We start from the raw sequence: 144,179 nt of genomic DNA, 5'->3' as shown, positions 1-144,179 counted from the left end.
ATTGACTCGAAATTTCTCCCAGACGTGGTCCTATACTGGCTGAACGAGACACAGCAGTCCGCATTGGATTCGGGTGAAATTTGTATTTTTGGCGAATATTTTAAAGAAAAAATTGCCTTTTTCATGAAAACGTCGGCCGATTTTTTCAATAGCTTCCAGGTCTTTGGACCGATTGACTCGAAATTTCTCCCAGACGTGGTCCTATACTGGCTGAACGAGACACAGCAGTCCGCATTGGATTCGGGTGAAATTTGTATTTTTGGCGAATATTTTAAAGAAAAAATGGCCTTTTTCATGAAAACGTCGGCCGATTTTTTCAATAGCTTCCAGGTCTTTGGACCGATTGACTCGAAATTTCTCCCAGACGTGGTCCTATACTGGCTGAACGAGACACAGCAGTCCGCATTGGATTCGGGTGAAATTTGTATTTTTGGCGAATATTTTAAAGAAAAAATGGCCTTTTTCATGAAAACGTCGGCCGATTTTTTCAATAGCTTCCAGGTCTTTGGACCGATTGACTCGAAATTTCTCCCAGACGTGGTCCTATACTGGCTGAACGAGACACAGCAGTCCACATTGGATTCGGGTGAAATTTGTATTTTTGGCGAATATTTTAGTGAGAGGGACAATGTTTCATGAGGCTGGCTTAAGGCTGAGGCTAGGGTTAGGGTTAGGGTTAGGGTTATGGGGCTAGGGTTAGGGTTACGGTCGTCTTTTGACCGATTGACTCGAAATTGCACACGCATGTCCTCCTCACTGGTGGAATGAGGCTCGCCGGTTTTGGTTGGATTCTGATGGAATTTGTATTTTTGGTGAATATTTTAAAGAAAAAAATGGCCTTTTTCATGAAAACGTCGGACGATTTTTTCAATAGCTTCCAGGTCTTTGGACCGATTGACTCGAAATTTCTCCCAGACGTGGTCCTATACTGGCTGAACGAGACACAGCAGTCCGCATTGGATTCGGGTGAAATTTGTATTTTTGGCGAATATTTTAAAGAAAAAATGGCCTTTTTCATGAAAACGTCGGCCGATTTTTTCAATAGCTTCCAGGTCTTTGGACCGATTGACTCGAAATTTCTCCCAGACGTGGTCCTATACTGGCTGAACGAGACACAGCAGTCCGCATTGGATTCGGGTGAAATTTGTATTTTTGGCGAATATTTTAGTGAGAGGGACAATGTTTCATGAGGCTGGCTTAAGGCTGAGGCTAGGGTTAGGGTTATGGGGCTAGGGTTAGGGTTACGGTCGTCTTTTGACCGATTGACTCGAAATTGCACACGCATGTCCTCCTCACTGGTGGAATGAGGCTCGCCGGTTTTGGTTGGATTCTGGTGGAATTTGTATTTTTGGTGAATATTTTAAAGAAAAAAATGGCCTTTTTCATGAAAACGTCGGCCGATTTTTTCAATAGCTTCCAGGTCTTTGGACCGATTGACTCGAAATTTCTCCCAGACGTGGTCCTATACTGGCTGAACGAGACACAGCAGTCCGCATTGGATTCGGGTGAAATTTGTATTTTTGGCGAATATTTTAGTGAGAGGGACAATGTTTCATGAGGCTGGCTTAAGGCTGAGGCTAGGGTTAGGATTATGGGGCTAGGGTTAGGGTTACGGTCGTCTTTTGACCGATTGACTCGAAATTGCACACGCATGTCCTCCTCACTGGTGGAATGAGGCTCGCCGGTTTTGGTTGGATTCTGGTGGAATTTGTATTTTTGGTGAATATTTTAAAGAAAAAAATGGCCTTTTTCATGAAAACGTCGGCCGATTTTTTCAATAGCTTCCAGGTCTTTGGACCGATTGACTCGAAATTTCTCCCAGACGTGGTCCTATACTGGCTGAACGAGACACAGCAGTCCGCATTGGATTCGGGTGAAATTTGTATTTTTGGCGAATATTTTAAAGAAAAAATGGCCTTTTTCATGAAAACGTCGGCCGATTTTTTCAATAGCTTCCAGGTCTTTGGACCGATTGACTCGAAATTTCTCCCAGACGTGGTCCTATACTGGCTGAACGAGACACAGCAGTCCGCATTGGATTCGGGTGAAATTTGTATTTTTGGCGAATATTTTAGTGAGAGGGACAATGTTTCATGAGGCTGGCTTAAGGCTGAGGCTAGGGTTAGGGTTATGGGGCTAGGGTTAGGGTTACGGTCGTCTTTTGACCGATTGACTCGAAATTGCACACGCATGTCCTCCTCACTGGTGGAATGAGGCTCGCCGGTTTTGGTTGGATTCTGGTGGAATTTGTATTTTTGGTGAATATTTTAAAGAAAAAAATGGCCTTTTTCATGAAAACGTCGGCCGATTTTTTCAATAGCTTCCAGGTCTTTGGACCGATTGACTCGAAATTTCTCCCAGACGTGGTCCTATACTGGCTGAACGAGACACAGCAGTCCGCATTGGATTCGGGTGAAATTTGTATTTTTGGCGAATATTTTAAAGAAAAAATGGCCTTTTTCATGAAAACGTCGGCCGATTTTTTCAATAGCTTCCAGGTCTTTGAACCGATTGACTCGAAATTTCTCCCAGACGTGGTCCTATACTGGCTGAACGAGACACAGCAGTCCGCATTGGATTCGGGTGAAATTTGTATTTTTGGCGAATATTTTAGTGAGAGGGACAATGTTTCATGAGGCTGGCTTAAGGCTGAGGCTAGGGTTAGGGTTATGGGGCTAGGGTTATGGTTACAGTCGTCTTTTGACCGATTGACTCGAAATTGCACACGCATGTCCTCCTCACTGGTGGAATGAGGCTCGCCGGTTTTGGTTGGATTCGGGTGAAATTTGTATTTTTGGCGAATATTTTAAAGAAAAAATGGCCTTTTTCATGAAAACGTCGGCCGATTTTTTCAATAGCTTCCAGGTCTTTGGACCGATTGACTCGAAATTTCTCCCAGACGTGGTCCTATACTGGCTGAACGAGACACAGCAGTCCGCATTGGATTCGGGTGAAATTTGTATTTTTGGCGAATATTTTAGTGAGAGGGACAATGTTTCATGAGGCTGGCTTAAGGCTGAGGCTAGGGTTAGGGTTAGGGTTAGGGTTATGGGGCTAGGGTTAGGGTTACGGTCGTCTTTTGACCGATTGACTCGAAATTGCACACGCATGTCCTCCTCACTGGTGGAATGAGGCTCGCCGGTTTTGGTTGGATTCTGGTGGAATTTGTATTTTTGGTGAATATTTTAAAGAAAAAAATGGCCTTTTTCATGAAAACGTCGGACGATTTTTTCAATAGCTTCCAGGTCTTTGGACCGATTGACTCGAAATTTCTCCCAGACGTGGTCCTATACTGGCTGAACGAGACACAGCAGTCCGCATTGGATTCGGGTGAAATTTGTATTTTTGGCGAATATTTTAGTGAGAGGGACAATGTTTCATGAGGCTGGCTTAAGGCTGAGGCTAGGGTTAGGGTTATGGGGCTAGGGTTAGGGTTACGGTCGTCTTTTGACCGATTGACTCGAAATTGCACAGGCATGTCCTCCTCACTGGTGGAATGAGGCTCGCCGGTTTTGGTTGGATTCTGGTGGAATTTGTATTTTTGGTGAATATTTTAAAGAAAAAAATGGCCTTTTTCATGAAAACGTCGGCCGATTTTTTCAATAGCTTCCAGGTCTTTGGACCGATTGACTCGAAATTTCTCCCAGACGTGGTCCTATACTGGCTGAACGAGACACAGCAGTCCGCATTGGATTCGGGTGAAATTTGTATTTTTGGCGAATATTTTAAAGAAAAAATGGCCTTTTTCATGAAAACGTCGGCCGATTTTTTCAATAGCTTCCAGGTCTTTGAACCGATTGACTCGAAATTTCTCCCAGACGTGGTCCTATACTGGCTGAACGAGACACAGCAGTCCGCATTGGATTCGGGTGAAATTTGTATTTTTGGCGAATATTTTAGTGAGAGGGACAATGTTTCATGAGGCTGGCTTAAGGCTGAGGCTAGGGTTAGGGTTATGGGGCTAGGGTTAGGGTTACAGTCGTCTTTTGACCGATTGACTCGAAATTGCACACGCATGTCCTCCTCACTGGTGGAATGAGGCTCGCCGGTTTTGGTTCGATTCGGGTGAAATTTGTATTTTTGGCGAATATTTTAAAGAAAAAATGGCCTTTTTCATGAAAACGTCGGCCGATTTTTTCAATAGCTTCCAGGTCTTTGGACCGATTGACTCGAAATTTCTCCCAGACGTGGTCCTATACTGGCTGAACGAGACACAGCAGTCCGCATTGGATTCGGGTGAAATTTGTATTTTTGGCGAATATTTTAGTGAGAGGGACAATGTTTCATGAGGCTGGCTTAAGGCTGAGGCTAGGGTTAGGGTTAGGGTTAGGGTTATGGGGCTAGGGTTAGGGTTACGGTCGTCTTTTGACCGATTGACTCGAAATTGCACACGCATGTCCTCCTCACTGGTGGAATGAGGCTCGCCGGTTTTGGTTGGATTCTGGTGGAATTTGTATTTTTGGTGAATATTTTAAAGAAAAAAATGGCCTTTTTCATGACAACGTCGGCCGATTTTTTCAATAGCTTCCAGGTCTTTGGACCGATTGACTCGAAATTTCTCCCAGGCGTGGTCCTATACTGGCTGAACGAGACACAGCAGTCCGCATTGGATTCGGGTGAAATTTGTATTTTTGGCGAATATTTTAGTGAGAGGGACAATGTTTCATGAGGCTGGCTTAAGGCTGAGGCTAGGGTTAGGGTTATGGGGCTAGGGTTAGGGTTACGGTCGTCTTTTGACCGATTGACTCGAAATTGCACAGGCATGTCCTCCTCACTGGTGGAATGAGGCTCGCCGGTTTTGGTTGGATTCTGGTGGAATTTGTATTTTTGGTGAATATTTTAAAGAAAAAAATGGCCTTTTTCATGAAAACGTCGGCCGATTTTTTCAATAGCTTCCAGGTCTTTGGACCGATTGACTCGAAATTTCTCCCAGACGTGGTCCTATACTGGCTGAACGAGACACAGCAGTCCGCATTGGATTCGGGTGAAATTTGTATTTTTGGCGAATATTTTAGTGAGAGGGACAATGTTTCATGAGGCTGGCTTAAGGCTGAGGCTAGGGTTAGGGTTATGGGGCTAGGGTTAGGGTTACGGTCGTCTTTTGACCGATTGACTCGAAATTGCACACGCATGTCCTCCTCACTGGTGGAATGAGGCTCGCCGGTTTTGGTTGGATTCTGGTGGAATTTGTATTTTTGGTGAATATTTTAAAGAAAAAAATGGCCTTTTTCATGAAAACGTCGGCCGATTTTTTCAATAGCTTCCAGGTCTTTGGACCGATTGACTCGAAATTTCTCCCAGACGTGGTCCTATACTGGCTGAACGAGACACAGCAGTCCGCATTGGATTCGGGTGAAATTTGTATTTTTGGCGAATATTTTAAAGAAAAAATTGCCTTTTTCATGAAAACGTCGGCCGATTTTTTCAATAGCTTCCAGGTCTTTGGACCGATTGACTCGAAATTTCTCCCAGACGTGGTCCTATACTGGCTGAACGAGACACAGCAGTCCGCATTGGATTCGGGTGAAATTTGTATTTTTGGCGAATATTTTAGTGAGAGGGACAATGTTTCATGAGGCTGGCTTAAGGCTGAGGCTAGGGTTAGGGTTAGGGTTAGGGCTATGGGGCTAGGGTTAGGGTTACGGTCGTCTTTTGACCGATTGACTCGAAATTGCACACGCATGTCCTCCTCACTGGTGGAATGAGGCTCGCCGGTTTTGGTTGGATTCTGGTGGAATTTGTATTTTTGGTGAATATTTTAAAGAAAAAAATGGCCTTTTTCATGAAAACGTCGGACGATTTTTTCAATAGCTTCCAGGTCTTTGGACCGATTGACTCGAAATTTCTCCCAGACGTGGTCCTATACTGGCTGAACGAGACACAGCAGTCCGCATTGGATTCGGGTGAAATTTGTATTTTTGGCGAATATTTTAAAGAAAAAATGGCCTTTTTCATGAAAACGTCGGCCGATTTTTTCAATAGCTTCCAGGTCTTTGGACCGATTGACTCGAAATTTCTCCCAGACGTGGTCCTATACTGGCTGAACGAGACACAGCAGTCCGCATTGGATTCGGGTGAAATTTGTATTTTTGGCGAATATTTTAGTGAGAGGGACAATGTTTCATGAGGCTGGCTTAAGGCTGAGGCTAGGGTTAGGGTTATGGGGCTAGGGTTAGGGTTACGGTCGTCTTTTGACCGATTGACTCGAAATTGCACACGCATGTCCTCCTCACTGGTGGAATGAGGCTCGCCGGTTTTGGTTGGATTCTGGTGGAATTTGTATTTTTGGTGAATATTTTAAAGAAAAAAATGGCCTTTTTCATGAAAACGTCGGCCGATTTTTTCAATAGCTTCCAGGTCTTTGGACCGATTGACTCGAAATTTCTCCCAGACGTGGTCCTATACTGGCTGAACGAGACACAGCAGTCCGCATTGGATTCGGGTGAAATTTGTATTTTTGGCGAATATTTTAAAGAAAAAATGGCCTTTTTCATGAAAACGTCGGCCGATTTTTTCAATAGCTTCCAGGTCTTTGAACCGATTGACTCGAAATTTCTCCCAGACGTGGTCCTATACTGGCTGAACGAGACACAGCAGTCCGCATTGGATTCGGGTGAAATTTGTATTTTTGGCGAATATTTTAGTGAGAGGGACAATGTTTCATGAGGCTGGCTTAAGGCTGAGGCTAGGGTTAGGGTTAGGGTTAGGGTTATGGGGCTAGGGTTAGGGTTACGGTCGTCTTTTGACCGATTGACTCGAAATTGCACACGCATGTCCTCCTCACTGGTGGAATGAGGCTCGCCGGTTTTGGTTGGATTCTGGTGGAATTTGTATTTTTGGTGAATATTTTAAAGAAAAAAATGGCCTTTTTCATGACAACGTCGGCCGATTTTTTCAATAGCTTCCAGGTCTTTGGACCGATTGACTCGAAATTTCTCCCAGACGTGGTCCTATACTGGCTGAACGAGACACAGCAGTCCGCATTGGATTCGGGTGAAATTTGTATTTTTGGCGAATATTTTAGTGAGAGGGACAATGTTTCATGAGGCTGGCTTAAGGCTGAGGCTAGGGTTAGGGTTATGGGGCTAGGGTTAGGGTTACGGTCGTCTTTTGACCGATTGACTCGAAATTGCACAGGCATGTCCTCCTCACTGGTGGAATGAGGCTCGCCGGTTTTGGTTGGATTCTGGTGGAATTTGTATTTTTGGTGAATATTTTAAAGAAAAAAATGGCCTTTTTCATGAAAACGTCGGCCGATTTTTTCAATAGCTTCCAGGTCTTTGGACCGATTGACTCGAAATTTCTCCCAGACGTGGTCCTATACTGGCTGAACGAGACACAGCAGTCCGCATTGGATTCGGGTGAAATTTGTATTTTTGGCGAATATTTTAGTGAGAGGGACAATGTTTCATGAGGCTGGCTTAAGGCTGAGGCTAGGGTTAGGGTTATGGGGCTAGGGTTAGGGTTACGGTCGTCTTTTGACCGATTGACTCGAAATTGCACACGCATGTCCTCCTCACTGGTGGAATGAGGCTCGCCGGTTTTGGTTGGATTCTGGTGGAATTTGTATTTTTGGTGAATATTTTAAAGAAAAAAATGGCCTTTTTCATGAAAACGTCGGCCGATTTTTTCAATAGCTTCCAGGTCTTTGGACCGATTGACTCGAAATTTCTCCCAGACGTGGTCCTATACTGGCTGAACGAGACACAGCAGTCCGCATTGGATTCGGGTGAAATTTGTATTTTTGGCGAATATTTTAAAGAAAAAATTGCCTTTTTCATGAAAACGTCGGCCGATTTTTTCAATAGCTTCCAGGTCTTTGGACCGATTGACTCGAAATTTCTCCCAGACGTGGTCCTATACTGGCTGAACGAGACACAGCAGTCCGCATTGGATTCGGGTGAAATTTGTATTTTTGGCGAATATTTTAGTGAGAGGGACAATGTTTCATGAGGCTGGCTTAAGGCTGAGGCTAGGGTTAGGGTTAGGGTTAGGGCTATGGGGCTAGGGTTAGGGTTACGGTCGTCTTTTGACCGATTGACTCGAAATTGCACACGCATGTCCTCCTCACTGGTGGAATGAGGCTCGCCGGTTTTGGTTGGATTCTGGTGGAATTTGTATTTTTGGTGAATATTTTAAAGAAAAAAATGGCCTTTTTCATGAAAACGTCGGACGATTTTTTCAATAGCTTCCAGGTCTTTGGACCGATTGACTCGAAATTTCTCCCAGACGTGGTCCTATACTGGCTGAACGAGACACAGCAGTCCGCATTGGATTCGGGTGAAATTTGTATTTTTGGCGAATATTTTAAAGAAAAAATGGCCTTTTTCATGAAAACGTCGGCCGATTTTTTCAATAGCTTCCAGGTCTTTGGACCGATTGACTCGAAATTTCTCCCAGACGTGGTCCTATACTGGCTGAACGAGACACAGCAGTCCGCATTGGATTCGGGTGAAATTTGTATTTTTGGCGAATATTTTAGTGAGAGGGACAATGTTTCATGAGGCTGGCTTAAGGCTGAGGCTAGGGTTAGGGTTATGGGGCTAGGGTTAGGGTTACGGTCGTCTTTTGACCGATTGACTCGAAATTGCACACGCATGTCCTCCTCACTGGTGGAATGAGGCTCGCCGGTTTTGGTTGGATTCTGGTGGAATTTGTATTTTTGGTGAATATTTTAAAGAAAAAAATGGCCTTTTTCATGAAAACGTCGGCCGATTTTTTCAATAGCTTCCAGGTCTTTGGACCGATTGACTCGAAATTTCTCCCAGACGTGGTCCTATACTGGCTGAACGAGACACAGCAGTCCGCATTGGATTCGGGTGAAATTTGTATTTTTGGCGAATATTTTAAAGAAAAAATGGCCTTTTTCATGAAAACGTCGGCCGATTTTTTCAATAGCTTCCAGGTCTTTGAACCGATTGACTCGAAATTTCTCCCAGACGTGGTCCTATACTGGCTGAACGAGACACAGCAGTCCGCATTGGATTCGGGTGAAATTTGTATTTTTGGCGAATATTTTAGTGAGAGGGACAATGTTTCATGAGGCTGGCTTAAGGCTGAGGCTAGGGTTAGGGTTAGGGTTAGGGCTATGGGGCTAGGGTTAGGGTTACGGTCGTCTTTTGACCGATTGACTCGAAATTGCACACGCATGTCCTCCTCACTGGTGGAATGAGGCTCGCCGGTTTTGGTTGGATTCTGGTGGAATTTGTATTTTTGGTGAATATTTTAAAGAAAAAAATGGCCTTTTTCATGAAAACGTCGGACGATTTTTTCAATAGCTTCCAGGTCTTTGGACCGATTGACTCGAAATTTCTCCCAGACGTGGTCCTGTACTGGCTGAACGAGACACAGCAGTCCGCATTGGATTCGGGTGAAATTTGTATTTTTGGCGAATATTTTAAAGAAAAAATGGCCATTTTCATGAAAACGTCGGCCGATTTTTTCAATAGCTTCCAGGTCTTTGGACCGATTGACTCGAAATTTCTCCCAGACGTGGTCCTATACTGGCTGAACGAGACACAGCAGTCCGCATTGGATTCGGGTGAAATTTGTATTTTTGGCGAATATTTTAAAGAAAAAATGGCCTTTTTCATGAAAACGTCGGCCGATTTTTTCAATAGCTTCCAGGTCTTTGAACCGATTGACTCGAAATTTCTCCCAGACGTGGTCCTATACTGGCTGAACGAGACACAGCAGTCCGCATTGGATTCGGGTGAAATTTGTATTTTTGGCGAATATTTTAGTGAGAGGGACAATGTTTCATGAGGCTGGCTTAAGGCTGAGGCTAGGGTTAGGGTTATGGGGCTAGGGTTAGGGTTACAGTCGTCTTTTGACCGATTGACTCGAAATTGCACACGCATGTCCTCCTCACTGGTGGAATGAGGCTCGCCGGTTTTGGTTGGATTCGGGTGAAATTTGTATTTTTGGCGAATATTTTAAAGAAAAAATGGCCTTTTTCATGAAAACGTCGGCCGATTTTTTCAATAGCTTCCAGGTCTTTGGACCGATTGACTCGAAATTTCTCCCAGACGTGGTCCTATACTGGCTGAACGAGACACAGCAGTCCGCATTGGATTCGGGTGAAATTTGTATTTTTGGCGAATATTTTAAAGAAAAAATGGGCATTTTCATGAAAACGTCGGCCGATTTTTTCAATAGCTTACAGGTCTTTGGACCGATTGACTCGAAATTTCTCCCAGACGTGGTCCTATACTGGCTGAACGAGACACAGCAGTCCGCATTGGATTCGGGTGAAATTTGTATTTTTGGCGAATATTTTAAAGAAAAAATTGCCTTTTTCATGAAAACGTCGGCCGATTTTTTCAATAGCTTCCAGGTCTTTGGACCGATTGACTCGAAATTTCTCCCAGACGTGGTCCTGTACTGGCTGAACGAGACACAGCAGTCCGCATTGGATTCGGGTGAAATTTGTATTTTTGGCGAATATTTTAAAGAAAAAATGGCCTTTTTCATGAAAACGTCGGCCGATTTTTTCAATAGCTTCCAGGTCTTTGGACCGATTGACTCGAAATTTCTCCCAGACGTGGTCCTATACTGGCTGAACGAGACACAGCAGTCCGCATTGGATTCGGGTGAAATTTGTATTTTTGGCGAATATTTTAGTGAGAGGGACAATGTTTCATGAGGCTGGCTTAAGGCTGAGGCTAGGGTTAGGGTTATGGGGCTAGGGTTAGGGTTACAGTCGTCTTTTGACCGATTGACTCGAAATTGCACACGCATGTCCTCCTCACTGGTGGAATGAGGCTCGCCGGTTTTGGTTGGATTCGGGTGAAATTTGTATTTTTGGCGAATATTTTAAAGAAAAAATGGCCTTTTTCATGAAAACGTCGGCCGATTTTTTCAATAGCTTCCAGGTCTTTGGACCGATTGACTCGAAATTTCTCCCAGACGTGGTCCTATACTGGCTGAACGAGACACAGCAGTCCGCATTGGATTCGGGTGAAATTTGTATTTTTGGCGAATATTTTAGTGAGAGGGACAATGTTTCATGAGGCTGGCTTAAGGCTGAGGCTAGGGTTAGGGTTAGGGTTAGGGTTATGGGGCTAGGGTTAGGGTTACGGTCGTCTTTTGACCGATTGACTCGAAATTGCACACGCATGTCCTCCTCACTGGTGGAATGAGGCTCGCCGGTTTTGGTTGGATTCTGGTGGAATTTGTATTTTTGGTGAATATTTTAAAGAAAAAAATGGCCTTTTTCATGAAAACGTCGGCCGATTTTTTCAATAGCTTCCAGGTCTTTGGACCGATTGACTCGAAATTTCTCCCAGACGTGGTCCTATACTGGCTGAACGAGACACAGCAGTCCGCATTGGATTCGGGTGAAATTTGTATTTTTGGCGAATATTTTAAAGAAAAAATGGCCATTTTCATGAAAACGTCGGCCGATTTTTTCAATAGCTTCCAGGTCTTTGGACCGATTGACTCGAAATTTCTCCCAGACGTGGTCCTATACTGGCTGAACGAGACACAGCAGTCCGCATTGGATTCGGGTGAAATTTGTATTTTTGGCGAATATTTTAAAGAAAAAATGGCCTTTTTCATGAAAACGTCGGCCGATTTTTTCAATAGCTTCCAGGTCTTTGAACCGATTGACTCGAAATTTCTCCCAGACGTGGTCCTATACTGGCTGAACGAGACACAGCAGTCCGCATTGGATTCGGGTGAAATTTGTATTTTTGGCGAATATTTTAGTGAGAGGGACAATGTTTCATGAGGCTGGCTTAAGGCTGAGGCTAGGGTTAGGGTTATGGGGCTAGGGTTAGGGTTACAGTCGTCTTTTGACCGATTGACTCGAAATTGCACACGCATGTCCTCCTCACTGGTGGAATGAGGCTCGCCGGTTTTGGTTGGATTCGGGTGAAATTTGTATTTTTGGCGAATATTTTAAAGAAAAAATGGCCTTTTTCATGAAAACGTCGGCCGATTTTTTCAATAGCTTCCAGGTCTTTGGACCGATTGACTCGAAATTTCTCCCAGACGTGGTCCTATACTGGCTGAACGAGACACAGCAGTCCGCATTGGATTCGGGTGAAATTTGTATTTTTGGCGAATATTTTAAAGAAAAAATGGGCATTTTCATGAAAACGTCGGCCGATTTTTTCAATAGCTTCCAGGTCTTTGGACCGATTGACTCGAAATTTCTCCCAGACGTGGTCCTATACTGGCTGAACGAGACACAGCAGTCCGCATTGGATTCGGGTGAAATTTGTATTTTTGGCGAATATTTTAAAGAAAAAATGGCCTTTTTCATGAAAACGTCGGCCGATTTTTTCAATAGCTTCCAGGTCTTTGAACCGATTGACTCGAAATTTCTCCCAGACGTGGTCCTATACTGGCTGAACGAGACACAGCAGTCCGCATTGGATTCGGGTGAAATTTGTATTTTTGGCGAATATTTTAGTGAGAGGGACAATGTTTCATGAGGCTGGCTTAAGGCTGAGGCTAGGGTTAGGGTTATGGGGCTAGGGTTAGGGTTACAGTCGTCTTTTGACCGATTGACTCGAAATTGCACACGCATGTCCTCCTCACTGGTGGAATGAGGCTCGCCGGTTTTGGTTGGATTCGGGTGAAATTTGTATTTTTGGCGAATATTTTAAAGAAAAAATGGCCTTTTTCATGAAAACGTCGGCCGATTTTTTCAATAGCTTCCAGGTCTTTGGACCGATTGACTCGAAATTTCTCCCAGACGTGGTCCTATACTGGCTGAACGAGACACAGCAGTCCGCATTGGATTCGGGTGAAATTTGTATTTTTGGCGAATATTTTAAAGAAAAAATGGGCATTTTCATGAAAACGTCGGCCGATTTTTTCAATAGCTTCCAGGTCTTTGGACCGATTGACTCGAAATTTCTCCCAGACGTGGTCCTATACTGGCTGAACGAGACACAGCAGTCCGCATTGGATTCGGGTGAAATTTGTATTTTTGGCGAATATTTTAAAGAAAAAATTGCCTTTTTCATGAAAACGTCGGCCGATTTTTTCAATAGCTTCCAGGTCTTTGGACCGATTGACTCGAAATTTCTCCCAGACGTGGTCCTGTACTGGCTGAACGAGACACAGCAGTCCGCATTGGATTCGGGTGAAATTTGTATTTTTGGCGAATATTTTAAAGAAAAAATGGCCTTTTTCATGAAAACGTCGGCCGATTTTTTCAATAGCTTCCAGGTCTTTGGACCGATTGACTCGAAATTTCTCCCAGACGTGGTCCTATACTGGCTGAACGAGACACAGCAGTCCGCATTGGATTCGGGTGAAATTTGTATTTTTGGCGAATATTTTAAAGAAAAAATGGGCATTTTCATGAAAACGTCGGCCGATTTTTTCAATAGCTTCCAGGTCTTTGGACCGATTGACTCGAAATTTCTCCCAGACGTGGTCCTATACTGGCTGAACGAGACACAGCAGTCCGCATTGGATTCGGGTGAAATTTGTATTTTTGGCGAATATTTTAAAGAAAAAATGGCCTTTTTCATGAAAACGTCGGCCGATTTTTTCAATAGCTTCCAGGTCTTTGAACCGATTGACTCGAAATTTCTCCCAGACGTGGTCCTATACTGGCTGAACGAGACACAGCAGTCCGCATTGGATTCGGGTGAAATTTGTATTTTTGGCGAATATTTTAGTGAGAGGGACAATGTTTCATGAGGCTGGCTTAAGGCTGAGGCTAGGGTTAGGGTTATGGGGCTAGGGTTAGGGTTACAGTCGTCTTTTGACCGATTGACTCGAAATTGCACACGCATGTCCTCCTCACTGGTGGAATGAGGCTCGCCGGTTTTGGTTGGATTCGGGTGAAATTTGTATTTTTGGCGAATATTTTAAAGAAAAAATGGCCTTTTTCATGAAAACGTCGGCCGATTTTTTCAATAGCTTCCAGGTCTTTGGACCGATTGACTCGAAATTTCTCCCAGACGTGGTCCTATACTGGCTGAACGAGACACAGCAGTCCGCATTGGATTCGGGTGAAATTTGTATTTTTGGCGAATATTTTAAAGAAAAAATGGGCATTTTCATGAAAACGTCGGCCGATTTTTTCAATAGCTTCCAGGTCTTTGGACCGATTGACTCGAAATTTCTCCCAGACGTGGTCCTATACTGGCTGAACGAGACACAGCAGTCCGCATTGGATTCGGGTGAAATTTGTATTTTTGGCGAATATTTTAAAGAAAAAATTGCCTTTTTCATGAAAACGTCGGCCGATTTTTTCAATAGCTTCCAGGTCTTTGGACCGATTGACTCGAAATTTCTCCCAGACGTGGTCCTGTACTGGCTGAACGAGACACAGCAGTCCGCATTGGATTCGGGTGAAATTTGTATTTTTGGCGAATATTTTAAAGAAAAAATGGCCTTTTTCATGAAAACGTCGGCCGATTTTTTCAATAGCTTCCAGGTCTTTGGACCGATTGACTCGAAATTTCTCCCAGACGTGGTCCTATACTGGCTGAACGAGACACAGCAGTCCGCATTGGATTCGGGTGAAATTTGTATTTTTGGCGAATATTTTAGTGAGAGGGACAATGTTTCATGAGGCTGGCTTAAGGCTGAGGCTAGGGTTAGGGTTATGGGGCTAGGGTTAGGGTTACGGTCGTCTTTTGACCGATTGACTCGAAATTGCACACGCATGTCCTCCTCACTGGTGGAATGAGGCTCGCCGGTTTTGGTTGGATTCTGGTGAAATTTGTATTTTTGGCGAATATTTTAAAGAAAAAAATGGCCTTTTTCATGAAAACGTCGGCCGATTTTTTCAATAGCTTCCAGGTCTTTGGACCGATTGACTCGAAATTTCTCCCAGACGTGGTCCTATACTGGCTGAACGAGACACAGCAGTCCGCATTGGATTCGGGTGAAATCTGTATTTTTGGCGAATATTTTAAAGAAAAAATTGCCTTTTTCATGAAAACGTCGGCCGATTTTTTCAATAGCTTCCAGGTCTTTGGACTGATTGACTCGAAATTTCTCCCAGACGTGGTCCTATACTGGCTGAACGAGACACAGCAGTCCGCATTGGATTCGGGTGAAATTTGTATTTTTGGCGAATATTTTAGTGAGAGGGACAATGTTTCATGAGGCTGGCTTAAGGCTGAGGCTAGGGTTAGGGTTATGGGGCTAGGGTTAGGGTTACGGTCGTCTTTTGACCGATTGACTCGAAATTGCACACACATGTCCTCCTCACTGGTGGAATGAGGCTCGCCGGTTTTGGTTGGATTCTGGTGGAATTTGTATTTTTGGTGAATATTTTAAAGAAAAAAATGGCCTTTTTCATGAAAACGTCGGCCGATTTTTTCAATAGCTTCCAGGTCTTTGGACCGATTGACTCGAAATTTCTCCCAGACGTGGTCCTATACTGGCTGAACGAGACACAGCAGTCCGCATTGGATTCGGGTGAAATTTGTATTTTTGGCGAATATTTTAGTGAGAGGGACAATGTTTCATGAGGCTGGCTTAAGGCTGAGGCTAGGGTTAGGGTTATGGGGCTAGGGTTAGGGTTACGGTCGTCTTTTGACCGATTGACTCGAAATTGCACACGCATGTCCTCCTCACTGGTGGAATGAGGCTCGCCGGTTTTGGTTGGATTCTGGTGAAATTTGTATTTTTGGCGAATATTTTAAAGAAAAAAATGGCCTTTTTCATGAAAACGTCGGCCGATTTTTTCAATAGCTTCCAGGTCTTTGGACCGATTGACTCGAAATTTCTCCCAGACGTGGTCCTATACTGGCTGAACGAGACACAGCAGTCCGCATTGGATTCGGGTGAAATCTGTATTTTTGGCGAATATTTTAAAGAAAAAATTGCCTTTTTCATGAAAACGTCGGCCGATTTTTTCAATAGCTTCCAGGTCTTTGGACTGATTGACTCGAAATTTCTCCCAGACGTGGTCCTATACTGGCTGAACGAGACACAGCAGTCCGCATTGGATTCGGGTGAAATTTGTATTTTTGGCGAATATTTTAGTGAGAGGGACAATGTTTCATGAGGCTGGCTTAAGGCTGAGGCTAGGGTTAGGGTTATGGGGCTAGGGTTAGGGTTACGGTCGTCTTTTGACCGATTGACTCGAAATTGCACACGCATGTCCTCCTCACTGGTGGAATGAGGCTCGCCGGTTTTGGTTGGATTCTGGTGAAATTTGTATTTTTGGCGAATATTTTAAAGAAAAAAATGGCCTTTTTCATGAAAACGTCGGCCGATTTTTTCAATAGCTTCCAGGTCTTTGGACCGATTGACTCGAAATTTCTCCCAGACGTGGTCCTATACTGGCTGAACGAGACACAGCAGTCCGCATTGGATTCGGGTGAAATTTGTATTTTTGGCGAATATTTTAAAGAAAAAATTGCCTTTTTCATGAAAACGTCGGCCGATTTTTTCAATAGCTTCCAGGTCTTTGGACTGATTGACTCGAAATTTCTCCCAGACGTGGTCCTATACTGGCTGAACGAGACACAGCAGTCCGCATTGGATTCGGGTGAAATTTGTATTTTTGGCGAATATTTTAGTGAGAGGGACAATGTTTCATGAGGCTGGCTTAAGGCTGAGGCTAGGGTTAGGGTTATGGGGCTAGGGTTAGGGTTACGGTCGTCTTTTGACCGATTGACTCGAAATTGCACACACATGTCCTCCTCACTGGTGGAATGAGGCTCGCCGGTTTTGGTTGGATTCTGGTGGAATTTGTATTTTTGGTGAATATTTTAAAGAAAAAAATGGCCTTTTTCATGAAAACGTCGGCCGATTTTTTCAATAGCTTCCAGGTCTTTGGACCGATTGACTCGAAATTTCTCCCAGACGTGGTCCTATACTGGCTGAACGAGACACAGCAGTCCGCATTGGATTCGGGTGAAATTTGTATTTTTGGCGAATATTTTAAAGAAAAAATGGCCTTTTTCATGAAAACGTCGGCCGATTTTTTCAATAGCTTCCAGGTCTTTGAACCGATTGACTCGAAATTTCTCCCAGACGTGGTCCTATACTGGCTGAACGAGACACAGCAGTCCGCATTGGATTCGGGTGAAATTTGTATTTTTGGCGAATATTTTAGTGAGAGGGACAATGTTTCATGAGGCTGGCTTAAGGCTGAGGCTAGGGTTAGGGTTATGGGGCTAGGGTTAGGGTTACAGTCGTCTTTTGACCGATTGACTCGAAATTGCACACGCATGTCCTCCTCACTGGTGGAATGAGGCTCGCCGGTTTTGGTTGGATTCGGGTGAAATTTGTATTTTTGGCGAATATTTTAAAGAAAAAATGGCCTTTTTCATGAAAACGTCGGCCGATTTTTTCAATAGCTTCCAGGTCTTTTGACCGATTGACTCGAAATTTCTCCCAGACGTGGTCCTATACTGGCTGAACGAGACACAGCAGTCCGCATTGGATTCGGGTGAAATTTGTATTTTTGGCGAATATTTTAAAGAAAAAATGGGCATTTTCATGAAAACGTCGGCCGATTTTTTCAATAGCTTCCAGGTCTTTGGACCGATTGACTCGAAATTTCTCCCAGACGTGGTCCTATACTGGCTGAACGAGACACAGCAGTCCGCATTGGATTCGGGTGAAATTTGTATTTTTGGCGAATATTTTAAAGAAAAAATTGCCTTTTTCATGAAAACGTCGGCCGATTTTTTCAATAGCTTCCAGGTCTTTGGACCGATTGACTCGAAATTTCTCCCAGACGTGGTCCTGTACTGGCTGAACGAGACACAGCAGTCCGCATTGGATTCGGGTGAAATTTGTATTTTTGGCGAATATTTTAAAGAAAAAATGGCCTTTTTCATGAAAACGTCGGCCGATTTTTTCAATAGCTTCCAGGTCTTTGGACCGATTGACTCGAAATTTCTCCCAGACGTGGTCCTATACTGGCTGAACGAGACACAGCAGTCCGCATTGGATTCGGGTGAAATTTGTATTTTTGGCGAATATTTTAGTGAGAGGGACAATGTTTCATGAGGCTGGCTTAAGGCTGAGGCTAGGGTTAGGGTTATGGGGCTAGGGTTAGGGTTACGGTCGTCTTTTGACCGATTGACTCGAAATTGCACACGCATGTCCTCCTCACTGGTGGAATGAGGCTCGCCGGTTTTGGTTGGATTCTGGTGAAATTTGTATTTTTGGCGAATATTTTAAAGAAAAAAATGGCCTTTTTCATGAAAACGTCGGCCGATTTTTTCAATAGCTTCCAGGTCTTTGGACCGATTGACTCGAAATTTCTCCCAGACGTGGTCCTATACTGGCTGAACGAGACACAGCAGTCCGCATTGGATTCGGGTGAAATTTGTATTTTTGGCGAATATTTTAAAGAAAAAATTGCCTTTTTCATGAAAACGTCGGCCGATTTTTTCAATAGCTTCCAGGTCTTTGGACTGATTGACTCGAAATTTCTCCCAGACGTGGTCCTATACTGGCTGAACGAGACACAGCAGTCCGCATTGGATTCGGGTGAAATTTGTATTTTTGGCGAATATTTTAGTGAGAGGGACAATGTTTCATGAGGCTGGCTTAAGGCTGAGGCTAGGGTTAGGGTTATGGGGCTAGGGTTAGGGTTACGGTCGTCTTTTGACCGATTGACTCGAAATTGCACACGCATGTCCTCCTCACTGGTGGAATGAGGCTCGCCGGTTTTGGTTGCATTCGGGTGAAATTTGTATTTTTGGCGAATATTTTAAAGAAAAAATGGCCTTTTTCATGAAAACGTCGGCCGATTTTTTCAATAGCTTCCAGGTCTTTGGACCGATTGACTCGAAATTTCTCCCAGACGTGGTCCTATACTGGCTGAACGAGACACAGCAGTCCGCATTGGATTCGGGTGAAATTTGTATTTTTGGCGAATATTTTAAAGAAAAAATGGCCATTTTCATGAAAACGTCGGCCGATTTTTTCAATAGCTTCCAGGTCTTTGGACCGATTGACTCGAAATTTCTCCCAGACGTGGTCCTATAATGGCTGAACGAGACACAGCAGTCCGCATTGGATTCGGGTGAAATTTGTATTTTTGGCGAATATTTTAAAGAAAAAATTGCCTTTTTCATGAAAACGTCGGCCGATTTTTTCAATAGCTTCCAGGTCTTTGGACCGATTGACTCGAAATTTCTCCCAGACGTGGTCCTGTACTGGCTGAACAAGACACAGCAGTCCGCATTGGATTCGGGTGAAATTTGTATTTTTGGCGAATATTTTAAAGAAAAAATGGCCTTTTTCATGAAAACGTCGGCCGATTTTTTCAATAGCTTCCAGGTCTTTGGACCGATTGACTCGAAATTTCTCCCAGACGTGGTCCTATACTGGCTGAACGAGACACAGCAGTCCGCATTGGATTCGGGTGAAATTTGTATTTTTGGCGAATATTTTAAAGAAAAAATTGCCTTTTTCATGAAAACGTCGGCCGATTTTTTCAATAGCTTCCAGGTCTTTGGACCGATTGACTCGAAATTCCTCCCAGACGTGGTCCTATACTGGCTGAACGAGACACAGCAGTCCGCATTGGATTCGGGTGAAATTTGTATTTTTGGCGAATATTTTAAAGAAAAAATTGCCTTTTTCATGAAAACGTCGGCCGATTTTTTCAATAGCTTCCAGGTCTTTGGACTGATTGACTCGAAATTTCTCCCAGACGTGGTCCTATACTGGCTGAACGAGGCACAGCAGTCCGCATTGGATTCGGGTGAAATTTGTATTTTTGGCGAATATTTTAAAGAAAAAATTGCCTTTTTCATGAAAACGTCGGCCGATTTTTTCAATAGCTTCCAGGTCTTTGGACCGATTGACTCGAAATTTCTCCCAGACGTGGTCCTGTACTGGCTGAACAAGACACAGCAGTCCGCATTGGATTCGGGTGAAATTTGTATTTTTGGCGAATATTTTAAAGAAAAAATGGCCTTTTTCATGAAAACGTCGGCCGATTTTTTCAATAGCTTCCAGGTCTTTGGACCGATTGACTCGAAATTTCTCCCAGATGTGGTCCTGTACTGGCTGAACGAGACACAGCAGTCCGCATTGGATTCGGGTGAAATTTGTATTTTTGGCGAATATTTTAAAGAAAAAATGGCCTTTTTCATGAAAACGTCGGCCGATTTTTTCAATAGCTTCCAGGTCTTTGGACCGATTGACTCGAAATTTCTCCCAGACGTGGTCCTATACTGGCTGAACGAGACACAGCAGTCCGCATTGGATTCGGGTGAAATTTGTATTTTTGGCGAATATTTTAGTGAGAGGGACAATGTTTCATGAGGCTGGCTTAAGGCTGAGGCTAGGGTTAGGGTTAGGGTTAGGGTTATGGGGCTAGGGTTAGGGTTACGGTCGTCTTTTGACCGATTGACTCGAAATTTCTCCCAGACGTGGTCCTATACTGGCTGAACGAGACACAGCAGTCCGCATTGGATTCGGGTGAAATTTGTATTTTTGGCGAATATTTTAGTGAGAGGGACAATGTTTCATGAGGCTGGCTTAAGGCTGAGGCTAGGGTTAGGGTTATGGGGCTAGGGTTAGGGTTACGGTCGTCTTTTGACCGATTGACTCGAAATTGCACACGCATGTCCTCCTCACTGGTGGAATGAGGCTTGCCGGTTTTGGTTGGATTCTGGTGAAATTTGTATTTTTGGCGAATATTTTAAAGAAAAAATGGCCTTTTTCATGAAAACGTCGGCCGATTTTTTCAATAGCTTCCAGGTCTTTGGACCGATTGACTCGAAATTTCTCCCAGACGTGGTCCTATACTGGCTGAACGAGACACAGCAGTCCGCATTGGATTCGGGTGAAATTTGTATTTTTGGCGAATATTTTAAAGAAAAAATGGCCTTTTTCATGAAAACGTCGGCCGATTTTTTCAATAGCTTCCAGGTCTTTGGACCGATTGACTCGAAATTTCTCCCAGACGTGGTCCTATACTGGCTGAACGAGACACAGCAGTCCGCATTGGATTCGGGTGAAATTTGTATTTTTGGCGAATATTTTAGTGAGAGGGACAATGTTTCATGAGGCTGGCTTAAGGCTGAGGCTAGGGTTAGGGTTAGGGTTAGGGTTATGGGGCTAGGGTTAGGGTTACGGTCGTCTTTTGACCGATTGACTCGAAATTTCTCCCAGACGTGGTCCTATACTGGCTGAACGAGACACAGCAGTCCGCATTGGATTCGGGTGAAATTTGTATTTTTGGCGAATATTTTAGTGAGAGGGACAATGTTTCATGAGGCTGGCTTAAGGCTGAGGCTAGGGTTAGGGTTATGGGGCTAGGGTTAGGGTTACGGTTGTCTTTTGACCGATTGACTCGAAATTGCACACGCATGTCCTCCTCACTGGTGGAATGAGGCTCGCCGGTTTTGGTTGGATTCTGGTGAAATTTGTATTTTTGGCGAATATTTTAAAGAAAAAATGGCCTTTTTCATGAAAACGTCGGCCGATTTTTTCAATAGCTTCCAGGTCTTTGGACCGATTGACTCGAAATTTCTCCCAGACGTGGTCCTATACTGGCTGAACGAGACACAGCAGTCCGCATTGGATTCGGGTGAAATTTGTATTTTTGGCGAATATTTTAAAGAAAAAATGGCCTTTTTCATGAAAACGTCGGCCGATTTTTTCAATAGCTTCCAGGTCTTTGGACCGATTGACTCGAAATTTCTCCCAGACGTGGTCCTATACTGGCTGAACGAGACACAGCAGTCCGCATTGGATTCGGGTGAAATTTGTATTTTTGGCGAATATTTTAAAGAAAAAATTGCCTTTTTCATGAAAACGTCGGCCGATTTTTTCAATAGCTTCCAGGTCTTTGGACCGATTGACTCGAAATTCCTCCCAGACGTGGTCCTATACTGGCTGAACGAGACACAGCAGTCCGCATTGGATTCGGGTGAAATTTGTATTTTTGGCGAATATTTTAGTGAGAGGGACAATGTTTCATGAGGCTGGCTTAAGGCTGAGGCTAGGGTTAGGGTTATGGGGCTAGGGTTAGGGTTACGGTCGTCTTTTGACCGATTGACTCGAAATTGCACACGCATGTCCTCCTCACTGGTGGAATGAGGCTCGCCGGTTTTGGTTGGATTCTGGTGGAATTTGTATTTTTGGCGAATATTTTAAAGAAAAAAATGGCCTTTTTCATGAAAACGTCGGCCGATTTTTTCAATAGCTTCCAGGTCTTTGGACCGATTGACTCGAAATTTCTCCCAGACGTGGTCCTATACTGGCTGAACGAGACACAGCAGTCCGCATTGGATTCGGGTGAAATTTGTATTTTTGGCGAATATTTTAGTGAGAGGGACAATGTTTCATGAGGCTGGCTTAAGGCTGAGGCTAGGGTTAGGGTTATGGGGCTAGGGTTAGGGTTACGGTCGTCTTTTGACCGATTGACTCGAAATTGCACACGCATGTCCTCCTCACTGGTGGAATGAGGCTCGCCGGTTTTGGTTGGATTCTGGTGAAATTTGTATTTTTGGCGAATATTTTAAAGAAAAAAATGGCCTTTTTCATGAAAACGTCGGCCGATTTTTTCAATAGCTTCCAGGTCTTTGGACCGATTGACTCGAAATTTCTCCCAGACGTGGTCCTATACTGGCTGAACGAGACACAGCAGTCCGCATTGGATTCGGGTGAAATTTGTATTTTTGGCGAATATTTTAAAGAAAAAATTGCCTTTTTCATGAAAACGTCGGCCGATTTTTTCAATAGCTTCCAGGTCTTTGGACTGATTGACTCGAAATTTCTCCCAGACGTGGTCCTATACTGGCTGAACGAGACACAGCAGTCCGCATTGGATTCGGGTGAAATTTGTATTTTTGGCGAATATTTTAGTGAGAGGGACAATGTTTCATGAGGCTGGCTTAAGGCTGAGGCTAGGGTTAGGGTTATGGGGCTAGGGTTAGGGTTACGGTCGTCTTTTGACCGATTGACTCGAAATTGCACACACATGTCCTCCTCACTGGTGGAATGAGGCTCGCCGGTTTTGGTTGGATTCTGGTGGAATTTGTATTTTTGGTGAATATTTTAAAGAAAAAAATGGCCTTTTTCATGAAAACGTCGGCCGATTTTTTCAATAGCTTCCAGGTCTTTGGACCGATTGACTCGAAATTTCTCCCAGACGTGGTCCTATACTGGCTGAACGAGACACAGCAGTCCGCATTGGATTCGGGTGAAATTTGTATTTTTGGCGAATATTTTAAAGAAAAAATGGCCTTTTTCATGAAAACGTCGGCCGATTTTTTCAATAGCTTCCAGGTCTTTGAACCGATTGACTCGAAATTTCTCCCAGACGTGGTCCTATACTGGCTGAACGAGACACAGCAGTCCGCATTGGATTCGGGTGAAATTTGTATTTTGGGCGAATATTTTAAAGAAAAAATTGCCTTTTTCATGAAAACGTCGGCCGATTTTTTCAATAGCTTCCAGGTCTTTGGACCGATTGACTCGAAATTTCTCCCAGACGTGGTCCTGTACTGGCTGAACAAGACACAGCAGTCCGCATTGGATTCGGGTGAAATTTGTATTTTTGGCGAATATTTTAAAGAAAAAATGGCCTTTTTCATGAAAACGTCGGCCGATTTTTTCAATAGCTTCCAGGTCTTTGGACCGATTGACTCGAAATTTCTCCCAGACGTGGTCCTGTACTGGCTGAACGAGACACAGCAGTCCGCATTGGATTCGGGTGAAATTTGTATTTTTGGCGAATATTTTAAAGAAAAAATGGCCTTTTTCATGAAAACGTCGGCCGATTTTTTCAATAGCTTCCAGGTCTTTGGACCGATTGACTCGAAATTTCTCCCAGACGTGGTCCTATACTGGCTGAACGAGACACAGCAGTCCGCATTGGATTCGGGTGAAATTTGTATTTTTGGCGAATATTTTAAAGAAAAAATGGCCTTTTTCATGAAAACGTCGGCCGATTTTTTCAATAGCTTCCAGGTCTTTGGACCGATTGACTCGAAATTTCTCCCAGACGTGGTCCTGTACTGGCTGAACGAGACACAGCAGTCCGCATTGGATTCGGGTGAAATTTGTATTTTTGGCGAATATTTTAAAGAAAAAATGGCCTTTTTCATGAAAACGTCGGCCGATTTTTTCAATAGCTTCCAGGTCTTTGGACCGATTGACTCGAAATTTCTCCCAGACGTGGTCCTATACTGGCTGAACGAGACACAGCAGTCCGCATTGGATTCGGGTGAAATTTGTATTTTTGGCGAATATTTTAGTGAGAGGGACAATGTTTCATGAGGCTGGCTTAAGGCTGAGGCTAGGGTTAGGGTTAGGGTTAGGGTTATGGGGCTAGGGTTAGGGTTACGGTCGTCTTTTGACCGATTGACTCGAAATTTCTCCCAGACGTGGTCCTATACTGGCTGAACGAGACACAGCAGTCCGCATTGGATTCGGGTGAAATTTGTATTTTTGGCGAATATTTTAGTGAGAGGGACAATGTTTCATGAGGCTGGCTTAAGGCTGAGGCTAGGGTTAGGGTTATGGGGCTAGGGTTAGGGTTACGGTCGTCTTTTGACCGATTGACTCGAAATTGCACACGCATGTCCTCCTCACTGGTGGAATGAGGCTTGCCGGTTTTGGTTGGATTCTGGTGAAATTTGTATTTTTGGCGAATATTTTAAAGAAAAAATGGCCTTTTTCATGAAAACGTCGGCCGATTTTTTCAATAGCTTCCAGGTCTTTGGACCGATTGACTCGAAATTTCTCCCAGACGTGGTCCTATACTGGCTGAACGAGACACAGCAGTCCGCATTGGATTCGGGTGAAATTTGTATTTTTGGCGAATATTTTAAAGAAAAAATGGCCTTTTTCATGAAAACGTCGGCCGATTTTTTCAATAGCTTCCAGGTCTTTGGACCGATTGACTCGAAATTTCTCCCAGACGTGGTCCTATACTGGCTGAACGAGACACAGCAGTCCGCATTGGATTCGGGTGAAATTTGTATTTTTGGCGAATATTTTAGTGAGAGGGACAATGTTTCATGAGGCTGGCTTAAGGCTGAGGCTAGGGTTAGGGTTAGGGTTAGGGTTATGGGGCTAGGGTTAGGGTTACGGTCGTCTTTTGACCGATTGACTCGAAATTCCTCCCAGACGTGGTCCTATACTGGCTGAACGAGACACAGCAGTCCGCATTGGATTCGGGTGAAATTTGTATTTTTGGCGAATATTTTAGTGAGAGGGACAATGTTTCATGAGGCTGGCTTAAGGCTGAGGCTAGGGTTAGGGTTATGGGGCTAGGGTTAGGGTTACGGTCGTCTTTTGACCGATTGACTCGAAATTGCACACGCATGTCCTCCTCACTGGTGGAATGAGGCTCGCCGGTTTTGGTTGGATTCTGGTGGAATTTGTATTTTTGGCGAATATTTTAAAGAAAAAAATGGCCTTTTTCATGAAAACGTCGGCCGATTTTTTCAATAGCTTCCAGGTCTTTGGACCGATTGACTCGAAATTTCTCCCAGACGTGGTCCTATACTGGCTGAACGAGACACAGCAGTCCGCATTGGATTCGGGTGAAATTTGTATTTTTGGCGAATATTTTAGTGAGAGGGACAATGTTTCATGAGGCTGGCTTAAGGCTGAGGCTAGGGTTAGGGTTATGGGGCTAGGGTTAGGGTTACGGTCGTCTTTTGACCGATTGACTCGAAATTGCACACGCATGTCCTCCTCACTGGTGGAATGAGGCTCGCCGGTTTTGGTTGGATTCTGGTGAAATTTGTATTTTTGGCGAATATTTTAAAGAAAAAAATGGCCTTTTTCATGAAAACGTCGGCCGATTTTTTCAATAGCTTCCAGGTCTTTGGACCGATTGACTCGAAATTTCTCCCAGACGTGGTCCTATACTGGCTGAACGAGACACAGCAGTCCGCATTGGATTCGGGTGAAATTTGTATTTTTGGCGAATATTTTAAAGAAAAAATTGCCTTTTTCATGAAAACGTCGGCCGATTTTTTCAATAGCTTCCAGGTCTTTGGACTGATTGACTCGAAATTTCTCCCAGACGTGGTCCTATACTGGCTGAACGAGACACAGCAGTCCGCATTGGATTCGGGTGAAATTTGTATTTTTGGCGAATATTTTAGTGAGAGGGACAATGTTTCATGAGGCTGGCTTAAGGCTGAGGCTAGGGTTAGGGTTATGGGGCTAGGGTTAGGGTTACGGTCGTCTTTTGACCGATTGACTCGAAATTGCACACACATGTCCTCCTCACTGGTGGAATGAGGCTCGCCGGTTTTGGTTGGATTCTGGTGGAATTTGTATTTTTGGTGAATATTTTAAAGAAAAAAATGGCCTTTTTCATGAAAACGTCGGCCGATTTTTTCAATAGCTTCCAGGTCTTTGGACCGATTGACTCGAAATTTCTCCCAGACGTGGTCCTATACTGGCTGAACGAGACACAGCAGTCCGCATTGGATTCGGGTGAAATTTGTATTTTTGGCGAATATTTTAAAGAAAAAATGGCCTTTTTCATGAAAACGTCGGCCGATTTTTTCAATAGCTTCCAGGTCTTTGAACCGATTGACTCGAAATTTCTCCCAGACGTGGTCCTATACTGGCTGAACGAGACACAGCAGTCCGCATTGGATTCGGGTGAAATTTGTATTTTGGGCGAATATTTTAAAGAAAAAATTGCCTTTTTCATGAAAACGTCGGCCGATTTTTTCAATAGCTTCCAGGTCTTTGGACCGATTGACTCGAAATTTCTCCCAGACGTGGTCCTGTACTGGCTGAACAAGACACAGCAGTCCGCATTGGATTCGGGTGAAATTTGTATTTTTGGCGAATATTTTAAAGAAAAAATGGCCTTTTTCATGAAAACGTCGGCCGATTTTTTCAATAGCTTCCAGGTCTTTGGACCGATTGACTCGAAATTTCTCCCAGACGTGGTCCTGTACTGGCTGAACGAGACACAGCAGTCCGCATTGGATTCGGGTGAAATTTGTATTTTTGGCGAATATTTTAAAGAAAAAATGGCCTTTTTCATGAAAACGTCGGCCGATTTTTTCAATAGCTTCCAGGTCTTTGGACCGATTGACTCGAAATTTCTCCCAGACGTGGTCCTATACTGGCTGAACGAGACACAGCAGTCCGCATTGGATTCGGGTGAAATTTGTATTTTTGGCGAATATTTTAAAGAAAAAATGGCCTTTTTCATGAAAACGTCGGCCGATTTTTTCAATAGCTTCCAGGTCTTTGGACCGATTGACTCGAAATTTCTCCCAGACGTGGTCCTGTACTGGCTGAACGAGACACAGCAGTCCGCATTGGATTCGGGTGAAATTTGTATTTTTGGCGAATATTTTAAAGAAAAAATGGCCTTTTTCATGAAAACGTCGGCCGATTTTTTCAATAGCTTCCAGGTCTTTGGACCGATTGACTCGAAATTTCTCCCAGACGTGGTCCTATACTGGCTGAACGAGACACAGCAGTCCGCATTGGATTCGGGTGAAATTTGTATTTTTGGCGAATATTTTAGTGAGAGGGACAATGTTTCATGAGGCTGGCTTAAGGCTGAGGCTAGGGTTAGGGTTAGGGTTAGGGTTATGGGGCTAGGGTTAGGGTTACGGTCGTCTTTTGACCGATTGACTCGAAATTTCTCCCAGACGTGGTCCTATACTGGCTGAACGAGACACAGCAGTCCGCATTGGATTCGGGTGAAATTTGTATTTTTGGCGAATATTTTAGTGAGAGGGACAATGTTTCATGAGGCTGGCTTAAGGCTGAGGCTAGGGTTAGGGTTATGGGGCTAGGGTTAGGGTTACGGTCGTCTTTTGACCGATTGACTCGAAATTGCACACGCATGTCCTCCTCACTGGTGGAATGAGGCTTGCCGGTTTTGGTTGGATTCTGGTGAAATTTGTATTTTTGGCGAATATTTTAAAGAAAAAATGGCCTTTTTCATGAAAACGTCGGCCGATTTTTTCAATAGCTTCCAGGTCTTTGGACCGATTGACTCGAAATTTCTCCCAGACGTGGTCCTATACTGGCTGAACGAGACACAGCAGTCCGCATTGGATTCGGGTGAAATTTGTATTTTTGGCGAATATTTTAAAGAAAAAATGGCCTTTTTCATGAAAACGTCGGCCGATTTTTTCAATAGCTTCCAGGTCTTTGGACCGATTGACTCGAAATTTCTCCCAGACGTGGTCCTATACTGGCTGAACGAGACACAGCAGTCCGCATTGGATTCGGGTGAAATTTGTATTTTTGGCGAATATTTTAGTGAGAGGGACAATGTTTCATGAGGCTGGCTTAAGGCTGAGGCTAGGGTTAGGGTTAGGGTTAGGGTTATGGGGCTAGGGTTAGGGTTACGGTCGTCTTTTGACCGATTGACTCGAAATTCCTCCCAGACGTGGTCCTATACTGGCTGAACGAGACACAGCAGTCCGCATTGGATTCGGGTGAAATTTGTATTTTTGGCGAATATTTTAGTGAGAGGGACAATGTTTCATGAGGCTGGCTTAAGGCTGAGGCTAGGGTTAGGGTTATGGGGCTAGGGTTAGGGTTACGGTCGTCTTTTGACCGATTGACTCGAAATTGCACACGCATGTCCTCCTCACTGGTGGAATGAGGCTCGCCGGTTTTGGTTGGATTCTGGTGGAATTTGTATTTTTGGCGAATATTTTAAAGAAAAAAATGGCCTTTTTCATGAAAACGTCGGCCGATTTTTTCAATAGCTTCCAGGTCTTTGGACCGATTGACTCGAAATTTCTCCCAGACGTGGTCCTATACTGGCTGAACGAGACACAGCAGTCCGCATTGGATTCGGGTGAAATTTGTATTTTTGGCGAATATTTTAGTGAGAGGGACAATGTTTCATGAGGCTGGCTTAAGGCTGAGGCTAGGGTTAGGGTTATGGGGCTAGGGTTAGGGTTACGGTCGTCTTTTGACCGATTGACTCGAAATTGCACACGCATGTCCTCCTCACTGGTGGAATGAGGCTCGCCGGTTTTGGTTGGATTCTGGTGAAATTTGTATTTTTGGCGAATATTTTAAAGAAAAAAATGGCCTTTTTCATGAAAACGTCGGCCGATTTTTTCAATAGCTTCCAGGTCTTTGGACCGATTGACTCGAAATTTCTCCCAGACGTGGTCCTATACTGGCTGAACGAGACACAGCAGTCCGCATTGGATTCGGGTGAAATTTGTATTTTTGGCGAATATTTTAAAGAAAAAATTGCCTTTTTCATGAAAACGTCGGCCGATTTTTTCAATAGCTTCCAGGTCTTTGGACTGATTGACTCGAAATTTCTCCCAGACGTGGTCCTATACTGGCTGAACGAGACACAGCAGTCCGCATTGGATTCGGGTGAAATTTGTATTTTTGGCGAATATTTTAGTGAGAGGGACAATGTTTCATGAGGCTGGCTTAAGGCTGAGGCTAGGGTTAGGGTTATGGGGCTAGGGTTAGGGTTACGGTCGTCTTTTGACCGATTGACTCGAAATTGCACACACATGTCCTCCTCACTGGTGGAATGAGGCTCGCCGGTTTTGGTTGGATTCTGGTGGAATTTGTATTTTTGGTGAATATTTTAAAGAAAAAAATGGCCTTTTTCATGAAAACGTCGGCCGATTTTTTCAATAGCTTCCAGGTCTTTGGACCGATTGACTCGAAATTTCTCCCAGACGTGGTCCTATACTGGCTGAACGAGACACAGCAGTCCGCATTGGATTCGGGTGAAATTTGTATTTTTGGCGAATATTTTAAAGAAAAAATGGCCTTTTTCATGAAAACGTCGGCCGATTTTTTCAATAGCTTCCAGGTCTTTGAACCGATTGACTCGAAATTTCTCCCAGACGTGGTCCTATACTGGCTGAACGAGACACAGCAGTCCGCATTGGATTCGGGTGAAATTTGTATTTTTGGCGAATATTTTAAAGAAAAAATTGCCTTTTTCATGAAAACGTCGGCCGATTTTTTCAATAGCTTCCAGGTCTTTGGACCGATTGACTCGAAATTTCTCCCAGACGTGGTCCTGTACTGGCTGAACAAGACACAGCAGTCCGCATTGGATTCGGGTGAAATTTGTATTTTTGGCGAATATTTTAAAGAAAAAATGGCCTTTTTCATGAAAACGTCGGCCGATTTTTTCAATAGCTTCCAGGTCTTTGGACCGATTGACTCGAAATTTCTCCCAGACGTGGTCCTGTACTGGCTGAACGAGACACAGCAGTCCGCATTGGATTCGGGTGAAATTTGTATTTTTGGCGAATATTTTAAAGAAAAAATGGCCTTTTTCATGAAAACGTCGGCCGATTTTTTCAATAGCTTCCAGGTCTTTGGACCGATTGACTCGAAATTTCTCCCAGACGTGGTCCTATACTGGCTGAACGAGACACAGCAGTCCGCATTGGATTCGGGTGAAATTTGTATTTTTGGCGAATATTTTAGTGAGAGGGACAATGTTTCATGAGGCTGGCTTAAGGCTGAGGCTAGGGTTAGGGTTAGGGTTAGGGTTATGGGGCTAGGGTTAGGGTTACGGTCGTCTTTTGACCGATTGACTCGAAATTTCTCCCAGACGTGGTCCTATACTGGCTGAACGAGACACAGCAGTCCGCATTGGATTCGGGTGAAATTTGTATTTTTGGCGAATATTTTAGTGAGAGGGACAATGTTTCATGAGGCTGGCTTAAGGCTGAGGCTAGGGTTAGGGTTATGGGGCTAGGGTTAGGGTTACGGTCGTCTTTTGACCGATTGACTCGAAATTGCACACGCATGTCCTCCTCACTGGTGGAATGAGGCTCGCCGGTTTTGGTTGGATTCTGGTGAAATTTGTATTTTTGGCGAATATTTTAAAGAAAAAAATGGCCTTTTTCATGAAAACGTCGGCCGATTTTTTCAATAGCTTCCAGGTCTTTGGACCGATTGACTCGAAATTTCTCCCAGACGTGGTCCTATACTGGCTGAACGAGACACAGCAGTCCGCATTGGATTCGGGTGAAATTTGTATTTTTGGCGAATATTTTAAAGAAAAAATTGCCTTTTTCATGAAAACGTCGGCCGATTTTTTCAATAGCTTCCAGGTCTTTGGACTGATTAACTCGAAATTTCTCCCAGACGTGGTCCTATACTGGCTGAACGAGACACAGCAGTCCGCATTGGATTCGGGTGAAATTTGTATTTTTGGCGAATATTTTAGTGAGAGGGACAATGTTTCATGAGGCTGGCTTAAGGCTGAGGCTAGGGTTAGGGTTATGGGGCTAGGGTTAGGGTTACGGTCGTCTTTTGACCGATTGACTCGAAATTGCACACACATGTCCTCCTCACTGGTGGAATGAGGCTCGCCGGTTTTGGTTGGATTCTGGTGGAATTTGTATTTTTGGTGAATATTTTAAAGAAAAAAATGGCCTTTTTCATGAAAACGTCGGCCGATTTTTTCAATAGCTTCCAGGTCTTTGGACCGATTGACTCGAAATTTCTCCCAGACGTGGTCCTATACTGGCTGAACGAGACACAGCAGTCCGCATTGGATTCGGGTGAAATTTGTATTTTTGGCGAATATTTTAAAGAAAAAATGGCCTTTTTCATGAAAACGTCGGCCGATTTTTTCAATAGCTTCCAGGTCTTTGAACCGATTGACTCGAAATTTCTCCCAGACGTGGTCCTATACTGGCTGAACGAGACACAGCAGTCCGCATTGGATTCGGGTGAAATTTGTATTTTTGGCGAATATTTTAGTGAGAGGGACAATGTTTCATGAGGCTGGCTTAAGGCTGAGGCTAGGGTTAGGGTTATGGGGCTAGGGTTAGGGTTACAGTCGTCTTTTGACCGATTGACTCGAAATTGCACACGCATGTCCTCCTCACTGGTGGAATGAGGCTCGCCGGTTTTGGTTGGATTCGGGTGAAATTTGTATTTTTGGCGAATATTTTAAAGAAAAAATGGCCTTTTTCATGAAAACGTCGGCCGATTTTTTCAATAGCTTCCAGGTCTTTGGACCGATTGACTCGAAATTTCTCCCAGACGTGGTCCTATACTGGCTGAACGAGACACAGCAGTCCGCATTGGATTCGGGTGAAATTTGTATTTTTGGCGAATATTTTAAAGAAAAAATTGCCTTTTTCATGAAAACGTCGGCCGATTTTTTCAATAGCTTCCAGGTCTTTGGACCGATTGACTCGAAATTTCTCCCAGACGTGGTCCTGTACTGGCTGAACAAGACACAGCAGTCCGCATTGGATTCGGGTGAAATTTGTATTTTTGGCGAATATTTTAAAGAAAAAATGGCCTTTTTCATGAAAACGTCGGCCGATTTTTTCAATAGCTTCCAGGTCTTTGGACCGATTGACTCGAAATTTCTCCCAGACGTGGTCCTGTACTGGCTGAACGAGACACAGCAGTCCGCATTGGATTCGGGTGAAATTTGTATTTTTGGCGAATATTTTAAAGAAAAAATGGCCTTTTTCATGAAAACGTCGGCCGATTTTTTCAATAGCTTCCAGGTCTTTGGACTGATTGACTCGAAATTTCTCCCAGACGTGGTCCTATACTGGCTGAACGAGACACAGCAGTCCGCATTGGATTCGGGTGAAATTTGTATTTTTGGCGAATATTTTAGTGAGAGGGACAATGTTTCATGAGGCTGGCTTAAGGCTGAGGCTAGGGTTAGGGTTATGGGGCTAGGGTTAGGGTTACGGTCGTCTTTTGACCGATTGACTCGAAATTGCACACACATGTCCTCCTCACTGGTGGAATGAGGCTCGCCGGTTTTGGTTGGATTCTGGTGGAATTTGTATTTTTGGTGAATATTTTAAAGAAAAAAATGGCCTTTTTCATGAAAACGTCGGCCGATTTTTTCAATAGCTTCCAGGTCTTTGGACCGATTGACTCGAAATTTCTCCCAGACGTGGTCCTATACTGGCTGAACGAGACACAGCAGTCCGCATTGGATTCGGGTGAAATTTGTATTTTTGGCGAATATTTTAAAGAAAAAATGGCCTTTTTCATGAAAACGTCGGCCGATTTTTTCAATAGCTTCCAGGTCTTTGAACCGATTGACTCGAAATTTCTCCCAGACGTGGTCCTATACTGGCTGAACGAGACACAGCAGTCCGCATTGGATTCGGTTGAAATTTGTATTTTTGGCGAATATTTTAAAGAAAAAATTGCCTTTTTCATGAAAACGTCGGCCGATTTTTTCAATAGCTTCCAGGTCTTTGGACCGATTGACTCGAAATTTCTCCCAGACGTGGTCCTGTACTGGCTGAACAAGACACAGCAGTCCGCATTGGATTCGGGTGAAATTTGTATTTTTGGCGAATATTTTAAAGAAAAAATGGCCTTTTTCATGAAAACGTCGGCCGATTTTTTCAATAGCTTCCAGGTCTTTGGACCGATTGACTCGAAATTTCTCCCAGACGTGGTCCTGTACTGGCTGAACGAGACACAGCAGTCCGCATTGGATTCGGGTGAAATTTGTATTTTTGGCGAATATTTTAAAGAAAAAATGGCCTTTTTCATGAAAACGTCGGCCGATTTTTTCAATAGCTTCCAGGTCTTTGGACCGATTGACTCGAAATTTCTCCCAGACGTGGTCCTATACTGGCTGAACGAGACACAGCAGTCCGCATTGGATTCGGGTGAAATTTGTATTTTTGGCGAATATTTTAGTGAGAGGGACAATGTTTCATGAGGCTGGCTTAAGGCTGAGGCTAGGGTTAGGGTTAGGGTTAGGGTTATGGGGCTAGGGTTAGGGTTACGGTCGTCTTTTGACCGATTGACTCGAAATTTCTCCCAGACGTGGTCCTATACTGGCTGAACGAGACACAGCAGTCCGCATTGGATTCGGGTGAAATTTGTATTTTTGGCGAATATTTTAGTGAGAGGGACAATGTTTCATGAGGCTGGCTTAAGGCTGAGGCTAGGGTTAGGGTTATGGGGCTAGGGTTAGGGTTACGGTCGTCTTTTGACCGATTGACTCGAAATTGCACACGCATGTCCTCCTCACTGGTGGAATGAGGCTCGCCGGTTTTGGTTGGATTCTGGTGAAATTTGTATTTTTGGCGAATATTTTAAAGAAAAAAATGGCCTTTTTCATGAAAACGTCGGCCGATTTTTTCAATAGCTTCCAGGTCTTTGGACCGATTGACTCGAAATTTCTCCCAGACGTGGTCCTATACTGGCTGAACGAGACACAGCAGTCCGCATTGGATTCGGGTGAAATTTGTATTTTTGGCGAATATTTTAAAGAAAAAATTGCCTTTTTCATGAAAACGTCGGCCGATTTTTTCAATAGCTTCCAGGTCTTTGGACTGATTGACTCGAAATTTCTCCCAGACGTGGTCCTATACTGGCTGAACGAGACACAGCAGTCCGAATTGGATTCGGGTGAAATTTGTATTTTTGGCGAATATTTTAGTGAGAGGGACAATGTTTCATGAGGCTGGCTTAAGGCTGAGGCTAGGGTTAGGGTTATGGGGCTAGGGTTAGGGTTACGGTCGTCTTTTGACCGATTGACTCGAAATTGCACACACATGTCCTCCTCACTGGTGGAATGAGGCTCGCCGGTTTTGGTTGGATTCTGGTGGAATTTGTATTTTTGGTGAATATTTTAAAGAAAAAAATGGCCTTTTTCATGAAAACGTCGGCCGATTTTTTCAATAGCTTCCAGGTCTTTGGACCGATTGACTCGAAATTTCTCCCAGACGTGGTCCTATACTGGCTGAACGAGACACAGCAGTCCGCATTGGATTCGGGTGAAATTTGTATTTTTGGCGAATATTTTAAAGAAAAAATGGCCTTTTTCATGAAAACGTCGGCCGATTTTTTCAATAGCTTCCAGGTCTTTGAACCGATTGACTCGAAATTTCTCCCAGACGTGGTCCTATACTGGCTGAACGAGACACAGCAGTCCGCATTGGATTCGGGTGAAATTTGTATTTTTGGCGAATATTTTAGTGAGAGGGACAATGTTTCATGAGGCTGGCTTAAGGCTGAGGCTAGGGTTAGGGTTATGGGGCTAGGGTTAGGGTTACAGTCGTCTTTTGACCGATTGACTCGAAATTGCACACGCATGTCCTCCTCACTGGTGGAATGAGGCTCGCCGGTTTTGGTTGGATTCGGGTGAAATTTGTATTTTTGGCGAATATTTTAAAGAAAAAATGGCCTTTTTCATGAAAACGTCGGCCGATTTTTTCAATAGCTTCCAGGTCTTTGGACCGATTGACTCGAAATTTCTCCCAGACGTGGTCCTATACTGGCTGAACGAGACACAGCAGTCCGCATTGGATTCGGGTGAAATTTGTATTTTTGGCGAATATTTTAAAGAAAAAATTGCCTTTTTCATGAAAACGTCGGCCGATTTTTTCAATAGCTTCCAGGTCTTTGGACCGATTGACTCGAAATTTCTCCCAGACGTGGTCCTGTACTGGCTGAACAAGACACAGCAGTCCGCATTGGATTCGGGTGAAATTTGTATTTTTGGCGAATATTTTAAAGAAAAAAATGGCCTTTTTCATGAAAACGTCGGCCGATTTTTTCAATAGCTTCCAGGTCTTTGGACCGATTGACTCGAAATTTCTCCCAGACGTGGTCCTATACTGGCTGAACGAGACACAGCAGTCCGCATTGGATTCGGGTGAAATTTGTATTTTTGGCGAATATTTTAAAGAAAAAATTGCCTTTTTCATGAAAACGTCGGCCGATTTTTTCAATAGCTTCCAGGTCTTTGGACTGATTGACTCGAAATTTCTCCCAGACGTGGTCCTATACTGGCTGAACGAGACACAGCAGTCCGCATTGGATTCGGGTGAAATTTGTATTTTTGGCGAATATTTTAGTGAGAGGGACAATGTTTCATGAGGCTGGCTTAAGGCTGAGGCTAGGGTTAGGGTTATGGGGCTAGGGTTAGGGTTACGGTCGTCTTTTGACCGATTGACTCGAAATTGCACACACATGTCCTCCTCACTGGTGGAATGAGGCTCGCCGGTTTTGGTTGGATTCTGGTGGAATTTGTATTTTTGGTGAATATTTTAAAGAAAAAAATGGCCTTTTTCATGAAAACGTCGGCCGATTTTTTCAATAGCTTCCAGGTCTTTGGACCGATTGACTCGAAATTTCTCCCAGACGTGGTCCTATACTGGCTGAACGAGACACAGCAGTCCGCATTGGATTCGGGTGAAATTTGTATTTTTGGCGAATATTTTAAAGAAAAAATGGCCTTTTTCATGAAAACGTCGGCCGATTTTTTCAATAGCTTCCAGGTCTTTGAACCGATTGACTCGAAATTTCTCCCAGACGTGGTCCTATACTGGCTGAACGAGACACAGCAGTCCGCATTGGATTCGGGTGAAATTTGTATTTTTGGCGAATATTTTAGTGAGAGGGACAATGTTTCATGAGGCTGGCTTAAGGCTGAGGCTAGGGTTAGGGTTATGGGGCTAGGGTTAGGGTTACAGTCGTCTTTTGACCGATTGACTCGAAATTGCACACGCATGTCCTCCTCACTGGTGGAATGAGGCTCGCCGGTTTTGGTTGGATTCGGGTGAAATTTGTATTTTTGGCGAATATTTTAAAGAAAAAATGGCCTTTTTCATGAAAACGTCGGCCGATTTTTTCAATAGCTTCCAGGTCTTTGGACCGATTGACTCGAAATTTCTCCCAGACGTGGTCCTATACTGGCTGAACGAGACACAGCAGTCCGCATTGGATTCGGGTGAAATTTGTATTTTTGGCGAATATTTTAAAGAAAAAATTGCCTTTTTCATGAAAACGTCGGCCGATTTTTTCAATAGCTTCCAGGTCTTTGGACCGATTGACTCGAAATTTCTCCCAGACGTGGTCCTGTACTGGCTGAACAAGACACAGCAGTCCGCATTGGATTCGGGTGAAATTTGTATTTTTGGCGAATATTTTAAAGAAAAAATGGCCTTTTTCATGAAAACGTCGGCCGATTTTTTCAATAGCTTCCAGGTCTTTGGACCGATTGACTCGAAATTTCTCCCAGACGTGGTCCTGTACTGGCTGAACGAGACACAGCAGTCCGCATTGGATTCGGGTGAAATTTGTATTTTTGGCGAATATTTTAAAGAAAAAATGGCCTTTTTCATGAAAACGTCGGCCGATTTTTTCAATAGCTTCCAGGTCTTTGGACCGATTGACTCGAAATTTCTCCCAGACGTGGTCCTATACTGGCTGAACGAGACACAGCAGTCCGCATTGGATTCGGGTGAAATTTGTATTTTTGGCGAATATTTTAAAGAAAAAATGGCCTTTTTCATGAAAACGTCGGCCGATTTTTTCAATAGCTTCCAGGTCTTTGGACCGATTGACTCGAAATTTCTCCCAGACGTGGTCCTATACTGGCTGAACGAGACACAGCAGTCCGCATTGGATTCGGGTGAAATTTGTATTTTTGGCGAATATTTTAAAGAAAAAATTGCCTTTTTCATGAAAACGTCGGCCGATTTTTTCAATAGCTTCCAGGTCTTTGGACCGATTGACTCGAAATTTCTCCCAGACGTGGTCCTATACTGGCTGAACGAGACACAGCAGTCCGCATTGGATTCGGGTGAAATTTGTATTTTTGGCGAATATTTTAGTGAGAGGGACAATGTTTCATGAGGCTGGCTTAAGGCTGAGGCTAGGGTTAGGGTTAGGGTTAGGGTTATGGGGCTAGGGTTAGGGTTACGGTCGTCTTTTGACCGATTGACTCGAAATTGCACACGCATGTCCTCCTCACTGGTGGAATGAGGCTCGCCGGTTTTGGTTGGATTCTGGTGGAATTTGTATTTTTGGTGAATATTTTAAAGAAAAAAATGGCCTTTTTCATGAAAACGTCGGACGATTTTTTCAATAGCTTCCAGGTCTTTGGACCGATTGACTCGAAATTTCTCCCAGACGTGGTCCTATACTGGCTGAACGAGACACAGCAGTCCGCATTGGATTCGGGTGAAATTTGTATTTTTGGCGAATATTTTAAAGAAAAAATGGCCTTTTTCATGAAAACGTCGGCCGATTTTTTCAATAGCTTCCAGGTCTTTGGACCGATTGACTCGAAATTTCTCCCAGACGTGGTCCTATACTGGCTGAACGAGACACAGCAGTCCGCATTGGATTCGGGTGAAATTTGTATTTTTGGCGAATATTTTAAAGAAAAAATTGCCTTTTTCATGAAAACGTCGGCCGATTTTTTCAATAGCTTCCAGGTCTTTGGACTGATTGACTCGAAATTTCTCCCAGACGTGGTCCTATACTGGCTGAACGAGACACAGCAGTCCGCATTGGATTCGGGTGAAATTTGTATTTTTGGCGAATATTTTAGTGAGAGGGACAATGTTTCATGAGGCTGGCTTAAGGCTGAGGCTAGGGTTAGGGTTATGGGGCTAGGGTTAGGGTTACGGTCGTCTTTTGACCGATTGACTCGAAATTGCACACACATGTCCTCCTCACTGGTGGAATGAGGCTCGCCGGTTTTGGTTGGATTCTGGTGGAATTTGTATTTTTGGTGAATATTTTAAAGAAAAAAATGGCCTTTTTCATGAAAACGTCGGCCGATTTTTTCAATAGCTTCCAGGTCTTTGGACCGATTGACTCGAAATTTCTCCCAGACGTGGTCCTATACTGGCTGAACGAGACACAGCAGTCCGCATTGGATTCGGGTGAAATTTGTATTTTTGGCGAATATTTTAAAGAAAAAATGGCCTTTTTCATGAAAACGTCGGCCGATTTTTTCAATAGCTTCCAGGTCTTTGAACCGATTGACTCGAAATTTCTCCCAGACGTGGTCCTATACTGGCTGAACGAGACACAGCAGTCCGCATTGGATTCGGGTGAAATTTGTATTTTTGGCGAATATTTTAGTGAGAGGGACAATGTTTCATGAGGCTGGCTTAAGGCTGAGGCTAGGGTTAGGGTTATGGGGCTAGGGTTAGGGTTACAGTCGTCTTTTGACCGATTGACTCGAAATTGCACACGCATGTCCTCCTCACTGGTGGAATGAGGCTCGCCGGTTTTGGTTGGATTCGGGTGAAATTTGTATTTTTGGCGAATATTTTAAAGAAAAAATGGCCTTTTTCATGAAAACGTCGGCCGATTTTTTCAATAGCTTCCAGGTCTTTGGACCGATTGACTCGAAATTTCTCCCAGACGTGGTCCTATACTGGCTGAACGAGACACAGCAGTCCGCATTGGATTCGGGTGAAATTTGTATTTTTGGCGAATATTTTAAAGAAAAAATTGCCTTTTTCATGAAAACGTCGGCCGATTTTTTCAATAGCTTCCAGGTCTTTGGACCGATTGACTCGAAATTTCTCCCAGACGTGGTCCTGTACTGGCTGAACAAGACACAGCAGTCCGCATTGGATTCGGGTGAAATTTGTATTTTTGGCGAATATTTTAAAGAAAAAATGGCCTTTTTCATGAAAACGTCGGCCGATTTTTTCAATAGCTTCCAGGTCTTTGGACCGATTGACTCGAAATTTCTCCCAGACGTGGTCCTGTACTGGCTGAACGAGACACAGCAGTCCGCATTGGATTCGGGTGAAATTTGTATTTTTGGCGAATATTTTAAAGAAAAAATGGCCTTTTTCATGAAAACGTCGGCCGATTTTTTCAATAGCTTCCAGGTCTTTGGACCGATTGACTCGAAATTTCTCCCAGACGTGGTCCTATACTGGCTGAACGAGACACAGCAGTCCGCATTGGATTCGGGTGAAATTTGTATTTTTGGCGAATATTTTAAAGAAAAAATGGCCTTTTTCATGAAAACGTCGGCCGATTTTTTCAATAGCTTCCAGGTCTTTGGACCGATTGACTCGAAATTTCTCCCAGACGTGGTCCTATACTGGCTGAACGAGACACAGCAGTCCGCATTGGATTCGGGTGAAATTTGTATTTTTGGCGAATATTTTAAAGAAAAAATTGCCTTTTTCATGAAAACGTCGGCCGATTTTTTCAATAGCTTCCAGGTCTTTGGACCGATTGACTCGAAATTTCTCCCAGACGTGGTCCTATACTGGCTGAACGAGACACAGCAGTCCGCATTGGATTCGGGTGAAATTTGTATTTTTGGCGAATATTTTAGTGAGAGGGACAATGTTTCATGAGGCTGGCTTAAGGCTGAGGCTAGGGTTAGGGTTAGGGTTAGGGTTATGGGGCTAGGGTTAGGGTTACGGTCGTCTTTTGACCGATTGACTCGAAATTGCACACGCATGTCCTCCTCACTGGTGGAATGAGGCTCGCCGGTTTTGGTTGGATTCTGGTGGAATTTGTATTTTTGGTGAATATTTTAAAGAAAAAAATGGCCTTTTTCATGAAAACGTCGGACGATTTTTTCAATAGCTTCCAGGTCTTTGGACCGATTGACTCGAAATTTCTCCCAGACGTGGTCCTATACTGGCTGAACGAGACACAGCAGTCCGCATTGGATTCGGGTGAAATTTGTATTTTTGGCGAATATTTTAAAGAAAAAATGGCCTTTTTCATGAAAACGTCGGCCGATTTTTTCAATAGCTTCCAGGTCTTTGGACCGATTGACTCGAAATTTCTCCCAGACGTGGTCCTATACTGGCTGAACGAGACACAGCAGTCCGCATTGGATTCGGGTGAAATTTGTATTTTTGGCGAATATTTTAGTGAGAGGGACAATGTTTCATGAGGCTGGCTTAAGGCTGAGGCTAGGGTTAGGGTTATGGGGCTAGGGTTAGGCTTACGGTCGTCTTTTGACCGATTGACTCGAAATTGCACACGCATGTCCTCCTCACTGGTGGAATGAGGCTCGCCGGTTTTGGTTGGATTCTGGTGGAATTTGTATTTTTGGTGAATATTTTAAAGAAAAAAATGGCCTTTTTCATGAAAACGTCGGCCGATTTTTTCAATAGCTTCCAGGTCTTTGGACCGATTGACTCGAAATTTCTCCCAGACGTGGTCCTATACTGGCTGAACGAGACACAGCAGTCCGCATTGGATTCGGGTGAAATTTGTATTTTTGGCGAATATTTTAAAGAAAAAATGGCCTTTTTCATGAAAACGTCGGCCGATTTTTTCAATAGCTTCCAGGTCTTTGGACCGATTGACTCGAAATTTCTCCCAGACGTGGTCCTATACTGGCTGAACGAGACACAGCAGTCCGCATTGGATTCGGGTGAAATTTGTATTTTTGGCGAATATTTTAGTGAGAGGGACAATGTTTCATGAGGCTGGCTTAAGGCTGAGGCTAGGGTTAGGGTTAGGGTTAGGGTTATGGGGCTAGGGTTAGGGTTACGGTCGTCTTTTGACCGATTGACTCGAAATTGCACACGCATGTCCTCCTCACTGGTGGAATGAGGCTCGCCGGTTTTGGTTGGATTCTGGTGGAATTTGTATTTTTGGTGAATATTTTAAAGAAAAAAATGGCCTTTTTCATGAAAACGTCGGACGATTTTTTCAATAGCTTCCAGGTCTTTGGACCGATTGACTCGAAATTTCTCCCAGACGTGGTCCTATACTGGCTGAACGAGACACAGCAGTCCGCATTGGATTCGGGTGAAATTTGTATTTTTGGCGAATATTTTAAAGAAAAAATGGCCTTTTTCATGAAAACGTCGGCCGATTTTTTCAATAGCTTCCAGGTCTTTGGACCGATTGACTCGAAATTTCTCCCAGACGTGGTCCTATACTGGCTGAACGAGACACAGCAGTCCGCATTGGATTCGGGTGAAATTTGTATTTTTGGCGAATATTTTAGTGAGAGGGACAATGTTTCATGAGGCTGGCTTAAGGCTGAGGCTAGGGTTAGGGTTATGGGGCTAGGGTTAGGGTTACGGTCGTCTTTTGACCGATTGACTCGAAATTGCACACGCATGTCCTCCTCACTGGTGGAATGAGGCTCGCCGGTTTTGGTTGGATTCTGGTGGAATTTGTATTTTTGGTGAATATTTTAAAGAAAAAAATGGCCTTTTTCATGAAAACGTCGGCCGATTTTTTCAATAGCTTCCAGGTCTTTGGACCGATTGACTCGAAATTTCTCCCAGACGTGGTCCTATACTGGCTGAACGAGACACAGCAGTCCGCATTGGATTCGGGTGAAATTTGTATTTTTGGCGAATATTTTAAAGAAAAAATGGCCTTTTTCATGAAAACGTCGGCCGATTTTTTCAATAGCTTCCAGGTCTTTGGACCGATTGACTCGAAATTTCTCCCAGACGTGGTCCTATACTGGCTGAACGAGACACAGCAGTCCGCATTGGATTCGGGTGAAATTTGTATTTTTGGCGAATATTTTAGTGAGAGGGACAATGTTTCATGAGGCTGGCTTAAGGCTGAGGCTAGGGTTAGGGTTATGGGGCTAGGGTTAGGGTTACGGTCGTCTTTTGACCGATTGACTCGAAATTGCACACGCATGTCCTCCTCACTGGTGGAATGAGGCTCGCCGGTTTTGGTTGGATTCTGGTGGAATTTGTATTTTTGGTGAATATTTTAAAGAAAAAAATGGCCTTTTTCATGAAAACGTCGGCCGATTTTTTCAATAGCTTCCAGGTCTTTGGACCGATTGACTCGAAATTTCTCCCAGACGTGGTCCTATACTGGCTGAACGAGACACAGCAGTCCGCATTGGATTCGGGTGAAATTTGTATTTTTGGCGAATATTTTAAAGAAAAAATGGCCTTTTTCATGAAAACGTCGGCCGATTTTTTCAATAGCTTCCAGGTCTTTGGACCGATTGACTCGAAATTTCTCCCAGACGTGGTCCTATACTGGCTGAACGAGACACAGCAGTCCGCATTGGATTCGGGTGAAATTTGTATTTTTGGCGAATATTTTAAAGAAAAAATTGCCTTTTTCATGAAAACGTCGGCCGATTTTTTCAATAGCTTCCAGGTCTTTGGACCGATTGACTCGAAATTTCTCCCAGACGTGGTCCTATACTGGCTGAACGAGACACAGCAGTCCGCATTGGATTCGGGTGAAATTTGTATTTTTGGCGAATATTTTAGTGAGAGGGACAATGTTTCATGAGGCTGGCTTAAGGCTGAGGCTAGGGTTAGGGTTAGGGTTAGGGTTATGGGGCTAGGGTTAGGGTTACGGTCGTCTTTTGACCGATTGACTCGAAATTGCACACGCATGTCCTCCTCACTGGTGGAATGAGGCTCGCCGGTTTTGGTTGGATTCTGGTGGAATTTGTATTTTTGGTGAATATTTTAAAGAAAAAAATGGCCTTTTTCATGAAAACGTCGGACGATTTTTTCAATAGCTTCCAGGTCTTTGGACCGATTGACTCGAAATTTCTCCCAGACGTGGTCCTATACTGGCTGAACGAGACACAGCAGTCCGCATTGGATTCGGGTGAAATTTGTATTTTTGGCGAATATTTTAGTGAGAGGGACAATGTTTCATGAGGCTGGCTTAAGGCTGAGGCTAGGGTTAGGGTTATGGGGCTAGGGTTAGGGTTACGGTCGTCTTTTGACCGATTGACTCGAAATTGCACACGCATGTCCTCCTCACTGGTGGAATGAGGCTCGCCGGTTTTGGTTGGATTCTGGTGGAATTTGTATTTTTGGTGAATATTTTAAAGAAAAAAATGGCCTTTTTCATGAAAACGTCGGCCGATTTTTTCAATAGCTTCCAGGTCTTTGGACCGATTGACTCGAAATTTCTCCCAGACGTGGTCCTATACTGGCTGAACGAGACACAGCAGTCCGCATTGGATTCGGGTGAAATTTGTATTTTTGGCGAATATTTTAAAGAAAAAATGGCCTTTTTCATGAAAACGTCGGCCGATTTTTTCAATAGCTTCCAGGTCTTTGGACCGATTGACTCGAAATTTCTCCCAGACGTGGTCCTATACTGGCTGAACGAGACACAGCAGTCCGCATTGGATTCGGGTGAAATTTGTATTTTTGGCGAATATTTTAGTGAGAGGGACAATGTTTCATGAGGCTGGCTTAAGGCTGAGGCTAGGGTTAGGGTTAGGGTTAGGGTTATGGGGCTAGGGTTAGGGTTACGGTCGTCTTTTGACCGATTGACTCGAAATTGCACACGCATGTCCTCCTCACTGGTGGAATGAGGCTCGCCGGTTTTGGTTGGATTCTGGTGGAATTTGTATTTTTGGTGAATATTTTAAAGAAAAAAATGGCCTTTTTCATGAAAACGTCGGACGATTTTTTCAATAGCTTCCAGGTCTTTGGACCGATTGACTCGAAATTTCTCCCAGACGTGGTCCTATACTGGCTGAACGAGACACAGCAGTCCGCATTGGATTCGGGTGAAATTTGTATTTTTGGCGAATATTTTAAAGAAAAAATGGCCTTTTTCATGAAAACGTCGGCCGATTTTTTCAATAGCTTCCAGGTCTTTGGACCGATTGACTCGAAATTTCTCCCAGACGTGGTCCTATACTGGCTGAACGAGACACAGCAGTCCGCATTGGATTCGGGTGAAATTTGTATTTTTGGCGAATATTTTAGTGAGAGGGACAATGTTTCATGAGGCTGGCTTAAGGCTGAGGCTAGGGTTAGGGTTATGGGGCTAGGGTTAGGGTTACGGTCGTCTTTTGACCGATTGACTCGAAATTGCACACGCATGTCCTCCTCACTGGTGGAATGAGGCTCGCCGGTTTTGGTTGGATTCTGGTGGAATTTGTATTTTTGGTGAATATTTTAAAGAAAAAAATGGCCTTTTTCATGAAAACGTCGGCCGATTTTTTCAATAGCTTCCAGGTCTTTGGACCGATTGACTCGAAATTTCTCCCAGACGTGGTCCTATACTGGCTGAACGAGACACAGCAGTCCGCATTGGATTCGGGTGAAATTTGTATTTTTGGCGAATATTTTAAAGAAAAAATGGCCTTTTTCATGAAAACGTCGGCCGATTTTTTCAATAGCTTCCAGGTCTTTGGACCGATTGACTCGAAATTTCTCCCAGACGTGGTCCTATACTGGCTGAACGAGACACAGCAGTCCGCATTGGATTCGGGTGAAATTTGTATTTTTGGCGAATATTTTAGTGAGAGGGACAATGTTTCATGAGGCTGGCTTAAGGCTGAGGCTAGGGTTAGGGTTATGGGGCTAGGGTTAGGGTTACGGTCGTCTTTTGACCGATTGACTCGAAATTGCACACGCATGTCCTCCTCACTGGTGGAATGAGGCTCGCCGGTTTTGGTTGGATTCTGGTGGAATTTGTATTTTTGGTGAATATTTTAAAGAAAAAAATGGCCTTTTTCATGAAAACGTCGGCCGATTTTTTCAATAGCTTCCAGGTCTTTGGACCGATTGACTCGAAATTTCTCCCAGACGTGGTCCTATACTGGCTGAACGAGACACAGCAGTCCGCATTGGATTCGGGTGAAATTTGTATTTTTGGCGAATATTTTAAAGAAAAAATGGCCTTTTTCATGAAAACGTCGGCCGATTTTTTCAATAGCTTCCAGGTCTTTGGACCGATTGACTCGAAATTTCTCCCAGACGTGGTCCTATACTGGCTGAACGAGACACAGCAGTCCGCATTGGATTCGGGTGAAATTTGTATTTTTGGCGAATATTTTAAAGAAAAAATTGCCTTTTTCATGAAAACGTCGGCCGATTTTTTCAATAGCTTCCAGGTCTTTGGACCGATTGACTCGAAATTTCTCCCAGACGTGGTCCTATACTGGCTGAACGAGACACAGCAGTCCGCATTGGATTCGGGTGAAATTTGTATTTTTGGCGAATATTTTAGTGAGAGGGACAATGTTTCATGAGGCTGGCTTAAGGCTGAGGCTAGGGTTAGGGTTAGGGTTAGGGTTATGGGGCTAGGGTTAGGGTTACGGTCGTCTTTTGACCGATTGACTCGAAATTGCACACACATGTCCTCCTCACTGGTGGAATGAGGCTCGCCGGTTTTGGTTGGATTCTGGTGGAATTTGTATTTTTGGTGAATATTTTAAAGAAAAAAATGGCCTTTTTCATGAAAACGTCGGACGATTTTTTCAATAGCTTCCAGGTCTTTGGACCGATTGACTCGAAATTTCTCCCAGACGTGGTCCTATACTGGCTGAACGAGACACAGCAGTCCGCATTGGATTCGGGTGAAATTTGTATTTTTGGCGAATATTTTAAAGAAAAAATGGCCTTTTTCATGAAAACGTCGGCCGATTTTTTCAATAGCTTCCAGGTCTTTGGACCGATTGACTCGAAATTTCTCCCAGACGTGGTCCTATACTGGCTGAACGAGACACAGCAGTCCGCATTGGATTCGGGTGAAATTTGTATTTTTGGCGAATATTTTAGTGAGAGGGACAATGTTTCATGAGGCTGGCTTAAGGCTGAGGCTAGGGTTAGGGTTATGGGGCTAGGGTTAGGGTTACGGTCGTCTTTTGACCGATTGACTCGAAATTGCACACGCATGTCCTCCTCACTGGTGGAATGAGGCTCGCCGGTTTTGGTTGGATTCTGGTGGAATTTGTATTTTTGGTGAATATTTTAAAGAAAAAAATGGCCTTTTTCATGAAAACGTCGGCCGATTTTTTCAATAGCTTCCAGGTCTTTGGACCGATTGACTCGAAATTTCTCCCAGACGTGGTCCTATACTGGCTGAACGAGACACAGCAGTCCGCATTGGATTCGGGTGAAATTTGTATTTTTGGCGAATATTTTAAAGAAAAAATGGCCTTTTTCATGAAAACGTCGGCCGATTTTTTCAATAGCTTCCAGGTCTTTGGACCGATTGACTCGAAATTTCTCCCAGACGTGGTCCTGTACTGGCTGAACAAGACACAGCAGTCCGCATTGGATTCGGGTGAAATTTGTATTTTTGGCGAATATTTTAAAGAAAAAATGGCCTTTTTCATGAAAACGTCGGCCGATTTTTTCAATAGCTTCCAGGTCTTTGGACCGATTGACTCGAAATTTCTCCCAGACGTGGTCCTGTACTGGCTGAACGAGACACAGCAGTCCGCATTGGATTCGGGTGAAATTTGTATTTTTGGCGAATATTTTAAAGAAAAAATGGCCTTTTTCATGAAAACGTCGGCCGATTTTTTCAATAGCTTCCAGGTCTTTGGACCGATTGACTCGAAATTTCTCCCAGACGTGGTCCTATACTGGCTGAACGAGACACAGCAGTCCGCATTGGATTCGGGTGAAATTTGTATTTTTGGCGAATATTTTAGTGAGAGGGACAATGTTTCATGAGGCTGGCTTAAGGCTGAGGCTAGGGTTAGGGTTAGGGTTAGGGTTATGGGGCTAGGGTTAGGGTTACGGTCGTCTTTTGACCGATTGACTCGAAATTGCACACGCATGTCCTCCTCACTGGTGGAATGAGGCTCGCCGGTTTTGGTTGGATTCTGGTGGAATTTGTATTTTTGGTGAATATTTTAAAGAAAAAAATGGCCTTTTTCATGAAAACGTCGGCGGATTTTTTCAATAGCTTCCAGGTCTTTGGACCGATTGACTCGAAATTTCTCCCAGACGTGGTCCTATACTGGCTGAACGAGACACAGCAGTCCGCATTGGATTCGGGTGAAATTTGTATTTTTGGCGAATATTTTAAAGAAAAAATGGCCTTTTTCATGAAAACGTCGGCCGATTTTTTCAATAGCTTCCAGGTCTTTGGACCGATTGACTCGAAATTTCTCCCAGACGTGGTCCTATACTGGCTGAACGAGACACAGCAGTCCGCATTGGATTCGGGTGGAATTTGTATTTTTGGTGAATATTTTAAAGAAAAAAATGGCCTTTTTCATGAAAACGTCGGCCGATTTTTTCAATAGCTTCCAGGTCTTTGGACCGATTGACTCGAAATTTCTCCCAGACGTGGTCCTATACTGGCTGAACGAGACACAGCAGTCCGCATTGGATTCGGGTGAAATTTGTATTTTTGGCGAATATTTTAGTGAGAGGGACAATGTTTCATGAGGCTGGCTTAAGGCTGAGGCTAGGGTTAGGGTTATGGGGCTAGGGTTAGGGTTACGGTCGTCTTTTGACCGATTGACTCGAAATTGCACACGCATGTCCTCCTCACTGGTGGAATGAGGCTCGCCGGTTTTGGTTGGATTCTGGTGGAATTTGTATTTTTGGTGAATATTTTAAAGAAAAAAATGGCCTTTTTCATGAAAACGTCGGCCGATTTTTTCAATAGCTTCCAGGTCTTTGGACCGATTGACTCGAAATTTCTCCCAGACGTGGTCCTATACTGGCTGAACGAGACACAGCAGTCCGCATTGGATTCGGGTGAAATTTGTATTTTTGGCGAATATTTTAGTGAGAGGGACAATGTTTCATGAGGCTGGCTTAAGGCTGAGGCTAGGGTTAGGGTTATGGGGCTAGGGTTAGGGTTACGGTCGTCTTTTGACCGATTGACTCGAAATTGCACACGCATGTCCTCCTCACTGGTGGAATGAGGCTCGCCGGTTTTGGTTGGATTCTGGTGGAATTTGTATTTTTGGTGAATATTTTAAAGAAAAAAATGGCCTTTTTCATGAAAACGTCGGCCGATTTTTTCAATAGCTTCCAGGTCTTTGGACCGATTGACTCGAAATTTCTCCCAGACGTGGTCCTATACTGGCTGAACGAGACACAGCAGTCCGCATTGGATTCGGGTGAAATTTGTATTTTTGGCGAATATTTTAAAGAAAAAATTGCCTTTTTCATGAAAACGTCGGCCGATTTTTTCAATAGCTTCCAGGTCTTTGGACCGATTGACTCGAAATTTCTCCCAGACGTGGTCCTATACTGGCTGAACGAGACACAGCAGTCCGCATTGGATTCGGGTGAAATTTGTATTTTTGGCGAATATTTTAGTGAGAGGGACAATGTTTCATGAGGCTGGCTTAAGGCTGAGGCTAGGGTTAGGGTTAGGGTTAGGGTTATGGGGCTAGGGTTAGGGTTACGGTCGTCTTTTGACCGATTGACTCGAAATTGCACACGCATGTCCTCCTCACTGGTGGAATGAGGCTCGCCGGTTTTGGTTGGATTCTGGTGGAATTTGTATTTTTGGTGAATATTTTAAAGAAAAAAATGGCCTTTTTCATGAAAACGTCGGCCGATTTTTTCAATAGCTTCCAGGTCTTTGGACCGATTGACTCGAAATTTCTCCCAGACGTGGTCCTATACTGGCTGAACGAGACACAGCAGTCCGCATTGGATTCGGGTGAAATTTGTATTTTTGGCGAATATTTTAAAGAAAAAATGGCCTTTTTCATGAAAACGTCGGCCGATTTTTTCAATAGCTTCCAGGTCTTTGAACCGATTGACTCGAAATTTCTCCCAGACGTGGTCCTATACTGGCTGAACGAGACACAGCAGTCCGCATTGGATTCGGGTGAAATTTGTATTTTTGGCGAATATTTTAGTGAGAGGGACAATGTTTCATGAGGCTGGCTTAAGGCTGAGGCTAGGGTTAGGGTTATGGGGCTAGGGTTAGGGTTACAGTCGTCTTTTGACCGATTGACTCGAAATTGCACACGCATGTCCTCCTCACTAGTGGAATGAGGCTCGCCGGTTTTGGTTAGATTCGGGTGAAATTTGTATTTTTGGCGAATATTTTAAAGAAAAAATGGCCTTTTTCATGAAAACGTCGGCCGATTTTTTCAATAGCTTCCAGGTCTTTGGACCGATTGACTCGAAATTTCTCCCAGACGTGGTCCTATACTGGCTGAACGAGACACAGCAGTCCGCATTGGATTCGGGTGAAATTTGTATTTTTGGCGAATATTTTAAAGAAAAAATTGCCTTTTTCATGAAAACGTCGGCCGATTTTTTCAATAGCTTCCAGGTCTTTGGACCGATTGACTCGAAATTTCTCCCAGACGTGGTCCTGTACTGGCTGAACGAGACACAGCAGTCCGCATTGGATTCGGGTGAAATTTGTATTTTTGGCGAATATTTTAAAGAAAAAATGGCCTTTTTCATGAAAACGTCGGCCGATTTTTTCAATAGCTTCCAGGTCTTTGGACCGATTGACTCGAAATTTCTCCCAGACGTGGTCCTGTACTGGCTGAACGAGACACAGCAGTCCGCATTGGATTCGGGTGAAATTTGTATTTTTGGCGAATATTTTAAAGAAAAAATGGCCTTTTTCATGAAAACGTCGGCCGATTTTTTCAATAGCTTCCAGGTCTTTGGACCGATTGACTCGAAATTTCTCCCAGACGTGGTCCTATACTGGCTGAACGAGACACAGCAGTCCGCATTGGATTCGGGTGAAATTTGTATTTTTGGCGAATATTTTAGTGAGAGGGACAATGTTTCATGAGGCTGGCTTAAGGCTGAGGCTAGGGTTAGGGTTAGGGTTAGGGTTATGGGGCTAGGGTTAGGGTTACGGTCGTCTTTTGACCGATTGACTCGAAATTGCACACGCATGTCCTCCTCACTGGTGGAATGAGGCTCGCCGGTTTTGGTTGGATTCTGGTGGAATTTGTATTTTTGGTGAATATTTTAAAGAAAAAAATGGCCTTTTTCATGAAAACGTCGGCGGATTTTTTCAATAGCTTCCAGGTCTTTGGACCGATTGACTCGAAATTTCTCCCAGACGTGGTCCTATACTGGCTGAACGAGACACAGCAGTCCGCATTGGATTCGGGTGAAATTTGTATTTTTGGCGAATATTTTAAAGAAAAAATGGCCTTTTTCATGAAAACGTCGGCCGATTTTTTCAATAGCTTCCAGGTCTTTGGACCGATTGACTCGAAATTTCTCCCAGACGTGGTCCTATACTGGCTGAACGAGACACAGCAGTCCGCATTGGATTCGGGTGGAATTTGTATTTTTGGTGAATATTTTAAAGAAAAAAATGGCCTTTTTCATGAAAACGTCGGCCGATTTTTTCAATAGCTTCCAGGTCTTTGGACCGATTGACTCGAAATTTCTCCCAGACGTGGTCCTATACTGGCTGAACGAGACACAGCAGTCCGCATTGGATTCGGGTGAAATTTGTATTTTTGGCGAATATTTTAGTGAGAGGGACAATGTTTCATGAGGCTGGCTTAAGGCTGAGGCTAGGGTTAGGGTTATGGGGCTAGGGTTAGGGTTACGGTCGTCTTTTGACCGATTGACTCGAAATTGCACACGCATGTCCTCCTCACTGGTGGAATGAGGCTCGCCGGTTTTGGTTGGATTCTGGTGGAATTTGTATTTTTGGTGAATATTTTAAAGAAAAAAATGGCCTTTTTCATGAAAACGTCGGCCGATTTTTTCAATAGCTTCCAGGTCTTTGGACCGATTGACTCGAAATTTCTCCCAGACGTGGTCCTATACTGGCTGAACGAGACACAGCAGTCCGCATTGGATTCGGGTGAAATTTGTATTTTTGGCGAATATTTTAGTGAGAGGGACAATGTTTCATGAGGCTGGCTTAAGGCTGAGGCTAGGGTTAGGGTTATGGGGCTAGGGTTAGGGTTACGGTCGTCTTTTGACCGATTGACTCGAAATTGCACACGCATGTCCTCCTCACTGGTGGAATGAGGCTCGCCGGTTTTGGTTGGATTCTGGTGGAATTTGTATTTTTGGTGAATATTTTAAAGAAAAAAATGGCCTTTTTCATGAAAACGTCGGCCGATTTTTTCAATAGCTTCCAGGTCTTTGGACCGATTGACTCGAAATTTCTCCCAGACGTGGTCCTATACTGGCTGAACGAGACACAGCAGTCCGCATTGGATTCGGGTGAAATTTGTATTTTTGGCGAATATTTTAAAGAAAAAATTGCCTTTTTCATGAAAACGTCGGCCGATTTTTTCAATAGCTTCCAGGTCTTTGGACCGATTGACTCGAAATTTCTCCCAGACGTGGTCCTATACTGGCTGAACGAGACACAGCAGTCCGCATTGGATTCGGGTGAAATTTGTATTTTTGGCGAATATTTTAGTGAGAGGGACAATGTTTCATGAGGCTGGCTTAAGGCTGAGGCTAGGGTTAGGGTTATGGGGCTAGGGTTAGGGTTACGGTCGTCTTTTGACCGATTGACTCGAAATTGCACACGCATGTCCTCCTCACTGGTGGAATGAGGCTCGCCGGTTTTGGTTGGATTCTGGTGGAATTTGTATTTTTGGTGAATATTTTAAAGAAAAAAATGGCCTTTTTCATGAAAACGTCGGCCGATTTTTTCAATAGCTTCCAGGTCTTTGGACCGATTGACTCGAAATTTCTCCCAGACGTGGTCCTATACTGGCTGAACGAGACACAGCAGTCCGCATTGGATTCGGGTGAAATTTGTATTTTTGGCGAATATTTTAGTGAGAGGGACAATGTTTCATGAGGCTGGCTTAAGGCTGAGGCTAGGGTTAGGGTTATGGGGCTAGGGTTAGGGTTACGGTCGTCTTTTGACCGATTGACTCGAAATTGCACACGCATGTCCTCCTCACTGGTGGAATGAGGCTCGCCGGTTTTGGTTGGATTCTGGTGGAATTTGTATTTTTGGTGAATATTTTAAAGAAAAAAATGGCCTTTTTCATGAAAACGTCGGCCGATTTTTTCAATAGCTTCCAGGTCTTTGGACCGATTGACTCGAAATTTCTCCCAGACGTGGTCCTATACTGGCTGAACGAGACACAGCAGTCCGCATTGGATTCGGGTGAAATTTGTATTTTTGGCGAATATTTTAAAGAAAAAATTGCCTTTTTCATGAAAACGTCGGCCGATTTTTTCAATAGCTTCCAGGTCTTTGGACCGATTGACTCGAAATTTCTCCCAGACGTGGTCCTATACTGGCTGAACGAGACACAGCAGTCCGCATTGGATTCGGGTGAAATTTGTATTTTTGGCGAATATTTTAGTGAGAGGGACAATGTTTCATGAGGCTGGCTTAAGGCTGAGGCTAGGGTTAGGGTTAGGGTTAGGGTTATGGGGCTAGGGTTAGGGTTACGGTCGTCTTTTGACCGATTGACTCGAAATTGCACACGCATGTCCTCCTCACTGGTGGAATGAGGCTCGCCGGTTTTGGTTGGATTCTGGTGGAATTTGTATTTTTGGTGAATATTTTAAAGAAAAAAATGGCCTTTTTCATGAAAACGTCGGCCGATTTTTTCAATAGCTTCCAGGTCTTTGGACCGATTGACTCGAAATTTCTCCCAGACGTGGTCCTATACTGGCTGAACGAGACACAGCAGTCCGCATTGGATTCGGGTGAAATTTGTATTTTTGGCGAATATTTTAAAGAAAAAATGGCCTTTTTCATGAAAACGTCGGCCGATTTTTTCAATAGCTTCCAGGTCTTTGAACCGATTGACTCGAAATTTCTCCCAGACGTGGTCCTATACTGGCTGAACGAGACACAGCAGTCCGCATTGGATTCGGGTGAAATTTGTATTTTTGGCGAATATTTTAGTGAGAGGGACAATGTTTCATGAGGCTGGCTTAAGGCTGAGGCTAGGGTTAGGGTTATGGGGCTAGGGTTAGGGTTACAGTCGTCTTTTGACCGATTGACTCGAAATTGCACACGCATGTCCTCCTCACTAGTGGAATGAGGCTCGCCGGTTTTGGTTAGATTCGGGTGAAATTTGTATTTTTGGCGAATATTTTAAAGAAAAAATGGCCTTTTTCATGAAAACGTCGGCCGATTTTTTCAATAGCTTCCAGGTCTTTGGACCGATTGACTCGAAATTTCTCCCAGACGTGGTCCTATACTGGCTGAACGAGACACAGCAGTCCGCATTGGATTCGGGTGAAATTTGTATTTTTGGCGAATATTTTAAAGAAAAAATTGCCTTTTTCATGAAAACGTCGGCCGATTTTTTCAATAGCTTCCAGGTCTTTGGACCGATTGACTCGAAATTTCTCCCAGACGTGGTCCTGTACTGGCTGAACGAGACACAGCAGTCCGCATTGGATTCGGGTGAAATTTGTATTTTTGGCGAATATTTTAAAGAAAAAATGGCCTTTTTCATGAAAACGTCGGCCGATTTTTTCAATAGCTTCCAGGTCTTTGGACCGATTGACTCGAAATTTCTCCCAGACGTGGTCCTATACTGGCTGAACGAGACACAGCAGTCCGCATTGGATTCGGGTGAAATTTGTATTTTTGGCGAATATTTTAGTGAGAGGGACAATGTTTCATGAGGCTGGCTTAAGGCTGAGGCTAGGGTTAGGGTTATGGGGCTAGGGTTAGGGTTACGGTCGTCTTTTGACCGATTGACTCGAAATTGCACACGCATGTCCTCCTCACTGGTGGAATGAGGCTCGCCGGTTTTGGTTGGATTCTGGTGGAATTTGTATTTTTGGTGAATATTTTAAAGAAAAAAATGGCCTTTTTCATGAAAACGTCGGCCGATTTTTTCAATAGCTTCCAGGTCTTTGGACCGATTGACTCGAAATTTCTCCCAGACGTGGTCCTATACTGGCTGAACGAGACACAGCAGTCCGCATTGGATTCGGGTGAAATTTGTATTTTTGGCGAATATTTTAAAGAAAAAATTGCCTTTTTCATGAAAACGTCGGCCGATTTTTTCAATAGCTTCCAGGTCTTTGGACCGATTGACTCGAAATTTCTCCCAGACGTGGTCCTATACTGGCTGAACGAGACACAGCAGTCCGCATTGGATTCGGGTGAAATTTGTATTTTTGGCGAATATTTTAGTGAGAGGGACAGTGTTTCATGAGGCTGGCTTAAGGCTGAGGCTAGGGTTAGGGTTAGGGTTAGGGTTATGGGGCTAGGGTTAGGGTTACGGTCGTCTTTTGACCGATTGACTCGAAATTGCACACGCATGTCCTCCTCACTGGTGGAATGAGGCTCGCCGGTTTTGGTTGGATTCTGGTGGAATTTGTATTTTTGGTGAATATTTTAAAGAAAAAAATGGCCTTTTTCATGAAAACGTCGGACGATTTTTTCAATAGCTTCCAGGTCTTTGGACCGATTGACTCGAAATTTCTCCCAGACGTGGTCCTATACTGGCTGAACGAGACACAGCAGTCCGCATTGGATTCGGGTGAAATTTGTATTTTTGGCGAATATTTTAAAGAAAAAATGGCCTTTTTCATGAAAACGTCGGCCGATTTTTTCAATAGCTTCCAGGTCTTTGGACCGATTGACTCGAAATTTCTCCCAGACGTGGTCCTATACTGGCTGAACGAGACACAGCAGTCCGCATTGGATTCGGGTGAAATTTGTATTTTTGGCGAATATTTTAGTGAGAGGGACAATGTTTCATGAGGCTGGCTTAAGGCTGAGGCTAGGGTTAGGGTTATGGGGCTAGGGTTAGGGTTACGGTCGTCTTTTGACCGATTGACTCGAAATTGCACACGCATGTCCTCCTCACTGGTGGAATGAGGCTCGCCGGTTTTGGTTGGATTCTGGTGGAATTTGTATTTTTGGTGAATATTTTAAAGAAAAAAATGGCCTTTTTCATGAAAACGTCGGCCGATTTTTTCAATAGCTTCCAGGTCTTTGGACCGATTGACTCGAAATTTCTCCCAGACGTGGTCCTATACTGGCTGAACGAGACACAGCAGTCCGCATTGGATTCGGGTGAAATTTGTATTTTTGGCGAATATTTTAAAGAAAAAATGGCCTTTTTCATGAAAACGTCGGCCGATTTTTTCAATAGCTTCCAGGTCTTTGAACCGATTGACTCGAAATTTCTCCCAGACGTGGTCCTATACTGGCTGAACGAGACACAGCAGTCCGCATTGGATTCGGGTGAAATTTGTATTTTTGGCGAATATTTTAGTGAGAGGGACAATGTTTCATGAGGCTGGCTTAAGGCTGAGGCTAGGGTTAGGGTTATGGGGCTAGGGTTAGGGTTACAGTCGTCTTTTGACCGATTGACTCGAAATTGCACACGCATGTCCTCCTCACTAGTGGAATGAGGCTCGCCGGTTTTGGTTGGATTCGGGTGAAATTTGTATTTTTGGCGAATATTTTAAAGAAAAAATGGCCTTTTTCATGAAAACGTCGGCCGATTTTTTCAATAGCTTCCAGGTCTTTGGACCGATTGACTCGAAATTTCTCCCAGACGTGGTCCTATACTGGCTGAACGAGACACAGCAGTCCGCATTGGATTCGGGTGAAATTTGTATTTTTGGCGAATATTTTAGTGAGAGGGACAATGTTTCATGAGGCTGGCTTAAGGCTGAGGCTAGGGTTAGGGTTAGGGTTAGGGTTATGGGGCTAGGGTTAGGGTTACGGTCGTCTTTTGACCGATTGACTCGAAATTGCACACGCATGTCCTCCTCACTGGTGGAATGAGGCTCGCCGGTTTTGGTTGGATTCTGGTGGAATTTGTATTTTTGGTGAATATTTTAAAGAAAAAAATGGCCTTTTTCATGAAAACGTCGGCCGATTTTTTCAATAGCTTCCAGGTCTTTGGACCGATTGACTCGAAATTTCTCCCAGACGTGGTCCTATACTGGCTGAACGAGACACAGCAGTCCGCATTGGATTCGGGTGAAATTTGTATTTTTGGCGAATATTTTAAAGAAAAAATGGCCATTTTCATGAAAACGTCGGCCGATTTTTTCAATAGCTTCCAGGTCTTTGGACCGATTGACTCGAAATTTCTCCCAGACGTGGTCCTATACTGGCTGAACGAGACACAGCAGTCCGCATTGGATTCGGGTGAAATTTGTATTTTTGGCGAATATTTTAGTGAGAGGGACAATGTTTCATGAGGCTGGCTTAAGGCTGAGGCTAGGGTTAGGGTTAGGGTTAGGGTTAGGGTTATGGGGCTAGGGTTAGGGTTACGGTCGTCTTTTGACCGATTGACTCGAAATTGCACACGCATGTCCTCCTCACTGGTGGAATGAGGCTCGCCGGTTTTGGTTGGATTCTGGTGGAATTTGTATTTTTGGTGAATATTTTAAAGAAAAAAATGGCCTTTTTCATGAAAACGTGGGACGATTTTTTCAATAGCTTCCAGGTCTTTGGACCGATTGACTCGAAATTTCTCCCAGACGTGGTCCTATACTGGCTGAACGAGACACAGCAGTCCGCATTGGATTCGGGTGAAATTTGTATTTTTGGCGAATATTTTAAAGAAAAAATGGCCTTTTTCATGAAAACGTCGGCCGATTTTTTCAATAGCTTCCAGGTCTTTGGACCGATTGACTCGAAATTTCTCCCAGACGTGGTCCTATACTGGCTGAACGAGACACAGCAGTCCGCATTGGATTCGGGTGAAATTTGTATTTTTGGCGAATATTTTAGTGAGAGGGACAATGTTTCATGAGGCTGGCTTAAGGCTGAGGCTAGGGTTAGGGTTATGGGGCTAGGGTTAGGGTTACGGTCGTCTTTTGACCGATTGACTCGAAATTGCACACGCATGTCCTCCTCACTGGTGGAATGAGGCTCGCCGGTTTTGGTTGGATTCTGGTGGAATTTGTATTTTTGGCGAATATTTTAAAGAAAAAAATGGCCTTTTTCATGAAAACGTCGGCCGATTTTTTCAATAGCTTCCAGGTCTTTGGACCGATTGACTCGAAATTTCTCCCAGACGTGGTCCTATACTGGCTGAACGAGACACAGCAGTCCGCATTGGATTCGGGTGAAATTTGTATTTTTGGCGAATATTTTAAAGAAAAAATGGCCTTTTTCATGAAAACGTCGGCCGATTTTTTCAATAGCTTCCAGGTCTTTGAACCGATTGACTCGAAATTTCTCCCAGACGTGGTCCTATACTGGCTGAACGAGACACAGCAGTCCGCATTGGATTCGGGTGAAATTTGTATTTTTGGCGAATATTTTAGTGAGAGGGACAATGTTTCATGAGGCTGGCTTAAGGCTGAGGCTAGGGTTAGGGTTATGGGGCTAGGGTTAGGGTTACAGTCGTCTTTTGACCGATTGACTCGAAATTGCACACGCATGTCCTCCTCACTAGTGGAATGAGGCTCGCCGGTTTTGGTTGGATTCGGGTGAAATTTGTATTTTTGGCGAATATTTTAAAGAAAAAATGGCCTTTTTCATGAAAACGTCGGCCGATTTTTTCAATAGCTTCCAGGTCTTTGGACCGATTGACTCGAAATTTCTCCCAGACGTGGTCCTATACTGGCTGAACGAGACACAGCAGTCCGCATTGGATTCGGGTGAAATTTGTATTTTTGGCGAATATTTTAAAGAAAAAATTGCCTTTTTCATGAAAACGTCGGCCGATTTTTTCAATAGCTTCCAGGTCTTTGGACCGATTGACTCGAAATTTCTCCCAGACGTGGTCCTGTACTGGCTGAACGAGACACAGCAGTCCGCATTGGATTCGGGTGAAATTTGTATTTTTGGCGAATATTTTAAAGAAAAAATGGCCTTTTTCATGAAAACGTCGGCCGATTTTTTCAATAGCTTCCAGGTCTTTGGACCGATTGACTCGAAATTTCTCCCAGACGTGGTCCTATACTGGCTGAACGAGACACAGCAGTCCGCATTGGATTCGGGTGAAATTTGTATTTTTGGCGAATATTTTAGTGAGAGGGACAATGTTTCATGAGGCTGGCTTAAGGCTGAGGCTAGGGTTAGGGTTAGGGTTAGGGTTATGGGGCTAGGGTTAGGGTTACGGTCGTCTTTTGACCGATTGACTCGAAATTGCACACGCATGTCCTCCTCACTGGTGGAATGAGGCTCGCCGGTTTTGGTTGGATTCTGGTGGAATTTGTATTTTTGGTGAATATTTTAAAGAAAAAAATGGCCTTTTTCATGAAAACGTCGGCCGATTTTTTCAATAGCTTCCAGGTCTTTGGACCGATTGACTCGAAATTTCTCCCAGACGTGGTCCTATACTGGCTGAACGAGACACAGCAGTCCGCATTGGATTCGGGTGAAATTTGTATTTTTGGCGAATATTTTAAAGAAAAAATGGCCATTTTCATGAAAACGTCGGCCGATTTTTTCAATAGCTTCCAGGTCTTTGGACCGATTGACTCGAAATTTCTCCCAGACGTGGTCCTATACTGGCTGAACGAGACACAGCAGTCCGCATTGGATTCGGGTGAAATTTGTATTTTTGGCGAATATTTTAGTGAGAGGGACAATGTTTCATGAGGCTGGCTTAAGGCTGAGGCTAGGGTTAGGGTTATGGGGCTAGGGTTAGGGTTACGGTCGTCTTTTGACCGATTGACTCGAAATTGCACACACATGTCCTCCTCACTGGTGGAATGAGGCTCGCCGGTTTTGGTTGGATTCTGGTGGAATTTGTATTTTTGGTGAATATTTTAAAGAAAAAAATGGCCTTTTTCATGAAAACGTCGGCCGATTTTTTCAATAGCTTCCAGGTCTTTGGACCGATTGACTCGAAATTTCTCCCAGACGTGGTCCTATACTGGCTGAACGAGACACAGCAGTCCGCATTGGATTCGGGTGAAATTTGTATTTTTGGCGAATATTTTAAAGAAAAAATGGCCTTTTTCATGAAAACGTCGGCCGATTTTTTCAATAGCTTCCAGGTCTTTGAACCGATTGACTCGAAATTTCTCCCAGACGTGGTCCTATACTGGCTGAACGAGACACAGCAGTCCGCATTGGATTCGGGTGAAATTTGTATTTTTGGCGAATATTTTAGTGAGAGGGACAATGTTTCATGAGGCTGGCTTAAGGCTGAGGCTAGGGTTAGGGTTATGGGGCTAGGGTTAGGGTTACAGTCGTCTTTTGACCGATTGACTCGAAATTGCACACGCATGTCCTCCTCACTGGTGGAATGAGGCTCGCCGGTTTTGGTTGGATTCGGGTGAAATTTGTATTTTTGGCGAATATTTTAGTGAGAGGGACAATGTTTCATGAGGCTGGCTTAAGGCTGAGGCTAGGGTTAGGGTTATGGGGCTAGGGTTAGGGTTACGGTCGTCTTTTGACCGATTGACTCGAAATTGCACACACATGTCCTCCTCACTGGTGGAATGAGGCTCGCCGGTTTTGGTTGGATTCTGGTGGAATTTGTATTTTTGGTGAATATTTTAAAGAAAAAAATGGCCTTTTTCATGAAAACGTCGGCCGATTTTTTCAATAGCTTCCAGGTCTTTGGACCGATTGACTCGAAATTTCTCCCAGACGTGGTCCTATACTGGCTGAACGAGACACAGCAGTCCGCATTGGATTCGGGTGAAATTTGTATTTTTGGCGAATATTTTAAAGAAAAAATGGCCTTTTTCATGAAAACGTCGGCCGATTTTTTCAATAGCTTCCAGGTCTTTGAACCGATTGACTCGAAATTTCTCCCAGACGTGGTCCTATACTGGCTGAACGAGACACAGCAGTCCGCATTGGATTCGGGTGAAATTTGTATTTTTGGCGAATATTTTAGTGAGAGGGACAATGTTTCATGAGGCTGGCTTAAGGCTGAGGCTAGGGTTAGGGTTATGGGGCTAGGGTTAGGGTTACAGTCGTCTTTTGACCGATTGACTCGAAATTGCACACGCATGTCCTCCTCACTGGTGGAATGAGGCTCGCCGGTTTTGGTTGGATTCGGGTGAAATTTGTATTTTTGGCGAATATTTTAAAGAAAAAATGGCCTTTTTCATGAAAACGTCGGCCGATTTTTTCAATAGCTTCCAGGTCTTTGGACCGATTGACTCGAAATTTCTCCCAGACGTGGTCCTATACTGGCTGAACGAGACACAGCAGTCCGCATTGGATTCGGGTGAAATTTGTATTTTTGGCGAATATTTTAAAGAAAAAATGGCCATTTTCATGAAAACGTCGGCCGATTTTTTCAATAGCTTCCAGGTCTTTGGACCGATTGACTCGAAATTTCTCCCAGACGTGGTCCTGTACTGGCTGAACGAGACACAGCAGTCCGCATTGGATTCGGGTGAAATTTGTATTTTTGGCGAATATTTTAAAGAAAAAATTGCCTTTTTCATGAAAACGTCGGCCGATTTTTTCAATAGCTTCCAGGTCTTTGGACCGATTGACTCGAAATTTCTCCCAGACGTGGTCCTGTACTGGCTGAACGAGACACAGCAGTCCGCATTGGATTCGGGTGAAATTTGTATTTTTGGCGAATATTTTAAAGAAAAAATGGCCTTTTTCATGAAAACGTCGGCCGATTTTTTCAATAGCTTCCAGGTCTTTGGACCGATTGACTCGAAATTTCTCCCAGACGTGGTCCTATACTGGCTGAACGAGACACAGCAGTCCGCATTGGATTCGGGTGAAATTTGTATTTTTGGCGAATATTTTAGTGAGAGGGACAATGTTTCATGAGGCTGGCTTAAGGCTGAGGCTAGGGTTAGGGTTATGGGGCTAGGGTTAGGGTTACGGTCGTCTTTTGACCGATTGACTCGAAATTGCACACGCATGTCCTCCTCACTGGTGGAATGAGGCTCGCCGGTTTTGGTTGGATTCTGGTGAAATTTGTATTTTTGGCGAATATTTTAAAGAAAAAAATGGCCTTTTTCATGAAAACGTCGGCCGATTTTTTCAATAGCTTCCAGGTCTTTGGACCGATTGACTCGAAATTTCTCCCAGACGTGGTCCTATACTGGCTGAACGAGACACAGCAGTCCGCATTGGATTCGGGTGAAATTTGTATTTTTGGCGAATATTTTAGTGAGAGGGACAATGTTTCATGAGGCTGGCTTAAGGCTGAGGCTAGGGTTAGGGTTATGGGGCTAGGGTTAGGGTTACGGTCGTCTTTTGACCGATTGACTCGAAATTGCACACACATGTCCTCCTCACTGGTGGAATGAGGCTCGCCGGTTTTGGTTGGATTCTGGTGGAATTTGTATTTTTGGTGAATATTTTAAAGAAAAAAATGGCCTTTTTCATGAAAACGTCGGCCGATTTTTTCAATAGCTTCCAGGTCTTTGGACCGATTGACTCGAAATTTCTCCCAGACGTGGTCCTATACTGGCTGAACGAGACACAGCAGTCCGCATTGGATTCGGGTGAAATTTGTATTTTTGGCGAATATTTTAAAGAAAAAATGGCCTTTTTCATGAAAACGTCGGCCGATTTTTTCAATAGCTTCCAGGTCTTTGAACCGATTGACTCGAAATTTCTCCCAGACGTGGTCCTATACTGGCTGAACGAGACACAGCAGTCCGCATTGGATTCGGGTGAAATTTGTATTTTTGGCGAATATTTTAGTGAGAGGGACAATGTTTCATGAGGCTGGCTTAAGGCTGAGGCTAGGGTTAGGGTTATGGGGCTAGGGTTAGGGTTACAGTCGTCTTTTGACCGATTGACTCGAAATTGCACACGCATGTCCTCCTCACTGGTGGAATGAGGCTCGCCGGTTTTGGTTGGATTCGGGTGAAATTTGTATTTTTGGCGAATATTTTAAAGAAAAAATGGCCTTTTTCATGAAAACGTCGGCCGATTTTTTCAATAGCTTCCAGGTCTTTGGACCGATTGACTCGAAATTTCTCCCAGACGTGGTCCTATACTGGCTGAACGAGACACAGCAGTCCGCATTGGATTCGGGTGAAATTTGTATTTTTGGCGAATATTTTAAAGAAAAAATGGCCATTTTCATGAAAACGTCGGCCGATTTTTTCAATAGCTTCCAGGTCTTTGGACCGATTGACTCGAAATTTCTCCCAGACGTGGTCCTGTACTGGCTGAACGAGACACAGCAGTCCGCATTGGATTCGGGTGAAATTTGTATTTTTGGCGAATATTTTAAAGAAAAAATTGCCTTTTTCATGAAAACGTCGGCCGATTTTTTCAATAGCTTCCAGGTCTTTGGACCGATTGACTCGAAATTTCTCCCAGACGTGGTCCTATACTGGCTGAACGAGACACAGCAGTCCGCATTGGATTCGGGTGAAATTTGTATTTTTGGCGAATATTTTAGTGAGAGGGACAATGTTTCATGAGGCTGGCTTAAGGCTGAGGCTAGGGTTAGGGTTATGGGGCTAGGGTTAGGGTTACGGTCGTCTTTTGACCGATTGACTCGAAATTGCACACACATGTCCTCCTCACTGGTGGAATGAGGCTCGCCGGTTTTGGTTGGATTCTGGTGGAATTTGTATTTTTGGTGAATATTTTAAAGAAAAAAATGGCCTTTTTCATGAAAACGTCGGCCGATTTTTTCAATAGCTTCCAGGTCTTTGGACCGATTGACTCGAAATTTCTCCCAGACGTGGTCCTATACTGGCTGAACGAGACACAGCAGTCCGCATTGGATTCGGGTGAAATTTGTATTTTTGGCGAATATTTTAAAGAAAAAATGGCCTTTTTCATGAAAACGTCGGCCGATTTTTTCAATAGCTTCCAGGTCTTTGAACCGATTGACTCGAAATTTCTCCCAGACGTGGTCCTATACTGGCTGAACGAGACACAGCAGTCCGCATTGGATTCGGGTGAAATTTGTATTTTTGGCGAATATTTTAGTGAGAGGGACAATGTTTCATGAGGCTGGCTTAAGGCTGAGGCTAGGGTTAGGGTTATGGGGCTAGGGTTAGGGTTACAGTCGTCTTTTGACCGATTGACTCGAAATTGCACACGCATGTCCTCCTCACTGGTGGAATGAGGCTCGCCGGTTTTGGTTGGATTCGGGTGAAATTTGTATTTTTGGCGAATATTTTAAAGAAAAAATGGCCTTTTTCATGAAAACGTCGGCCGATTTTTTCAATAGCTTCCAGGTCTTTGGACCGATTGACTCGAAATTTCTCCCAGACGTGGTCCTATACTGGCTGAACGAGACACAGCAGTCCGCATTGGATTCGGGTGAAATTTGTATTTTTGGCGAATATTTTAAAGAAAAAATGGCCATTTTCATGAAAACGTCGGCCGATTTTTTCAATAGCTTCCAGGTCTTTGGACCGATTGACTCGAAATTTCTCCCAGACGTGGTCCTGTACTGGCTGAACGAGACACAGCAGTCCGCATTGGATTCGGGTGAAATTTGTATTTTTGGCGAATATTTTAAAGAAAAAATTGCCTTTTTCATGAAAACGTCGGCCGATTTTTTCAATAGCTTCCAGGTCTTTGGACCGATTGACTCGAAATTTCTCCCAGACGTGGTCCTGTACTGGCTGAACGAGACACAGCAGTCCGCATTGGATTCGGGTGAAATTTGTATTTTTGGCGAATATTTTAAAGAAAAAATGGCCTTTTTCATGAAAACGTCGGCCGATTTTTTCAATAGCTTCCAGGTCTTTGGACCGATTGACTCGAAATTTCTCCCAGACGTGGTCCTATACTGGCTGAACGAGACACAGCAGTCCGCATTGGATTCGGGTGAAATTTGTATTTTTGGCGAATATTTTAGTGAGAGGGACAATGTTTCATGAGGCTGGCTTAAGGCTGAGGCTAGGGTTAGGGTTATGGGGCTAGGGTTAGGGTTACGGTCGTCTTTTGACCGATTGACTCGAAATTGCACACGCATGTCCTCCTCACTGGTGGAATGAGGCTCGCCGGTTTTGGTTGGATTCTGGTGAAATTTGTATTTTTGGCGAATATTTTAAAGAAAAAAATGGCCTTTTTCATGAAAACGTCGGCCGATTTTTTCAATAGCTTCCAGGTCTTTGGACCGATTGACTCGAAATTTCTCCCAGACGTGGTCCTATACTGGCTGAACGAGACACAGCAGTCCGCATTGGATTCGGGTGAAATTTGTATTTTTGGCGAATATTTTAGTGAGAGGGACAATGTTTCATGAGGCTGGCTTAAGGCTGAGGCTAGGGTTAGGGTTATGGGGCTAGGGTTAGGGTTACGGTCGTCTTTTGACCGATTGACTCGAAATTGCACACACATGTCCTCCTCACTGGTGGAATGAGGCTCGCCGGTTTTGGTTGGATTCTGGTGGAATTTGTATTTTTGGTGAATATTTTAAAGAAAAAAATGGCCTTTTTCATGAAAACGTCGGCCGATTTTTTCAATAGCTTCCAGGTCTTTGGACCGATTGACTCGAAATTTCTCCCAGACGTGGTCCTATACTGGCTGAACGAGACACAGCAGTCCGCATTGGATTCGGGTGAAATTTGTATTTTTGGCGAATATTTTAAAGAAAAAATGGCCTTTTTCATGAAAACGTCGGCCGATTTTTTCAATAGCTTCCAGGTCTTTGAACCGATTGACTCGAAATTTCTCCCAGACGTGGTCCTATACTGGCTGAACGAGACACAGCAGTCCGCATTGGATTCGGGTGAAATTTGTATTTTTGGCGAATATTTTAGTGAGAGGGACAATGTTTCATGAGGCTGGCTTAAGGCTGAGGCTAGGGTTAGGGTTATGGGGCTAGGGTTAGGGTTACAGTCGTCTTTTGACCGATTGACTCGAAATTGCACACGCATGTCCTCCTCACTGGTGGAATGAGGCTCGCCGGTTTTGGTTGGATTCGGGTGAAATTTGTATTTTTGGCGAATATTTTAAAGAAAAAATGGCCTTTTTCATGAAAACGTCGGCCGATTTTTTCAATAGCTTCCAGGTCTTTGGACCGATTGACTCGAAATTTCTCCCAGACGTGGTCCTATACTGGCTGAACGAGACACAGCAGTCCGCATTGGATTCGGGTGAAATTTGTATTTTTGGCGAATATTTTAAAGAAAAAATGGCCATTTTCATGAAAACGTCGGCCGATTTTTTCAATAGCTTCCAGGTCTTTGGACCGATTGACTCGAAATTTCTCCCAGACGTGGTCCTGTACTGGCTGAACGAGACACAGCAGTCCGCATTGGATTCGGGTGAAATTTGTATTTTTGGCGAATATTTTAAAGAAAAAATTGCCTTTTTCATGAAAACGTCGGCCGATTTTTTCAATAGCTTCCAGGTCTTTGGACCGATTGACTCGAAATTTCTCCCAGACGTGGTCCTGTACTGGCTGAACGAGACACAGCAGTCCGCATTGGATTCGGGTGAAATTTGTATTTTTGGCGAATATTTTAAAGAAAAAATGGCCTTTTTCATGAAAACGTCGGCCGATTTTTTCAATAGCTTCCAGGTCTTTGGACCGATTGACTCGAAATTTCTCCCAGACGTGGTCCTATACTGGCTGAACGAGACACAGCAGTCCGCATTGGATTCGGGTGAAATTTGTATTTTTGGCGAATATTTTAGTGAGAGGGACAATGTTTCATGAGGCTGGCTTAAGGCTGAGGCTAGGGTTAGGGTTATGGGGCTAGGGTTAGGGTTACGGTCGTCTTTTGACCGATTGACTCGAAATTGCACACGCATGTCCTCCTCACTGGTGGAATGAGGCTCGCCGGTTTTGGTTGGATTCTGGTGAAATTTGTATTTTTGGCGAATATTTTAAAGAAAAAAATGGCCTTTTTCATGAAAACGTCGGCCGATTTTTTCAATAGCTTCCAGGTCTTTGGACCGATTGACTCGAAATTTCTCCCAGACGTGGTCCTATACTGGCTGAACGAGACACAGCAGTCCGCATTGGATTCGGGTGAAATTTGTATTTTTGGCGAATATTTTAGTGAGAGGGACAATGTTTCATGAGGCTGGCTTAAGGCTGAGGCTAGGGTTAGGGTTATGGGGCTAGGGTTAGGGTTACGGTCGTCTTTTGACCGATTGACTCGAAATTGCACACACATGTCCTCCTCACTGGTGGAATGAGGCTCGCCGGTTTTGGTTGGATTCTGGTGGAATTTGTATTTTTGGTGAATATTTTAAAGAAAAAAATGGCCTTTTTCATGAAAACGTCGGCCGATTTTTTCAATAGCTTCCAGGTCTTTGGACCGATTGACTCGAAATTTCTCCCAGACGTGGTCCTATACTGGCTGAACGAGACACAGCAGTCCGCATTGGATTCGGGTGAAATTTGTATTTTTGGCGAATATTTTAAAGAAAAAATGGCCTTTTTCATGAAAACGTCGGCCGATTTTTTCAATAGCTTCCAGGTCTTTGAACCGATTGACTCGAAATTTCTCCCAGACGTGGTCCTATACTGGCTGAACGAGACACAGCAGTCCGCATTGGATTCGGGTGAAATTTGTATTTTTGGCGAATATTTTAGTGAGAGGGACAATGTTTCATGAGGCTGGCTTAAGGCTGAGGCTAGGGTTAGGGTTATGGGGCTAGGGTTAGGGTTACAGTCGTCTTTTGACCGATTGACTCGAAATTGCACACGCATGTCCTCCTCACTGGTGGAATGAGGCTCGCCGGTTTTGGTTGGATTCGGGTGAAATTTGTATTTTTGGCGAATATTTTAAAGAAAAAATGGCCTTTTTCATGAAAACGTCGGTCGATTTTTTCAATAGCTTCCAGGTCTTTGGACCGATTGACTCGAAATTTCTCCCAGACGTGGTCCTATACTGGCTGAACGAGACACAGCAGTCCGCATTGGATTCGGGTGAAATTTGTATTTTTGGCGAATATTTTAAAGAAAAAATGGCCATTTTCATGAAAACGTCGGCCGATTTTTTCAATAGCTTCCAGGTCTTTGGACCGATTGACTCGAAATTTCTCCCAGACGTGGTCCTATACTGGCTGAACGAGACACAGCAGTCCGCATTGGATTCGGGTGAAATTTGTATTTTTGGCGAATATTTTAAAGAAAAAATTGCCTTTTTCATGAAAACGTCGGCCGATTTTTTCAATAGCTTCCAGGTCTTTGGACCGATTGACTCGAAATTTCTCCCAGACGTGGTCCTGTACTGGCTGAACGAGACACAGCAGTCCGCATTGGATTCGGGTGAAATTTGTATTTTTGGCGAATATTTTAAAGAAAAAATGGCCTTTTTCATGAAAACGTCGGCCGATTTTTTCAATAGCTTCCAGGTCTTTGGACCGATTGACTCGAAATTTCTCCCAGACGTGGTCCTATACTGGCTGAACGAGACACAGCAGTCCGCATTGGATTCGGGTGAAATTTGTATTTTTGGCGAATATTTTAGTGAGAGGGACAATGTTTCATGAGGCTGGCTTAAGGCTGAGGCTAGGGTTAGGGTTATGGGGCTAGGGTTAGGGTTACGGTCGTCTTTTGACCGATTGACTCGAAATTGCACACACATGTCCTCCTCACTGGTGGAATGAGGCTCGCCGGTTTTGGTTGGATTCTGGTGGAATTTGTATTTTTGGTGAATATTTTAAAGAAAAAAATGGCCTTTTTCATGAAAACGTCGGCCGATTTTTTCAATAGCTTCCAGGTCTTTGGACCGATTGACTCGAAATTTCTCCCAGACGTGGTCCTATACTGGCTGAACGAGACACAGCAGTCCGCATTGGATTCGGGTGAAATTTGTATTTTTGGCGAATATTTTAAAGAAAAAATGGCCTTTTTCATGAAAACGTCGGCCGATTTTTTCAATAGCTTCCAGGTCTTTGAACCGATTGACTCGAAATTTCTCCCAGACGTGGTCCTATACTGGCTGAACGAGACACAGCAGTCCGCATTGGATTCGGGTGAAATTTGTATTTTTGGCGAATATTTTAGTGAGAGGGACAATGTTTCATGAGGCTGGCTTAAGGCTGAGGCTAGGGTTAGGGTTATGGGGCTAGGGTTAGGGTTACAGTCGTCTTTTGACCGATTGACTCGAAATTGCACACGCATGTCCTCCTCACTGGTGGAATGAGGCTCGCCGGTTTTGGTTGGATTCGGGTGAAATTTGTATTTTTGGCGAATATTTTAAAGAAAAAATGGCCTTTTTCATGAAAACGTCGGTCGATTTTTTCAATAGCTTCCAGGTCTTTGGACCGATTGACTCGAAATTTCTCCCAGACGTGGTCCTATACTGGCTGAACGAGACACAGCAGTCCGCATTGGATTCGGGTGAAATTTGTATTTTTGGCGAATATTTTAAAGAAAAAATGGCCATTTTCATGAAAACGTCGGCCGATTTTTTCAATAGCTTCCAGGTCTTTGGACCGATTGACTCGAAATTTCTCCCAGACGTGGTCCTATACTGGCTGAACGAGACACAGCAGTCCGCATTGGATTCGGGTGAAATTTGTATTTTTGGCGAATATTTTAAAGAAAAAATTGCCTTTTTCATGAAAACGTCGGCCGATTTTTTCAATAGCTTCCAGGTCTTTGGACCGATTGACTCGAAATTTCTCCCAGACGTGGTCCTGTACTGGCTGAACGAGACACAGCAGTCCGCATTGGATTCGGGTGAAATTTGTATTTTTGGCGAATATTTTAAAGAAAAAATGGCCTTTTTCATGAAAACGTCGGCCGATTTTTTCAATAGCTTCCAGGTCTTTGGACCGATTGACTCGAAATTTCTCCCAGACGTGGTCCTATACTGGCTGAACGAGACACAGCAGTCCGCATTGGATTCGGGTGAAATTTGTATTTTTGGCGAATATTTTAGTGAGAGGGACAATGTTTCATGAGGCTGGCTTAAGGCTGAGGCTAGGGTTAGGGTTATGGGGCTAGGGTTAGGGTTACGGTCGTCTTTTGACCGATTGACTCGAAATTGCACACACATGTCCTCCTCACTGGTGGAATGAGGCTCGCCGGTTTTGGTTGGATTCTGGTGGAATTTGTATTTTTGGTGAATATTTTAAAGAAAAAAATGGCCTTTTTCATGAAAACGTCGGCCGATTTTTTCAATAGCTTCCAGGTCTTTGGACCGATTGACTCGAAATTTCTCCCAGACGTGGTCCTATACTGGCTGAACGAGACACAGCAGTCCGCATTGGATTCGGGTGAAATTTGTATTTTTGGCGAATATTTTAAAGAAAAAATGGCCTTTTTCATGAAAACGTCGGCCGATTTTTTCAATAGCTTCCAGGTCTTTGAACCGATTGACTCGAAATTTCTCCCAGACGTGGTCCTATACTGGCTGAACGAGACACAGCAGTCCGCATTGGATTCGGGTGAAATTTGTATTTTTGGCGAATATTTTAGTGAGAGGGACAATGTTTCATGAGGCTGGCTTAAGGCTGAGGCTAGGGTTAGGGTTATGGGGCTAGGGTTAGGGTTACAGTCGTCTTTTGACCGATTGACTCGAAATTGCACACGCATGTCCTCCTCACTGGTGGAATGAGGCTCGCCGGTTTTGGTTGGATTCGGGTGAAATTTGTATTTTTGGCGAATATTTTAAAGAAAAAATGGCCTTTTTCATGAAAACGTCGGCCGATTTTTTCAATAGCTTCCAGGTCTTTGGACCGATTGACTCGAAATTTCTCCCAGACGTGGTCCTATACTGGCTGAACGAGACACAGCAGTCCGCATTGGATTCGGGTGAAATTTGTATTTTTGGCGAATATTTTAAAGAAAAAATGGCCATTTTCATGAAAACGTCGGCCGATTTTTTCAATAGCTTCCAGGTCTTTGGACCGATTGACTCGAAATTTCTCCCAGACGTGGTCCTATACTGGCTGAACGAGACACAGCAGTCCGCATTGGATTCGGGTGAAATTTGTATTTTTGGCGAATATTTTAAAGAAAAAATGGCCTTTTTCATGAAAACGTCGGCCGATTTTTTCAATAGCTTCCAGGTCTTTGGACCGATTGACTCGAAATTTCTCCCAGACGTGGTCCTGTACTGGCTGAACGAGACACAGCAGTCCGCATTGGATTCGGGTGAAATTTGTATTTTTGGCGAATATTTTAAAGAAAAAATGGCCTTTTTCATGAAAACGTCGGCCGATTTTTTCAATAGCTTCCAGGTCTTTGGACCGATTGACTCGAAATTTCTCCCAGACGTGGTCCTATACTGGCTAAACGAGACACAGCAGTCCGCATTGGATTCGGGTGAAATTTGTATTTTTGGCGAATATTTTAGTGAGAGGGACAATGTTTCATGAGGCTGGCTTAAGGCTGAGGCTAGGGTTAGGGTTATGGGGCTAGGGTTAGGGTTACGGTCGTCTTTTGACCGATTGACTCGAAATTGCACACGCATGTCCTCCTCACTGGTGGAATGAGGCTCGCCGGTTTTGGTTGGATTCTGGTGAAATTTGTATTTTTGGCGAATATTTTAAAGAAAAAAATGGCCTTTTTCATGAAAACGTCGGCCGATTTTTTCAATAGCTTCCAGGTCTTTGGACCGATTGACTCGAAATTTCTCCCAGACGTGGTCCTATACTGGCTGAACGAGACACAGCAGTCCGCATTGGATTCGGGTGAAATTTGTATTTTTGGCGAATATTTTAAAGAAAAAATGGCCTTTTTCATGAAAACGTCGGCCGATTTTTTCAATAGCTTCCAGGTCTTTGAACCGATTGACTCGAAATTTCTCCCAGACGTGGTCCTATACTGGCTGAACGAGACACAGCAGTCCGCATTGGATTCGGGTGAAATTTGTATTTTTGGCGAATATTTTAGTGAGAGGGACAATGTTTCATGAGGCTGGCTTAAGGCTGAGGCTAGGGTTAGGGTTATGGGGCTAGGGTTAGGGTTACAGTCGTCTTTTGACCGATTGACTCGAAATTGCACACGCATGTCCTCCTCACTGGTGGAATGAGGCTCGCCGGTTTTGGTTGGATTCGGGTGAAATTTGTATTTTTGGCGAATATTTTAAAGAAAAAATTGCCTTTTTCATGAAAACGTCGGCCGATTTTTTCAATAGCTTCCAGGTCTTTGGACCGATTGACTCGAAATTTCTCCCAGACGTGGTCCTGTACTGGCTGAACGAGACACAGCAGTCCGCATTGGATTCGGGTGAAATTTGTATTTTTGGCGAATATTTTAAAGAAAAAATGGCCTTTTTCATGAAAACGTCGGCCGATTTTTTCAATAGCTTCCAGGTCTTTGGACCGATTGACTCGAAATTTCTCCCAGACGTGGTCCTATACTGGCTGAACGAGACACAGCAGTCCGCATTGGATTCGGGTGAAATTTGTATTTTTGGCGAATATTTTAGTGAGAGGGACAATGTTTCATGAGGCTGGCTTAAGGCTGAGGCTAGGGTTAGGGTTATGGGGCTAGGGTTAGGGTTACGGTCGTCTTTTGACCGATTGACTCGAAATTGCACACGCATGTCCTCCTCACTGGTGGAATGAGGCTCGCCGGTTTTGGTTGGATTCTGGTGAAATTTGTATTTTTGGCGAATATTTTAAAGAAAAAAATGGCCTTTTTCATGAAAACGTCGGCCGATTTTTTCAATAGCTTCCAGGTCTTTGGACCGATTGACTCGAAATTTCTCCCAGACGTGGTCCTATACTGGCTGAACGAGACACAGCAGTCTGCATTGGATTCGGGTGAAATTTGTATTTTTGGCGAATATTTTAAAGAAAAAATGGCCTTTTTCATGAAAACGTCGGCCGATTTTTTCAATAGCTTCCAGGTCTTTGAACCGATTGACTCGAAATTTCTCCCAGACGTGGTCCTATACTGGCTGAACGAGACACAGCAGTCCGCATTGGATTCGGGTGAAATTTGTATTTTTGGCGAATATTTTAGTGAGAGGGACAATGTTTCATGAGGCTGGCTTAAGGCTGAGGCTAGGGTTAGGGTTATGGGGCTAGGGTTAGGGTTACAGTCGTCTTTTGACCGATTGACTCGAAATTGCACACGCATGTCCTCCTCACTGGTGGAATGAGGCTCGCCGGTTTTGGTTGGATTCGGGTGAAATTTGTATTTTTGGCGAATATTTTAAAGAAAAAATGGCCTTTTTCATGAAAACGTCGGCCGATTTTTTCAATAGCTTCCAGGTCTTTGGACCGATTGACTCGAAATTTCTCCCAGACGTGGTCCTATACTGGCTGAACGAGACACAGCAGTCCGCATTGGATTCGGGTGAAATTTGTATTTTTGGCGAATATTTTAAAGAAAAAATGGCCATTTTCATGAAAACGTCGGCCGATTTTTTCAATAGCTTCCAGGTCTTTGGACCGATTGACTCGAAATTTCTCCCAGACGTGGTCCTGTACTGGCTGAACAAGACACAGCAGTCCGCATTGGATTCGGGTGAAATTTGTATTTTTGGCGAATATTTTAAAGAAAAAATGGCCTTTTTCATGAAAACGTCGGCCGATTTTTTCAATAGCTTCCAGGTCTTTGGACCGATTGACTCGAAATTTCTCCCAGACGTGGTCCTATACTGGCTGAACGAGACACAGCAGTCCGCATTGGATTCGGGTGAAATTTGTATTTTTGGCGAATATTTTAGTGAGAGGGACAATGTTTCATGAGGCTGGCTTAAGGCTGAGGCTAGGGTTAGGGTTAGGGTTAGGGTTATGGGGCTAGGGTTAGGGTTACGGTCGTCTTTTGACCGATTGACTCGAAATTGCACACGCATGTCCTCCTCACTGGTGGAATGAGGCTCGCCGGTTTTGGTTGGATTCTGGTGGAATTTGTATTTTTGGTGAATATTTTAAAGAAAAAAATGGCCTTTTTGATGAAAACGTCGGCCGATTTTTTCAATAGCTTCCAGGTCTTTGGACCGATTGACTCGAAATTTCTCCCAGACGTGGTCCTATACTGGCTGAACGAGACACAGCAGTCCGCATTGGATTCGGGTGAAATTTGTATTTTTGGCGAATATTTTAAAGAAAAAATGGCCTTTTTCATGAAAACGTCGGCCGATTTTTTCAATAGCTTCCAGGTCTTTGGACCGATTGACTCGAAATTTCTCCCAGACGTGGTCCTATACTGGCTGAACGAGACACAGCAGTCCGCATTGGATTCGGGTGAAATTTGTATTTTTGGCGAATATTTTAAAGAAAAAATGGCCTTTTTCATGAAAACGTCGGCCGATTTTTTCAATAGCTTCCAGGTCTTTGGACCGATTGACTCGAAATTTCTCCCAGACGTGGTCCTATACTGGCTGAACGAGACACAGCAGTCCGCATTGGATTCGGGTGAAATTTGTATTTTTGGCGAATATTTTAAAGAAAAAATTGCCTTTTTCATGAAAACGTCGGCCGATTTTTTCAATAGCTTCCAGGTCTTTGGACCGATTGACTCGAAATTCCTCCCAGACGTGGTCCTATACTGGCTGAACGAGACACAGCAGTCCGCATTGGATTCGGGTGAAATTTGTATTTTTGGCGAATATTTTAGTGAGAGGGACAATGTTTCATGAGGCTGGCTTAAGGCTGAGGCTAGGGTTAGGGTTATGGGGCTAGGGTTAGGGTTACGGTCGTCTTTTGACCGATTGACTCGAAATTGCACACGCATGTCCTCCTCACTGGTGGAATGAGGCTCGCCGGTTTTGGTTGGATTCTGGTGGAATTTGTATTTTTGGCGAATATTTTAAAGAAAAAAATGGCCTTTTTCATGAAAACGTCGGCCGATTTTTTCAATAGATTCCAGGTCTTTGGACCGATTGACTCGAAATTTCTCCCAGACGTGGTCCTATACTGGCTGAACGAGACACAGCAGTCCGCATTGGATTCGGGTGAAATTTGTATTTTTGGCGAATATTTTAGTGAGAGGGACAATGTTTCATGAGGCTGGCTTAAGGCTGAGGCTAGGGTTAGGGTTATGGGGCTAGGGTTAGGGTTACGGTCGTCTTTTGACCGATTGACTCGAAATTGCACACGCATGTCCTCCTCACTGGTGGAATGAGGCTCGCCGGTTTTGGTTGGATTCTGGTGAAATTTGTATTTTTGGCGAATATTTTAAAGAAAAAAATGGCCTTTTTCATGAAAACGTCGGCCGATTTTTTCAATAGCTTCCAGGTCTTTGGACCGATTGACTCGAAATTTCTCCCAGACGTGGTCCTATACTGGCTGAACGAGACACAGCAGTCCGCATTGGATTCGGGTGAAATTTGTATTTTTGGCGAATATTTTAAAGAAAAAATGGCCTTTTTCATGAAAACGTCGGCCGATTTTTTCAATAGCTTCCAGGTCTTTGGACCGATTGACTCGAAATTTCTCCCAGACGTGGTCCTATACTGGCTGAACGAGACACAGCAGTCCGCATTGGATTCGGGTGAAATTTGTATTTTTGGCGAATATTTTAGTGAGAGGGACAATGTTTCATGAGGCTGGCTTAAGGCTGAGGCTAGGGTTAGGGTTAGGGTTAGGGTTATGGGGCTAGGGTTAGGGTTACGGTCGTCTTTTGACCGATTGACTCGAAATTGCACACGCATGTCCTCCTCACTGGTGGAATGAGGCTCGCCGGTTTTGGTTGGATTCTGGTGGAATTTGTATTTTTGGTGAATATTTTAAAGAAAAAAATGGCCTTTTTCATGAAAACGTCGGCCGATTTTTTCAATAGCTTCCAGGTCTTTGGACCGATTGACTCGAAATTTCTCCCAGACGTGGTCCTATACTGGCTGAACGAGACACAGCAGTCCGCATTGGATTCGGGTGAAATTTGTATTTTTGGCGAATATTTTAAAGAAAAAATGGCCTTTTTCATGAAAACGTCGGCCGATTTTTTCAATAGCTTCCAGGTCTTTGGACCGATTGACTCGAAATTTCTCCCAGACGTGGTCCTATACTGGCTGAACGAGACACAGCAGTCCGCATTGGATTCGGGTGAAATTTGTATTTTTGGCGAATATTTTAAAGAAAAAATGGCCTTTTTCATGAAAACGTCGGCCGATTTTTTCAATAGCTTCCAGGTCTTTGGACCGATTGACTCGAAATTTCTCCCAGACGTGGTCCTATACTGGCTGAACGAGACACAGCAGTCCGCATTGGATTCGGGTGAAATTTGTATTTTTGGCGAATATTTTAAAGAAAAAATGGCCATTTTCATGAAAACGTCGGCCGATTTTTTCAATAGCTTCCAGGTCTTTGGACCGATTGACTCGAAATTTCTCCCAGACGTGGTCCTATACGGGCTGAACGAGACACAGCAGTCCGCATTGGATTCGGGTGAAATTTGTATTTTTGGCGAATATTTTAAAGAAAAAATTGCCTTTTTCATGAAAACGTCGGCCGATTTTTTCAATAGCTTCCAGGTCTTTGGACCGATTGACTCGAAATTTCTCCCAGACGTGGTCCTGTACTGGCTGAACGAGACACAGCAGTCCGCATTGGATTCGGGTGAAATTTGTATTTTTGGCGAATATTTTAAAGAAAAAATGGCCTTTTTCATGAAAACGTCGGCCGATTTTTTCAATAGCTTCCAGGTCTTTGGACCGATTGACTCGAAATTTCTCCCAGACGTGGTCCTATACTGGCTGAACGAGACACAGCAGTCCGCATTGGATTCGGGTGAAATTTGTATTTTTGGCGAATATTTTAGTGAGAGGGACAATGTTTCATGAGGCTGGCTTAAGGCTGAGGCTAGGGTTAGGGTTATGGGGCTAGGGTTAGGGTTACGGTCGTCTTTTGACCGATTGACTCGAAATTGCACACGCATGTCCTCCTCACTGGTGGAATGAGGCTCGCCGGTTTTGGTTGGATTCTGGTGAAATTTGTATTTTTGGCGAATATTTTAAAGAAAAAAATGGCCTTTTTCATGAAAACGTCGGCCGATTTTTTCAATAGCTTCCAGGTCTTTGGACCGATTGACTCGAAATTTCTCCCAGACGTGGTCCTATACTGGCTGAACGAGACACAGCAGTCCGCATTGGATTCGGGTGAAATTTGTATTTTTGGCGAATATTTTAAAGAAAAAATGGCCTTTTTCATGAAAACGTCGGCCGATTTTTTCAATAGCTTCCAGGTCTTTGAACCGATTGACTCGAAATTTCTCCCAGACGTGGTCCTATACTGGCTGAACGAGACACAGCAGTCCGCATTGGATTCGGGTGAAATTTGTATTTTTGGCGAATATTTTAGTGAGAGGGACAATGTTTCATGAGGCTGGCTTAAGGCTGAGGCTAGGGTTAGGGTTATGGGGCTAGGGTTAGGGTTACAGTCGTCTTTTGACCGATTGACTCGAAATTGCACACGCATGTCCTCCTCACTGGTGGAATGAGGCTCGCCGGTTTTGGTTGGATTCGGGTGAAATTTGTATTTTTGGCGAATATTTTAAAGAAAAAATGGCCTTTTTCATGAAAACGTCGGCCGATTTTTTCAATAGCTTCCAGGTCTTTGGACCGATTGACTCGAAATTTCTCCCAGACGTGGTCCTATACTGGCTGAACGAGACACAGCAGTCCGCATTGGATTCGGGTGAAATTTGTATTTTTGGCGAATATTTTAAAGAAAAAATGGCCATTTTCATGAAAACGTCGGCCGATTTTTTCAATAGCTTCCAGGTCTTTGGACCGATTGACTCGAAATTTCTCCCAGACGTGGTCCTGTACTGGCTGAACAAGACACAGCAGTCCGCATTGGATTCGGGTGAAATTTGTATTTTTGGCGAATATTTTAAAGAAAAAATGGCCTTTTTCATGAAAACGTCGGCCGATTTTTTCAATAGCTTCCAGGTCTTTGGACCGATTGACTCGAAATTTCTCCCAGACGTGGTACTGTACTGGCTGAACGAGACACAGCAGTCCGCATTGGATTCGGGTGAAATTTGTATTTTTGGCGAATATTTTAGTGAGAGGGACAATGTTTCATGAGGCTGGCTTAAGGCTGAGGCTAGGGTTAGGGTTAGGGTTAGGGTTATGGGGCTAGGGTTAGGGTTACGGTCGTCTTTTGACCGATTGACTCGAAATTGCACACGCATGTCCTCCTCACTGGTGGAATGAGGCTCGCCGGTTTTGGTTGGATTCTGGTGGAATTTGTATTTTTGGTGAATATTTTAAAGAAAAAAATTGCCTTTTTCATGAAAACGTCGGCCGATTTTTTCAATAGCTTCCAGGTCTTTGGACCGATTGACTCGAAATTTCTCCCAGACGTGGTCCTATACTGGCTGAACGAGACACAGCAGTCCGCATTGGATTCGGGTGAAATTTGTATTTTTGGCGAATATTTTAAAGAAAAAATGGCCTTTTTCATGAAAACGTCGGCCGATTTTTTCAATAGCTTCCAGGTCTTTGGACCGATTGACTCGAAATTTCTCCCAGACGTGGTCCTATACTGGCTGAACGAGACACAGCAGTCCGCATTGGATTCGGGTGAAATTTGTATTTTTGGCGAATATTTTAACCCTTGCGTTGCCCTTCGGGTCAGGGTGGCCCTCCCCCTTAATGATTACCGCGTGTGTCCAGTAGAGGCCGCTATTACCCCCTCTGCCTTTTTGTCACGCATGACCGTTGAGAGTCGATGAGTGGTAGCGCATGAATAAAACACATCTGTCACACTGCCTCTGATCTCCAGGGACCCTCCAATGTGACGGATAAACCTGTAGTGCAACCTACATGTTCAGCAAAGGGTCCCGATTGTGATTCTGGGGATGAGCCTGAGCTTTGGCTTTTGGTACATTCAGTGGTAGAGACAGACATGCTTGGTAATTATGTCAGGGATAATATGGCACATTTCATGCGTTTACAGGGCCTTTTTCCTTTGCTCAGAAACCACCTTCTGACCAACCAGGTACACAAGCCAGTACACAGCGTATGTGTATTTGGTGAGGATTTTTGTGTTGCATTTTCGCGCACCCTCCTCCTTTTTGGGGCAGCAGATGTCGCTATGTCATGGCATCCGGTTAACCCTTACGTTGCCCTTCGGGTCAGGGTGGCCCTCCCCTTAATGATTACCGCGTGTGTCCGGTAGAGGCCGCTATTACCCCCTCTGCCTTTTTGTCACGCACGACCGTTGAGAGTCGATGAGTGGTAGCGCATGAATAAAACACATCTGTCACACTGCCTCTGATCTCCAGGGACCCTCCAATGCCCCCCCCCCCCCACCCGTAATAATGACCGCGCGTCTCCCAAACGACTGTCAACGACCGTTGGTTGCCCTTCGGGTCAGGGTGACCCACCCCCCCCCCCCCCCTTAATAATTACCACGTGGTGTGTCCGGCAGAGGCGGCCATTACCCCCACCCCCCCTCTGCCTTTTGTCACCCCCCTTCGGGTCGGGGTGACCCACCCCCCCATTAATAATTACCACGTGGTGTGTCTGGCAGAGGCGGCCATTACCCCCACCCCCCCTCTGCCTTTTGTCACCCCCCTTCGGGTCGGGGTGACCCACCCCCCCTTAATAATTACCACGTGGTGTGTCTGGCAGAGGCGGCCATTACCCCCACCCCCCCTCTGCCTTTTGTCACCCCCCTTCGGGTCGGGGTGACCCACCCCCCCTTAATAATTACCACGTGGTGTGTCTGGCAGAGGCGGCCATGACCCCCACCCCCCCTCTGCCTTTTGTCACCCTTTTGACACCCAACGTCCCCGGTAAACCGAATGACATGACACACAGCGACATCTGGTGGCCGAGAAAGTAGAAGGGTGCTTGAAAACGCAACAGAAAAGTTCTCAGCCAATACACACAGGCTGCACACGGCCTTGTGGACCTTGCACACGGCCTTGTGGACCTGGACAGGTTCGGATGTGGATTTTAAAAAGACCCCCCCCCCCCCCCCACCCCTTTTTATCCCGTCTACATGTTTTTGACCATTTTCCAGTGAGACTCAAACTTTGCCATCACCCAAATTCTCCCCCCTTCCTCTGATCTCCAGGCACCCGACCTCCCCGGTTAAATTATCTCCAGATGCCAAAGTTTCCCCTGTGTTTGAAGAAGAAGAAGAAGAACACTGAAGAATAAAATACGAGGCCAAAGAGTTTTGCTTTTATTCAGTTCAGCAAAGCACATCACATCACATCACATCACATCACATCACATAATACTTGAGACACGAGAGGCTTCTTAGGGCGACCCGAGAGGCTTCTTAGAGCTGGGAGCTGTAGTGTGAGACCCAAAGTTTGCCATCACCCAAATCCCCCCCCCCCCCCCCCATCATCTGATCTCCAGGCACCCAACCTCCCCAGTTCAATTCCTCTCCAGATACCAAAGTTTCCCCTGTGTTTGAAGAAGAAGAAGAAGAACACTGAAGAATAAAATACGAGGCCAAAAGTGGTAGAGTTTTTTTGTTTTTATTCAGTTCAGCAAAGCACATCACATCACATCACATTACACAATACTTGAGACACGAGTGGCTTCTCAGCACGGCCCGAGTGGCTTTCTTAGGGCGACCCGAGAGGCTTCTTAGGGCGACCCGAGAGGCTTCTTAGAGCTGGGAGCTGTAGTAAAAAAAAAAATTTAAAAAAAATAAAATAAAAATAAAATACGGAGATGACTTGTTTTACGATCAAGGATCGAGGGTAACAATTACACATCACAAACACAGGTTGTTACTCTGAGTCTTACCTCCTCAGTCTTCTGTATTCATGTCATTGTCATGCCCGTCGCTTTCCATTTTGAAGCGTTGGATACATTTTCTAAGCAATGCAGAGGGTCCGATCTTTCCGCACAACTTGTTCAGCAAGGGTCTGTTGCTTTCCTCTGTCAGACTCAGGAACGTTTGTGTGTCAATCTCTTCAGATGTAAAGTTTGGGATATGACGCTCAAAACCCCACTCTCTCAACTTGGTCTCGACAAACTTGTCCATTATAACAGACGAAAACACGTCCAAGAGTAGAATTAAGCTCTCTGAATGAGAGACAGAATGCTGAGACTGAGATATCTCTGTCTGCTGAGACTGATTTTATACTGTCCAAATGACGCAACCAGTCAAGTTTCTTCAGTTCAACAATATAGTTTTATTTCATTTGTAACACACATCGACATCATGACATGTAGATTAGTACAGTGAGATTTTATTCATTTCTTTTTTTTTTTACTTGACAAACACTAGCACATCTTTCATAGACATCCCTAGAAGGTCAAAGGCGTGCATGTTAAAGGAGGCCACCACCAACGAGATGAACTCCCGGTTGGCTCGAGGGACGGTAGTGTCGCTGCACAGTTTGTGCAGTATCCGAGTCATAGCGAGGGTATTGCATTCGTTTAACCCGAACTCGGCATATTCCTCTGGAAGCAGCTGACTGTGTGTCTTCAGTACATCCAGGGCGCACTTGACGTTCACGATCTTGTTCCTGTAAAGCGGCGTCGTCGTCACGGTCTTGAGAAGCGCCACCTTGTCGCCGAGCGCAGAACGCACCTTCTCTGTCAATTCCACAAGGGGAGGATCTCTCCTGACTGAAAGAGACCGTACGTACAAACAAACAAACAAACAAACGTGCAGAAATATTATTTTAGACTTTAGTCAAACGGCGTGTGGCTGATCGTATTCCATCCAGGCCCCGATTAATGAGCTCAGTAGCAGCACACAACACAACACTCACCAAACTTCCCCCGGGGTCCGCGTTCCAGCAGCTCTGCGTACAAGTGCTCGTCCACCTGAAATAAGACCCGTAGGAATTTCATTGCGCTTTCCTCGCTCTCGAGGTAGCGATCGATGACTTTGTGCATCAACTCGACCGGATTCATCTTACTTTGATAGTAAGACCAGAGGAGAGGGACGTGCGAATCTTCTGGAAGTAAGCGATCCAGATAACCTCCGATACACCGGTGTCTCTCTGCTACGTCGTGCTTGTACGCCTCCAACATCTGGACGCGCGAAGTCCACTCGATCGAGCCCGGGCTGCGGGCTTTGTCCGCTTCCACCTTCAGCATTTCTTCCAACACTTTATCCACCACCGTGTACACGGGGACAGGACACGCCATGGTCATGGGCTTTGGTGCAGTACGCAGACTCTGTACACAGAAGAAGAAGAAGAAGAAGAAGAAGAAGAAGAAGGGTTGTGAATAAACGGAGCTGTTCTGCTGTCTATTTACACATACAGTATATATATATATATACACACACACACATTTGCTGGGGGTGGCCAAGCAACCTAACCCAACCCAACCCAACCCAACCCAACGGAAGACTTGACAGACACTCTGTACAGTCCAGTATCACCGGTTAGAGGAACGGTCGGCAGTCGGACACTCTAAACGGTATATCCCCTATTGGATCGATGGTCTTACACAACCAGTACTCTTTTGTCCAACTGATGCCATGTTATCCGATCGGTACTGCTCTGTTCGACTGACGCGATTGCATCCGGCTAGTACTGTTGTGTCCAACCGTAACGTTGTTATCCAACCAGTACTGTCGAGTCCAACTGAGGAGACATTATCCAATCGGTACTGTTCTGTTCGACTAACGCGATGTCACCCGCCCGCGACTGCGGGTTTCACGGCTAAACAGGTGTTGGACGAGATTTCCTCAAACGCCGGCCGACGCTACTCTGATTCTGAAGAGGACGTGTCGGAAGAATCGGATGCGGGGGAGGAAGGCGAGGAAGACGGTCGTCGCGCGGGAGAAGAGGCTGAGGCTGCGGCTGAAGAAGAAGGAGAAGAAGAAGAAGACGAAGAAGAAGAAGAAGAAGAAGAACAAGAACAAGAACAAGAACAAGGAGAAATATACATGTCCAAGAACAACACTATCAAATGGTCCTCAGTGGCATTTTACAAACATCGCAGGGTAATAGCGCAGCACGATGTCGATGCCGATGTCGATGCCGATGTCGATGACGATGCCGATGCCGATGATGTCGACGATGTCAGATATATGAGGAGGGGAAGAAGGGAAACAACAACAACAACAGCAGCAGCAGCAGAAGAAGCAAACTCACCGGCACCGGGACCCACCGCGTACGCCGTTGCCAATGCCCACGACATCGTGTCAACGTTTCAAATGTTTCTCACACCGGCGATAGACAAAATTGTGCTAGATATGACAAATCTGGAGGGTTTTCGAAAGTACGGAGACGGCTGGAAAGACATGCGTCGAATCGACTTGCACGCCTACATAGGGCTGCTGATCCTAGCAGGCGTATACAGGTCTCGAGGCGAGGCCGCGGCCAGTCTATGGGACGCGGAGAGCGGTAGGGCGATTTTCCGTGCCACCATGCCTCTCAAAGTGTTTCACATTTACTCGAGAATGCTACGCTTTGACGATCGCGAGTCGAGACCCGAGAGACGCGCCGCTGACAAACTGGCAGCCGTAAGAGAGGTGTGGGACAAATGGACCGAGCGGCTTCCCTACCTCTACAACCCAGGGCCTGACATAACGGTGGATGAGCAACTGGTTCCCTTCAGAGGTAGTAGTAGTAGTAGTAGTAGTTGTTGGCATACAATAAATGCTTTTGGTGTGTGTGTGTGTGTGTGTGTGTGTGTGTGTGTGTGTGTGTGTGAGCGAGTTTGAGATGAATTTTTTGGTTTGTTATTCTTATTCTTATTCTTTTTTTTCCCACCCTTTGTCTCCTTCTTACACACACACACACACACACACACACACACACACACACACACACACACACAAAAGGTCGTTGTCCTTTCCGACAGTATATACCGAGCAAGCCGGCCAGGTATGGAATCAAGACGTGGGTGGCGTGTGATGCAAAGTCGAGCTACGCGTGGAAAATGCAAGTCTACACCGGGAAGCCGACCTCTGGCGCTTCGGAGAAAAACCAGGGGATGAGGGTTGTGCTCGATGTCACGGAGGGACTGACGGGCGGCAACGGCAGAACCGTCACGTGTGACAATTTCTTTACCTCTTACGAGCTCGGACAGCGCCTCTTAGAGAGGAACATCGCCATGGTCGGTACGGTTAGAAAAAACAAGCCCGAACTCCCGCCGGCGCTGCTGACATCCAAGAACAGACGAGTCTTGTCCTCAAAGTTTGCATTCACGTCCACCACCACTTTGGTGTCCTACATGGCAAAGAAAAACAAGAACGTTATGCTCATGAGCACGTTGCACACGGAGGCTCCCCACGACGACGACAAAGACGACGACAACGACGTTGGCGGCGGCGGCGGCGGCGGCCATCGCAAAGACAAGAAACCGGCCATCGTTCTAGACTACAACAGCAACAAAGGAGGTGTGGACAACTTGGATAAGGTGATTGGAACATACAGCTGTAGAAGAATGACAGCGCGCTGGCCCTTGGTCATCTTTCACAACATCATCGACGTTTCTTCGTACAATGCCTTTGTGTTATGGCGAGAGATCAAACCTGGCTGGCTGTCGGGTAAACGAAACAAAAGGAGGATGTTCCTGGAACAACTGGGAAAGGCGCTGGTGACTCCACTCATCCAAAGCAGGGAGCGTCTACCTCGCACGGCAGCGTCTGCCTCGGTCGTGAGAGCTGTTCAGAGAAGAACAAGTAGCGCTAAATGTCGTGATCGACCTGAGGAGGAGGAGGAGGAGGAGGAGGAGGATAAGAATGAGGATGTAGAGGCTGCAGAAGCAGAAAAAGAAGAACGACAACGACAGCAACAACAACAACAAAGAGAGCAGCAGCAGCAGCAGCAGCAGCAGCAGCAGCGGCAGCCCATGACCACCACCACCACCACCTCATCAGCTGTCAGCTCACCTGGAATACATAGCAAGAGGAAGAGGTGTCAGATATGCCCACCAAAGATGGACCGTAAAACACAGACTTTGTGCTTTGGTTGCAAGACATTTATATGCAAAGGATGTACACTGCCATTCTGTCCGACCTGTGCTCATTTCAGTTTAGGAGCTGAGATTAGTGGTGGAGATAGAAGATAGAAGGACAGGACATGTTGGCTGACGGGCTGGCTGGCTGGCTGACTGACTGACTGACTGACTCACTGACATATGACTGAAATACTGTGTATAGTCCCTAAATGGCGCTACAATGATAAGACACCAGCCCTGGCCCTGCCACATTGCCATTGTCCTGGGGTGGGGGGGGTCTCTGTGACCCTCTTGTGGACATCAGCCATTGGCCTTGCCCCTGCCACATTGCCATTGTCCTAAGGGGTCCCTGTGACCCACTGCTCTCTACAATCATATTAGATTTACTGCTGCAATACTGTATATAGTCCAAAGGTGGCGCTACAATGATAAGACACCAGTCCTGCCCCTGTCCCTGCCCCTGCCATTGTCCTGGGGGGTCACTGTGACCCACTGCCCTCTACAATCATATTAGATTTACTGCTGCAATACCGTGTATAGTCCCTAGGCGGCACTATAACGATAAGACACCAGCCCTGCCACATTGCCATTGTCCTGGGAGGGGTCTCTGTGACCCTCTGTTGTGGACACCAGCCCTGGCCCTGGCCCTGGCCCTGGCCCCTGCCACATTACCATTGTCCTAAGGGGTCCCTGTGACCCTCTACCCTCTTCAATCATATTAGATTTACTGCTGCAATACTGTATATAGTCCAAAGGCGGCGCTACAAAGATAAGAAACCAACCAGCCCTGCCCCTGTCCCTGCCACATTGCCATTGTCCTGGGGGGTCACTGTGACCCTCTGCCCTCTACAATCATAGTAGATTTACTGCTGCAATACTGTGTATAGTCCCTAGGTAGCGCTATAACGATAAGACACCAAACCCGCCCCTGCCATTGTCCTGGGTGGGTCACTGTGACCCTCTGCCCTCTACAATCATAGTAGATTTACTGCTGCAATACTGTGTATAGTCCCTAGGTAGCGCTATAACGATAAGACACCAAACCCGCCCCTGCCATTGTCCTGGGTGGGTCACTGTGACCCTCTGCCCTCTACAATCATATTAGATTTACTGCTGCAATACTGTGTATAGTCCCTAGGTAGCGCTATAACGATAAGACACCAAACCCGCCCCTGCCATTGTCCTGGGGGGTCTCTGTGACCCTCTGTTGTGGACACCAGCCCTGGCCCTGGCCCTGCCCCTGCCATTGTCCTGTGGGGTCACTGTGACCCACTGCTCTCTACAATCATATTAGATTTACTGCTGCAATACTGTATATAGTCCCTAGGCGGCGCTATAACGATAAGACACCAAACCCGCCCCTGCCATTGTCCTGGGGGGTCACTGTGACCCACTGCCCTCTACAATCATATTAGATTTACTGCTGCAATACTGTATATAGTCCCTAGGCGGCGCTATAACGATAAGACACCAAAGCCGCCCCTGCCATTGTCCTGTCCTGGGGGGTCACTGTGACCCTCTGTGTGTGGTGAAATGTAAAGACAACACGAGGGTTAAAGAAAAAAATGGCCTTTTTCATGAAAACGTCGGCCGATTTTTTCAATAGCTTCCAGGTCTTTGGACCGATTGACTCGAAATTTCTCCCAGACGTGGTCCTGTACTGGCTGAACGAGACACAGCAGTCCGCATTGGATTCGGGTGGAATTTGTATTTTTGGTGAATATTTTAAAGAAAAAAATGGCCTTTTTCATGAAAACGTCGGCCGATTTTTTCAATAGCTTCCAGGTCTTTGGACCGATTGACTCGAAATTTCTCCCAGACGTGGTCCTATACTGGCTGAACGAGACACAGCAGTCCGCATTGGATTCGGGTGAAATTTGTATTTTTGGCGAATATTTTAAAGAAAAAATGGCCTTTTTCATGAAAACGTCGGCCGATTTTTTCAATAGCTTCCAGGTCTTTGGACCGATTGACTCGAAATTTCTCCCAGACGTGGTCCTATACTGGCTGAACGAGACACAGCAGTCCGCATTGGATTCGGGTGAAATTTGTATTTTTGGCGAATATTTTAGTGAGAGGGACAATGTTTCATGAGGCTGGCTTAAGGCTGAGGCTAGGGTTAGGGTTAGGGTTAGGGTTATGGGGCTAGGGTTAGGGTTACGGTCGTCTTTTGACCGATTGACTCGAAATTGCACACGCATGTCCTCCTCACTGGTGGAATGAGGCTCGCCGGTTTTGGTTGGATTCTGGTGGAATTTGTATTTTTGGTGAATATTTTAAAGAAAAAAATGGCCTTTTTCATGAAAACGTCGGCCGATTTTTTCAATAGCTTCCAGGTCTTTGGACCGATTGACTCGAAATTTCTCCCAGACGTGGTCCTATACTGGCTGAACGAGACACAGCAGTCCGCATTGGATTCGGGTGAAATTTGTATTTTTGGCGAATATTTTAAAGAAAAAATGGCCTTTTTCATGAAAACGTCGGCCGATTTTTTCAATAGCTTCCAGGTCTTTGGACCGATTGACTCGAAATTTCTCCCAGACGTGGTCCTATACTGGCTGAACGAGACACAGCAGTCCGCATTGGATTCGGGTGAAATTTGTATTTTTGGCGAATATTTTAGTGAGAGGGACAATGTTTCATGAGGCTGGCTTAAGGCTGAGGCTAGGGTTAGGGTTAGGGTTAGGGTTATGGGGCTAGGGTTAGGGTTACGGTCGTCTTTTGACCGATTGACTCGAAATTGCACACGCATGTCCTCCTCACTGGTGGAATGAGGCTCGCCGGTTTTGGTTGGATTCGGGTGAAATTTGTATTTTTGGCGAATATTTTAAAGAAAAAATGGCCTTTTTCATGAAAACGTCGGCCGATTTTTTCAATAGCTTCCAGGTCTTTGGACCGATTGACTCGAAATTTCTCCCAGACGTGGTCCTATACTGGCTGAACGAGACACAGCAGTCCGCATTGGATTCGGGTGAAATTTGTATTTTTGGCGAATATTTTAAAGAAAAAATGGCCTTTTTCATGAAAACGTCGGCCGATTTTTTCAATAGCTTCCAGGTCTTTGGACCGATTGACTCGAAAATTTCTCCCAGACGTGGTCCTATACTGGCTGAACGAGACACAGCAGTCCGCATTGGATTCGGGTGAAATTTGTATTTTTGGCGAATATTTTAGTGAGAGGGACAATGTTTCATGAGGCTGGCTTAAGGCTGAGGCTAGGGTTAGGGTTATGGGGCTAGGGTTAGGGTTACGGTCGTCTTTTGACCGATTGACTCGAAATTGCACACGCATGTCCTCCTCACTGGTGGAATGAGGCTCGCCGGTTTTGGTTGGATTCTGGTGGAATTTGTATTTTTGGTGAATATTTTAAAGAAAAAAATGGCCTTTTTCATGAAAACGTCGGCCGATTTTTTCAATAGCTTCCAGGTCTTTGGACCGATTGACTCGAAATTTCTCCCAGACGTGGTCCTGTACTGGCTGAACGAGACACAGCAGTCCGCATTGGATTCGGGTGAAATTTGTATTTTTGGCAAATATTTTAAAGAAAAAATGGCCTTTTTCATGAAAACGTCGGCCGATTTTTTCAATAGCTTCCAGGTCTTTGGACCGATTGACTCGAAATTTCTCCCAGACGTGGTCCTATACTGGCTGAACGAGACACAGCAGTCCGCATTGGATTCAGGTGAAATTTGTATTTTTGGCGAATATTTTAAAGAAAAAATGGCCTTTTTCATGAAAACGTCGGCCGATTTTTTCAATAGCTTCCAGGGGCCTCATGTATCAATGTTGCGTACGCACAAAAAAGTGGCGTACGTCATTTTCCACGCCAACGTTCAGATGTATCAAAAGTGAAATGACCGTGGAAATGTGCGGTGCCCCACGGCAGCTTCATGGCTGGCGTACGCACGTTTCTACAGCTATTGTTCCTTTGGCGACACTCTGAGGTGATGCTGTGAAACTGTTAATTATGTTTAAACAATTTGTCCTCAGAGTAATGTGTGCACATTACATCAGAGACACGGACAATTAACACACGCGTTTTCAATCATATGGATCATAAATGATAAAAGCATGCGCAAAGTGATGAAAAAATGCCATTAACAACGGCAGCCTTGGCCTTGTTAGAAGACATCGCAAATGGTAATATCAGACATGAGAGGGTGTTTAGAGAACGGGAAGATCTGTTGGCAAATGACGACAACTGGCTCATGAGTCGTTTTAGGTTGCCGAGGCCAGTGTTACTGGAGCTGTGCGCAGAGCTGCGGCCGGCCCTAGAACGAAACACAGCCAGGAGCCAGGGGTTGTCCGTGCCCACACAGGTGTGGGATCATAAGAATGTCATCCCGGTACATCAAATTCCCATACAATGCTGTTGAACAGGCCAACATTAAAGCGCAATTTGCAGCAAAAGCCGGTTTCCCTGCACACATGTTGCTATAAAAGCGCCATCAAAGGAATAATTTGTTTTTGTCAACAGGAAACATTTTCATTCAATTAATGTTCAAATATGTGATGCGCAAATGCAGCTCACCAACATCGTGGCAAGGTGGCCTGGTTCAACATGACTCGTTCATTCTTACCAATAGCATGGTTGGTAACAGGCTGGAGGCTGGCACGGTGCGTGATGGGTGGCTTCTCGGTGACTAAATCCGTTTAATTGCGCCCCGAATGTAAACCAGCACAATGCCTTTGGGCACGTGCATTCAAATATGTGCATTTGTTTTTCCCTGGTGAAAATAGAGTGGCAGAGCTATCTAACAAGCCCTTTATTGTCTCCTTGTGTTCAGTATTTGTGTCATTAAACGTGTGCGTAAAGTTGGAAATGTCACACTGCAGTAGCCACGACGCACTTCTGCAGTCATTAATATAAGTGTGATCCGTCTCGTCAATCCTTGTAATGAAGTTGTTTTGTCCTTCTGTTTGTTTCCCACTAACGGTGGCACTTATATTATTAAATAAATATATAAATATATATTATTCCTTTTGAAAAAAGTAATAGTGATTCAATCAAGCGGTGCATGAACAAAGGAAACGAAATCTATTTCACATGCTATTGGGCAGAAATCCTCCGCTTCACCTCCACCTCCACGTCGGACCATTTGTTATTTTTAATTTCAGTGAGTGTGCGCTGCTCCGACCCCACAGCGTTCATTGCCTCACACACACGCTCCCACTCACATTTCTTTTTTTTTTTTTTTTCTTTTTTGGTATTTATCCCTGGCGAGAGGCGACCAAATAATACAGATCTTCGCATCTCGACTTTTTTTATTAGCGTTTCGAGCTCAGACTCGGTGAAGTTGGGCTTCTTCCCTTTACTCATGGTGTAAATCTGATGGTGCAGAGAGGGGAATCCCCGCCTATTTAAATTGATTTGCATATTTAAATGAGGGCGTGGACAGGGAGGAGTTTCTTACGTCTACATGTGCGCTCAATTCCACGTTGATTGGGATGTACAAAGGAAAAGTGCTTGGATCGACGCGTACGCACACTTTGATACATCTGATTTTTTTTGTGCGTACGACAGTTTCTGGATTCTAGCGTACGCCATGTTTCAGTAGGAAATCCACGCAAGTCTTAGTACATGAGGCCCCAGGTCTTTGGACCGATTGACTCGAAATTTCTCCCAGACGTGGTCCTATACTGGCTGAACGAGACACAGCAGTCCGCATTGGATTCGGGTGAAATTTGTATTTTTGGCGAATATTTTAGTGAGAGGGACAATGTTTCATGAGGCTGGCTTAAGGCTGAGGCTAGGGTTAGGGTTAGGGTTAGGGTTATGGGGCTAGGGTTAGGGTTACGGTCGTCTTTTGACCGATTGACTCGAAATTGCACACGCATGTCCTCCTCACTGGTGGAATGAGGCTCGCCGGTTTTGGTTGGATTCTGGTGGAATTTGTATTTTTGGTGAATATTTTAAAGAAAAAAATGGCCTTTTTCATGAAAACGTCGGCCGATTTTTTCAATAGCTTCCAGGTCTTTGGACCGATTGACTCGAAATTTCTCCCAGACGTGGTCCTATACTGGCTGAACGAGACACAGCAGTCCGCATTGGATTCGGGTGAAATTTGTATTTTTGGCGAATATTTTAAAGAAAAAATGGCCTTTTTCATGAAAACGTCGGCCGATTTTTTCAATAGCTTCCAGGTCTTTGGACCGATTGACTCGAAATTTCTCCCAGACGTGGTCCTATACTGGCTGAACGAGACACAGCAGTCCGCATTGGATTCGGGTGAAATTTGTATTTTTGGCGAATATTTTAGTGAGAGGGACAATGTTTCATGAGGCTGGCTTAAGGCTGAGGCTAGGTCGGGTTAGGGTTAGGGTTATGGGGCTAGGGTTAGGGTTACGGTCGTCTTTTGACCGATTGACTCGAAATTGCACACGCATGTCCTCCTCACTGGTGGAATGAGGCTCGCCGGTTTTGGTTGGATTCTGGTGGAATTTGTATTTTTGGTGAATATTTTAAAGAAAAAAATGGCCTTTTTCATGAAAACGTCGGCCGATTTTTTCAATAGCTTCCAGGTCTTTGGACCGATTGACTCGAAATTTCTCCCAGACGTGGTCCTATACTGGCTGAACGAGACACAGCAGTCCGCATTGGATTCGGGTGAAATTTGTATTTTTGGCGAATATTTTAAAGAAAAAATGGCCTTTTTCATGAAAACGTCGGCCGATTTTTTCAATAGCTTCCAGGTCTTTGGACCGATTGACTCCAAATTTCTCCCAGACGTGGTCCTATACTGGCTGAACGAGACACAGCAGTCCGCATTGGATTCGGGTGAAATTTGTATTTTTGGCGAATATTTTAAAGAAAAAATGGCCTTTTTCATGAAAACGTCGGCCGATTTTTTCAATAGCTTCCAGGTCTTTGGACCGATTGACTCGAAATTTCTCCCAGACGTGGTCCTATACTGGCTGAACGAGACACAGCAGTCCGCATTGGATTCGGGTGAAATTTGTATTTTTGGCGAATATTTTAGTGAGAGGGACAATGTTTCATGAGGCTGGCTTAAGGCTGAGGCTAGGGTTAGGGTTAGGGTTATGGGGCTAGGGTTAGGGTTACGGTCGTCTTTTGACCGATTGACTCGAAATTGCACACGCATGTCCTCCTCACTGGTGGAATGAGGCTCGCCGGTTTTGGTTGGATTCTGGTGGAATTTGTATTTTTGGTGAATATTTTAAAGAAAAAAATGGCCTTTTTCATGAAAACGTCGGCCGATTTTTTCAATAGCTTCCAGGTCTTTGGACCGATTGACTCGAAATTTCTCCCAGACGTGGTCCTATACTGGCTGAACGAGACACAGCAGTCCGCATTGGATTCGGGTGAAATTTGTATTTTTGGCGAATATTTTAAAGAAAAAATGGCCTTTTTCATGAAAACGTCGGCCGATTTTTTCAATAGCTTCCAGGTCTTTGAACCGATTGACTCGAAATTTCTCCCAGACGTGGTCCTATACTGGCTGAACGAGACACAGCAGTCCGCATTGGATTCGGGTGAAATTTGTATTTTTGGCGAATATTTTAGTGAGAGGGACAATGTTTCATGAGGCTGGCTTAAGGCTGAGGCTAGGGTTAGGGTTATGGGGCTAGGGTTAGGGTTACGGTCGTCTTTTGACCGATTGACTCGAAATTGCACACGCATGTCCTCCTCACTGGTGGAATGAGGCTCGCCGGTTTTGGTTGGATTCTGGTGGAATTTGTATTTTTGGTGAATATTTTAAAGAAAAAAATGGCCTTTTTCATGAAAACGTCGGCCGATTTTTTCAATAGCTTCCAGGTCTTTGGACCGATTGACTCGAAATTTCTCCCAGACGTGGTCCTGTACTGGCTGAACGAGACACAGCAGTCCGCATTGGATTCGGGTGAAATTTGTATTTTTGGCGAATATTTTAAAGAAAAAATGGCCTTTTTCATGAAAACGTCGGCCGATTTTTTCAATAGCTTCCAGGTCTTTGGACCGATTGACTCGAAATTTCTCCCAGACGTGGTCCTATACTGGCTGAACGAGACACAGCAGTCCGCATTGGATTCGGGTGAAATTTGTATTTTTGGCGAATATTTTAAAGAAAAAATGGCCTTTTTCATGAAAACGTCGGCCGATTTTTTCAATAGCTTCCAGGTCTTTGGACCGATTGACTCGAAATTTCTCCCAGACGTGGTCCTATACTGGCTGAACGAGACACAGCAGTCCGCATTGGATTCGGGTGAAATTTGTATTTTTGGCGAATATTTTAGTGAGAGGGACAATGTTTCATGAGGCTGGCTTAAGGCTGAGGCTAGGGTTAGGGTTAGGGTTAGGGTTATGGGGCTAGGGTTAGGGTTACGGTCGTCTTTTGACCGATTGACTCGAAATTGCACACGCATGTCCTCCTCACTGGTGGAATGAGGCTCGCCGGTTTTGGTTGGATTCTGGTGGAATTTGTATTTTTGGTGAATATTTTAAAGAAAAAAATGGCCTTTTTCATGAAAACGTCGGCCGATTTTTTCAATAGCTTCCAGGTCTTTGGACCGATTGACTCGAAATTTCTCCCAGACGTGGTCCTATACTGGCTGAACGAGACACAGCAGTCGGCATTGGATTCGGGTGAAATTTGTATTTTTGGCGAATATTTTAAAGAAAAAATGGCCTTTTTCATGAAAACGTCGGCCGATTTTTTCAATAGCTTCCAGGTCTTTGGACCGATTGACTCGAAATTTCTCCCAGACGTGGTCCTATACTGGCTGAACGAGACACAGCAGTCCGCATTGGATTCGGGTGAAATTTGTATTTTTGGCGAATATTTTAGTGAGAGGGACAATGTTTCATGAGGCTGGCTTAAGGCTGAGGCTAGGGTTAGGGTTAGGGTTAGGGTTATGGGGCTAGGGTTAGGGTTACGGTCGTCTTTTGACCGATTGACTCGAAATTGCACACGCATGTCCTCCTCACTGGTGGAATGAGGCTCGCCGGTTTTGGTTGGATTCTGGTGGAATTTGTATTTTTGGTGAATATTTTAAAGAAAAAAATGGCCTTTTTCATGAAAACGTCGGCCGATTTTTTCAATAGCTTCCAGGTCTTTGGACCGATTGACTCGAAATTTCTCCCAGACGTGGTCCTATACTGGCTGAACGAGACACAGCAGTCCGCATTGGATTCGGGTGAAATTTGTATTTTTGGCGAATATTTTAAAGAAAAAATGGCCTTTTTCATGAAAACGTCGGCCGATTTTTTCAATAGCTTCCAGGTCTTTGGACCGATTGACTCGAAATTTCTCCCAGACGTGGTCCTATACTGGCTGAACGAGACACAGCAGTCCGCATTGGATTCGGGTGAAATTTGTATTTTTGGCGAATATTTTAGTGAGAGGGACAATGTTTCATGAGGCTGGCTTAAGGCTGAGGCTAGGGTTAGGGTTAGGGTTATGGGGCTAGGGTTAGGGTTATGGGGCTAGGGTTAGGGTTACGGTCGTCTTTTGACCGATTGACTCGAAATTGCACACGCATGTCCTCCTCACTGGTGGAATGAGGCTCGCCGGTTTTGGTTGGATTCTGGTGGAATTTGTATTTTTGGTGAATATTTTAAAGAAAAAAATGGCCTTTTTCATGAAAACGTCGGCCGATTTTTTCAATAGCTTCCAGGTCTTTGGACCGATTGACTCGAAATTTCTCCCAGACGTGGTCCTGTACTGGCTGAACGAGACACAGCAGTCCGCATTGGATTCGGGTGAAATTTGTATTTTTGGCGAATATTTTAAAGAAAAAATGGCCTTTTTCATGAAAACGTCGGCCGATTTTTTCAATAGCTTCCAGGTCTTTGGACCGATTGACTCGAAATTTCTCCCAGACGTGGTCCTATACTGGCTGAACGAGACACAGCAGTCCGCATTGGATTCGGGTGAAATTTGTATTTTTGGCGAATATTTTAAAGAAAAAATGGCCTTTTTCATGAAAACGTCGGCCGATTTTTTCAATAGCTTCCAGGTCTTTGGACCGATTGACTCGAAATTTCTCCCAGACGTGGTACTGTACTGGCTGAACGAGACACAGCAGTCCGCATTGGATTCGGGTGAAATTTGTATTTTTGGCGAATATTTTAGTGAGAGGGACAATGTTTCATGAGGCTGGCTTAAGGCTGAGGCTAGGGTTAGGGTTAGGGTTAGGGTTATGGGGCTAGGGTTAGGGTTACGGTCGTCTTTTGACCGATTGACTCGAAATTGCACACGCATGTCCTCCTCACTGGTGGAATGAGGCTCGCCGGTTTTGGTTGGATTCTGGTGGAATTTGTATTTTTGGTGAATATTTTAAAGAAAAAAATGGCCTTTTTCATGAAAACGTCGGCCGATTTTTTCAATAGCTTCCAGGTCTTTGGACCGATTGACTCGAAATTTCTCCCAGACGTGGTCCTATACTGGCTGAACGAGACACAGCAGTCCGCATTGGATTCGGGTGAAATTTGTATTTTTGGCGAATATTTTAAAGAAAAAATGGCCTTTTTCATGAAAACGTCGGCCGATTTTTTCAATAGCTTCCAGGTCTTTGGACCGATTGACTCGAAATTTCTCCCAGACGTGGTCCTATACTGGCTGAACGAGACACAGCAGTCCGCATTGGATTCGGGTGAAATTTGTATTTTTGGCGAATATTTTAGTGAGAGGGACAATGTTTCATGAGGCTGGCTTAAGGCTGAGGCTAGGGTTAGGGTTAGGGTTAGGGTTATGGGGCTAGGGTTAGGGTTACGGTCGTCTTTTGACCGATTGACTCGAAATTGCACACGCATGTCCTCCTCACTGGTGGAATGAGGCTCGCCGGTTTTGGTTGGATTCTGGTGGAATTTGTATTTTTGGTGAATATTTTAAAGAAAAAAATGGCCTTTTTCATGAAAACGTCGGCCGATTTTTTCAATAGCTTCCAGGTCTTTGGACCGATTGACTCGAAATTTCTCCCAGACGTGGTCCTATACTGGCTGAACGAGACACAGCAGTCCGCATTGGATTCGGGTGAAATTTGTATTTTTGGCGAATATTTTAAAGAAAAAATGGCCTTTTTCATGAAAACGTCGGCCGATTTTTTCAATAGCTTCCAGGTCTTTGGACCGATTGACTCGAAATTTCTCCCAGACGTGGTCCTATACTGGCTGAACGAGACACAGCAGTCCGCATTGGATTCGGGTGAAATTTGTATTTTTGGCGAATATTTTAGTGAGAGGGACAATGTTTCATGAGGCTGGCTTAAGGCTGAGGCTAGGGTTAGGGTTATGGGGCTAGGGTTAGGGTTACAGTCGTCTTTTGACCGATTGACTCGAAATTGCACACGCATGTCCTCCTCACTGGTGGAATGAGGCTCGCCGGTTTTGGTTGGATTCGGGTGAAATTTGTATTTTTGGCGAATATTTTAAAGAAAAAATGGCCTTTTTCATGAAAACGTCGGCCGATTTTTTCAATAGCTTCCAGGTCTTTGGACCGATTGACTCGAAATTTCTCCCAGACGTGGTCCTATACTGGCTGAACGAGACACAGCAGTCCGCATTGGATTCGGGTGAAATTTGTATTTTTGGCGAATATTTTAAAGAAAAAATGGCCTTTTTCATGAAAACGTCGGCCGATTTTTTCAATAGCTTCCAGGTCTTTGGACCGATTGACTCGAAAATTTCTCCCAGACGTGGTCCTATACTGGCTGAACGAGACACAGCAGTCCGCATTGGATTCGGGTGAAATTTGTATTTTTGGCGAATATTTTAGTGAGAGGGACAATGTTTCATGAGGCTGGCTTAAGGCTGAGGCTAGGGTTAGGGTTATGGGGCTAGGGTTAGGGTTACGGTCGTCTTTTGACCGATTGACTCGAAATTGCACACGCATGTCCTCCTCACTGGTGGAATGAGGCTCGCCGGTTTTGGTTGGATTCTGGTGGAATTTGTATTTTTGGTGAATATTTTAAAGAAAAAAATGGCCTTTTTCATGAAAACGTCGGCCGATTTTTTCAATAGCTTCCAGGTCTTTGGACCGATTGACTCGAAATTTCTCCCAGACGTGGTCCTATACTGGCTGAACGAGACACAGCAGTCCGCATTGGATTCGGGTGAAATTTGTATTTTTGGCGAATATTTTAAAGAAAAAATGGCCTTTTTCATGAAAACGTCGGCCGATTTTTTCAATAGCTTCCAGGTCTTTGGACCGATTGACTCGAAATTTCTCCCAGACGTGGTCCTATACTGGCTGAACGAGACACAGCAGTCCGCATTGGATTCGGGTGAAATTTGTATTTTTGGCGAATATTTTAGTGAGAGGGACAATGTTTCATGAGGCTGGCTTAAGGCTGAGGCTAGGGTTAGGGTTAGGGTTATGGGGCTAGGGTTAGGGTTATGGGGCTAGGGTTAGGGTTACGGTCGTCTTTTGACCGATTGACTCGAAATTGCACACGCATGTCCTCCTCACTGGTGGAATGAGGCTCGCCGGTTTTGGTTGGATTCTGGTGGAATTTGTATTTTTGGTGAATATTTTAAAGAAAAAAATGGCCTTTTTCATGAAAACGTCGGCCGATTTTTTCAATAGCTTCCAGGTCTTTGGACCGATTGACTCGAAATTTCTCCCAGACGTGGTCCTATACTGGCTGAACGAGACACAGCAGTCCGCATTGGATTCGGGTGAAATTTGTATTTTTGGTGAATATTTTAAAGAAAAAATGGCCTTTTTCATGAAAACGTCGGCCGATTTTTTCAATAGCTTCCAGGTCTTTGGACCGATTGACTCGAAATTTCTCCCAGACGTGGTCCTGTACTGGCTGAACGAGACACAGCAGTCCGCATTGGATTCGGGTGAAATTTGTATTTTTGGCGAATATTTTAAAGAAAAAATGGCCTTTTTCATGAAAACGTCGGCCGATTTTTTCAATAGCTTCCAGGTCGTTGGACCGATTGACTCGAAATTTCTCCCAGACGTGGTCCTATACTGGCTGAACGAGACACAGCAGTCCGCATTGGATTCGGGTGAAATTTGTATTTTTGGCGAATATTTTAGTGAGAGGGACAATGTTTCATGAGGCTGGCTTAAGGCTGAGGCTAGGGTTAGGGTTAGGGTTAGGGTTATGGGGCTAGGGTTAGGGTTACGGTCGTCTTTTGACCGATTGACTCGAAATTGCACACGCATGTCCTCCTCACTGGTGGAATGAGGCTCGCCGGTTTTGGTTGGATTCTGGTGGAATTTGTATTTTTGGTGAATATTTTAAAGAAAAAAATGGCCTTTTTCATGAAAACGTCGGCCGATTTTTTCAATAGCTTCCAGGTCTTTGGACCGATTGACTCGAAATTTCTCCCAGACGTGGTCCTATACTGGCTGAACGAGACACAGCAGTCCGCATTGGATTCGGGTGAAATTTGTATTTTTGGCGAATATTTTAAAGAAAAAATGGCCTTTTTCATGAAAACGTCGGCCGATTTTTTCAATAGCTTCCAGGTCTTTGGACCGATTGACTCGAAATTTCTCCCAGACGTGGTCCTGTACTGGCTGAACGAGACACAGCAGTCCGCATTGGATTCGGGTGAAATTTGTATTTTTGGCGAATATTTTAAAGAAAAAATGGCCTTTTTCATGAAAACGTCGGCCGATTTTTTCAATAGCTTCCAGGTCGTTGGACCGATTGACTCGAAATTTCTCCCAGACGTGGTCCTATACTGGCTGAACGAGACACAGCAGTCCGCATTGGATTCGGGTGAAATTTGTATTTTTGGCGAATATTTTAGTGAGAGGGACAATGTTTCATGAGGCTGGCTTAAGGCTGAGGCTAGGGTTAGGGTTAGGGTTAGGGTTATGGGGCTAGGGTTAGGGTTACGGTCGTCTTTTGACCGATTGACTCGAAATTGCACACGCATGTCCTCCTCACTGGTGGAATGAGGCTCGCCGGTTTTGGTTGGATTCTGGTGGAATTTGTATTTTTGGTGAATATTTTAAAGAAAAAAATGGCCTTTTTCATGAAAACGTCGGCCGATTTTTTCAATAGCTTCCAGGTCTTTGGACCGATTGACTCGAAATTTCTCCCAGACGTGGTCCTATACTGGCTGAACGAGACACAGCAGTCCGCATTGGATTCTGGTGAAATTTGTATTTTTGGCGAATATTTTAAAGAAAAAATGGCCTTTTTCATGAAAACGTCGGCCGATTTTTTCAATAGCTTCCAGGTCTTTGGACCGATTGACTCGAAATTTCTCCCAGACGTGGTCCTGTACTGGCTGAACGAGACACAGCAGTCCGCATTGGATTCGGGTGAAATTTGTATTTTTGGCGAATATTTTAAAGAAAAAATGGCCTTTTTCATGAAAACGTCGGCCGATTTTTTCAATAGCTTCCAGGTCGTTGGACCGATTGACTCGAAATTTCTCCCAGACGTGGTCCTATACTGGCTGAACGAGACACAGCAGTCCGCATTGGATTCGGGTGAAATTTGTATTTTTGGCGAATATTTTAGTGAGAGGGACAATGTTTCATGAGGCTGGCTTAAGGCTGAGGCTAGGGTTAGGGTTAGGGTTAGGGTTATGGGGCTAGGGTTAGGGTTACGGTCGTCTTTTGACCGATTGACTCGAAATTGCACACGCATGTCCTCCTCACTGGTGGAATGAGGCTCGCCGGTTTTGGTTGGATTCTGGTGGAATTTGTATTTTTGGTGAATATTTTAAAGAAAAAAATGGCCTTTTTCATGAAAACGTCGGCCGATTTTTTCAATAGCTTCCAGGTCTTTGGACCGATTGACTCGAAATTTCTCCCAGACGTGGTCCTATACTGGCTGAACGAGACACAGCAGTCCGCATTGGATTCGGGTGAAATTTGTATTTTTGGCGAATATTTTAAAGAAAAAATGGCCTTTTTCATGAAAACGTCGGCCGATTTTTTCAATAGCTTCCAGGTCTTTGAACCGATTGACTCGAAATTTCTCCCAGACGTGGTCCTATACTGGCTGAACGAGACACAGCAGTCCGCATTGGATTCGGGTGAAATTTGTATTTTTGGCGAATATTTTAGTGAGAGGGACAATGTTTCATGAGGCTGGCTTAAGGCTGAGGCTAGGGTTAGGGTTATGGGGCTAGGGTTAGAGTTACAGTCGTCTTTTGACCGATTGACTCGAAATTGCACACGCATGTCCTCCTCACTGGTGGAATGAGGCTCGCCGGTTTTGGTTGGATTCGGGTGAAATTTGTATTTTTGGCGAATATTTTAAAGAAAAAATGGCCTTTTTCATGAAAACGTCGGCCGATTTTTTCAATAGCTTCCAGGTCTTTGGACCGATTGACTCGAAATTTCTCCCAGACGTGGTCCTATACTGGCTGAACGAGACACAGCAGTCCGCATTGGATTCGGGTGAAATTTGTATTTTTGGCGAATATTTTAGTGAGAGGGACAATGTTTCATGAGGCTGGCTTAAGGCTGAGGCTAGGGTTAGGGTTATGGGGCTAGGGTTAGAGTTACAGTCGTCTTTTGACCGATTGACTCGAAATTGCACACGCATGTCCTCCTCACTGGTGGAATGAGGCTCGCCGGTTTTGGTTGGATTCGGGTGAAATTTGTATTTTTGGCGAATATTTTAAAGAAAAAATGGCCTTTTTCATGAAAACGTCGGCCGATTTTTTCAATCGCTTCCAGGTCTTTGGACCGATTGACTCGAAATTTCTCCCAGACGTGGTCCTATACTGGCTGAACGAGACACAGCAGTCCGCATTGGATTCGGGTGAAATTTGTATTTTTGGCGAATATTTTAAAGAAAAAATGGCCTTTTTCATGAAAACGTCGGCCGATTTTTTCAATAGCTTCCAGGTCTTTGGACCGATTGACTCGAAAATTTCTCCCAGACGTGGTCCTATACTGGCTGAACGAGACACAGCAGTCCGCATTGGATTCGGGTGAAATTTGTATTTTTGGCGAATATTTTAGTGAGAGGGACAATGTTTCATGAGGCTGGCTTAAGGCTGAGGCTAGGGTTAGGGTTATGGGGCTAGGGTTAGGGTTACGGTCGTCTTTTGACCGATTGACTCGAAATTGCACACGCATGTCCTCCTCACTGGTGGAATGAGGCTCGCCGGTTTTGGTTGGATTCTGGTGGAATTTGTATTTTTGGTGAATATTTTAAAGAAAAAAATGGCCTTTTTCATGAAAACGTCGGCCGATTTTTTCAATAGCTTCCAGGTCTTTGGACCGATTGACTCGAAATTTCTCCCAGACGTGGTCCTATACTGGCTGAACGAGACACAGCAGTCCGCATTGGATTCGGGTGAAATTTGTATTTTTGGCGAATATTTTAAAGAAAAAATGGCCTTTTTCATGAAAACGTCGGCCGATTTTTTCAATAGCTTCCAGGTCTTTGGACCGATTGACTCGAAATTTCTCCCAGACGTGGTCCTATACTGGCTGAACGAGACACAGCAGTCCGCATTGGATTCGGGTGAAATTTGTATTTTTGGCGAATATTTTAGTGAGAGGGACAATGTTTCATGAGGCTGGCTTAAGGCTGAGGCTAGGGTTAGGGTTAGGGTTATGGGGCTAGGGTTAGGGTTATGGGGCTAGGGTTAGGGTTACGGTCGTCTTTTGACCGATTGACTCGAAATTGCACACGCATGTCCTCCTCACTGGTGGAATGAGGCTCGCCGGTTTTGGTTGGATTCTGGTGGAATTTGTATTTTTGGTGAATATTTTAAAGAAAAAAATGGCCTTTTTCATGAAAACGTCGGCCGATTTTTTCAATAGCTTCCAGGTCTTTGGACCGATTGACTCGAAATTTCTCCCAGACGTGGTCCTATACTGGCTGAACGAGACACAGCAGTCCGCATTGGATTCGGGTGAAATTTGTATTTTTGGTGAATATTTTAAAGAAAAAATGGCCTTTTTCATGAAAACGTCGGCCGATTTTTTCAATAGCTTCCAGGTCTTTGGACCGATTGACTCGAAATTTCTCCCAGACGTGGTCCTGTACTGGCTGAACGAGACACAGCAGTCCGCATTGGATTCGGGTGAAATTTGTATTTTTGGCGAATATTTTAAAGAAAAAATGGCCTTTTTCATGAAAACGTCGGCCGATTTTTTCAATAGCTTCCAGGTCGTTGGACCGATTGACTCGAAATTTCTCCCAGACGTGGTCCTATACTGGCTGAACGAGACACAGCAGTCCGCATTGGATTCGGGTGAAATTTGTATTTTTGGCGAATATTTTAGTGAGAGGGACAATGTTTCATGAGGCTGGCTTAAGGCTGAGGCTAGGGTTAGGGTTAGGGTTAGGGTTATGGGGCTAGGGTTAGGGTTACGGTCGTCTTTTGACCGATTGACTCGAAATTGCACACGCATGTCCTCCTCACTGGTGGAATGAGGCTCGCCGGTTTTGGTTGGATTCTGGTGGAATTTGTATTTTTGGTGAATATTTTAAAGAAAAAAATGGCCTTTTTCATGAAAACGTCGGCCGATTTTTTCAATAGCTTCCAGGTCTTTGGACCGATTGACTCGAAATTTCTCCCAGACGTGGTCCTATACTGGCTGAACGAGACACAGCAGTCCGCATTGGATTCGGGTGAAATTTGTATTTTTGGCGAATATTTTAAAGAAAAAATGGCCTTTTTCATGAAAACGTCGGCCGATTTTTTCAATAGCTTCCAGGTCTTTGGACCGATTGACTCGAAATTTCTCCCAGACGTGGTCCTGTACTGGCTGAACGAGACACAGCAGTCCGCATTGGATTCGGGTGAAATTTGTATTTTTGGCGAATATTTTAAAGAAAAAATGGCCTTTTTCATGAAAACGTCGGCCGATTTTTTCAATAGCTTCCAGGTCGTTGGACCGATTGACTCGAAATTTCTCCCAGACGTGGTCCTATACTGGCTGAACGAGACACAGCAGTCCGCATTGGATTCGGGTGAAATTTGTATTTTTGGCGAATATTTTAGTGAGAGGGACAATGTTTCATGAGGCTGGCTTAAGGCTGAGGCTAGGGTTAGGGTTAGGGTTAGGGTTATGGGGCTAGGGTTAGGGTTACGGTCGTCTTTTGACCGATTGACTCGAAATTGCACACGCATGTCCTCCTCACTGGTGGAATGAGGCTCGCCGGTTTTGGTTGGATTCTGGTGGAATTTGTATTTTTGGTGAATATTTTAAAGAAAAAAATGGCCTTTTTCATGAAAACGTCGGCCGATTTTTTCAATAGCTTCCAGGTCTTTGGACCGATTGACTCGAAATTTCTCCCAGACGTGGTCCTATACTGGCTGAACGAGACACAGCAGTCCGCATTGGATTCGGGTGAAATTTGTATTTTTGGCGAATATTTTAAAGAAAAAATGGCCTTTTTCATGAAAACGTCGGCCGATTTTTTCAATAGCTTCCAGGTCTTTGAACCGATTGACTCGAAATTTCTCCCAGACGTGGTCCTATACTGGCTGAACGAGACACAGCAGTCCGCATTGGATTCGGGTGAAATTTGTATTTTTGGCGAATATTTTAGTGAGAGGGACAATGTTTCATGAGGCTGGCTTAAGGCTGAGGCTAGGGTTAGGGTTATGGGGCTAGGGTTAGAGTTACAGTCGTCTTTTGACCGATTGACTCGAAATTGCACACGCATGTCCTCCTCACTGGTGGAATGAGGCTCGTCGGTTTTGGTTGGATTCGGGTGAAATTTGTATTTTTGGCGAATATTTTAAAGAAAAAATGGCCTTTTTCATGAAAACGTCGGCCGATTTTTTCAATCGCTTCCAGGTCTTTGGACCGATTGACTCGAAATTTCTCCCAGACGTGGTCCTATACTGGCTGAACGAGACACAGCAGTCCGCATTGGATTCGGGTGAAATTTGTATTTTTGGCGAAAATTTAAAGAAAAAATGGCCTTTTTCATGAAAACGTCGGCCGATTTTTTCAATAGCTTCCAGGTCTTTGGACCGATTGACTCGAAAATTTCTCCCAGACGTGGTCCTATACTGGCTGAACGAGACACAGCAGTCCGCATTGGATTCGGGTGAAATTTGTATTTTTGGCGAATATTTTAGTGAGAGGGACAATGTTTCATGAGGCTGGCTTAAGGCTGAGGCTAGGGTTAGGGTTTTGGGGCTAGGGTTAGGGTTACGGTCGTCTTTTGACCGATTGACTCAAAATTGCACACGCATGTCCTCCTCACTGGTGGAATGAGGCTCGCCGGTTTTGGTTGGATTCTGGTGGAATTTGTATTTTTGGTGAATATTTTAAAGAAAAAAATGGCCTTTTTCATGAAAACGTCGGCCGATTTTTTCAATAGCTTCCAGGTCTTTGGACCGATTGACTCGAAATTTCTCCCAGACGTGGTCCTGTACTGGCTGAACGAGACACAGCAGTCCGCATTGGATTCGGGTGAAATTTGTATTTTTGGCGAATATTTTAAAGAAAAAATGGCCTTTTTCATGAAAACGTCGGCCGATTTTTTCAATAGCTTCCAGGTCTTTGGACCGATTGACTCGAAATTTCTCCCAGACGTGGTCCTATACTGGCTGAACGAGACACAGCAGTCCGCATTGGATTCGGGTGAAATTTGTATTTTTGGCGAATATTTTAGTGAGAGGGACAATGTTTCATGAGGCTGGCTTAAGGCTGAGGCTAGGGTTAGGGTTAGGGTTAGGGTTATAGGGCTAGGGTTAGGGTTACGGTCGTCTTTTGACCGATTGACTCGAAATTGCACACGCATGTCCTCCTCACTGGTGGAATGAGGCTCGCCGGTTTTGGTTGGATTCTGGTGGAATTTGTATTTTTGGTGAATATTTTAAAGAAAAAAATGGCCTTTTTCATGAAAACGTCGGCCGATTTTTTCAATAGCTTCCAGGTCTTTGGACCGATTGACTCGAAATTTCTCCCAGACGTGGTCCTATACTGGCTGAACGAGACACAGCAGTCCGCATTGGATTCGGGTGAAATTTGTATTTTTGGCGAATATTTTAAAGAAAAAATGGCCTTTTTCATGAAAACGTCGGCCGATTTTTTCAATAGCTTCCAGGTCTTTGGACCGATTGACTCGAAATTTCTCCCAGACGTGGTCCTATACTGGCTGAACGAGACACAGCAGTCCGCATTGGATTCGGGTGAAATTTGTATTTTTGGCGAATATTTTAGTGAGAGGGACAATGTTTCATGAGGCTGGCTTAAGGCTGAGGCTAGGGTTAGGGTTAGGGTTAGGGTTATGGGGCTAGGGTTAGGGTTACGGTCGTCTTTTGACCGATTGACTCGAAATTGCACACGCATGTCCTCCTCACTGGTGGAATGAGGCTCGCCGGTTTTGGTTGGATTCTGGTGGAATTTGTATTTTTGGTGAATATTTTAAAGAAAAAAATGGCCTTTTTCATGAAAACGTCGGCCGATTTTTTCAATAGCTTCCAGGTCTTTGGACCGATTGACTCGAAATTTCTCCCAGACGTGGTCCTATACTGGCTGAACGAGACACAGCAGTCCGCATTGGATTCGGGTGAAATTTGTATTTTTGGCGAATATTTTAAAGAAAAAATGGCCTTTTTCATGAAAACGTCGGCCGATTTTTTCAATAGCTTCCAGGTCTTTGGACCGATTGACTCGAAATTTCTCCCAGACGTGGTCCTATACTGGCTGAACGAGACACAGCAGTCCGCATTGGATTCGGGTGAAATTTGTATTTTTGGCGAATATTTTAGTGAGAGGGACAATGTTTCATGAGGCTGGCTTAAGGCTGAGGCTAGGGTTAGGGTTAGGGTTAGGGTTATGGGGCTAGGGTTAGGGTTACGGTCGTCTTTTGACCGATTGACTCGAAATTGCACACGCATGTCCTCCTCACTGGTGGAATGAGGCTCGCCGGTTTTGGTTGGATTCGGGTGAAATTTGTATTTTTGGCGAATATTTTAAAGAAAAAATGGCCTTTTTCATGAAAACGTCGGCCGATTTTTTCAATAGCTTCCAGGTCTTTGGACCGATTGACTCGAAATTTCTCCCAGACGTGGTCCTATACTGGCTGAACGAGACACAGCAGTCCGCATTGGATTCGGGTGAAATTTGTATTTTTGGCGAATATTTTAAAGAAAAAATGGCCTTTTTCATGAAAACGTCGGCCGATTTTTTCAATAGCTTCCAGGTCTTTGGACCGATTGACTCGAAAATTTCTCCCAGACGTGGTCCTATACTGGCTGAACGAGACACAGCAGTCCGCATTGGATTCGGGTGAAATTTGTATTTTTGGCGAATATTTTAGTGAGAGGGACAATGTTTCATGAGGCTGGCTTAAGGCTGAGGCTAGGGTTAGGGTTAGGGTTAGGGTTATGGGGCTAGGGTTAGGGTTACGGTCGTCTTTTGACCGATTGACTCGAAATTGCACACGCATGTCCTCCTCACTGGTGGAATGAGGCTCGCCGGTTTTGGTTGGATTCTGGTGGAATTTGTATTTTTGGTGAATATTTTAAAGAAAAAAATGGCCTTTTTCATGAAAACGTCGGCCGATTTTTTCAATAGCTTCCAGGTCTTTGGACCGATTGACTCGAAATTTCTCCCAGACGTGGTCCTATACTGGCTGAACGAGACACAGCAGTCCGCATTGGATTCGGGTGAAATTTGTATTTTTGGCGAATATTTTAAAGAAAAAATGGCCTTTTTCATGAAAACGTCGGCCGATTTTTTCAATAGCTTCCAGGTCTTTGGACCGATTGACTCGAAATTTCTCCCAGACGTGGTCCTATACTGGCTGAACGAGACACAGCAGTCCGCATTGGATTCGGGTGAAATTTGTATTTTTGGCGAATATTTTAGTGAGAGGGACAATGTTTCATGAGGCTGGCTTAAGGCTGAGGCTAGGGTTAGGGTTAGGGTTAGGGTTATGGGGCTAGGGTTAGGGTTACGGTCGTCTTTTGACCGATTGACTCGAAATTGCACACGCATGTCCTCCTCACTGGTGGAATGAGGCTCGCCGGTTTTGGTTGGATTCGGGTGAAATTTGTATTTTTGGCGAATATTTTAAAGAAAAAATGGCCTTTTTCATGAAAACGTCGGCCGATTTTTTCAATAGCTTCCAGGTCTTTGGACCGATTGACTCGAAATTTCTCCCAGACGTGGTCCTATACTGGCTGAACGAGACACAGCAGTCCGCATTGGATTCGGGTGAAATTTGTATTTTTGGCGAATATTTTAAAGAAAAAATGGCCTTTTTCATGAAAACGTCGGCCGATTTTTTCAATAGCTTCCAGGTCTTTGGACCGATTGACTCGAAAATTTCTCCCAGACGTGGTCCTATACTGGCTGAACGAGACACAGCAGTCCGCATTGGATTCGGGTGAAATTTGTATTTTTGGCGAATATTTTAGTGAGAGGGACAATGTTTCATGAGGCTGGCTTAAGGCTGAGGCTAGGGTTAGGGTTAGGGTTAGGGTTATGGGGCTAGGGTTAGGGTTACGGTCGTCTTTTGACCGATTGACTCGAAATTGCACACGCATGTCCTCCTCACTGGTGGAATGAGGCTCGCCGGTTTTGGTTGGATTCTGGTGGAATTTGTATTTTTGGTGAATATTTTAAAGAAAAAAATGGCCTTTTTCATGAAAACGTCGGCCGATTTTTTCAATAGCTTCCAGGTCTTTGGACCGATTGACTCGAAATTTCTCCCAGACGTGGTCCTGTACTGGCTGAACGAGACACAGCAGTCCGCATTGGATTCGGGTGGAATTTGTATTTTTGGTGAATATTTTAAAGAAAAAAATGGCCTTTTTCATGAAAACGTCGGCCGATTTTTTCAATAGCTTCCAGGTCTTTGGACCGATTGACTCGAAATTTCTCCCAGACGTGGTCCTATACTGGCTGAACGAGACACAGCAGTCCGCATTGGATTCGGGTGAAATTTGTATTTTTGGCGAATATTTTAAAGAAAAAATGGCCTTTTTCATGAAAACGTCGGCCGATTTTTTCAATAGCTTCCAGGTCTTTGGACCGATTGACTCGAAATTTCTCCCAGACGTGGTCCTATACTGGCTGAACGAGACACAGCAGTCCGCATTGGATTCGGGTGAAATTTGTATTTTTGGCGAATATTTTAAAGAAAAAATGGCCTTTTTCATGAAAACGTCGGCCGATTTTTTCAATAGCTTCCAGGTCTTTGGACCGATTGACTCGAAATTTCTCCCAGACGTGGTCCTATACTGGCTGAACGAGACACAGCAGTCCGCATTGGATTCGGGTGAAATTTGTATTTTTGGCGAATATTTTAGTGAGAGGGACAATGTTTCATGAGGCTGGCTTAAGGCTGAGGCTAGGGTTAGGGTTAGGGTTAGGGTTATGGGGCTAGGGTTAGGGTTACGGTCGTCTTTTGACCGATTGACTCGAAATTGCACACGCATGTCCTCCTCACTGGTGGAATGAGGCTCGCCGGTTTTGGTTGGATTCTGGTGGAATTTGTATTTTTGGTGAATATTTTAAAGAAAAAAATGGCCTTTTTCATGAAAACGTCGGCCGATTTTTTCAATAGCTTCCAGGTCTTTGGACCGATTGACTCGAAATTTCTCCCAGACGTGGTCCTATACTGGCTGAACGAGACACAGCAGTCCGCATTGGATTCGGGTGAAATTTGTATTTTTGGCGAATATTTTAGTGAGAGGGACAATGTTTCATGAGGCTGGCTTAAGGCTGAGGCTAGGGTTAGGGTTAGGGTTAGGGTTATGGGGCTAGGGTTAGGGTTACGGTCGTCTTTTGACCGATTGACTCGAAATTGCACACGCATGTCCTCCTCACTGGTGGAATGAGGCTCGCCGGTTTTGGTTGGATTCTGGTGGAATTTGTATTTTTGGTGAATATTTTAAAGAAAAAAATGGCCTTTTTCATGAAAACGTCGGCCGATTTTTTCAATAGCTTCCAGGTCTTTGGACCGATTGACTCGAAATTTCTCCCAGACGTGGTCCTATACTGGCTGAACGAGACACAGCAGTCCGCATTGGATTCGGGTGAAATTTGTATTTTTGGCGAATATTTTAGTGAGAGGGACAATGTTTCATGAGGCTGGCTTAAGGCTGAGGCTAGGGTTAGGGTTAGGGTTAGGGTTATGGGGCTAGGGTTAGGGTTACGGTCGTCTTTTGACCGATTGACTCGAAATTGCACACGCATGTCCTCCTCACTGGTGGAATGAGGCTCGCCGGTTTTGGTTGGATTCTGGTGGAATTTGTATTTTTGGTGAATATTTTAAAGAAAAAAATGGCCTTTTTCATGAAAACGTCGGCCGATTTTTTCAATAGCTTCCAGGTCTTTGGACCGATTGACTCGAAATTTCTCCCAGACGTGGTCCTATACTGGCTGAACGAGACACAGCAGTCCGCATTGGATTCGGGTGAAATTTGTATTTTTGGCGAATATTTTAAAGAAAAAATGGCCTTTTTCATGAAAACGTCGGCCGATTTTTTCAATAGCTTCCAGGTCTTTGGACCGATTGACTCGAAATTTCTCCCAGACGTGGTCCTATACTGGCTGAACGAGACACAGCAGTCCGCATTGGATTCGGGTGAAATTTGTATCTTTGGCGAATATTTTAGTGAGAGGGACAATGTTTCATGAGGCTGGCTTAAGGCTGAGGCTAGGGTTAGGGTTAGGGTTAGGGTTATGGGGCTAGGGATAGGGTTACGGTCGTCTTTTGACCGATTGACTCGAAATTGCACACGCATGTCCTCCTCACTGGTGGAATGAGGCTCGCCGGTTTTGGTTGGATTCTGGTGGAATTTGTATTTTTGGTGAATATTTTAAAGAAAAAAATGGCCTTTTTCATGAAAACGTCGGCCGATTTTTTCAATAGCTTCCAGGTCTTTGGACCGATTGACTCGAAATTTCTCCCAGACGTGGTCCTATACGGGCTGAACGAGACACAGCAGTCCGCATTGGATTCGGGTGAAATTTGTATTTTTGGCGAATATTTTAAAGAAAAAATGGCCTTTTTCATGAAAACGTCGGCCGATTTTTTCAATAGCTTCCAGGTCTTTGGACCGATTGACTCGAAATTTCTCCCAGACGTGGTCCTATACTGGCTGAACGAGACACAGCAGTCCGCATTGGATTCGGGTGAAATTTGTATTTTTGGCGAATATTTTAGTGAGAGGGACAATGTTTCATGAGGCTGGGTTAAGGCTGAGGCTAGGGTTAGGGTTATGGGGCTAGGGTTAGGGTTACGGTCGTCTTTTGACCGATTGACTCGAAATTGCACACGCATGTCCTCCTCACTGGTGGAATGAGGCTCGCCGGTTTTGGTGGGATTCTGGTGGAATTTGTATTTTTGGTGAATATTTTAAAGAAAAAAATGGCCTTTTTCATGAAAACGTCGGCCGATTTTTTCAATAGCTTCCAGGTCTTTGGACCGATTGACTCGAAATTTCTCCCAGACGTGGTCCTGTACTGGCTGAACGAGACACAGCAGTCCGCATTGGATTCGGGTGAAATTTGTATTTTTGGCGAATATTTTAAAGAAAAAATGGCCTTTTTCATGAAAACGTCGGCCGATTTTTTCAATAGCTTCCAGGTCTTTGGACCGATTGACTCGAAATTTCTCCCAGACGTGGTCCTATACTGGCTAAACGAGACACAGCAGTCCGCATTGGATTCGGGTGAAATTTGTATTTTTGGCGAATATTTTAAAGAAAAAATTGCCTTTTTCATGAAAACGTCGGCCGATTTTTTCAATAGCTTCCAGGTCTTTGGCCCGATTGACTCGAAATTTCTCCCAGACGTGGTCCTATACTGGCTGAACGAGACACAGCAGTCCGCATTGGATTCGGGTGAAATTTGTATTTTTGGCGAATATTTTAGTGAGAGGGACAATGTTTCATGAGGCTGGCTTAAGGCTGAGGCTAGGGTTAGGGTTAGGGTTAGGGTTATGGGGCTAGGGTTAGGGTTACGGTCGTCTTTTGACCGATTGACTCGAAATTGCACACACATGTCCTCCTCACTGGTGGAATGAGGCTCGCCGGTTTTGGTTGGATTCTGGTGGAATTTGTATTTTTGGTGAATATTTTAAAGAAAAAAATGGCCTTTTTCATGAAAACGTCGGCCGATTTTTTCAATAGCTTCCAGGTCTTTGGACCGATTGACTCGAAATTTCTCCCAGACGTGGTCCTATACGGGCTGAACGAGACACAGCAGTCCGCATTGGATTCGGGTGAAATTTGTATTTTTGGCGAATATTTTAAAGAAAAAATGGCCTTTTTCATGAAAACGTCGGCCGATTTTTTCAATAGCTTCCAGGTCTTTGGACCGATTGACTCGAAATTTCTCCCAGACGTGGTCCTATACTGGCTGAACGAGACACAGCAGTCCGCATTGGATTCGGGTGAAATTTGTATTTTTGGCGAATATTTTAGTGAGAGGGACAATGTTTCATGAGGCTGGCTTAAGGCTGAGGCTAGGGTTAGGGTTATGGGGCTAGGGTTAGGGTTACGGTCGTCTTTTGACCGATTGACTCGAAATTGCACACGCATGTCCTCCTCACTGGTGGAATGAGGCTCGCCGGTTTTGGTTGGATTCTGGTGGAATTTGTATTTTTGGTGAATATTTTAAAGAAAAAAATGGCCTTTTTCATGAAAACGTCGGCCGATTTTTTCAATAGCTTCCAGGTCTTTGGACCGATTGACTCGAAATTTCTCCCAGACGTGGTCCTATACTGGCTGAACGAGACACAGCAGTCCGCATTGGATTCGGGTGAAATTTGTATTTTTGGCGAATATTTTAAAGAAAAAATGGCCTTTTTCATGAAAACGTCGGCCGATTTTTTCAATAGCTTCCAGGTCTTTGGACCGATTGACTCGAAATTTCTCCCAGACGTGGTCCTATACGGGCTGAACGAGACACAGCATTCCGCATTGGATTCGGGTGAAATTTGTATTTTTGGCGAATATTTTAAAGAAAAAATGGCCTTTTTCATGAAAACGTCGGCCGATTTTTTCAATAGCTTCCAGGTCTTTGGACCGATTGACTCGAAATTTCTCCCAGACGTGGTCCTATACTGGCTGAACGAGACACAGCAGTCCGCATTGGATTCGGGTGAAATTTGTATTTTTGGCGAATATTTTAGTGAGAGGGACAATGTTTCATGAGGCTGGCTTAAGGCTGAGGCTAGAGTTAGGGTTATGGGGCTAGGGTTAGGGTTACGGTCGTCTTTTGACCGATTGACTCGAAATTGCACACGCATGTCCTCCTCACTGGTGGAATGAGGCTCGCCGGTTTTGGTTGGATTCTGGTGGAATTTGTATTTTTGGTGAATATTTTAAAGAAAAAAATGGCCTTTTTCATGAAAACGTCGGCCGATTTTTTCAATAGCTTCCAGGTCTTTGGACCGATTGACTCGAAATTTCTCCCAGACGTGGTCCTATACTGGCTGAACGAGACACAGCAGTCCGCATTGGATTCGGGTGAAATTTGTATTTTTGGCGAATATTTTAGTAAGAGGGACAATGTTTCATGAGGCTGGCTTAAGGCTGAGGCTAGGGTTAGGGTTATGGGGCTAGGGTTAGGGTTACAGTCGTCTTTTGACCGATTGACTCGAAATTGCACACGCATGTCCTCCTCACTGGTGGAATGAGGCTCGCCGGTTTTGGTTGGATTCTGGTGGAATTTGTATTTTTGGTGAATATTTTAAAGAAAAAAATGGCCTTTTTCATGAAAACGTCGGCCGATTTTTTCAATAGCTTTCAGGTCTTTGGACCGATTGACTCGAAATTTCTCCCAGACGTGGTCCTATACTGGCTGAACGAGACACAGCAGTCCGCATTGGATTCGGGTGAAATTTGTATTTTTGGCGAATATTTTAGTGAGAGGGACAATGTTTCATGAGGCTGGCTTAAGGCTGAGGCTAGGGTTAGGGTTATGGGGCTAGGGTTAGGGTTACAGTCGTCTTTTGACCGATTGACTCGAAATTGCACACGCATGTCCTCCTCACTGGTGGAATGAGGCTCGCCGGTTTTGGTTGGATTCGGGTGAAATTTGTATTTTTGGCGAATATTTTAAAGAAAAAATGACCTTTTTCATGAAAACGTCGGCCGATTTTTTCAATAGCTTCCAGGTCTTTGGACCGATTGACTCGAAATTTCTCCCAGACGTGGTCCTATACTGGCTGAACGAGACACAGCAGTCCGCATTGGATTCGGGTGAAATTTGTATTTTTGGCGAATATTTTAAAGAAAAAATGGCCTTTTTCATGAAAACGTCGGCCGATTTTTTCAATAGCTTCCAGGTCTTTGGACCGATTGACTCGAAATTTCTCCCAGACGTGGTCCTATACTGGCTGAACGAGACACAGCAGTCCGCATTGGATTCGGGTGAAATTTGTATTTTTGGCGAATATTTTAGTGAGAGGGACAATGTTTCATGAGGCTGGCTTAAGGCTGAGGCTAGGGTTAGGGTTATGGGGCTAGGGTTAGGGTTACGGTCGTCTTTTGACCGATTGACTCGAAATTGCACACGCATGTCCTCCTCACTGGTGGAATGAGGCTCGCCGGTTTTGGTTGGATTCTGGTGGAATTTGTATTTTTGGTGAATATTTTAAAGAAAAAAATGGCCTTTTTCATGAAAACGTCGGCCGATTTTTTCAATAGCTTCCAGGTCTTTGGACCGATTGACTCGAAATTTCTCCCAGACGTGGTCCTGTACTGGCTGAACGAGACACAGCAGTCCGCATTGGATTCGGGTGAAATTTGTATTTTTGGCGAATATTTTAAAGAAAAAATGGCCTTTTTCATGAAAACGTCGGCCGATTTTTTCAATAGCTTCCAGGTCTTTGGACCGATTGACTCGAAATTTCTCCCAGACGTGGTCCTGTACTGGCTGAACGAGACACAGCAGTCCGCATTGGATTCGGGTGAAATTTGTATTTTTGGCGAATATTTTAAAGAAAAAATGGCCTTTTTCATGAAAACGTCGGCCGATTTTTTCAATAGCTTCCAGGTCTTTGGACCGATTGACTCGAAATTTCTCCCAGACGTGGTCCTATACTGGCTAAACGAGACACAGCAGTCCGCATTGGATTCGGGTGAAATTTGTATTTTTGGCGAATATTTTAAAGAAAAAATGGCCTTTTTCATGAAAACGTCGGCCGATTTTTTCAATAGCTTCCAGGTCTTTGGACCGATTGACTCGAAATTTCTCCCAGACGTGGTCCTATACTGGCTGAACGAGACACAGCAGTCCGCATTGGATTCGGGTGAAATTTGTATTTTTGGCGAATATTTTAGTGAGAGGGACAATGTTTCATGAGGCTGGCTTAAGGCTGAGGCTAGGGTTAGGGTTAGGGTTAGGGTTATGGGGCTAGGGTTAGGGTTACGGTCGTCTTTTGACCGATTGACTCGAAATTGCACACGCATGTCCTCCTCACTGGTGGAATGAGGCTCGCCGGTTTTGGTTGGATTCTGGTGGAATTTGTATTTTTGGTGAATATTTTAAAGAAAAAAATGGCCTTTTTCATGAAAACGTCGGCCGATTTTTTCAATAGCTTCCAGGTCTTTGGACCGATTGACTCGAAATTTCTCCCAGACGTGGTCCTATACTGGCTGAACGAGACACAGCAGTCCGCATTGGATTCGGGTGAAATTTGTATTTTTGGTGAATATTTTAAAGAAAAAAATGGCCTTTTTCATGAAAACGTCGGCCGATTTTTTCAATAGCTTCCAGGTCTTTGGACCGATTGACTCGAAATTTCTCCCAGACGTGGTCCTATACTGGCTGAACGAGACACAGCAGTCCGCATTGGATTCGGGTGAAATTTGTATTTTTGGCGAATATTTTAGTGAGAGGGACAATGTTTCATGAGGCTGGCTTAAGGCTGAGGCTAGGGTTAGGGTTATGGGGCTAGGGTTAGGGTTACGGTCGTCTTTTGACCGATTGACTCGAAATTGCACACGCATGTCCTCCTCACTGGTGGAATGAGGCTCGCCGGTTTTGGTTGGATTCGGGTGAAATTTGTATTTTTGGCGAATATTTTAAAGAAAAAATGGCCTTTTTCATGAAAACGTCGGCCGATTTTTTCAATAGCTTCCAGGTCTTTGGACCGATTGACTCGAAATTTCTCCCAGACGTGGTCCTATACTGGCTGAACGAGACACAGCAGTCCGCATTGGATTCGGGTGAAATTTGTATTTTTGGCGAATATTTTAAAGAAAAAATGGCCTTTTTCATGAAAACGTCGGCCGATTTTTTCAATAGCTTCCAGGTCTTTGGACCGATTGACTCGAAATTTCTCCCAGACGTGGTCCTATACTGGCTGAACGAGACACAGCAGTCCGCATTGGATTCGGGTGAAATTTGTATTTTTGGCGAATATTTTAAAGAAAAAATGGCCTTTTTCATGAAAACGTCGGCCGATTTTTTCAATAGCTTCCAGGTCTTTGGACCGATTGACTCGAAATTTCTCCCAGACGTGGTCCTATACTGGCTGAACGAGACACAGCAGTCCGCATTGGATTCGGGTGAAATTTGTATTTTTGGCGAATATTTTAGTGAGAGGGACAATGTTTCATGAGGCTGGCTTAAGGCTGAGGCTAGGGTTAGGGTTAGGGTTAGGGTTATGGGGCTAGGGTTAGGGTTACGGTCGTCTTTTGACCGATTGACTCGAAATTGCACACGCATGTCCTCCTCACTGGTGGAATGAGGCTCGCCGGTTTTGGTTGGATTCTGGTGGAATTTGTATTTTTGGTGAATATTTTAAAGAAAAAAATGGCCTTTTTCATGAAAACGTCGGCCGATTTTTTCAATAGCTTCCAGGTCTTTGGACCGATTGACTCGAAATTTCTCCCAGACGTGGTCCTATACTGGCTGAACGAGACACAGCAGTCCGCATTGGATTCGGGTGAAATTTGTATTTTTGGCGAATATTTTAAAGAAAAAATGGCCTTTTTCATGAAAACGTCGGCCGATTTTTTCAATAGCTTCCAGGTCTTTGGACCGATTGACTCGAAATTTCTCCCAGACGTGGTCCTGTACTGGCTGAACGAGACACAGCAGTCCGCATTGGATTCGGGTGAAATTTGTATTTTTGGCGAATATTTTAAAGAAAAAATGGCCTTTTTCATGAAAACGTCGGCCGATTTTTTCAATAGCGTCCAGGTCTTTGGACCGATTGACTCGAAATTTCTCCCAGACGTGGTCCTATACTGGCTAAACGAGACACAGCAGTCCGCATTGGATTCGGGTGAAATTTGTATTTTTGGCGAATATTTTAAAGAAAAAATGGCCTTTTTCATGAAAACGTCGGCCGATTTTTTCAATAGCTTCCAGGTCTTTGGACCGATTGACTCGAAATTTCTCCCAGACGTGGTCCTATACTGGCTGAACGAGACACAGCAGTCCGCATTGGATTCGGGTGAAATTTGTATTTTTGGCGAATATTTTAGTGAGAGGGACAATGTTTCATGAGGCTGGCTTAAGGCTGAGGCTAGGGTTAGGGTTATGGGGCTAGGGTTAGGGTTACGGTCGTCTTTTGACCGATTGACTCGAAATTGCACACGCATGTCCTCCTCACTGGTGGAATGAGGCTCGCCGGTTTTGGTTGGATTCGGGTGAAATTTGTATTTTTGGCGAATATTTTAAAGAAAAAATGGCCTTTTTCATGAAAACGTCGGCCGATTTTTTCAATAGCTTCCAGGTCTTTGGACCGATTGACTCGAAATTTCTCCCAGACGTGGTCCTATACTGGCTGAACGAGACACAGCAGTCCGCATTGGATTCGGGTGAAATTTGTATTTTTGGCGAATATTTTAAAGAAAAAATGGCCTTTTTCATGAAAACGTCGGCCGATTTTTTCAATAGCTTCCAGGTCTTTGGACCGATTGACTCGAAATTTCTCCCAGACGTGGTCCTATACTGGCTGAACGAGACACAGCAGTCCGCATTGGATTCGGGTGAAATTTGTATTTTTGGCGAATATTTTAAAGAAAAAATGGCCTTTTTCATGAAAACGTCGGCCGATTTTTTCAATAGCTTCCAGGTCTTTGGACCGATTGACTCGAAATTTCTCCCAGACGTGGTCCTATACTGGCTGAACGAGACACAGCAGTCCGCATTGGATTCGGGTGAAATTTGTATTTTTGGCGAATATTTTAGTGAGAGGGACAATGTTTCATGAGGCTGGCTTAAGGCTGAGGCTAGGGTTAGGGTTAGGGTTAGGGCTATGGGGCTAGGGTTAGGGTTACGGTCGTCTTTTGACCGATTGACTCGAAATTGCACACGCATGTCCTCCTCACTGGTGGAATGAGGCTCGCCGGTTTTGGTTGGATTCTGGTGGAATTTGTATTTTTGGTGAATATTTTAAAGAAAAAAATGGCCTTTTTCATGAAAACGTCGGCCGATTTTTTCAATAGCTTCCAGGTCTTTGGACCGATTGACTCGAAATTTCTCCCAGACGTGGTCCTATACTGGCTGAACGAGACACAGCAGTCCGCATTGGATTCGGGTGAAATTTGTATTTTTGGCGAATATTTTAAAGAAAAAATGGCCTTTTTCATGAAAACGTCGGCCGATTTTTTCAATAGCTTCCAGGTCTTTGGACCGATTGACTCGAAATTTCTCCCAGACGTGGTCCTGTACTGGCTGAACGAGACACAGCAGTCCGCATTGGATTCGGGTGAAATTTGTATTTTTGGCGAATATTTTAAAGAAAAAATGGCCTTTTTCATGAAAACGTCGGCCGATTTTTTCAATAGCGTCCAGGTCTTTGGACCGATTGACTCGAAATTTCTCCCAGACGTGGTCCTATACTGGCTAAACGAGACACAGCAGTCCGCATTGGATTCGGGTGAAATTTGTATTTTTGGCGAATATTTTAAAGAAAAAATGGCCTTTTTCATGAAAACGTCGGCCGATTTTTTCAATAGCTTCCAGGTCTTTGGACCGATTGACTCGAAATTTCTCCCAGACGTGGTCCTATACTGGCTGAACGAGACACAGCAGTCCGCATTGGATTCGGGTGAAATTTGTATTTTTGGCGAATATTTTAGTGAGAGGGACAATGTTTCATGAGGCTGGCTTAAGGCTGAGGCTAGGGTTAGGGTTAGGGTTAGGGTTATGGGGCTAGGGTTAGGGTTACGGTCGTCTTTTGACCGATTGACTCGAAATTGCACACGCATGTCCTCCTCACTGGTGGAATGAGGCTCGCCGGTTTTGGTTGGATTCTGGTGGAATTTGTATTTTTGGTGAATATTTTAAAGAAAAAAATGGCCTTTTTCATGAAAACGTCGGCCGATTTTTTCAATAGCTTCCAGGTCTTTGGACCGATTGACTCGAAATTTCTCCCAGACGTGGTCCTATACTGGCTAAACGAGACACAGCAGTCCGCATTGGATTCGGGTGAAATTTGTATTTTTGGCGAATATTTTAAAGAAAAAATGGCCTTTTTCATGAAAACGTCGGCCGATTTTTTCAATAGCTTCCAGGTCTTTGGACCGATTGACTCGAAATTTCTCCCAGACGTGGTCCTATACTGGCTGAACGAGACACAGCAGTCCGCATTGGATTCGGGTGAAATTTGTATTTTTGGCGAATATTTTAGTGAGAGGGACAATGTTTCATGAGGCTGGCTTAAGGCTGAGGCTAGGGTTAGGGTTAGGGTTAGGGTTATGGGGCTAGGGTTAGGGTTACGGTCGTCTTTTGACCGATTGACTCGAAATTGCACACGCATGTCCTCCTCACTGGTGGAATGAGGCTCGCCGGTTTTGGTTGGATTCTGGTGGAATTTGTATTTTTGGTGAATATTTTAAAGAAAAAAATGGCCTTTTTCATGAAAACGTCGGCCGATTTTTTCAATAGCTTCCAGGTCTTTGGACCGATTGACTCGAAATTTCTCCCAGACGTGGTCCTATACTGGCTAAACGAGACACAGCAGTCCGCATTGGATTCGGGTGAAATTTGTATTTTTGGCGAATATTTTAAAGAAAAAATGGCCTTTTTCATGAAAACGTCGGCCGATTTTTTCAATAGCTTCCAGGTCTTTGGACCGATTGACTCGAAATTTCTCCCAGACGTGGTCCTATACTGGCTGAACGAGACACAGCAGTCCGCATTGGATTCGGGTGAAATTTGTATTTTTGGCGAATATTTTAGTGAGAGGGACAATGTTTCATGAGGCTGGCTTAAGGCTGAGGCTAGGGTTAGGGTTAGGGTTAGGGTTATGGGGCTAGGGTTAGGGTTACGGTCGTCTTTTGACCGATTGACTCGAAATTGCACACGCATGTCCTCCTCACTGGTGGAATGAGGCTCGCCGGTTTTGGTTGGATTCTGGTGGAATTTGTATTTTTGGTGAATATTTTAAAGAAAAAAATGGCCTTTTTCATGAAAACGTCGGCCGATTTTTTCAATAGCTTCCAGGTCTTTGGACCGATTGACTCGAAATTTCTCCCAGACGTGGTCCTATACTGGCTGAACGAGACACAGCAGTCCGCATTGGATTCGGGTGAAATTTGTATTTTTGGCGAATATTTTAAAGAAAAAATGGCCTTTTTCATGAAAACGTCGGCCGATTTTTTCAATAGCTTCCAGGTCTTTGGACCGATTGACTCGAAATTTCTCCCAGACGTGGTCCTATACTGGCTGAACGAGACACAGCAGTCCGCATTGGATTCGGGTGAAATTTGTATTTTTGGCGAATATTTTAGTGAGAGGGACAATGTTTCATGAGGCTGGCTTAAGGCTGAGGCTAGGGTTAGGGTTAGGGTTAGGGTTATGGGGCTAGGGTTAGGGTTACGGTCGTCTTTTGACCGATTGACTCGAAATTGCACACGCATGTCCTCCTCACTGGTGGAATGAGGCTCGCCGGTTTTGGTTGGATTCTGGTGGAATTTGTATTTTTGGTGAATATTTTAAAGAAAAAAATGGCCTTTTTCATGAAAACGTCGGCCGATTTTTTCAATAGCTTCCAGGTCTTTGGACCGATTGACTCGAAATTTCTCCCAGACGTGGTCCTATACTGGCTAAACGAGACACAGCAGTCCGCATTGGATTCGGGTGAAATTTGTATTTTTGGCGAATATTTTAAAGAAAAAATGGCCTTTTTCATGAAAACGTCGGCCGATTTTTTCAATAGCTTCCAGGTCTTTGGACCGATTGACTCGAAATTTCTCCCAGACGTGGTCCTATACTGGCTGAACGAGACACAGCAGTCCGCATTGGATTCGGGTGAAATTTGTATTTTTGGCGAATATTTTAGTGAGAGGGACAATGTTTCATGAGGCTGGCTTAAGGCTGAGGCTAGGGTTAGGGTTAGGGTTAGGGTTATGGGGCTAGGGTTAGGGTTACGGTCGTCTTTTGACCGATTGACTCGAAATTGCACACGCATGTCCTCCTCACTGGTGGAATGAGGCTCGCCGGTTTTGGTTGGATTCTGGTGGAATTTGTATTTTTGGTGAATATTTTAAAGAAAAAAATGGCCTTTTTCATGAAAACGTCGGCCGATTTTTTCAATAGCTTCCAGGTCTTTGGACCGATTGACTCGAAATTTCTCCCAGACGTGGTCCTATACTGGCTAAACGAGACACAGCAGTCCGCATTGGATTCGGGTGAAATTTGTATTTTTGGCGAATATTTTAAAGAAAAAATGGCCTTTTTCATGAAAACGTCGGCCGATTTTTTCAATAGCTTCCAGGTCTTTGGACCGATTGACTCGAAATTTCTCCCAGACGTGGTCCTATACTGGCTGAACGAGACACAGCAGTCCGCATTGGATTCGGGTGAAATTTGTATTTTTGGCGAATATTTTAGTGAGAGGGACAATGTTTCATGAGGCTGGCTTAAGGCTGAGGCTAGGGTTAGGGTTAGGGTTAGGGTTATGGGGCTAGGGTTAGGGTTACGGTCGTCTTTTGACCGATTGACTCGAAATTGCACACGCATGTCCTCCTCACTGGTGGAATGAGGCTCGCCGGTTTTGGTTGGATTCTGGTGGAATTTGTATTTTTGGTGAATATTTTAAAGAAAAAAATGGCCTTTTTCATGAAAACGTCGGCCGATTTTTTCAATAGCTTCCAGGTCTTTGGACCGATTGACTCGAAATTTCTCCCAGACGTGGTCCTATACTGGCTGAACGAGACACAGCAGTCCGCATTGGATTCGGGTGAAATTTGTATTTTTGGCGAATATTTTAAAGAAAAAATGGCCTTTTTCATGAAAACGTCGGCCGATTTTTTCAATAGCTTCCAGGTCTTTGGACCGATTGACTCGAAATTTCTCCCAGACGTGGTCCTATACTGGCTGAACGAGACACAGCAGTCCGCATTGGATTCGGGTGAAATTTGTATTTTTGGCGAATATTTTAAAGAAAAAATGGCCTTTTTCATGAAAACGTCGGCCGATTTTTTCAATAGCTTCCAGGTCTTTGGACCGATTGACTCGAAATTTCTCCCAGACGTGGTCCTATACTGGCTGAACGAGACACAGCAGTCCGCATTGGATTCGGGTGAAATTTGTATTTTTGGCGAATATTTTAGTGAGAGGGACAATGTTTCATGAGGCTGGCTTAAGGCTGAGGCTAGGGTTAGGGTTAGGGTTAGGGTTATGGGGCTAGGGTTAGGGTTACGGTCGTCTTTTGACCGATTGACTCGAAATTGCACACGCATGTCCTCCTCACTGGTGGAATGAGGCTCGCCGGTTTTGGTTGGATTCTGGTGGAATTTGTATTTTTGGTGAATATTTTAAAGAAAAAAATGGCCTTTTTCATGAAAACGTCGGCCGATTTTTTCAATAGCTTCCAGGTCTTTGGACCGATTGACTCGAAATTTCTCCCAGACGTGGTCCTATACTGGCTGAACGAGACACAGCAGTCCGCATTGGATTCGGGTGAAATTTGTATTTTTGGCGAATATTTTAAAGAAAAAATGGCCTTTTTCATGAAAACGTCGGCCGATTTTTTCAATAGCTTCCAGGTCTTTGGACCGATTGACTCGAAATTTCTCCCAGACGTGGTCCTGTACTGGCTGAACGAGACACAGCAGTCCGCATTGGATTCGGGTGAAATTTGTATTTTTGGCGAATATTTTAAAGAAAAAATGGCCTTTTTCATGAAAACGTCGGCCGATTTTTTCAATAGCGTCCAGGTCTTTGGACCGATTGACTCGAAATTTCTCCCAGACGTGGTCCTATACTGGCTAAACGAGACACAGCAGTCCGCATTGGATTCGGGTGAAATTTGTATTTTTGGCGAATATTTTAAAGAAAAAATGGCCTTTTTCATGAAAACGTCGGCCGATTTTTTCAATAGCTTCCAGGTCTTTGGACCGATTGACTCGAAATTTCTCCCAGACGTGGTCCTATACTGGCTGAACGAGACACAGCAGTCCGCATTGGATTCGGGTGAAATTTGTATTTTTGGCGAATATTTTAGTGAGAGGGACAATGTTTCATGAGGCTGGCTTAAGGCTGAGGCTAGGGTTAGGGTTAGGGTTAGGGTTATGGGGCTAGGGTTAGGGTTACGGTCGTCTTTTGACCGATTGACTCGAAATTGCACACGCATGTCCTCCTCACTGGTGGAATGAGGCTCGCCGGTTTTGGTTGGATTCTGGTGGAATTTGTATTTTTGGTGAATATTTTAAAGAAAAAAATGGCCTTTTTCATGAAAACGTCGGCCGATTTTTTCAATAGCTTCCAGGTCTTTGGACCGATTGACTCGAAATTTCTCCCAGACGTGGTCCTATACTGGCTAAACGAGACACAGCAGTCCGCATTGGATTCGGGTGAAATTTGTATTTTTGGCGAATATTTTAAAGAAAAAATGGCCTTTTTCATGAAAACGTCGGCCGATTTTTTCAATAGCTTCCAGGTCTTTGGACCGATTGACTCGAAATTTCTCCCAGACGTGGTCCTATACTGGCTGAACGAGACACAGCAGTCCGCATTGGATTCGGGTGAAATTTGTATTTTTGGCGAATATTTTAGTGAGAGGGACAATGTTTCATGAGGCTGGCTTAAGGCTGAGGCTAGGGTTAGGGTTAGGGTTAGGGTTATGGGGCTAGGGTTAGGGTTACGGTCGTCTTTTGACCGATTGACTCGAAATTGCACACGCATGTCCTCCTCACTGGTGGAATGAGGCTCGCCGGTTTTGGTTGGATTCTGGTGGAATTTGTATTTTTGGTGAATATTTTAAAGAAAAAAATGGCCTTTTTCATGAAAACGTCGGCCGATTTTTTCAATAGCTTCCAGGTCTTTGGACCGATTGACTCGAAATTTCTCCCAGACGTGGTCCTATACTGGCTAAACGAGACACAGCAGTCCGCATTGGATTCGGGTGAAATTTGTATTTTTGGCGAATATTTTAAAGAAAAAATGGCCTTTTTCATGAAAACGTCGGCCGATTTTTTCAATAGCTTCCAGGTCTTTGGACCGATTGACTCGAAATTTCTCCCAGACGTGGTCCTATACTGGCTGAACGAGACACAGCAGTCCGCATTGGATTCGGGTGAAATTTGTATTTTTGGCGAATATTTTAGTGAGAGGGACAATGTTTCATGAGGCTGGCTTAAGGCTGAGGCTAGGGTTAGGGTTAGGGTTAGGGTTATGGGGCTAGGGTTAGGGTTACGGTCGTCTTTTGACCGATTGACTCGAAATTGCACACGCATGTCCTCCTCACTGGTGGAATGAGGCTCGCCGGTTTTGGTTGGATTCTGGTGGAATTTGTATTTTTGGTGAATATTTTAAAGAAAAAAATGGCCTTTTTCATGAAAACGTCGGCCGATTTTTTCAATAGCTTCCAGGTCTTTGGACCGATTGACTCGAAATTTCTCCCAGACGTGGTCCTATACTGGCTAAACGAGACACAGCAGTCCGCATTGGATTCGGGTGAAATTTGTATTTTTGGCGAATATTTTAAAGAAAAAATGGCCTTTTTCATGAAAACGTCGGCCGATTTTTTCAATAGCTTCCAGGTCTTTGGACCGATTGACTCGAAATTTCTCCCAGACGTGGTCCTATACTGGCTGAACGAGACACAGCAGTCCGCATTGGATTCGGGTGAAATTTGTATTTTTGGCGAATATTTTAGTGAGAGGGACAATGTTTCATGAGGCTGGCTTAAGGCTGAGGCTAGGGTTAGGGTTAGGGTTAGGGTTATGGGGCTAGGGTTAGGGTTACGGTCGTCTTTTGACCGATTGACTCGAAATTGCACACGCATGTCCTCCTCACTGGTGGAATGAGGCTCGCCGGTTTTGGTTGGATTCTGGTGGAATTTGTATTTTTGGTGAATATTTTAAAGAAAAAAATGGCCTTTTTCATGAAAACGTCGGCCGATTTTTTCAATAGCTTCCAGGTCTTTGGACCGATTGACTCGAAATTTCTCCCAGACGTGGTCCTATACTGGCTGAACGAGACACAGCAGTCCGCATTGGATTCGGGTGAAATTTGTATTTTTGGCGAATATTTTAAAGAAAAAATGGCCTTTTTCATGAAAACGTCGGCCGATTTTTTCAATAGCTTCCAGGTCTTTGGACCGATTGACTCGAAATTTCTCCCAGACGTGGTCCTATACTGGCTGAACGAGACACAGCAGTCCGCATTGGATTCGGGTGAAATTTGTATTTTTGGCGAATATTTTAAAGAAAAAATGGCCTTTTTCATGAAAACGTCGGCCGATTTTTTCAATAGCTTCCAGGTCTTTGGACCGATTGACTCGAAATTTCTCCCAGACGTGGTCCTATACTGGCTGAACGAGACACAGCAGTCCGCATTGGATTCGGGTGAAATTTGTATTTTTGGCGAATATTTTAGTGAGAGGGACAATGTTTCATGAGGCTGGCTTAAGGCTGAGGCTAGGGTTAGGGTTAGGGTTAGGGTTATGGGGCTAGGGTTAGGGTTACGGTCGTCTTTTGACCGATTGACTCGAAATTGCACACGCATGTCCTCCTCACTGGTGGAATGAGGCTCGCCGGTTTTGGTTGGATTCTGGTGGAATTTGTATTTTTGGTGAATATTTTAAAGAAAAAAATGGCCTTTTTCATGAAAACGTCGGCCGATTTTTTCAATAGCTTCCAGGTCTTTGGACCGATTGACTCGAAATTTCTCCCAGACGTGGTCCTATACTGGCTGAACGAGACACAGCAGTCCGCATTGGATTCGGGTGAAATTTTTATTTTTGGCGAATATTTTAAAGAAAAAATGGCCTTTTTCATGAAAACGTCGGCCGATTTTTTCAATAGCTTCCAGGTCTTTGGACCGATTGACTCGAAATTTCTCCCAGACGTGGTCCTGTACTGGCTGAACGAGACACAGCAGTCCGCATTGGATTCGGGTGAAATTTGTATTTTTGGCGAATATTTTAAAGAAAAAATGGCCTTTTTCATGAAAACGTCGGCCGATTTTTTCAATAGCGTCCAGGTCTTTGGACCGATTGACTCGAAATTTCTCCCAGACGTGGTCCTATACTGGCTAAACGAGACACAGCAGTCCGCATTGGATTCGGGTGAAATTTGTATTTTTGGCGAATATTTTAAAGAAAAAATGGCCTTTTTCATGAAAACGTCGGCCGATTTTTTCAATAGCTTCCAGGTCTTTGGACCGATTGACTCGAAATTTCTCCCAGACGTGGTCCTATACTGGCTGAACGAGACACAGCAGTCCGCATTGGATTCGGGTGAAATTTGTATTTTTGGCGAATATTTTAGTGAGAGGGACAATGTTTCATGAGGCTGGCTTAAGGCTGAGGCTAGGGTTAGGGTTAGGGTTAGGGTTATGGGGCTAGGGTTAGGGTTACGGTCGTCTTTTGACCGATTGACTCGAAATTGCACACGCATGTCCTCCTCACTGGTGGAATGAGGCTCGCCGGTTTTGGTTGGATTCTGGTGGAATTTGTATTTTTGGTGAATATTTTAAAGAAAAAAATGGCCTTTTTCATGAAAACGTCGGCCGATTTTTTCAATAGCTTCCAGGTCTTTGGACCGATTGACTCGAAATTTCTCCCAGACGTGGTCCTGTACTGGCTGAACGAGACACAGCAGTCCGCATTGGATTCGGGTGAAATTTGTATTTTTGGCGAATATTTTAAAGAAAAAATGGCCTTTTTCATGAAAACGTCGGCCGATTTTTTCAATAGCTTCCAGGTCTTTGGACCGATTGACTCGAAATTTCTCCCAGACGTGGTCCTATACTGGCTGAACGAGACACAGCAGTCCGCATTGGATTCGGGTGAAATTTGTATTTTTGGCGAATATTTTAGTGAGAGGGACAATGTTTCATGAGGCTGGCTTAAGGCTGAGGCTAGGGTTAGGGTTAGGGTTAGGGTTATGGGGCTAGGGTTAGGGTTACGGTCGTCTTTTGACCGATTGACTTAAGGCTGAGGCTAGGGTTAGGGTTATGGGGCTAGGGTTAGGGTTACAGTCGTCTTTTGACCGATTGACTCGAAATTGCACACGCATGTCCTCCTCACTGGTGGAATGAGGCTCGCCGGTTTTGGTTGGATTCGGGTGAAATTTGTATTTTTGGTGAATATTTTAAATAAAAAATGGCCTTTTTCATGAAAACGTCGGCCGATTTTTTCAATAGCTTCCAGGTCTTTGGACCGATTGACTCGAAATTTCTCCCAGACGTGGTCCTATACTGGCTGAACGAGACACAGCAGTCCGCATTGGATTCGGGTGAAATTTGTATTTTTGGCGAATATTTTAGTGAGAGGGACAATGTTTCATGAGGCTGGCTTAAGGCTGAGGCTAGGGTTAGGGTTATGGGGCTAGGGTTAGGGTTACGGTCGTCTTTTGACCGATTGACTCGAAATTGCACACGCATGTCCTCCTCACTGGTGGAATGAGGCTCGCCGGTTTTGGTTGGATTCTGGTGGAATTTGTATTTTTGGTGAATATTTTAAAGAAAAAAATGGCCTTTTTCATGAAAACGTCGGCCGATTTTTTCAATAGCTTCCAGGTCTTTGGACCGATTGACTCGAAATTTCTCCCAGACGTGGTCCTGTACTGGCTGAACGAGACACAGCAGTCCGCATTGGATTCGGGTGAAATTTGTATTTTTGGCGAATATTTTAAAGAAAAAATGGCCTTTTTCATGAAAACGTCGGCCGATTTTTTCAATAGCTTCCAGGTCTTTGGACCGATTGACTCGAAATTTCTCCCAGACGTGGTCCTATACTGGCTAAACGAGACACAGCAGTCCGCATTGGATTCGGGTGAAATTTGTATTTTTGGCGAATATTTTAAAGAAAAAATGGCCTTTTTCATGAAAACGTCGGCCGATTTTTTCAATAGCTTCCAGGTCTTTGGACCGATTGACTCGAAATTTCTCCCAGACGTGGTCCTATACTGGCTGAACGAGACACAGCAGTCCGCATTGGATTCGGGTGAAATTTGTATTTTTGGCGAATATTTTAGTGAGAGGGACAATGTTTCATGAGGCTGGCTTAAGGCTGAGGCTAGGGTTAGGGTTAGGGTTAGGGTTATGGGGCTAGGGTTAGGGTTACGGTCGTCTTTTGACCGATTGACTCGAAATTGCACACGCATGTCCTCCTCACTGGTGGAATGAGGCTCGCCGGTTTTGGTTGGATTCTGGTGGAATTTGTATTTTTGGTGAATATTTTAAAGAAAAAAATGGCCTTTTTCATGAAAGCGTCGGCCGATTTTTTCAATAGCTTCCAGGTCTTTGGACCGATTGACTCGAAATTTCTCCCAGACGTGGTCCTATACTGGCTGAACGAGACACAGCAGTCCGCATTGGATTCGGGTGAAATTTGTATTTTTGGCGAATATTTTAAAGAAAAAATGGCCTTTTTCATGAAAACGTCGGCCGATTTTTTCAATAGCTTCCAGGTCTTTGGACCGATTGACTCGAAATTTCTCCCAGACGTGGTCCTGTACTGGCTGAACGAGACACAGCAGTCCGCATTGGATTCGGGTGAAATTTGTATTTTTGGCGAATATTTTAAAGAAAAAATGGCCTTTTTCATGAAAACGTCGGCCGATTTTTTCAATAGCGTCCAGGTCTTTGGACCGATTGACTCGAAATTTCTCCCAGACGTGGTCCTATACTGGCTAAACGAGACACAGCAGTCCGCATTGGATTCGGGTGAAATTTGTATTTTTGGCGAATATTTTAAAGAAAAAATGGCCTTTTTCATGAAAACGTCGGCCGATTTTTTCAATAGCTTCCAGGTCTTTGGACCGATTGACTCGAAATTTCTCCCAGACGTGGTCCTATACTGGCTGAACGAGACACAGCAGTCCGCATTGGATTCGGGTGAAATTTGTATTTTTGGCGAATATTTTAGTGAGAGGGACAATGTTTCATGAGGCTGGCTTAAGGCTGAGGCTAGGGTTAGGGTTAGGGTTAGGGTTATGGGGCTAGGGTTAGGGTTACGGTCGTCTTTTGACCGATTGACTCGAAATTGCACACGCATGTCCTCCTCACTGGTGGAATGAGGCTCGCCGGTTTTGGTTGGATTCTGGTGGAATTTGTATTTTTGGTGAATATTTTAAAGAAAAAAATGGCCTTTTTCATGAAAACGTCGGCCGATTTTTTCAATAGCTTCCAGGTCTTTGGACCGATTGACTCGAAATTTCTCCCAGACGTGGTCCTGTACTGGCTGAACGAGACACAGCAGTCCGCATTGGATTCGGGTGAAATTTGTATTTTTGGCGAATATTTTAAAGAAAAAATGGCCTTTTTCATGAAAACGTCGGCCGATTTTTTCAATAGCTTCCAGGTCTTTGGACCGATTGACTCGAAATTTCTCCCAGACGTGGTCCTATACTGGCTAAACGAGACACAGCAGTCCGCATTGGATTCGGGTGAAATTTGTATTTTTGGCGAATATTTTAAAGAAAAAATGGCCTTTTTCATGAAAACGTCGGCCGATTTTTTCAATAGCTTCCAGGTCTTTGGACCGATTGACTCGAAATTTCTCCCAGACGTGGTCCTATACTGGCTGAACGAGACACAGCAGTCCGCATTGGATTCGGGTGAAATTTGTATTTTTGGCGAATATTTTAGTGAGAGGGACAATGTTTCATGAGGCTGGCTTAAGGCTGAGGCTAGGGTTAGGGTTAGGGTTAGGGTTATGGGGCTAGGGTTAGGGTTACGGTCGTCTTTTGACCGATTGACTCGAAATTGCACACGCATGTCCTCCTCACTGGTGGAATGAGGCTCGCCGGTTTTGGTTGGATTCTGGTGGAATTTGTATTTTTGGTGAATATTTTAAAGAAAAAAATGGCCTTTTTCATGAAAACGTCGGCCGATTTTTTCAATAGCTTCCAGGTCTTTGGACCGATTGACTCGAAATTTCTCCCAGACGTGGTCCTGTACTGGCTGAACGAGACACAGCAGTCCGCATTGGATTCGGGTGAAATTTGTATTTTTGGCGAATATTTTAAAGAAAAAATGGCCTTTTTCATGAAAACGTCGGCCGATTTTTTCAATAGCTTCCAGGTCTTTGGACCGATTGACTCGAAATTTCTCCCAGACGTGGTCCTATACTGGCTGAACGAGACACAGCAGTCCGCATTGGATTCGGGTGAAATTTGTATTTTTGGCGAATATTTTAGTGAGAGGGACAATGTTTCATGAGGCTGGCTTAAGGCTGAGGCTAGGGTTAGGGTTAGGGTTAGGGTTATGGGGCTAGGGTTAGGGTTACGGTCGTCTTTTGACCGATTGACTTAAGGCTGAGGCTAGGGTTAGGGTTATGGGGCTAGGGTTAGGGTTACAGTCGTCTTTTGACCGATTGACTCGAAATTGCACACGCATGTCCTCCTCACTGGTGGAATGAGGCTCGCCGGTTTTGGTTGGATTCGGGTGAAATTTGTATTTTTGGTGAATATTTTAAATAAAAAATGGCCTTTTTCATGAAAACGTCGGCCGATTTTTTCAATAGCTTCCAGGTCTTTGGACCGATTGACTCGAAATTTCTCCCAGACGTGGTCCTGTACTGGCTGAACGAGACACAGCAGTCCGCATTGGATTCGGGTGAAATTTGTATTTTTGGCGAATATTTTAAAGAAAAAATGGCCTTTTTCATGAAAACGTCGGCCGATTTTTTCAATAGCGTCCAGGTCTTTGGACCGATTGACTCGAAATTTCTCCCAGACGTGGTCCTATACTGGCTAAACGAGACACAGCAGTCCGCATTGGATTCGGGTGAAATTTGTATTTTTGGCGAATATTTTAAAGAAAAAATGGCCTTTTTCATGAAAACGTCGGCCGATTTTTTCAATAGCTTCCAGGTCTTTGGACCGATTGACTCGAAATTTCTCCCAGACGTGGTCCTATACTGGCTGAACGAGACACAGCAGTCTGCATTGGATTCGGGTGAAATTTGTATTTTTGGCGAATATTTTAGTGAGAGGGACAATGTTTCATGAGGCTGGCTTAAGGCTGAGGCTAGGGTTAGGGTTAGGGTTAGGGTTATGGGGCTAGGGTTAGGGTTACGGTCGTCTTTTGACCGATTGACTCGAAATTGCACACGCATGTCCTCCTCACTGGTGGAATGAGGCTCGCCGGTTTTGGTTGGATTCTGGTGGAATTTGTATTTTTGGTGAATATTTTAAAGAAAAAAATGGCCTTTTTCATGAAAACGTCGGCCGATTTTTTCAATAGCTTCCAGGTCTTTGGACCGATTGACTCGAAATTTCTCCCAGACGTGGTCCTGTACTGGCTGAACGAGACACAGCAGTCCGCATTGGATTCGGGTGAAATTTGTATTTTTGGCGAATATTTTAAAGAAAAAATGGCCTTTTTCATGAAAACGTCGGCCGATTTTTTCAATAGCTTCCAGGTCTTTGGACCGATTGACTCGAAATTTCTCCCAGACGTGGTCCTATACTGGCTAAACGAGACACAGCAGTCCGCATTGGATTCGGGTGAAATTTGTATTTTTGGCGAATATTTTAAAGAAAAAATGGCCTTTTTCATGAAAACGTCGGCCGATTTTTTCAATAGCTTCCAGGTCTTTGGACCGATTGACTCGAAATTTCTCCCAGACGTGGTCCTATACTGGCTGAACGAGACACAGCAGTCCGCATTGGATTCGGGTGAAATTTGTATTTTTGGCGAATATTTTAGTGAGAGGGACAATGTTTCATGAGGCTGGCTTAAGGCTGAGGCTAGGGTTAGGGTTAGGGTTAGGGTTATGGGGCTAGGGTTAGGGTTACGGTCGTCTTTTGACCGATTGACTCGAAATTGCACACGCATGTCCTCCTCACTGGTGGAATGAGGCTCGCCGGTTTTGGTTGGATTCTGGTGGAATTTGTATTTTTGGTGAATATTTTAAAGAAAAAAATGGCCTTTTTCATGAAAACGTCGGCCGATTTTTTCAATAGCTTCCAGGTCTTTGGACCGATTGACTCGAAATTTCTCCCAGACGTGGTCCTGTACTGGCTGAACGAGACACAGCAGTCCGCATTGGATTCGGGTGAAATTTGTATTTTTGGCGAATATTTTAAAGAAAAAATGGCCTTTTTCATGAAAACGTCGGCCGATTTTTTCAATAGCTTCCAGGTCTTTGGACCGATTGACTCGAAATTTCTCCCAGACGTGGTCCTATACTGGCTGAACGAGACACAGCAGTCCGCATTGGATTCGGGTGAAATTTGTATTTTTGGCGAATATTTTAGTGAGAGGGACAATGTTTCATGAGGCTGGCTTAAGGCTGAGGCTAGGGTTAGGGTTAGGGTTAGGGTTATGGGGCTAGGGTTAGGGTTACGGTCGTCTTTTGACCGATTGACTTAAGGCTGAGGCTAGGGTTAGGGTTATGGGGCTAGGGTTAGGGTTACAGTCGTCTTTTGACCGATTGACTCGAAATTGCACACGCATGTCCTCCTCACTGGTGGAATGAGGCTCGCCGGTTTTGGTTGGATTCGGGTGAAATTTGTATTTTTGGTGAATATTTTAAATAAAAAATGGCCTTTTTCATGAAAACGTCGGCCGATTTTTTCAATAGCTTCCAGGTCTTTGGACCGATTGACTCGAAATTTCTCCCAGACGTGGTCCTATACTGGCTGAACGAGACACAGCAGTCCGCATTGGATTCGGGTGAAATTTGTATTTTTGGCGAATATTTTAGTGAGAGGGACAATGTTTCATGAGGCTGGCTTAAGGCTGAGGCTAGGGTTAGGGTTATGGGGCTAGGGTTAGGGTTACGGTCGTCTTTTGACCGATTGACTCGAAATTGCACACGCATGTCCTCCTCACTGGTGGAATGAGGCTCGCCGGTTTTGGTTGGATTCTGGTGGAATTTGTATTTTTGGTGAATATTTTAAAGAAAAAAATGGCCTTTTTCATGAAAACGTCGGCCGATTTTTTCAATAGCTTCCAGGTCTTTGGACCGATTGACTCGAAATTTCTCCCAGACGTGGTCCTGTACTGGCTGAACGAGACACAGCAGTCCGCATTGGATTCGGGTGAAATTTGTATTTTTGGCGAATATTTTAAAGAAAAAATGGCCTTTTTCATGAAAACGTCGGCCGATTTTTTCAATAGCTTCCAGGTCTTTGGACCGATTGACTCGAAATTTCTCCCAGACGTGGTCCTATACTGGCTAAACGAGACACAGCAGTCCGCATTGGATTCGGGTGAAATTTGTATTTTTGGCGAATATTTTAAAGAAAAAATGGCCTTTTTCATGAAAACGTCGGCCGATTTTTTCAATAGCTTCCAGGTCTTTGGACCGATTGACTCGAAATTTCTCCCAGACGTGGTCCTATACTGGCTGAACGAGACACAGCAGTCCGCATTGGATTCGGGTGAAATTTGTATTTTTGGCGAATATTTTAGTGAGAGGGACAATGTTTCATGAGGCTGGCTTAAGGCTGAGGCTAGGGTTAGGGTTAGGGTTAGGGTTATGGGGCTAGGGTTAGGGTTACGGTCGTCTTTTGACCGATTGACTCGAAATTGCACACGCATGTCCTCCTCACTGGTGGAATGAGGCTCGCCGGTTTTGGTTGGATTCTGGTGGAATTTGTATTTTTGGTGAATATTTTAAAGAAAAAAATGGCCTTTTTCATGAAAGCGTCGGCCGATTTTTTCAATAGCTTCCAGGTCTTTGGACCGATTGACTCGAAATTTCTCCCAGACGTGGTCCTATACTGGCTGAACGAGACACAGCAGTCCGCATTGGATTCGGGTGAAATTTGTATTTTTGGCGAATATTTTAAAGAAAAAATGGCCTTTTTCATGAAAACGTCGGCCGATTTTTTCAATAGCTTCCAGGTCTTTGGACCGATTGACTCGAAATTTCTCCCAGACGTGGTCCTGTACTGGCTGAACGAGACACAGCAGTCCGCATTGGATTCGGGTGAAATTTGTATTTTTGGCGAATATTTTAAAGAAAAAATGGCCTTTTTCATGAAAACGTCGGCCGATTTTTTCAATAGCGTCCAGGTCTTTGGACCGATTGACTCGAAATTTCTCCCAGACGTGGTCCTATACTGGCTAAACGAGACACAGCAGTCCGCATTGGATTCGGGTGAAATTTGTATTTTTGGCGAATATTTTAAAGAAAAAATGGCCTTTTTCATGAAAACGTCGGCCGATTTTTTCAATAGCTTCCAGGTCTTTGGACCGATTGACTCGAAATTTCTCCCAGACGTGGTCCTATACTGGCTGAACGAGACACAGCAGTCCGCATTGGATTCGGGTGAAATTTGTATTTTTGGCGAATATTTTAGTGAGAGGGACAATGTTTCATGAGGCTGGCTTAAGGCTGAGGCTAGGGTTAGGGTTAGGGTTAGGGTTATGGGGCTAGGGTTAGGGTTACGGTCGTCTTTTGACCGATTGACTCGAAATTGCACACGCATGTCCTCCTCACTGGTGGAATGAGGCTCGCCGGTTTTGGTTGGATTCTGGTGGAATTTGTATTTTTGGTGAATATTTTAAAGAAAAAAATGGCCTTTTTCATGAAAACGTCGGCCGATTTTTTCAATAGCTTCCAGGTCTTTGGACCGATTGACTCGAAATTTCTCCCAGACGTGGTCCTGTACTGGCTGAACGAGACACAGCAGTCCGCATTGGATTCGGGTGAAATTTGTATTTTTGGCGAATATTTTAAAGAAAAAATGGCCTTTTTCATGAAAACGTCGGCCGATTTTTTCAATAGCTTCCAGGTCTTTGGACCGATTGACTCGAAATTTCTCCCAGACGTGGTCCTATACTGGCTAAACGAGACACAGCAGTCCGCATTGGATTCGGGTGAAATTTGTATTTTTGGCGAATATTTTAAAGAAAAAATGGCCTTTTTCATGAAAACGTCGGCCGATTTTTTCAATAGCTTCCAGGTCTTTGGACCGATTGACTCGAAATTTCTCCCAGACGTGGTCCTATACTGGCTGAACGAGACACAGCAGTCCGCATTGGATTCGGGTGAAATTTGTATTTTTGGCGAATATTTTAGTGAGAGGGACAATGTTTCATGAGGCTGGCTTAAGGCTGAGGCTAGGGTTAGGGTTAGGGTTAGGGTTATGGGGCTAGGGTTAGGGTTACGGTCGTCTTTTGACCGATTGACTTAAGGCTGAGGCTAGGGTTAGGGTTATGGGGCTAGGGTTAGGGTTACAGTCGTCTTTTGACCGATTGACTCGAAATTGCACACGCATGTCCTCCTCACTGGTGGAATGAGGCTCGCCGGTTTTGGTTGGATTCGGGTGAAATTTGTATTTTTGGTGAATATTTTAAATAAAAAATGGCCTTTTTCATGAAAACGTCGGCCGATTTTTTCAATAGCTTCCAGGTCTTTGGACCGATTGACTCGAAATTTCTCCCAGACGTGGTCCTATACTGGCTGAACGAGACACAGCAGTCCGCATTGGATTCGGGTGAAATTTGTATTTTTGGCGAATATTTTAAAGAAAAAATGGCCTTTTTCATGAAAACGTCGGCCGATTTTTTCAATAGCTTCCAGGTCTTTGGACCGATTGACTCGAAATTTCTCCCAGACGTGGTCCTATACTGGCTAAACGAGACACAGCAGTCCGCATTGGATTCGGGTGAAATTTGTATTTTTGGCGAATATTTTAAAGAAAAAATGGCCTTTTTCATGAAAACGTCGGCCGATTTTTTCAATAGCTTCCAGGTCTTTGGACCGATTGACTCGAAATTTCTCCCAGACGTGGTCCTATACTGGCTGAACGAGACACAGCAGTCCGCATTGGATTCGGGTGAAATTTGTATTTTTGGCGAATATTTTAGTGAGAGGGACAATGTTTCATGAGGCTGGCTTAAGGCTGAGGCTAGGGTTAGGGTTAGGGTTAGGGTTATGGGGCTAGGGTTAGGGTTACGGTCGTCTTTTGACCGATTGACTCGAAATTGCACACGCATGTCCTCCTCACTGGTGGAATGAGGCTCGCCGGTTTTGGTTGGATTCTGGTGGAATTTGTATTTTTGGTGAATATTTTAAAGAAAAAAATGGCCTTTTTCATGAAAGCGTCGGCCGATTTTTTCAATAGCTTCCAGGTCTTTGGACCGATTGACTCGAAATTTCTCCCAGACGTGGTCCTATACTGGCTGAACGAGACACAGCAGTCCGCATTGGATTCGGGTGAAATTTGTATTTTTGGCGAATATTTTAAAGAAAAAATGGCCTTTTTCATGAAAACGTCGGCCGATTTTTTCAATAGCTTCCAGGTCTTTGGACCGATTGACTCGAAATTTCTCCCAGACGTGGTCCTGTACTGGCTGAACGAGACACAGCAGTCCGCATTGGATTCGGGTGAAATTTGTATTTTTGGCGAATATTTTAAAGAAAAAATGGCCTTTTTCATGAAAACGTCGGCCGATTTTTTCAATAGCGTCCAGGTCTTTGGACCGATTGACTCGAAATTTCTCCCAGACGTGGTCCTATACTGGCTAAACGAGACACAGCAGTCCGCATTGGATTCGGGTGAAATTTGTATTTTTGGCGAATATTTTAAAGAAAAAATGGCCTTTTTCATGAAAACGTCGGCCGATTTTTTCAATAGCTTCCAGGTCTTTGGACCGATTGACTCGAAATTTCTCCCAGACGTGGTCCTATACTGGCTGAACGAGACACAGCAGTCCGCATTGGATTCGGGTGAAATTTGTATTTTTGGCGAATATTTTAAAGAAAAAATGGCCTTTTTCATGAAAACGTCGGCCGATTTTTTCAATAGCTTCCAGGTCTTTGGACCGATTGACTCGAAATTTCTCCCAGACGTGGTCCTATACTGGCTGAACGAGACACAGCAGTCCGCATTGGATTCGGGTGAAATTTGTATTTTTGGCGAATATTTTAGTGAGAGGGACAATGTTTCATGAGGCTGGCTTAAGGCTGAGGCTAGGGTTAGGGTTAGGGTTAGGGTTATGGGGCTAGGGTTAGGGTTACGGTCGTCTTTTGACCGATTGACTCGAAATTGCACACGCATGTCCTCCTCACTGGTGGAATGAGGCTCGCCGGTTTTGGTTGGATTCTGGTGGAATTTGTATTTTTGGTGAATATTTTAAAGAAAAAAATGGCCTTTTTCATGAAAACGTCGGCCGATTTTTTCAATAGCTTCCAGGTCTTTGGACCGATTGACTCGAAATTTCTCCCAGACGTGGTCCTGTACTGGCTGAACGAGACACAGCAGTCCGCATTGGATTCGGGTGAAATTTGTATTTTTGGCGAATATTTTAAAGAAAAAATGGCCTTTTTCATGAAAACGTCGGCCGATTTTTTCAATAGCTTCCAGGTCTTTGGACCGATTGACTCGAAATTTCTCCCAGACGTGGTCCTATACTGGCTAAACGAGACACAGCAGTCCGCATTGGATTCGGGTGAAATTTGTATTTTTGGCGAATATTTTAAAGAAAAAATGGCCTTTTTCATGAAAACGTCGGCCGATTTTTTCAATAGCTTCCAGGTCTTTGGACCGATTGACTCGAAATTTCTCCCAGACGTGGTCCTATACTGGCTGAACGAGACACAGCAGTCCGCATTGGATTCGGGTGAAATTTGTATTTTTGGCGAATATTTTAGTGAGAGGGACAATGTTTCATGAGGCTGGCTTAAGGCTGAGGCTAGGGTTAGGGTTAGGGTTAGGGTTATGGGGCTAGGGTTAGGGTTACGGTCGTCTTTTGACCGATTGACTTAAGGCTGAGGCTAGGGTTAGGGTTATGGGGCTAGGGTTAGGGTTACAGTCGTCTTTTGACCGATTGACTCGAAATTGCACACGCATGTCCTCCTCACTGGTGGAATGAGGCTCGCCGGTTTTGGTTGGATTCTGGTGGAATTTGTATTTTTGGTGAATATTTTAAAGAAAAAAATGGCCTTTTTCATGAAAGCGTCGGCCGATTTTTTCAATAGCTTCCAGGTCTTTGGACCGATTGACTCGAAATTTCTCCCAGACGTGGTCCTATACTGGCTGAACGAGACACAGCAGTCCGCATTGGATTCGGGTGAAATTTGTATTTTTGGCGAATATTTTAAAGAAAAAATGGCCTTTTTCATGAAAACGTCGGCCGATTTTTTCAATAGCTTCCAGGTCTTTGGACCGATTGACTCGAAATTTCTCCCAGACGTGGTCCTGTACTGGCTGAACGAGACACAGCAGTCCGCATTGGATTCGGGTGAAATTTGTATTTTTGGCGAATATTTTAAAGAAAAAATGGCCTTTTTCATGAAAACGTCGGCCGATTTTTTCAATAGCGTCCAGGTCTTTGGACCGATTGACTCGAAATTTCTCCCAGACGTGGTCCTATACTGGCTAAACGAGACACAGCAGTCCGCATTGGATTCGGGTGAAATTTGTATTTTTGGCGAATATTTTAAAGAAAAAATGGCCTTTTTCATGAAAACGTCGGCCGATTTTTTCAATAGCTTCCAGGTCTTTGGACCGATTGACTCGAAATTTCTCCCAGACGTGGTCCTATACTGGCTGAACGAGACACAGCAGACCGCATTGGATTCGGGTGAAATTTGTATTTTTGGCGAATATTTTAGTGAGAGGGACAATGTTTCATGAGGCTGGCTTAAGGCTGAGGCTAGGGTTAGGGTTAGGGTTAGGGTTATGGGGCTAGGGTTAGGGTTACGGTCGTCTTTTGACCGATTGACTCGAAATTGCACACGCATGTCCTCCTCACTGGTGGAATGAGGCTCGCCGGTTTTGGTTGGATTCTGGTGGAATTTGTATTTTTGGTGAATATTTTAAAGAAAAAAATGGCCTTTTTCATGAAAACGTCGGCCGATTTTTTCAATAGCTTCCAGGTCTTTGGACCGATTGACTCGAAATTTCTCCCAGACGTGGTCCTGTACTGGCTGAACGAGACACAGCAGTCCGCATTGGATTCGGGTGAAATTTGTATTTTTGGCGAATATTTTAAAGAAAAAATGGCCTTTTTCATGAAAACGTCGGCCGATTTTTTCAATAGCTTCCAGGTCTTTGGACCGATTGACTCGAAATTTCTCCCAGACGTGGTCCTATACTGGCTGAACGAGACACAGCAGTCCGCATTGGATTCGGGTGAAATTTGTATTTTTGGCGAATATTTTAGTGAGAGGGACAATGTTTCATGAGGCTGGCTTAAGGCTGAGGCTAGGGTTAGGGTTAGGGTTAGGGTTATGGGGCTAGGGTTAGGGTTACGGTCGTCTTTTGACCGATTGACTTAAGGCTGAGGCTAGGGTTAGGGTTATGGGGCTAGGGTTAGGGTTACAGTCGTCTTTTGACCGATTGACTCGAAATTGCACACGCATGTCCTCCTCACTGGTGGAATGAGGCTCGCCGGTTTTGGTTGGATTCGGGTGAAATTTGTATTTTTGGTGAATATTTTAAATAAAAAATGGCCTTTTTCATGAAAACGTCGGCCGATTTTTTCAATAGCTTCCAGGTCTTTGGACCGATTGACTCGAAATTTCTCCCAGACGTGGTCCTATACTGGCTGAACGAGACACAGCAGTCCGCATTGGATTCGGGTGAAATTTGTATTTTTGGCGAATATTTTAGTGAGAGGGACAATGTTTCATGAGGCTGGCTTAAGGCTGAGGCTAGGGTTAGGGTTATGGGGCTAGGGTTAGGGTTACGGTCGTCTTTTGACCGATTGACTCGAAATTGCACACGCATGTCCTCCTCACTGGTGGAATGAGGCTCGCCGGTTTTGGTTGGATTCTGGTGGAATTTGTATTTTTGGTGAATATTTTAAAGAAAAAAATGGCCTTTTTCATGAAAACGTCGGCCGATTTTTTCAATAGCTTCCAGGTCTTTGGACCGATTGACTCGAAATTTCTCCCAGACGTGGTCCTGTACTGGCTGAACGAGACACAGCAGTCCGCATTGGATTCGGGTGAAATTTGTATTTTTGGCGAATATTTTAAAGAAAAAATGGCCTTTTTCATGAAAACGTCGGCCGATTTTTTCAATAGCTTCCAGGTCTTTGGACCGATTGACTCGAAATTTCTCCCAGACGTGGTCCTATACTGGCTAAACGAGACACAGCAGTCCGCATTGGATTCGGGTGAAATTTGTATTTTTGGCGAATATTTTAAAGAAAAAATGGCCTTTTTCATGAAAACGTCGGCCGATTTTTTCAATAGCTTCCAGGTCTTTGGACCGATTGACTCGAAATTTCTCCCAGACGTGGTCCTATACTGGCTGAACGAGACACAGCAGTCCGCATTGGATTCGGGTGAAATTTGTATTTTTGGCGAATATTTTAGTGAGAGGGACAATGTTTCATGAGGCTGGCTTAAGGCTGAGGCTAGGGTTAGGGTTAGGGTTAGGGTTATGGGGCTAGGGTTAGGGTTACGGTCGTCTTTTGACCGATTGACTCGAAATTGCACACGCATGTCCTCCTCACTGGTGGAATGAGGCTCGCCGGTTTTGGTTGGATTCTGGTGGAATTTGTATTTTTGGTGAATATTTTAAAGAAAAAAATGGCCTTTTTCATGAAAGCGTCGGCCGATTTTTTCAATAGCTTCCAGGTCTTTGGACCGATTGACTCGAAATTTCTCCCAGACGTGGTCCTATACTGGCTGAACGAGACACAGCAGTCCGCATTGGATTCGGGTGAAATTTGTATTTTTGGCGAATATTTTAAAGAAAAAATGGCCTTTTTCATGAAAACGTCGGCCGATTTTTTCAATAGCTTCCAGGTCTTTGGACCGATTGACTCGAAATTTCTCCCAGACGTGGTCCTGTACTGGCTGAACGAGACACAGCAGTCCGCATTGGATTCGGGTGAAATTTGTATTTTTGGCGAATATTTTAAAGAAAAAATGGCCTTTTTCATGAAATCGTCGGCCGATTTTTTCAATAGCGTCCAGGTCTTTGGACCGATTGACTCGAAATTTCTCCCAGACGTGGTCCTATACTGGCTAAACGAGACACAGCAGTCCGCATTGGATTCGGGTGAAATTTGTATTTTTGGCGAATATTTTAAAGAAAAAATGGCCTTTTTCATGAAAACGTCGGCCGATTTTTTCAATAGCTTCCAGGTCTTTGGACCGATTGACTCGAAATTTCTCCCAGACGTGGTCCTATACTGGCTGAACGAGACACAGCAGTCCGCATTGGATTCGGGTGAAATTTGTATTTTTGGCGAATATTTTAGTGAGAGGGACAATGTTTCATGAGGCTGGCTTAAGGCTGAGGCTAGGGTTAGGGTTAGGGTTAGGGTTATGGGGCTAGGGTTAGGGTTACGGTCGTCTTTTGACCGATTGACTCGAAATTGCACACGCATGTCCTCCTCACTGGTGGAATGAGGCTCGCCGGTTTTGGTTGGATTCTGGTGGAATTTGTATTTTTGGTGAATATTTTAAAGAAAAAAATGGCCTTTTTCATGAAAACGTCGGCCGATTTTTTCAATAGCTTCCAGGTCTTTGGACCGATTGACTCGAAATTTCTCCCAGACGTGGTCCTGTACTGGCTGAACGAGACACAGCAGTCCGCATTGGATTCGGGTGAAATTTGTATTTTTGGCGAATATTTTAAAGAAAAAATGGCCTTTTTCATGAAAACGTCGGCCGATTTTTTCAATAGCTTCCAGGTCTTTGGACCGATTGACTCGAAATTTCTCCCAGACGTGGTCCTATACTGGCTAAACGAGACACAGCAGTCCGCATTGGATTCGGGTGAAATTTGTATTTTTGGCGAATATTTTAAAGAAAAAATGGCCTTTTTCATGAAAACGTCGGCCGATTTTTTCAATAGCTTCCAGGTCTTTGGACCGATTGACTCGAAATTTCTCCCAGACGTGGTCCTATACTGGCTGAACGAGACACAGCAGTCCGCATTGGATTCGGGTGAAATTTGTATTTTTGGCGAATATTTTAGTGAGAGGGACAATGTTTCATGAGGCTGGCTTAAGGCTGAGGCTAGGGTTAGGGTTAGGGTTAGGGTTATGGGGCTAGGGTTAGGGTTACGGTCGTCTTTTGACCGATTGACTTAAGGCTGAGGCTAGGGTTAGGGTTATGGGGCTAGGGTTAGGGTTACAGTCGTCTTTTGACCGATTGACTCGAAATTGCACACGCATGTCCTCCTCACTGGTGGAATGAGGCTCGCCGGTTTTGGTTGGATTCGGGTGAAATTTGTATTTTTGGTGAATATTTTAAATAAAAAATGGCCTTTTTCATGAAAACGTCGGCCGATTTTTTCAATAGCTTCCAGGTCTTTGGACCGATTGACTCGAAATTTCTCCCAGACGTGGTCCTATACTGGCTGAACGAGACACAGCAGTCCGCATTGGATTCGGGTGAAATTTGTATTTTTGGCGAATATTTTAAAGAAAAAATGGCCTTTTTCATGAAAACGTCGGCCGATTTTTTCAATAGCTTCCAGGTCTTTGGACCGATTGACTCGAAATTTCTCCCAGACGTGGTCCTATACTGGCTAAACGAGACACAGCAGTCCGCATTGGATTCGGGTGAAATTTGTATTTTTGGCGAATATTTTAAAGAAAAAATGGCCTTTTTCATGAAAACGTCGGCCGATTTTTTCAATAGCTTCCAGGTCTTTGGACCGATTGACTCGAAATTTCTCCCAGACGTGGTCCTATACTGGCTGAACGAGACACAGCAGTCCGCATTGGATTCGGGTGAAATTTGTATTTTTGGCGAATATTTTAGTGAGAGGGACAATGTTTCATGAGGCTGGCTTAAGGCTGAGGCTAGGGTTAGGGTTAGGGTTAGGGTTATGGGGCTAGGGTTAGGGTTACGGTCGTCTTTTGACCGATTGACTCGAAATTGCACACGCATGTCCTCCTCACTGGTGGAATGAGGCTCGCCGGTTTTGGTTGGATTCTGGTGGAATTTGTATTTTTGGTGAATATTTTAAAGAAAAAAATGGCCTTTTTCATGAAAGCGTCGGCCGATTTTTTCAATAGCTTCCAGGTCTTTGGACCGATTGACTCGAAATTTCTCCCAGACGTGGTCCTATACTGGCTGAACGAGACACAGCAGTCCGCATTGGATTCGGGTGAAATTTGTATTTTTGGCGAATATTTTAAAGAAAAAATGGCCTTTTTCATGAAAACGTCGGCCGATTTTTTCAATAGCTTCCAGGTCTTTGGACCGATTGACTCGAAATTTCTCCCAGACGTGGTCCTGTACTGGCTGAACGAGACACAGCAGTCCGCATTGGATTCGGGTGAAATTTGTATTTTTGGCGAATATTTTAAAGAAAAAATGGCCTTTTTCATGAAAACGTCGGCCGATTTTTTCAATAGCGTCCAGGTCTTTGGACCGATTGACTCGAAATTTCTCCCAGACGTGGTCCTATACTGGCTAAACGAGACACAGCAGTCCGCATTGGATTCGGGTGAAATTTGTATTTTTGGCGAATATTTTAAAGAAAAAATGGCCTTTTTCATGAAAACGTCGGCCGATTTTTTCAATAGCTTCCAGGTCTTTGGACCGATTGACTCGAAATTTCTCCCAGACGTGGTCCTATACTGGCTGAACGAGACACAGCAGTCCGCATTGGATTCGGGTGAAATTTGTATTTTTGGCGAATATTTTAGTGAGAGGGACAATGTTTCATGAGGCTGGCTTAAGGCTGAGGCTAGGGTTAGGGTTAGGGTTAGGGTTATGGGGCTAGGGTTAGGGTTACGGTCGTCTTTTGACCGATTGACTTAAGGCTGAGGCTAGGGTTAGGGTTATGGGGCTAGGGTTAGGGTTACAGTCGTCTTTTGACCGATTGACTCGAAATTGCACACGCATGTCCTCCTCACTGGTGGAATGAGGCTCGCCGGTTTTGGTTGGATTCGGGTGAAATTTGTATTTTTGGTGAATATTTTAAATAAAAAATGGCCTTTTTCATGAAAACGTCGGCCGATTTTTTCAATAGCTTCCAGGTCTTTGGACCGATTGACTCGAAATTTCTCCCAGACGTGGTCCTATACTGGCTGAACGAGACACAGCAGTCCGCATTGGATTCGGGTGAAATTTGTATTTTTGGCGAATATTTTAAAGAAAAAATGGCCTTTTTCATGAAAACGTCGGCCGATTTTTTCAATAGCTTCCAGGTCTTTGGACCGATTGACTCGAAATTTCTCCCAGACGTGGTCCTATACTGGCTAAACGAGACACAGCAGTCCGCATTGGATTCGGGTGAAATTTGTATTTTTGGCGAATATTTTAAAGAAAAAATGGCCTTTTTCATGAAAACGTCGGCCGATTTTTTCAATAGCTTCCAGGTCTTTGGACCGATTGACTCGAAATTTCTCCCAGACGTGGTCCTATACTGGCTGAACGAGACACAGCAGTCCGCATTGGATTCGGGTGAAATTTGTATTTTTGGCGAATATTTTAGTGAGAGGGACAATGTTTCATGAGGCTGGCTTAAGGCTGAGGCTAGGGTTAGGGTTAGGGTTAGGGTTATGGGGCTAGGGTTAGGGTTACGGTCGTCTTTTGACCGATTGACTCGAAATTGCACACGCATGTCCTCCTCACTGGTGGAATGAGGCTCGCCGGTTTTGGTTGGATTCTGGTGGAATTTGTATTTTTGGTGAATATTTTAAAGAAAAAAATGGCCTTTTTCATGAAAGCGTCGGCCGATTTTTTCAATAGCTTCCAGGTCTTTGGACCGATTGACTCGAAATTTCTCCCAGACGTGGTCCTATACTGGCTGAACGAGACACAGCAGTCCGCATTGGATTCGGGTGAAATTTGTATTTTTGGCGAATATTTTAAAGAAAAAATGGCCTTTTTCATGAAAACGTCGGCCGATTTTTTCAATAGCTTCCAGGTCTTTGGACCGATTGACTCGAAATTTCTCCCAGACGTGGTCCTGTACTGGCTGAACGAGACACAGCAGTCCGCATTGGATTCGGGTGAAATTTGTATTTTTGGCGAATATTTTAAAGAAAAAATGGCCTTTTTCATGAAAACGTCGGCCGATTTTTTCAATAGCGTCCAGGTCTTTGGACCGATTGACTCGAAATTTCTCCCAGACGTGGTCCTATACTGGCTAAACGAGACACAGCAGTCCGCATTGGATTCGGGTGAAATTTGTATTTTTGGCGAATATTTTAAAGAAAAAATGGCCTTTTTCATGAAAACGTCGGCCGATTTTTTCAATAGCTTCCAGGTCTTTGGACCGATTGACTCGAAATTTCTCCCAGACGTGGTCCTATACTGGCTGAACGAGACACAGCAGTCCGCATTGGATTCGGGTGAAATTTGTATTTTTGGCGAATATTTTAGTGAGAGGGACAATGTTTCATGAGGCTGGCTTAAGGCTGAGGCTAGGGTTAGGGTTAGGGTTAGGGTTATGGGGCTAGGGTTAGGGTTACGGTCGTCTTTTGACCGATTGACTCGAAATTGCACACGCATGTCCTCCTCACTGGTGGAATGAGGCTCGCCGGTTTTGGTTGGATTCTGGTGGAATTTGTATTTTTGGTGAATATTTTAAAGAAAAAAATGGCCTTTTTCATGAAAACGTCGGCCGATTTTTTCAATAGCTTCCAGGTCTTTGGACCGATTGACTCGAAATTTCTCCCAGACGTGGTCCTGTACTGGCTGAACGAGACACAGCAGTCCGCATTGGATTCGGGTGAAATTTGTATTTTTGGCGAATATTTTAAAGAAAAAATGGCCTTTTTCATGAAAACGTCGGCCGATTTTTTCAATAGCTTCCAGGTCTTTGGACCGATTGACTCGAAATTTCTCCCAGACGTGGTCCTATACTGGCTGAACGAGACACAGCAGTCCGCATTGGATTCGGGTGAAATTTGTATTTTTGGCGAATATTTTAGTGAGAGGGACAATGTTTCATGAGGCTGGCTTAAGGCTGAGGCTAGGGTTAGGGTTAGGGTTAGGGTTATGGGGCTAGGGTTAGGGTTACGGTCGTCTTTTGACCGATTGACTTAAGGCTGAGGCTAGGGTTAGGGTTATGGGGCTAGGGTTAGGGTTACAGTCGTCTTTTGACCGATTGACTCGAAATTGCACACGCATGTCCTCCTCACTGGTGGAATGAGGCTCGCCGGTTTTGGTTGGATTCGGGTGAAATTTGTATTTTTGGTGAATATTTTAAAGAAAAAATGGCCTTTTTCATGAAAACGTCGGCCGATT

This window comes from Pagrus pagrus (genome assembly GCF_965226575.1).
Source record: "Pagrus pagrus genome assembly, chromosome: 24".
Classification (NCBI taxonomy): domain Eukaryota; kingdom Metazoa; phylum Chordata; class Actinopteri; order Spariformes; family Sparidae; genus Pagrus; species Pagrus pagrus.
The sequence above is the reverse complement of the archived record's forward strand: the minus strand, read 5'-3'. Positions refer to the sequence as shown.